Source organism: Camelina sativa, chromosome 7, assembly GCF_030686135.1.
Source record: "Camelina sativa cultivar CO46 ecotype springtype chromosome 7, ASM3068613v1".
Taxonomy (NCBI): domain Eukaryota; kingdom Viridiplantae; phylum Streptophyta; class Magnoliopsida; order Brassicales; family Brassicaceae; genus Camelina; species Camelina sativa.
Genome location: NC_141886.1, coordinates 19,180,463 through 19,308,808, shown reverse-complemented (window position 1 = coordinate 19,308,808; position 128,346 = coordinate 19,180,463). Strand labels below are relative to the sequence as shown.

Sequence of the window (128,346 nt, the reverse complement as noted above, 5' to 3'; positions counted from 1 at the left end):
TTCAACTAAGCCAAAAATGAAGAAATGGTACAGCCCATGTTGTTTCTCATCAGCAAAATTGGACCAAGGAGTGAAAGAGAGATAAGTTCAAGGATGCACTTATTGGGCTAATTCAAGAGATTATGGGTAAGGAGAGCATAGGAAACTCTATTGGGGATGTTGTCTACGAAGTCCAGTCCATTTTGAGCTTAATTCAAGTCAAAGAAAGCCCAAAATAATCACTTTATTTTGTGGCCAAAGAGGGGTGACGAAAATAAAGTTCAACTCAACTTGGGAAGGACACCTTGGAAAGGCAAACTTCAAGAGTTGGGTCTTCATTCAACTATCTATCTTTAATGTGTTTTAGTTTCAAGAACAATTAATACTTGGCCTTGTTACCAAGTTTCTTATCCCTATATAAACACATGTAATCTCATTTGAAAATAATCAATCAATTTCTTTTTCATTTTAAGAGTCTATCTCTTTGTTCTTTGTATAGAACACTTCCTTGTTTCTTGGTGTGTAATATCCAAGCAACAACCTCCTCTTGCTGGACTAGTGTGTCATATCTAGCAGCGATTGGAGTTGGGAATATCAGCAGCCTTTCGCAACTGCTGTGCGATCCCTCAATCCATCAAATCTTCTTTGCTGCACCTTGCACCTTGGCGAGTTTCTATCATTTCTAATCCGGCTGACTGATCCTCGAATTTGGGCTTATCAGGCTGGGTTATGCTCGAAAGTAAGCCATTTTCTTATAAATAAGACAGATTTCATTAAGTCAGCCGTGATTCCAAATTGAATTATGATCGTAAGTAAGCCAATTTCTCATAACTCAGTCAATTTCCTTAAATCAGCCGCAACATACCGTAACCCAGTCCTCATTACCGTTGTAGTGCTTTACAGCTGAATTATTTAATATATATCATCGATTTCTGACGTGGCGACGCGTTTTTTGTGATATGGAATTTAAAATAATAACACTATTTGTAATTACATTTTTTCTATAACGTAGAACAAGAACAAGCTAGATATGAAAAATATACCCGAAATATGGTAGTAATAAAAAAACATTTGTATGCAACTAGTTATATCACTTTATATGATATTTGTGTAACTTTCCCATTACTATATAGCTAGCTCGATTATTTCTGACACGGAAGAATGCTACGAAACAAACCTTTGTTGATACTTGATACTCCCTCCCTCTCTCCCATATTATAAGCTTTTTTATGGATAAAATACAAAGTATAAGAAACAATAAATGTTTTGTTATTCTAATATTAAATATGCTACAACATAAAAATTAATCAATAGAAAAAAATGAAGAATAGAAATAATTGTTATGAATATATCTAGTATTGTATGAATGTCCATTATCGGCCCATTAATAGACTTGTAAACCCTAATATGTATCTCTATATATACGTTGTATCATATGGAACAGATGAATAATACAAGAGAACAGTTCCATAATCTCTATGTTATGTTTGGCATGACCGATTAAGCCATTCTGGTTCAGTAGTGATGTGAAAGAATAATCATAAATTTCTGAAAATATTTATTAGAGAACCTAAAGAGTTTTCGTAGTGATTTCTTATATGTGCTATTTCACAAAGCAAGCCGATTATATGTTTTTTCACTAACCCCATGAATTTGAATAGTGTCAATATCTGGTATGTATACAACGAGATAATGTAGACTGCTCATCCACCATATATTTTTATTATCAAAATGCAACCTTGAGTTTGCGAGAGTATTTGGTTAATTGACAATGGTGGTGAAACCAGGCTATATAATTGACATATATAACTCTATATGTCAATAAATTCGCATTGATCCAACAAATTATTATTAGTACTCCGCATTACAATTGGTTTGGGTCAGAAACCAGAAATATTCCATCTAAATGTATTATACATGTTGAGTTTCTCCACCACAGTGATTAAGATGGGATTTAATAGAATGTTGGCAATATGTTGGATATAAATATCTCTTGATGATTGAATATCTCGAGATGCAGAGACTGTTGTTTAGGTGAGTCAGTCTTTCCAACATAAGGGGGAGAAAAATAAACAGCTGGTAAAAAAATATACTGAAGAAATTATCTTGATCCTCGTACTGAGAAATGTGCGCTATAATTTCAAAAGATAATTTATTGAAATTTTTTGAAAAGATGCTAAAACCATGTCAGATCCATTTTCTGACATTGAGAGTGAAAATGTCACATATACTAGCTGTGCTCCAATTAATGTCCTAGAAGAATAAGATCAACTGCTAGTAAGTCTAAAGATCGCATGAAGTGTGATAGACCTATGGTTCTAAATATAAGCATCCTCAGAAAAGAAAAGGAGCATAAATTAATATGGCACCGAGGAAGCAAAGAGTTATGAAAAATCTCTAGAAGAGATGTAGACATGATGAGTAAGAAAGAGATTCAGGTACCTGAGAATCGTAATGAAAAGAGATCTCAACAAATTGAGTCATGTCTAGAAAGAAAAAGAACCAAAAAGCAAATCGACGTCGTAATATGTTTGCATGCAGTGTTGCAGTTGATGATGTTATGGATAAACATCGAGGATAATAAACCGCAGTTAATAGAAATGTTTTATTGAAAAGTTTACACAAAAATGATTGGTTCATCATTGAAAGAAGTTACTATGAAATAGTTCAAGTCTCCTAAAGAGATAATTTTTGGACTTGTATTCTTTACACTTGACAGTTTAGAATGAGTGGGACATAAGTGGAAGCAACTATTAAGATCCCTTATGAGTTTGACAATAAGAGCAAGACTTGATTCAGTCTAGTCAGAAGGTTTACAAACTGTTAGAAGCAATATTTTATAGTTCTCAAGAACATTGTAAAAGCGAGAAAAGTCTTGATGTCTTTTGACAACTTTGGAGAGAAAATAGTGAGAGTTTATCTCTAGGAGAGAATCATGTGTGTAGATCATTGTTGTTGATCTTAGGGATCTCATAGTGTGTTAAAAATAGATCGAGAACAAACTAATAGAAATCTTAGGGTTGTGTAAATCCGAGACTGAACACTAATTGTAATTGTGTTTAAGAAGTATTTTCAATAAAGTTTGAGGACGTAAGCATTTGCTGACCTGGCTAAAAGAAAAATTGTATGTGTCTTTTGCCTCTTATGCACTTACAAGTGGTTTTTGTTAAAATAAAGCTACAAGAACAAGTGTAAAATAGGTTGATGATGAAAATATTTTCTGATCTTTGTTAGATATTTCACTTACCAAAAAGATTTCACATTTCCAAAGAGATTTCACATTTCGGCTGATTTATTAATACATTCTGGCTGACATATAGGTTGTTTACGGCTGAATTATATATTGTTTTTGGCTAAGTTATATATATTATGGCTGACTTATTTGTGACACCCCGATTTCAGGGACATGCAGAGAGGTTTAAAAAGAATTGATTTGGCCACCTAGTCACCAAAGTGCACTTATCTTTTCGGTCAAAGGTCCTGAGAGAACTCCAGAGTTAAGCGTGCTTGAGCTGGAGTAGTCTCAGGATGGGTGACCTTCCGGGAAGTGACTGTCGGAACTGTGCGAGTGAGGACAAAACACAAGGAAATATCATGTGGTGATTTGTAGGGACGATAACAAGTCTTTAAAACCTCCCGGACGTAACAAACCGACCGTTGGATATATATGAGCTCACAGGCCTAGTGAGAAGACGTGATGCCCATTAAGGAAGATGGACCCATGGACTGGGATTAGACATGGGGGCCACTAAGAGATGGGGGTCGGGGCGTTACATAAGTTTTTAATCAGGCAACATCTTACATGCGCATTTGGAACTACATTTTTATAATGGTCATCCAAGAGGGAGTGTTATGAATATATTTAGTATTGTATGGATGCCCATTATCGACCTATTAGTAGACTTGTAAACCCTAATACGTATCCATATATATACATTGTATCATAGAGAACAGATGAATAATAGAAGAGAACAATTCCCTAATCTCTATGTTCACAACAATAATCATTATATTCCTTCGGTTATTTTTAAGAGATGATCTTTAAATTACTTTTTTTTTTTGTTCTAAAATAGATGATTTTTTCATAAATCTATGCAAAATTAATTAGGTTTTTATAGGTTTGAACAGTTTGTATTATGCTGATTGTTTTTTCATTGGTTGAATTGTGGATAACATATATTAAATGATTTTTTTTTACAAATAAACAAAAATTAAATGATTTTTTAATTTGTGTGCACTTTTTTTTTGTCATGCTCTTTTATTTGTGTGCACAACTGTAAAAACTCATATATAAAAAATAGAGGGAGTATAAAATAAGCATAAATTATATATTGGTTCTTGAGAAAATTTGATAAAACAAAAGAAAAAATATTCAAAAACATCTTTTAATATGGAATATAAGGAGTATAATATCGCTTTAAAGTTGCATCGTAAAAATATTCTTGGAAAATGATTTCAAACATAGAAATTTCCTTTTGTAGGAATGAAAGGGCTTGCAGGTAAATATATACCACACTTTATCTAAATATTGAAAGATACATTTATTTTTGGATTTTCATTGCTCACATCAAATTGCTTGGTTAATTACTAAAAAAAATATTATATATATAATTAATATATAAAAGACTAGACTATTCCTTAAAAATTCTCTACCACACAGATATTTTCAAAAAAAAAGTATTCATTAAGAGGACAAAAAAGACTAATCATTAAGTTGACAAAAGACTATTCATTAAAAATACTCTACCACACATATTTTTAGAAAAAGAGACAAAACTCTTCATAAACAAAATATCTACGACCAATGCCAATAACAATTTAATTTACTTTCAAATTTATTTTCTGGAAGATACTCCTAAAACTATTTCAATTTTTTTCATTTTTTTTTAAAGTATTGCTTAAAATGTTATATGTATGTAAAAATGTTAGAATATTGGAGCATATTTTTTTTACAATTGTTTACCCTTTATGAAAATAGTATTCATTATTTCCTTTTTTGTTTGCAGTTATAATCAAATATTTTAACTAAACGAATATTTTAATAGATCAAAAATAATTTCTAAAACATTAAATAATGAAACTATACAAATTTCAATGTTTAAGTTAAGGGAACTTTACTCTAATAGCTTAGAAAAGTTCAAAAATGACTAGAATGTCTTTTTTTTTTTTGAAAATTTTAATGACATATGAACCGTTTGGAAGGTGTGTTAGGAAAAAATAAATGACAAGTGTGCCATAAAAAAGTGATGCCACATATTTGTTTTTAACACAACTGTTCAAAGTTTTGGGGGGAAAAACTTCCGCTCATATAATCTATTTAACGATAGACATATTTTTTCTGACAGAGTTATATAAATATTGGCAGACTTATTCGATAGAGTTGTATAATTAAGTAGATTAATTTGGCAGAGAAAGATTAGTGATGGCAGACATAAAAAAAGCTAGCAGAGTTATGGTTATTGGTAGATATATTGGATATATATATATATATTTTAATGATGATAGAATTATTATTTTTTTATAGAGATATTAGTACAATTGTGACAGATATAATAGGCTTATGTCGAGTAGCAGTTTTGTTTGACAGATTTATATAGTTATTATGGCAGACATATACACTGAGATAGATTTATATGACATATATAGTTATAAACGATGGTAAATATTTCCATACAGATAGACATAATTAAAACCGATAGAGTTATGAGTTAATGAAGTGGTAGACATATTTGTTACAGAAATAACAAAAGTTAGGTAGAATTAAACATATAGACGTAATAGAGTTAATTGGTTTGACAATTTATACTATTGCTGTTTTAGGTCAAAACAAAGCACTTTACGAAATATGCTGTGTTTTTATTTAATATTAGATTTATATATGATTTTAAGTGATAATAACATTGTAAGATAAGGTAGTGCAGTGGTCATAGGTCATTTAATAGTGTTTTGAATCTACGGTTCGAAGCTTAGTAGTGAGCAAATTTAAAAAAAAAAAACTTAATTGAAAATGGTAAATTCATAATTTGCTCAGATCACCTTCTTCCCATAAACCCTAGTAGCTGCTACACATTTCCTGCATTTTGTTCTTCAGATTTTTTTCGTTTTTCTTTTTTTGTTTCCATCACTTTCTCACATTTACTGTCCAAAAAAGCTTAAATACACCTTTCATTATGGAGAATAATATAAATATTACAAAATATCAAAAAAACCAACAAACCAAACTAGAGATTTGTTCCTAGATTGATTGATTCATCCTTTGATCAATGGAGAAACTTCTCTCATTATATTAATTTTCTTTTGCCGATTTCATGCATATAATATGAGCAATCGATTACATGCATATTGGTGTAATTCTTCTCTTTAATTTTTTTTTGTCGGTCAAATTCTATTGATATGGAAAGCCCATTAAAGCTAATACAAGTGGTTTACGGAATAATTCCAACAAGCTGGACTTTACATATTAAAGAACAAAACATCTTAAAATATTTTACACAATAAAAATCCAACTTGAGGACACGTGTATGGACGCGTGTGATGCGTTTGATTAGATTCCCAATGCATGCCGACAATAGCCTTGCGGTTGAGGACACGTGTATGGACGCGTGTGATGCGTTTGATTAGATTCCCAATGCATACCGACAATAGCCTTCCACCGCAAGCTCCGTTCATCTTATCACCGCTTCACCATTAAAGGCTAATATCCTTGCAGATCCATCAGAACACAATCAGCTAATTTACAGAATAACCACTTGATAAATCCTTCTACAGAATAACGGTCTCATCAAATTTGTTGGAAACGTCCCAAGCTCAATGATTATTGAGAAATTCAGATTCTCTTTCATCTCAACCCAAGACCCAAAGACAGAAGCTCCGCCTCCAGACCCAAACCATGAGGTCTACTTCGTATTAACGAAGTAATTATGGCGAAGATATTACTCCATCATTTGAGAAAGAGTTAAGTCGACGTTTACTAAAACCAAACCAACTGATGACAAGCGGAATCAAAACTGAGGTTCCTGTAGAAAGATGAGAAACAAAACTGACTTTTAGCTATAAAACGATCTAACCTAAGTCGGAAAAGAGACTAATCCGCCTAAAGCGGGAAACGAGATCCAATCAATATATATATATATATATATATAAGGAGATCGGAAAAACCAAAAAACAAAAAAATCGGAAAAAGATTCCGGTTATTCGGAAATCTCCATTTCTTCTCTTTAATTTGCTCTTATAATATGAGCAAAATAATTTGTTTATGTTTTGATTTTAATCCTTTTATTTTTTAACTAATGACTTGAAGTATATAACACAAAAAGGTTTATTTTTAACTATAATGGCAAGATTGTAAATAACAGTTTAACCTAAAGCTTTAAAGTCTTTTTTCAAATTATATGTGTTGTTTGAGTAAACGTTTGGTTATAAGTGTTGTTTGAGTAAACGAACAACTTATAAGTGTTGTTTGAGTACTTTTCCTTTAAGTTAATGTAAAAATTATTATATTATTTGTATAGTTTCCATATGATAAATTGAACCACAATAGATGTGTTAAGTTAATAAGGGTACTTTTTTATAATAAATTAAAATGTAGATTAAGTTTCAGTTATTATATTTTGTCTCTTAAAATTAAAAGTGGTCGGATCACTCATATAGCATGTGTTAAGATTTTCAGTCATAATATAAGACTTATTTATAGAGTCTCTTTAATGTTTTTAGAGTATTTTCTAGTCATTATAGGTTTAGGTAAGTTTTGAACATATTTGGAGATTTTTTAGCACTTTGGAACATATAAAAGAACTGTGTTGAAGAAACGAACTTGTAAAACATGTTTCGTGTAAGTTTCGAATCGACACCATGGGTGGTGTAGGTTTATACCAATTTCTGAATTTGAGATGTGTTTGAAGTTTTAAAAAATTGTAAATTCTGCCCAGAATATTTCTATAATTGCAATTAAGGTCATTGTTTAGACATGTGCTTTTTTTTCTTTTGAATTACTAAGAGGTTCCAAACCTATACCTACATCTCTTCAAACCAGGAATCAGAGCATTTTATATGGTCCCCTCCCAAGAGGCGTCCCTTGAACCGGTGACCTCTAGACTTTGCCAGAGAATTTTTACCAATTGAGCTATCGACGCTTGGTAGTTTAGACATGTGTTTTATTTTTCCTAAAACCTAAGAGAAAACTTTTGCGGAGAAGATATCTAAACTCTGTTACTCTTCTTTAGATGTCTTTATACAATATATTTTATTTATGATGTCTGCTTTATTCAGCATGCATGAGGAGATTCCTTGTTAGGCTTAGGATTTTCAAAGGAATTAAATTGTTAGGTAATCTGATTGTTAGGATTGAATCAATCTAGTTCTTCATCTAGATTGTGCTTATTGATTGTTCTAGAGTGACGACAACAACCTAGAATCTGATCATAGGATTAATTGGTAAACAGGAAAGTGTTATTAATTTCTGGAAATAATCTAGATGAGCAAACTATCTATTCGCAAAAAAATTTAAATTTCAAATTCTAGATTTAGAGATAGATAATTTTCACGGCGAAAACTAGTTCATCTTTTTAATTGTGATTTAAGTTCTACAATGGTTTTTAAACAAATCCTAACAATGATTTCATCTGCAATTCTGAATTACTTAATAATTTATCTTTTTTTTGTCAACCATTGGGCCACAACTGGCCGGACCATTAGCCAAATTCCTACATTCGTAGGAGCCGGGACTCAATCCCTGGTGTGATGGTGCCTTCTACAAATGGACTTACCTCCTGCCACTGCACTAAGGTCACTTCACACTTAATAATTTATCTTTCTCCATTGAATTTACATTATTTTTATTTAATTGTTTTGCTATTTTTAATACAATATTTCTGATTTAGCTTAATTAATCTATTGTGTAAACTTGACTGTTTGTCGAATTTGACCTTTAAATATTATATTGATCTCTAAATTTTCTAGAATAAATTTGAACATATCAATCACCCCATAAATTGATGACCTAAAATAATGTTCAGTTTCATCAAGATAGCTAGAAAAACATTATCTCAATTGAACATGTTAGATATTTTCAAAATTTACTGGCTAAAACAGTGTCTCGTCTCGAGAGGTGATGTGAAAAAATTCATACATAAAAAGTGTAGAAATAAACTTGAGTAGTATATAAGAAACATAAGCCAAATCAATGTATGCTAACAGATTTTGACTTCTGCACTCATGAAATTAAGCTTAACTAAGTTAGACCCGCGCTATACGGCGGGATACTTTTTGTAACTATTTCTATATATATCAAATTATTGATTTTTTTTTGTTTTGAAATTGGATTAATTGTAAAAACAATGGTTTATCCAATAATAAGATATAACAATGCACTAATAAATAACAAAATAGAGAAATCTCAAATAGCCTAACTAAACCTAATGTATGTTCTTATTTTTTATTTATCCTTTGTGAGAGATATATTAGTGTAGTTTGAATTTGTGGTATATTTTTTTTTTTTTTTTTTTTTTTTTTGCAGTTTATACAAATTTAACCACATAATTGTTATATAATATTTTGTTGTTGTTATAAAAGTTATTATTTGTAAAAGTACATAGACATATTTTTACTTTAGTCTCGTTTTGTGTATTATTTAATATTATTAGGGGCATTTGTAAAAATACCATTTTGCAAAAATACTTTCTCTTATTATCCATTTTTAATAATACATTCTTTCAATATACAAAATGACTAAATTATAAAGTGTAGACTCCAAATACTAAATCATACTCCTTAAAACTATACAAACCTAAAAAAAATCTACAAATCAATTTAACACATTGTAATTATGCTAAAGAGGCCAAAAATGAAAATAACCAAAAAAATGATATTTTTGAGAAGGAGTATCTATAAAAGGGTATTACTAACATTTTCTCATATTATTATACTTATGCTGAATAGCATAGCAATTTATCATTAGTTGGTGTTCTTATATATAAAATACTATCAACACTGATCTCAAATTTTATTTTATTTACTTGTTGTGGGAGATGTTATAGTGCAGCTTGATTTTATGGTGTATTATTTTTGTAGTTTATACAAATTTAATCACATAATTTTTATATAGCTTTTTTTGTTCTGAGAGAAGTTATTTATTTCTTTTTTGTCCTTTTTAAAAAAAAATCTAATTGTTTTGTTTGATAATAATTCCATGTAAGTCAATATACACATACATAGTTTTACTTTAGTTTGGTTTGTGTTATTCGTGGTTAATCTTAATTTATATTCTATTTGTATTATATTATTATTTTATTTGTATTATATTTATATTTGACTAATATTATACTTTACTAATATGATACTTATGTTGAATTGATTTTATTATTATACTTGGTTAACATTAGTATATTTTTAAAAGTTATAAATGATTTATTATTTTATTTTAAATTTAAGCTATAATTTTAAACCTTTGTTTTTGGAAAATATTATTATTACACTTGGTTAACATTAGTATATTTTTATAAACTAGAAATAATTTATTAATTTATTTTAAATTTAAGCTATAATTTTAAACCTTTGTTTTTGGAAAATATTGATACGACATACAATGATTAATATACTTCGTTGATTTTATTATATTTTTGAAAATCCCCTTTTAATAATTTAGTTTAAATTTAGGCTAGAAATTTAAACATTTTTTCCAAAATTATTGATAATTTTTTATTATTTCTTATAATTTAATTGGTTACATAATTTAAATGATGTGTAAGTTCCTAAAAATCTAGAAATACTGATGTGGAACAGGAATTAATTATTATTGGCTGAGAGATATAAGCTGTATTAATGAAATATTTTTATTGGTAAGCAAATAAGCTGATGTGTTAGCTCCTCCTTCAACTAAAAAGCTGATGTTTGATAAATTTTTCTTATTTCTTATAATTTAATTGGTTACATAATTTAAATGATTTGTTAGTTCCTAAAAATCTAGAAATACTGATGTGAAACAGGAATTAATTATTATTGGCTGAGAGATATAAGCTGTATTAATGAAATGTTTTTATTAGTAAGCAAATAAGATGATGTGTTAGCTCCTCCTTCAACTAAAAAGCTTATGTGTCAACACTAGAGAGCAATCCCTTCTACTTTTATTGTATTGAGATAAGAACCCATGAAAGCATGACAACCATGTTGTGAAAGGCTGAGGGTGGAAAACATATAATTTAGATAAGATTTAAGGAGACAAATATAAGAATAACTCTCTTATTGCTTAAGAAAATAACTCAAAACTTAAGCTCTACACAATCTCTCAAAACTTTCTCTCAAAATTTCTATCTTATGTCATGCGTCGACAACTCTTTATATAATGAAACACCAATCCTAATCCTATTAGAAAAAACCTAAGTTTAATAGCTTCTAAACTCCTTTGAACCTTATCTCTTGAATCGCAACTTGATTAAGATTAGTATTGCTTCCTTCTCAAGCTAACTTCAAGCTTGAACCAACAGAAAAACCTTTGATGTAAGAGAAAATAAGATACCAGAGCCATGGGTATTAGAGTATGATATCAAACCTTGGATGTAAGAAACGATAAAAAAAGTTGAAGGGTCAAAATTTGTTCTGTCATGTTTCTTATCTCATATCCAAGGGAGAAATGACCACCCAATATGGATGTTGTGGTGGGTAAAAAAACCCAGCCCGGCCCAAACTCAGAAAAAACCCACCCAAAATAAATCTGAACGGGTTTTGAGTTTTGTGGGTAAACCCGAACGGATTTTTAGTCTTGTAGGTAAAACTGTAGGTACCGGAATTTTTTGTTTTATGTGATGTATTTTACATTTTACATTATATATTTTTGTGTTTTTAGCTTTTTGGTACCAAATGTGATTTATCTTATGTATTTTGTGCATTTTATTATATCTATGACAATTTTGAAAAATTTATAATTTTATATCATATAGATAAAACCAAAAACATAGATAAGAAATTAAGAATAGTCAAAAGTATAGAAAAATATCAAAAACAAAGTCACAAAAATAACAACAATTTTTTTCTCATTCTTGCTCCTCTGATTCTTCCAAAACCTGATCAGAATCTAAACAGCAACAAAATAATAGAATTTCTGTCTTAATGTCATAATTAGATCTCTATTCTTAAGTAACAATCTTAAATTTTTTTACTTTTATGTACCGTATAACATCTACATAAAAGAAATCAACTACGTACCAAAGGTTGTCATGAAAGAAATCAACCACATCATGCGTTTGTAATCAAATCAAATGGGCATCATCATAAATCCATTAAAATATCGAAAATGACAAAGGTTACTGATTGAGAGAGTTTCAGTTTCTTACTGAATGAATCTCTAAATCTGGGTTGGGTCGACCTAGAATTTTGTGAGAGAGCACTGAAATCTTAAATCTGGGGAGAAGGAAGAAAGAGAAGATAATTTTTGGGTTATCTGAAAGAAAGAGTCATTTGGGAGGATTTAGAGTTTTAGGATTTTTGGGATCTTCTTATAAAGTCTCATAGGTACCCATAACCCAATATGATAAACCCGAATTAGAGTCTCTAATTTGGATACTCGAACGGTTTTAAACCCATAAAATATTAACATAGAAATCAGATATTTGGGTTTCTTATTTTTCACGGATCTCGGGTACCCATCAGTTAAAACCCACTCTTAGCATCCCTACCACCCAATAATCTTTCTCTGTCTCAAATTCGTTTTTTTGTCTTAGAAAAGACTTAGCGAAGGCTTTTAGAGTCAACTAAGAAAGCCATTTGGTTAAAAACAAGAAAAAAAAAGAAAAAAAAAATCTCCTCTCTCTATTTCTCTGCTCCTAGTAACAAACACCAAATCCAGAAGACAAACTGGTCATAAATCTACAAATCATGTATTACCCCCTCAATTCTTGTTTGATTTTCCTCTTCCTCTTCACCTTAATCTACCATATTCCCTATGCTTCAAGTAAACAAGAATATGGATGGTGTGAGACTACTCAGTTTCAGTGTGGTAGCATCACCGCCGGTTTCCCATTTTGGGGTGGAAATCGTCCTGAACCTTGTGGTCGTGCGTCGCTGGAGCTTCACTGCAGAAGCAAAAACGTCACCTCTTTAAGCATCTCAAACCATGAGTACAATGTTTTCAATATTAATCCCACATCTCGTACTGTTAGACTTGTCAGAGCTGACCTTTTACGTCCTTTTTGCTCCTCTACATTCAATACCACAACCTTGCCCCCCGAAATCTCTGAGCTTTCACCAAGCTACAAGAGCCTCACCATTTTCTATCACTGCAACCCTAGTTTTCATTATGTTTCCAGTTATACATGTCCTCAGAGAGGTGTTATCTCAGCGTATCAAAACCCTATTTATCAAAGATCCTGCCAAGAAAATTTCACCGTAAACGTTCCTAAAACATTCGTTCCAGAAAAGAAAGAGTTGAATATGACTCATTTGGAAAGTGTTCTAAGAGAAGGATTTGAGGTTATGGTGAATACTGATGAGCTGACGTGTGAAGGATGTTCTTCCTCACGTAAGTTTCACTTTTCTTCTTTCTTAATTTTCATTGTTCAAAAAGACCAAACATAGCTTCATTTACTGCAATTCTAACCAAACCAAAACAGTACTGTTTAGTTTTTTAATTTCCCTCCAATATAACTAAAACAGAGGAGAACACAATAATCATTAATTTGATTGTGTCTTATACTCTTTGTGACCCCGTCTTGTGTTTTATCAGCTATTGAGAGTTACGAGCGCTGCAGTGAACCATTTCCCTGCGGCAATCAGGGAAGTCTCTTGTACCCTTTCTGGGTCCGTGGCAGAGAAGACTGTGGCCACCCTGACTTCAAGCTTGATTGTAGCAAAGGATTCGCCGAGCTTAACCTCTCCTCCGTGAAGTTCAGAATCTTAGAGGCTAACAATGTCTCTCATGTCATAAAAATCGGCACATTGGATTATTTTGACAATCTGTGTCTCCAACACCTAGAAAATGCGACATTCCCCGAAACCGTTCTTCCACTCGCTTCCCGCACCAAGATGTTAACAATTTATTACGACTGCCCAAACTTGTCATCTAATAATGTTACAAACGTTTACGTTGGAGATGCTGTTTGTGTGGATTATGAAGAAGCTAGACGTAGGAAAGTGAAGCCATCGCTTAGCGTTCAGATTTTTATTTTTAGAACAACAATTTTTCTAGGAAAATTGTTTTTCATTAACCAAAAAGACATAATTTTTTTATTTTGTGCAGATTTGGACCGAACACACATTACTATGTGACGAGAAACATCTCGTCTCCTTTACCCGACTTGGGGAAATATTGCAGCGGACAAGTCAGTATACCTGTGTCTGGATCGGCTTTGAACACAATGCGTCTTGATAATCTACAGGGAACTCTTGCAAAGGGTTTTGAGGTTCAACTTAATCAAGACTGTTCAATGTGCCTAGAATCTAAAGGTGCTTGTGGCTATAATAAGACTTCAACAGAATTCGTCTGTTATTGTAAAGATGGGACCTATGGCGATAAATGTGGCTCTGGAAAAAAAAGTCATGGTACACCATTCTCTTCTCTGAGTTTGTTCTTCACTTTTCTTCCGGCCAAGATCAAGTTTTGTTCCATTCTGACAAATTTTACTTGTTCAACGGTTGTACAGGGGCTTTGAACAAAGCAATTCGCATAGGTTAGTTTGCTGACCTGAGAGATTTTGAACTCTTTTAGACTCCTCGATAAAAAAAAACAGTTATTAACACCACACTTTTTGTTTTTCCTTTTTGTAGTTTTGGGTTCAGTAGCAGGAGTCGTTTTGTTCCTGGTATTATTAACATTGTTTCTCCGTTTTCTTCGGATTAGAGAAACACGACTAAAACATCAGAAGCTGAAGGCTCTTATTCCACTCGAACACTATACTTACGCACAAGTGAAGAGAATTACAAAATCATTTGCGGAAGTGGTTGGGACAGGCGGATTTGGAATTGTTTATCGAGGAACACTTAGTGACGGCCGTATGGTTGCGGTGAAGGTCTTGAAAGACTCAAAGGGAAATGGTGAAGACTTCATCAATGAAGTTGCTAGCATGAGCAGAACTTCTCATCTCAACATTGTCTCCTTGCTTGGTTTCTGCTCCGAAGGTTCAAAAAGAGCAATTATATATGAGTTCTTGGGAAATGGATCCCTTGATAAGTTCATCTCAAGCAAGAACTCGGTCAATATGGATTGGGAGGCACTATATAGAATTGCGCTCGGAGTTGCTCGTGGTCTAGAGTACTTGCACCATGGCTGCAAAACAAGGATAGTACATTTCGACATTAAACCACAAAATGTACTCTTAGATGACAACTTCTGTCCTAAAGTTTCGGACTTTGGCCTCGCTAAGCTATGTGAGAAGAAAGAGAGCATCCTATCTTTGCTAGACACAAGAGGTACTGTAGGGTACATTGCACCAGAGATGATCTCCAGGGTTTATGGGAATGTGTCGCACAAGTCAGATGTGTATAGCTATGGAATGTTGGTTCTTGAGATGATTGGTGCAAGGAACAAAGAAAAATATAATCAAGCCTCTTCTTCTAATACAAGTTCGATGTACTTTCCTGAGTGGGTATATAGGGATCTTGAATTGGGAAAGTCGAGAAGGGATATTGAGGATGGAATCAACAACGAGGAAGACGAGCTAGCTAAAAAGATGACATTGGTGGGCCTGTGGTGTATTCAGCCTTCTCCACTAGATCGCCCACCGATGAACAGAGTTGTAGAAATGATGGAAGGAAGCTTAGGTGCTCTTGAAGTCCCTCCTAGGCCAGTTTTCCAAATCCCCACAGTGGCTTTTCAAGAATCTTCAACATTTTCAGAGGATACCTCTGTTTACACTCAAGAATGATCCAAGAAGCCTCCTTGGAAAGTATCAAGGCACGAAAGCAGCTATACATATATTCAAAAAAATATTCTTGTAAATGCTCTTTGGTGTTTGGTTGATAACTTAGAAGGATGAAGACAAAGTATTTAGGATAAAGTGTGGTAAATGTTTACGAACAAGTTTCTAATTGTACTCCAACTGAAAGTTTATTTTCCAAGAAAATTTCCAGGAATAGACGTTTAGGTGATATCAGTTAACAAAGCCACAAAGATTTTAAGAAATAGTATAAAGGACCAATATAATTCATACGTAACTTTTCCTAGGGACAAAAAAAAAAAAAAAAAAGGTAGATTCTCAGAACCAAAATAAGTTTTTTTTTTCCAAATTTTGCATAACATTTCTAAAATTCCAAAAATAGCTAATTTTTTGAAATTAAATCTTAAATTTAAAATAATAAACCCTACTCCTCAAAACTATACCCTAAATATGAAATTGAGAACCCAAACCTAAAAAAAAAATTTTTTTAAATTAATTTTAAATATTTTAATGTGTTAAATAGTGCTATTTTGTTAAGTCCCCTATCTCAGTCCCACCCACTAAGAGCAATCTCATTGCACAACTCCTTGGGATGTCTTTGATTTGTTTAGTAATATAAGCAGAAAAAAGAAAAGTTTTAATCCTAATTTTTGAGAGACACAGTTCTCTGCGGCGATCGTTTTAGAGAAGCATAGACCCGACACGTGTATTGTTTTTATTGATTAAGTTTTGTTTTGTATTTTTTTTAATTCAGTTTTTATCTTTTCTTCGTTTTCTTCTTTCTCTGGACAATATCGAAACGAGAGAAACACAAAATCACGACAATAGCTCTCGCATCGTCGTCTTCTTCTTCCTGCGACTGTTGTCTTCTAAATCGATTCGATCTCGCCTCGTCGTCGTCTTCTAAACCGATCTCGCCTCGTCGTCTTCTAAATCGATTCGACGCACTTCTTCGATTGGGTTTGTGTTTTGGTTTCTCGATCGGGTTGTATCGTTTTGTGTTTGGGACAAACCGTCGAACAAAATCGAGTCGCACCATTGTAGTCTCTAGAAGAACTCTCTTCTTCAGTTTAGATGGGAAGCCCTAACGACGACGCCACCGCCGAGATGGATCTTACAACCGATTCCATCAGAGAGACACGAAAGGACTCCGGTTCTGATACAGAGTCAAATAACGATTGCGGCAGAGAATACTTGTCTCTTCTTATTTTTCCTCCTCCTTCTGGTCAATTCGAAGAAGGAGAGAGAGTCTTAGCCAACCACAGTGGAGTTAGTCTCATGTTTTGCAGAGAGGACAAATGCCCCAAGGCCCACCGAAGATGGTTTTCCTATGTTTGACCTCATTTTTTAAAAAACGTTTAGGTGATATGTTCATACTTCATATATGAAGAGCAACGACATTTATCATAGTTGATCTAGCAAATGACCAGAACTATTCATATAATATATATATATATATATATATATATATATATATATATATATATTTACTTCACGTCGTTCACAACCTTCTTAATCAATAAACAATATTTTTCTATCTTAATTTGTGTTTGAGCTTATATAAGTTAATGAAGAGACAAGTCTTTCTGACTCGGCTATTGATACTAGGATTTTTGTGTCTCTTAGTAGATTCAATTAACCTTATGTGTTGTAGTAGGTGTCAATCCAAATGGGATGTTGTTAGCAATCAAGATGCAATCAAGAAATCACAAGTCAAGCCAATTCAAAGAGTGATTTTATCTCTAACAATCCTAGAATGATCAGAATGCAAAACAGAATGAGGTATAAAACTAGAAACGAAAATGTATGACAATAAGTAAATATGAGTAAAAGCAAAAACGATTTTAAGCATGAACTAGTTAACAAGAACCGAAACAATCTCAGGAATGTAATATCAATCAAAAAGATAGAAGTCCTAAGGATGGGAGTAATTGATGTCGGTGGAGTATCCTAGTCTACAGAGTGTTTAACATGCCATAAGCAAACTATCCCTAAACAATGAACATCACGACTTAGCTAATCCAATCTCTTGACAGAAGTTACTCAGACTCAACCACTTCCAAACCTAGCTCTCGCTAGAGAATCATGACCAAGCATGGCATGACAAACAATTTCATTCACGTCAACAAACATCCTAGACAACTAATCTCTTAGGCTAGGAATGTAAGTCTCTGGCACTAGTTGGTCAGACATTTCATCGAACACCTTTTGGGTGTGGAAATGTCTAAGACCTAGTTCCAATTGATCAGAGAGAAACTAGTGTTTCTAATTCTAGTCCAGAAGGGAATCATATAAATCAAAGCTTAAACACCCTACATTCTAAGATCCTCCACCTAGTCTAACCCATCCCCAAGAACACTAACACTACTCAGATACGAAAATCATCATCAGGGATGCAAACCCAGAAAGCATTGAATCAAGCATAGTAAGATAGATAAAAATAAGATGAACAACTTTGCAGAAGAAATCAAATGCAAAAACTCAATAAATTCAAAGATATAGGGACACAAAGTCTGAGAGCGTTTTTGATGGCTAGGTAAAACCTTATGAACAAACGAGATAAAAAGATAAGATCTCCTCGGCAAAGACTTAACAAAATGTATTTATAGTAAAAACATGTAAATCCATAAAACTTAAAACGACAAGGTGAAGAGTCGGTTTGGGAATCTCCTGAAGCGTGTAAGACGGAGCGTCTTCCTGAAATGTGCGAACGAGTCGGTGTGCGTCCAGTGGCTCGATCAAGATGGTTCGAGTGATGTCGAGTGATGCGCGGTGAGGCTGGCTCGAACGAGGTCGGGTGATGGCTCGATGGTCGGCTCGGATGGATGGCTCGAACGGCGGGTTGGAGAGTGGCTCGAACAGCGGGTTGGAGAGTGGCTCGAATGACGGGTTGGAGAGTGTCTCGAACGACGGCTCGAAAGGTGGCTCGAACAACGGCTCAAACGGTGGCTCGAATGATGCGTTCCCGACGTCTCCTAGATACCTAAAATACTCTGAAATGCATAGTGTATGCAAGGATGATGCAAGAACTACCTAGACATGCAAAGTGTATAGAAAATACTAGAAAATGATGCAAAACAATGAGTTATCCTAGCTAAATGCATGATAAATATATGCTAGGGAGAAACAAAATATAGATATATCAGTTATAAATTAATAAACCCTTTTTCTTTTTAAAGGCTACTATCTCTCTGCATTGGTCCACTATGAGTCAACTAATAAAGCCACTTGTTTAATTCTCTTGAGTCTCTCTGTAGTTTGTTCACTATGAGTATATAAGTCAACTAATAAAGCCAATTGATTTAAAAAAAAAAATAACTAAAAAACTCGCAAGTTTTACTGTACCTTTTCTCTTATACTTTTTATTTTCTTTCCCATTTATGTAAGTTTCCGATGAATTCCCAGCCATGCAATCCGACAAAGGTCGTATATTCTGAAGATGTAGTCGTTGGAACAGATCGTTGTGCAGAACAGAGAGCTGTGATGGAACATGATTCTGCATCAGACCACAGACTTATGAGTTCAGACAAAGAAACGAAGATGATGTGTCAAAGTAAGATTGGACAAGGTGATGTCGCATAGGAATATGCTGATTCGGCCTTGACGATAGAGCCAAACTAAGCCGGAAAGATATAGAGAATATTTGCCTTGATGTTTAAGGAACGAAGGGCCTTGGAGAGCAAGCGATTGCCTAAAGAAGAATACTCGAAGATATTCTTGTTAGGATCTTGAGAGATTTAGCATAAATAGTCTAGGGTTAGCCGCATAAAACTCTGATCACTTTAGAATTATTGTGGTGAGATTGTAAAACTTCAAGTCTAATTAAGAAGCTACGAAGGTGAGTGTTGGGTAGTTCTCTTAGATCTACACAAGAGTGTGTTTAGATAGAGGAGAGAAGAGTGCTTAGATTCAATCTTGTATTCATTAATATTTGATAAATAAGATTGAGTAGAAAAGCGTTTACTTGGCGTATCCCAAGTATAATCCTGTGTTGGTAGTCTCTATACCTTAACAAATTGGTATCAAAGCAGACACATGATAAAAGTTCAATTATCTTTTCAGCAGGTGAGATCTTGCAACAAAGGTATGGAGAAGTCACTAGGGCTTGTTGCGTTACCAAAACCGCTGAAACTGAATCAAGAGCACTATGGACACTGAAAGGTGTCAGTCAAGCAGGTCATTCAGAGTTTTGACATGGAAGCTTGGTTCGCTGGAGAGTATGGATGGAAAGAGCCATTGGAGAAAGATCACAAAGGAGAATTGATACCTAAAACGAAGAAACAATGGATGGCTGAGGCAAATAATAATTCACAAGCTTTGTCTGTTATTTTCAATGCCCTACCAATGACTCAGTTCAGTAGAGTACAAGGATGTGTGTTAGCAAAAGAGGCATGGGATATCCTTCAACTTACTTACGAAGGAACAAGAAATGTTAAGCGAACGAGACTTGACAATCTGGCCTCAAATTTTGAGAACCTATCCATGGGGGAAAGTGAGTCATCTGAGTGCTATTGCACAGGAAGCTATAGTACTGGGAAAACGCTACAAAGACAAGAAATTAGTGAGGAGATTTCTCAGGAGTTTGCTAGACAAGTTTCAGCTGCAGAGGTCTGCTATTGATGTCTCATTAAATTCAGATGAGCTTAAGTTTGATCAGGTGGTTGGGATGATGCAGGCGTATGAGCTGCAAATAAAAAAGAAAGAATAGACAACTGAAAGGTCATTTGCTTTGAAACTGTTGAGACTCAGAAGGTTGCAGAGTCACAAATTGCTGCAGATGAAGAAAAAGTAAGGCTGCTAGTTTGATATTTTTTTTTCGAAAAATGGAACAAAGTCAGTGAAGAGGAGCATCATCATTTTCTAGACCGGACTCAAAGAAGGACTACAAAAAGGGTGATAACCAAGAGCGACAATGTATTGAGTATGAAAATTTTAGACATCTTAGGGCGGAATGTCCTAACATAAACACAGGGAATCACTGCAGTGTTATGGTTGCAAGGGTTACAGAAAAACCAAAGCTGAGTGTCCTACAAGAGGAATAAACCAAAGTCGTTTGTAATCATGAGTGATAGCGAGTCAGATGATAAAAATCAAACGGTGAAATACTCAACAATTTTGTTGCTCTAATAGGTGTTATCAAAGAAGATGAAGAAAAAGATGATCTTAGAGAAACAAAGGAAGTAGAACAGACTGCTGGTCTGAATCAGAAGACGATGAAGCAGATTTTTCTGCTGAAGATCAAGTCGCCTTACTCATCAGAAGTTTGATCCAAAAGAATCAAGAGAATGCTGATCTTGTAGCTGAAATAGAAACTCTGCTAATGAAGGTTTCAGTACTAACAACATAGCTCAAAGATGAAAGAACTGGGTCTGTAAGACTTGAGAAGTAATTGGAAGATCAGTTGAAGAACATCAAGATGCTAAGTAAAGGAATAAAAGATCTTGACACAATTCTGAGCAATGGAAGATCTAGTACTGTGAAGTGGGATCTTGGCAATCAAGAAAGAGGTGTATCTGAGTCTACTAAGTTTGTCAAAAGCACAACATCAGAAGACATAGCTGCTCAAGTAAAAAGACAGTCGTATAGGAAACAAGCACTTGTGATCTCTAGGGCTAACAATAGGAGGATTGAAGGTTTATATCCTCGAAACAGGTTTCAGTCATCATACAAAGCTTGGTATGGTGTCACCCCTCATGACCAATCACATGCTGCATATGGTTCAGCCGGTAACCCTCATTCATCACAATATGCTTATGGGCCTGTATTCAATGTACAACGCAGTAGGAAAACTGAATGTTGGTACTGCGGTAATCTTAATCACTATAAGGGTCAATGTTATGGCTATCTTAACCAAGTGTCTAGGCTCATGCAGCATGAGATGTATCATAGTGACATGAGACAGACCAATCGTGTGTATATCGAGAAGGATGACTTGTACTGCAATGTGGCGTATACTGATGAGAAGTCTGGTCTCGAACAGAAAAAATGGTACTTCGACAGTGGTTGCTCAAGACCACATGTCTGGTGCTCAGATGAATCTCTCTGATTTTGAAGATGTCACAGCACAAATAATTACTTTTAGAGATGGAGCGAAAGGTAAGATCAGAGGTAAAGGTGTTGTTGAGAATCACAGACCCTGATTCACCTCTGAAGTGAACCGCATACCGCGACTCTGCCCCTACTCCTCATCTACTTCATAGATCATTTTACATAACATAAACACAACACAGAGATTTAACGAGTTCCCTTCATAAAAAGGGTACATCTCGTGTGGGAACCTTCTCCCACAAACATCCACTATCAATCAAAGAAGGTTTACAATATTGTTTTATATACAAAGCTTAGAGAGCAACTACAAAGAAACATGAAGAAGGAAATACATAGTAGATGTTTTTATTCTTCCCTTCTCTCTATCTCTGGTTCAGCTCTCCTCTCCATGTATAACCCTGAAACACCTCCAGAACCCCAAAGACGTAGCTCCACCTTCGTCTGTCATCAGAGTGTCCTGAAGACACCTTAAATCTAGACAAGGTTATGTCCGGCTCTCAGCCCTTCGAACCCAGCTTCAAGCTTCTGCTCCTTTATCATGGTTCTGCGCACAACTTCAAGCTCCATGTACGACGCCCTGCGCATGCTCTCTACGCTACGCATGCTCTCTGCACTGCAGATGCTCTCTCCACTGCGTCCTGCGTCGCTGCATCTGCCCTGCACGCCGCTCTGCGCTGTGCCCTACAGCCGCCACTAACGTACCACCAACTTCTTTAGTGCGTGCTCTTCGGCTTTCGACAACATGCATGTTTCTTCAACCCTAGTTTCTCTTATATAGTCAAACCCAAGAGCTTATGTGGGTTTACCCTTGCAGACTTAAAAACTCGGATCCTGTATGGGCTACACACCAATATGGGCCTAGTTCATGGTTCAGACCAAATAAGCTCATATGAAGCAAACATTTACAACAAACTCCACCTTTTGCTTCATTTGGTCTAACTCCCAAAATCCCCTTTGTGTTGATTCTTTCTTGAGAAGAAAAAACAAAACTTGTCTTCTCCTATAGAATCTGCAACTTCCAATGATCTCTATCTTCGTCCACCTTAGGAATTTTCAACTTCATCTTCAGAAACTTCAAGAGATTTGCGACTCTCCCTCAAGCTTCCTTCTCCTGATGACTGTAAGCCCACCTGTAGACGAACTCTGACCACTGAATCCGACATCTGAAGAAACTCTTACCGACCTTGTTTCTTGATAATCAATACATAACACAACCAACCATTGATTGCCTCATGACTGTCCCTATGTTTGAACTTTCTGAAATTTCAGTATGCGAAGCTATACAACTTCTCCCTTGTTCTTGACAGCTTCTCTGAATAGCTTACAATGCTCTTCAATTGTCCCAACAAGTTCGTGTATTTCCTTACACGAATCATCTTCTTCAACCTTGTTTCTTGATATGCTCAAATTGTAATACCCTAATGGTACTAACAGCCTTGCAATTGCAATACTCTAGGGGTCGAATCCACAGAGACTCTAGATCACACAATAGACTTATCAATCTTTTAATTATGCTAAATCAAAATATTAAATTAATAACAATACAGAAACAGAATTAAAAAGTGTGTCGTAAATTCAAAGGATCAAAGAGTTAGGCATAGGGAATTTCTCAGGAAATTATGGAATATCAAATCAATAAATTAATAGGATTCAAGCAATTAAGATCAGATTTAGAACTCTAAACTTTTGGTAAAATAAATCAGTTCTCACTGCAAATATTATCTAAATTTAAAACCAGAAAATCCAAATCTCTTTGTAAAATTCAAGGTTAAAAATCAGCTTTAAAAACAAGTTTAGATTGTTCACAAAATAATTAAATCAATTCTCTTTGCAGGAAATAATTTTGTTCATCAAAAGGTTTTATTAGAAAAATCAATTATACTCTCATATCAAATTATTTTCCTAAGATATTAATTCTAGGTGATCAATCAAGAATTAATATTAAGAACAACCTAAGATGAAGATCACACTAGATAATAAATCTTAAAAACAACAGATCTAATAAACCATAAAAACCCTATGAAGAACCCTAAACCTAACAAGCAAACTACTCAGACATGTTTAATGAAGAACAAAACATCTTTTCTGAATAATAAGCAATTTAAATTAAGAAGTAAGAAGGGAGTTTAAGAATCTTCTCTCTACAGATGAAATCACTTATGAAACACTTATGAAGACCTTTACTTTATTCCCCTGTTTCTCACAACAGCTCCACCTAGAACCAGAACTTCTATTCAACCACAAGTAACACCTTACTTGCTTGTAGAACCTTGATCTTGAAAACCTTTAGAACTAGTAAAGCCTAAGACATCAACCTCTCAGCACAAATCATCACAACCTTTTCCATGGCTTTTGATAAGTGTCACAGACCTATTATACTGATCGTATATCATCTGTATCTGTCTGCAACCTAATTCACTTGGTCGACCTTTTATTCCTCTCATGTGCACTGAGCCTGAACCAAACTTCCTTGAATCCCATGCAGAACACATGAATCATACATGCTTCAAACCTGAAACAATCTCTGATTCATCATGTAAACAATCTCAACCCAATGCATTACTCCTGAGATTGAGTTTACATCCCATCTGTTTAACAACCTGACTTATGAACCCAGCCTGTACGATCTCACAGTACAAACTCCTGTTCTACTTGTAGCAGCCTTTAGGGCTTGAGATTTTAAAACAGATGTCCGACCAACAGCTTTTGAACCTCTGCTAGTCTCCTTGTAGCAGCCTTTAGTGCTTCACTCTAGAATCCCTGAAGCCACACCTGCAGTAATATAACCCTACAATAGTTTTTCACAATTGCAGACCTTACCAAGAAGAAACTTGATACCAACATTATACCTTTTCTCACCATTCATCAATACAACTTGACATGTCTTCGCCATTGATGAATCCTCACTAAACCTCCATGTAAGTGACTTTCCTGAGAAACTTAATGATGTTGCTAGACCCACTAGTCTTCAGCTAGTCTTGTCTTTCATAACTTGCATCTTTAACCACTAGAGATCTTCTTGAATCTTCCCCTTATACTCACATGCTTCCTTATTAAATGTCAACAAAACACTTAAACTTCCTGCAAGTGATACCTTCAGAAGATTCATCCACCAGATCATCTCTGTAGATGCAAACCGGCGAACCATAACTTTTTTGTTTCTGATTCTCTTCTAAATGCAAAACCTAACCCAGATCACCTTGCACCAGCCTTGTAGATTCTTGCACTTACTTGAAAAATCTTGCACAGTCCTGCAACGTCTACCTAAGTCTTCTAGAGATTTTAAGTCACCTTAAAGAGCAAACTCCACCTTGACAAAGAAAATCTCACTGACTGCAACTTCGACTCTTGGTACTCTTTTGCATTCCCATTCACTGTAAACCTACCTAGATTGTAGTCCTTTCAAATCTCTAACAACCTGATCCATTCTTGAGACTTAATCATTCACCTAACACCTCTCAAATCTGACCACTTCAACATAAATTACCTGGTCCATCTTCATACTCATCTGAATCTTCGACACAACTTGCTGACCTAACAACCCTCTTACACAGATTCACCTCTGAAGGCGTCCCTTAGTATATTTGTGACTCCTGTAGTCGTACCTTCAACCAATTCCTGAATACCACCACAAAGACCTTCACCAACCGAAAATTGACTTTTCTATAGTTGAACACGTCCACATCCTTGTGTTCTCCCGGTGTCTAGATTCCTTAAACTAAAATAGCTTTGAGTATTCAGAAGCTTCAAAACAGATCATTACATGTTTCTTGTGACCTTAGCGGAAAACTAAACTTATGTTAAGTTTTGAGCCTTATGGATGATGCTTCAATTCCTTCTTCACAGCCATGCACTAATCAGCTTAACTCATGTATCCATTAACCTGAATCGAACATTGCAGAAACTCCACCTTAAACCAACCCCATAATTTACTTAACCTTCGAGTCTTCTACAACAGTATCTGGATCCTCCTTGTATGCTTACATCGTCATGCCGGAGTTTGTGAATTCCTGAGCCCAAGCTCTGATACCACTTATTGAGAATCACAGACGCCGATTCATCTCTGAAGTGAACCGCATACCGCGACTCTGCCCCTACTCCTCATCTACTTCACAGATCAGTTTGCATAACATAAACACATCACAGAGATTTAACGAGTTTCCCTCATATAAAAAGGGTACATCTCGTGTGAGAACCTTCTCCCACAAACAGCCACTATCAATCAACCAATGTTTACACTAGTGCTTCATATACAAAGCTTAGAGAGCAACTACAAAGAAACATGAAAAAGAAAATACATAGTAGATGTTTTTCTTCTTCCTTTTTCTCTATCTCTGGTTCAGCTCTCCCCTCCATGTATAACCCTGTAACACCTCAAGAACCCCAAAGAAGCAGCCCCACCTTCGTATCTCATCAGAGTGTCCTGAAGACACCTTAAACCATGGTTATGTCCGGCTCTCAGCCCTTCGACCCCAGCTTCAAGCTTCTGCTCCTTTATCATGGTTCTGCGCACAACTTCAAGCTCCATGTACGACGCCCTGCGCATGGTCTCTGCACTGCGCCCTGCGTCTCTGCATCTGCCTTGCACAGCGCTATGTACTGTGCCCTACAGCCGCCACCAACGTACCACCAGCTTCTTTAGTGCGTGCTCTTCGGCTTTCTACAGCATGCATGTTTCTTCAACCCTAGTTTCTCTTATATAGTGAAACCAAAGAGCTTATGTCGGTTTACCCTTGCAAACTTAACAACTCGGATCCTGTATGGGCTACACACCAATATGGGCCTAGTTCATAGTTTAGACCAAATAAGCCCATATGAATCAAACATTTACAACGGGTGTTACTAGTGGGGAAACAGAACCTAGTCTGAAAGATGTATTTCTTGTTGAGGGGTTGAAGGCTAATCTCATTAGTGTCAACCAGTTGTGTGATGAAGGTTTGGATGTTATATTCACTAAACGTGATTGCAATGCAGTGGATCTACAAGGGTTTGTAAGACATGAACGAAAATGATCTGGTAATAATTGCTAGATGTGGAAGGCAACAAGTCAGTGTCTACATGTGTCTACAGGAATGGACACAAAACTATGGCACCAGAAGTTAGGGCACTTGAATGTTTGCACAATGCTTAAATTGGCTCATCCGGAGGTTTTACGAGGAATACCAAAGCTAAAGGTTGATCCTCACTTTGTGTGTGGACCATGCAACAAAGGGAAACAAGTTAAGATTTCACATAAGCTTGTTTCAGATGTTCGAATGAGTCATGCATTGCAGCCTGTCCATATGGATCTTATGGGTCCCATTTATGTTCAAAGTCTGACTGGAAAGCGCTTTTCTTTGTTATGGTGGATGACTACACTAGCTACACATGAGTAAGGTTTCTTCGCGAGAAGTCTGATACGCTTGAATGTTTCAGGATACTTGCACTACAGATCAAGGGTGAGAAATGGGTCATCAAGAAAATTCGCACTGATCCCGGAGGTGAATTACAAAATGATTTGTTTGACCAGTTCTATGCAACTCAGGGCATTGTTCATCAGTTCTCGGCCCCAAGGACACTTGAGCAGATTGGTGTTGTTGAACGTAAGAACATAACTTTGCAGGAGATAGCTCCGGCAATGCTACATGGCAACCAGATCTCACAATATTTTTGGGATGAAGCTGTCAACACAGCGTGATATGTCATCAATCGAGTGTATGTTCGTCCTGGCACGACTAAGACACCTTATGAAATATGAAAAGGAAAAACCCTTTCAGTTAGTTATTTTCATGTCTTTGGGTGCGTCTGCTACATTATGAACAACAAAGATCAGTTGGAAAAGTTTGTTTCAAAGATTGACGAAGGTCTGTTTATGGGATATTTTGGGAACAACATAGTGTTTCGTGTTTACAACAAGCGCACAAGAACTGTTCAAGAAACTGTTAATGTAGTTTTTTTTATAGATATAAACTATTTTATTAACTGGGCCCTTCATCCCTTACGGGCTTGAGGCCTGGTAAATAAATCGACAATAGTTACAAAACAGAAAACAAACTTTTCCAGCGAACTAAAATAGAAAGCAAAGTTGAAACCGGACGGTTAAGCAGAGGCAAAGAGTCAGATCTACTAGTTCCAGCAAATACAAGGCCGACATCTTTGTGACTACGTCTTCGGATGGGATCTTTGACTGGAATATTCAGATCCAGTCTCTGAGCCATCACCATCAACAAATCTAACCCGCCTAAAGCCGTCCAGGATAGATCAACTCTCCGACACTCTGCCACCCAATGAATGTCGAATCCCCTTTCTAGCACATGGACATACTCAGCTCCAAGCCCTTGCTCTCGGAAGCCATGAAATTGAAAGAATTCCTGAGGTAAAGCAAACTTCAGATCTGGTCCAGTAGAAACAAAAACACGGTGAATAGAGAAAGGAAGAGGCTCAACAACCTCTCAAAAGCCAGAACCCCTGTTAGCCATCGAAGATCCTACGAAGAATCTACCGTTAACCACTAAAACACTCACCAGAAAATCCACAAATCCGCAAGCGTCTTCCGCTGCTGCCTCAGCCTCCAACCAGATGATTGAGCCGTGAAAGAATTCATTGCATCTCCAACGGCGTCTTCAAACCAGGAAAAACAAGTACCAAAGCCTTTCATCCGCCGAGAAAGGACCACAGCCGCAACGCCTGCCGAAAAATAGCACACCGCTCCGATGGCAAAGAAGAAACCTTAACTCACGCAATTTGAAAACCATACCCACGATGATGATCTGGCCAAAAACAAAAAAAAAAGAGGATCTAGATCTGAAGGAGAAACTTAGGAGAGAGAAGAGAGCGTTTTTGCTATAGGAACGATTGACATTGGAAACTTAGTTCTATGTGTAACCGATTATACGAAAAAAGTAGGAAAATTAGGTAAAAACATGTAATTAGTTTACGTAATGATAGCTAAATTTCCACAACTAATTGATCGCTAAAAACAAATCACAAAATTAGTGGAATATCACTAATTTCCAGTATACAAATCTGATACAAATCTGATTATTATTGATTACGCATTGCAATTAATATATTTCTGATTTAATTAGAAAAGATCTAACTAAGGATCCGCGTCCCTCTATTCATGATCCGATTATCTTAATCTAAACCAAGATATTGTTTTCCCGAATTACTAATGTTTGGCAAAAAGTTTAGTAGTTTCCCGAATTATCTTAATCTAATCCTTATTAATTGAGAAAATTACGATAAATGTTTTAGTGACGCAATTCGTAATTATTTTGTATAATTTTGGACATTTTTAAAAAGTACTCCACTGTAAATAGTATTAAGATTTAATTTTATGTAAATTTGAGGGTAAAATTAGGTTTTTGATTATTATAAAACCTACATGGCCAAACTTTTCAAATAATGAGATGATATAGATGAACAAAAGAATTTTAAAATATCTTTTATATCCAATTTTCCTCTTAATTAATACAATGATCAATGAATTTATGAATGATTAAAATCAGGTTATAATTGATGTCCTACCAAAAAAATAGTTTAAAAACAAATAGATTAACATCAAGTTTAAAGTGTTGGCGTGATTGACATTGAAATTAAGATGGTGGTATTGAACTTAATATTTTAAAGGATTTTAAAGTATTTTTAAAATCCTTTGTTATTCAACCGAGGATTTTAAAAAATCTCATGAAATCCTATGTTATTTAACTAAGATTTATATAGAATCCTTTAAAATAATTCAGAATTCCTTGTTATTCAATCAATAGTTCATAAATCCAACTTTAAATATCTTGTTATTCAAAATATCACAACTTTTTTTATAATGCTACTTTGAATGATTCTGGGAGACAATTTTTTTTCTTTTTAGTTGAAAAATACTCCTCTCAAAATCATACCCTTTGAGGTAGAATACACAGCCATAAAAGATGAACTCCGGCAATCTCCGCAGATCACCAGCCACCTTCTCCACAGGTGACACTGTAGAAGGTGAAATGAAAATTTAAAAGAATGAATTAATGCCCTACACAAATGAAAAGAGCAGAAAGTTCTTGGCATCAACGATCAGCAAATGATGCACGAACCCTCAACCCATCGTCTCTTATTACAATTCTCCATTAATGTATCATGTTGCTCCCTCGTTTTCTCGTTTCCTCTCATAATTGGTGCGTCTTAATTATGGAGGTCATGCCTCAGAATTTAATGAGCAGTCAACGCTTCGTGTTTATAATCTCTCTCACGTGTGCTTCTCTCTCTCTCTCTCTCTGTTTTTGTTGTTGTCTATAGAGAACCATTGAAATATCAGATCACATAGATTTTTTCTTACTCTGTTTTGGTTCTCTGTTTAAATCTGAAGGATTGCACTGTTCTCCATTTCCAGAGTGTTTATCTTCTTATTCAAATATCACGATGCAAAGGTATTACATACAGGATGATGCTAATTTTGGCTCGTAACGTGTTGTTTCTCACGATGCTTAGATTTTTTTTTTTTGGGTAAAATATTTCAAAACCACACAAAATTTAATAATAAAATCACATAGAATCACATTTCATTTTCTAAAAAAGAAAAAATAAAAAAAAAATCTAAAACACAATCAAATCTCCTAAACATCTCCTAAATCTTTCAAAATTCAAAAATATTAAAATCTTACCAAATCCTTTAAAATATAACTTGAATACCCCCCTCTAAGTGTTTGGTTAGACATGGCAAGATCTTCCCGAATCTTACTAAGCACAACCCTGATTAGATCATTAAACATTTTTAAATGCTATTATCACTTTACATTTGATTAAACCCTTTCAAATTAAGTAAAGTAGATGATTAATTAACTATGCCTATACTTCCTTACCCCCTGAACTCATGCATGACCTTTTCTTTTAGAATATTTGGAAACTTTACTTGTCACATCTTTGTGCTCTTCACACTTTTCGAGTTTTGTTTTTAGTTGACAATTAAATTAACCTAAATCAATATCTTTCCTTTACACCTGCAATACAATTGATTGTTTACAACTACCTTTGTTTTCCCTAGTAATTTTTTCATGGTGTTTCTAGATTTACTATATGTGTTTTTTCAGCACTAATCCTAAATCTATAGGTAACACATTTGGTTCCCGGCAACGGCGCCAACTTGATTGCTCAAGTAATTACCCGATACACTTAACCGTGAGGCAGTATATGCGGGGTCGACTCTACAAGAACCAATGGTACACTAAAAATTTGCAAGACTTGTAAATAGCTAAAGCGAATGAATGTTTGCTTGGTTTCAGGTTTGTAAGTAAATATGCAAAGAAAATAAAGGTTATTATGAGATTAAAACATTGGTTCATAGGGTACTCAGAGATCAATGACTAATGAGAAAATGAAATATGGAATTCAATAATTAAAAACTGTTCTAGAACATGAACACAATAATAGACTAACCCTCTTTCAAGGCATTAGAAACTAAATTTGACTATTAGTTTGCTAAACTTTCATTTGCAACCTCCTAGCCAAATTCACATTACAATCAAGGTCATTAAGTTCACAATGCTTCCTAACATCAAATTTCGCAGGCTAGAAATACATTGCTCAATTCTTATTAGTTCAGACATTCTATCGAACACTTTTGATGTATAGAAAAACCTAAAATCTAGAACAAGGTGATCAGTCTTATTCTAGCATTAAGATTATATGAAACCAAGAACCTAAAGATTAAGAACTCCAAATACCAATCAAAACATCAATATATTGAATCCCCTAATTAAAACCCTAAAACCCAATAAAGAGACTACTCACACATATTGAATTGAACAACACAAAGAGATGAAGAAGACATAATAGATTAATTAAATAAACAAGAAAATGGTTTAGAAATCTTCTCCAAATTTTCAAAGAGGATGGATCTTTAAAATCCCAAAATGTGTCTCATAAACAGTCTCAACTGCAGCCAAAAACTTAGAAAATAGAATATGTTGCTAATTAGGTCTTTGGGGTTTTTATACCCTTATTAAAATAAAAGAAATAAAATAAAAGTGAAAATAGAAAAATTCAGAAAAAGAAAATAAGTATCTGGAACTGATAACAGGATTTTCACCCAGGGTATCAATTCCCTATGCAGTTGTAGTACAAGGGTTATCAATCCAAATGGTTGTTATGCTAGCAGATAAGATACGGTCAGAACAATGCAAGTCAAGCCAAGCAATATTGTGGGTTTTATCTAACAACCTAAAGTAAGCAAAAGTAAATAAAAACAAGAACCACACGACCTAAGCACTAGATGCAAGCATTCGGGTAATAAATTGAGTGGACAATCGGATGACAGAAGAAATCAAAAACGCAAAGATGAACAACTCGAAGGTATACACGAGGCTGGTGATCGAATACCAGATCAGGTAATGGGTCGAGTTATATGTAAAAACCTAAACAATCAAGATGCGAAAGCTCCTAAGGATGGGGTAATCGACTCATAAGTGCTCCTGATCAAATTGGGTTATCTTACATGCCTCAAGCACATATTCCCTAGACAATGAATCTCTAAACCTTGCTAAAACACTCTTGGGATAGAAACAATCAACCTTAGTCGCTCTCCTACCCAACTCTCGTTAGAGAAACATGAGTAAGCATGCATAAAAATCCGATTCATTATTGTCAATAAACTCCTTACACATATAATCTCTTAGGGTAAGTGAGTAAATCTCTAGCATTGGTTGATTCAAGCATTTCAACAACATCTCTCGATGGCAAAACACCATAGATCTAATCTCAACCTCTCGGTCTGAAAATAGCACTAAGAATACCAATCTAGAAAGTAATTTTTATAAAATAAACATTCAAGCTAAGACATCCTAATTGATCAAGAACACATACTTGCCTATCCCATCCTTAGAAACTTTGATTCACTACTCAGATCTCATGGTGAAAAGCATAAAAACACAAACAAACAAAAATTGCATTGAATTGAAAATAAGATGAAAGTGATAAAGTACAGAATCGAAAATAAAAAGTATGACAACCCGTTCCGCGGACCCCACTAGCCTCACTGCTAGCCGCCCCAACGGACCCCAAGCTGGCCCTGCAGGGCATCGATCATAACCCCTCACCGTGGCAAATGGAACTATTCATCCAAATCCATAGTAGGTTATTGGTGCGTCAGGCGTTCCTCGAACCCTGGTCCCCACCCTTTAACAACCTTCCCACAGGATAAGCTGTCACCAATTGAGCTGCAGATCATCCGTCTTGACTCATCAGGCTCTACAACTACCCGAGTTGTGTACTTACTCCTAGTCATCCATAGCAGTCCACTATCAATCTCCATTGTCACCACACTCTTTTCCGTTCGGGTTAGGACAACCTCAAATTATAAACAACATTTCTCCATTGGCGCAAACATCTCCAATGTCTACACATACTCCATAAAAATCCATAAAGTGTAATAAGGTGTGGTGTCCTCCCACATTTCTCTTTCCCACTTCCATTGCATCACTTCTCTTATTTGTTCTCCATACACAAGAATAAACACGACTAGTGAGCTTTATACAAGACCTCATCTTTAAATTTGTGGCATCATCTCGAAAAACATCTTTCAACAATATTTCATCAAATGTCCATTTGACTTTTTAGAAGCTAGTATCCCAAACCTCCATCCACTCGAGCATCACGTCCTTCCATGTGTGTCAAGTAACTAGTTTAACAATACTAGCAAGCTCTTTAACAACTTCTGGTTGCTACATGCGACTCCAAGAAAAACTACGGACCTTAGTAGCATTCTTTCCGTTTGCCAATTGTTTAACAAGCATCTCCTCTGACTCTACTAAGACTCTCACTTTTAAGACAACACACCTGAGAAATCCAATCTTCCTCAGGACTGCCTCCTGGGTCAGAACCGGTTTGACATAACCTTGGGCTCTGATACCAAAATTGTAACACCTGAACTCGGTACCCGGAGCTGGTCAACGGGTTGACTCCCTGGCCTGGCCCAAAAGCTCTTTAAATGCAAAACAACCAGCTAACATTGCAAAATGAACTCATAACTTAATCAACCTGCAAATGAAAGAGGAATGAGCAATTGATAATTACTCAGTGAGAGAAAGCTTCAGGGCTCCCGAAGTCTCCACACCCAAACACGCTTAGACAATCACAAAGTCTAAACCTAAGACAAACAACAATCATTGTGTCCTAAATCCTGTGACACACAAGAATACACACACATCACACATATGGAACTACGTCCCATAACCGCCCTAAAGACGGGTCGGATACAACGTGTCAACACACGCTATCCTTGTGCATTATCAGATCCCTCATGCTTTCGCACTTCTTCATGCACCATGCTTACGGAACCTCCATGCCTCTTGCACTTCGTCCTAGCATCAATCACTCATGCTCATGCTTACGGACCCCAAGCGCCTCTTGCACTTGTTCCTAGCATTGCACACACACGTCGGCTCGTCAGCCATTCTGATCTACCCGCATTCCACGCCCGTAGACCACCACACAACTACAAGGAATTCTCCTTGCAGGACTCTCTGCGGCTCACCCGCATCTACGTGCCCTTGGCACCTATCTCCTCACACACAAGCACTTATTTTACCACAACAAAACATTCATTCACGCAATCATCAAGCAACACACATAAAATATCCATTTTAGTTCAATATCTAACTCTAAGATACTAGTTCTCTTTCTTATACTTTATGAAAATATATTTATATACTTATAAATATTAATATACTCAACAAACAAATACGGTTACTTATAATATATGCAACTCGTAGGTATACTCAGCTTAACCCTAGACTAAGAAACTATCCAAACACATTTAAATATGTAGAAGACACCAAAGCAACTATCCAAACACATTTGAATATGTAGAAGACACCAACTAGTTCTCACCTTAGCCAAACGGGCCGAATCCTCAGTTCAGTAATAACAACAACGCAAATCCGGTTCATCAACAAACTTGGCTTGCAACGGTTTAGATTAACCGATCAAAGATTACTTTCATATAATAATCCATGATTTAATCTAATAACCAAACTGATTTAATTGGGCTGGTGTCTTTCCAATAATTAATTAGATTTAGTTTAATAATTAAATCAAACCAACAATCTAATAATTCATAACTCCACCATTTAGTCCACGTACGATCACATGCTCCCACAATACCAATTCCTAAACCAGCCACAATACACGATTCACCAATATTTATATTAACCAACGTTATCGAAAACGTACGTAACCATGCATGTCACCACAAATCAACTCATGCACGTTCCATAAACAAGTTTAGGTTTTGGACTTAAATCATCTGGTTTAGTTGGTTAAGCTTCTCGGTTCAATAATCAATGCAACACAACACAACGACAGACACGAGAAAGTGTTTCGCCGTTTACCTTCCTTGGCGTTTGCATCCAACGACTCGTGACGGATCAGCAACGCCGATGCACAAAGCTTCAAGCCCACGGTTGTCACGTCCTCATCTCTCAACAATCAAACAACAACAAAGCAACAGATCCAACAAGACAATATCAGAAACTTATTCTGCAAGCTACATAATAAAATAGGGTTTCCTTACCCTTAACGACTGCTCCGATGACAGCGGCGGTTCATCCGTTGACTCATGGTTGCAAGCTCCAATGGTAACTCACGGTGGTTGTTGGTGGGGGTGAACGACAACGACCTCGCTTCCTAACGTTCTCGGATTCCTTCAAGCACAACACCACGAAGGAACAACAACAACGACGATGGCTCAACTGTCTCTCTTCCACTCTCGGTGGCTGCTGGGCTGGTTTTAGGGTTTAGGCTTGCGTTTCCCTTTTGACGGCTGAAGAAAATACATCCACGATACATATACAAACGACATGGCCTTTGTCGTTTAGTCATTTTGCTCACTTGGTTCTTAATGGGCTTGAAATGAAAACAAATCGGCCCAATTCTCAATTAAAATCCAGGATGTTACAAAAAGAGTAGCAGAAGAAAATAAAAATCGAATCCTAACAAAGTAAGAAAAATGTGTAAATTGTTCTCTCTCTCAGAAGCTCTCGCTCTCAGGTTCGTGGGGTGACTGCCGCTCTCTGGTTCGTGGGGAAGGAAGAGGGTTTATATATGGAAACTCCTTTGACCTAGTTGCTCAGTTCTGCCCAAAGGTCTGCTCGAGGCTGCACACGAGGTTCGGGTAGATGCTCGGGTAGGGCTTCAAGTCGTTCTTCCTGTGTTCAGATACTCATTGATCGGGTTAAGGTTCGGACTGTTCTTTTCGCGCGACCACTCCTTCGGGTACATGTTCGGGTTTTACCTCATTCTTACCCTTTTTGGGCTCCAAAGCACAAGTTTTTATCCAAAATGCACAAACGCAACAATGCAGTACCCTAAATGGACGACATGCAAATTCCTAAGGTTAAGGACCTAAAAATGCTAAGGTTAGGGTATATTTAATGGAAAACATGGATGAAAAAGGGTGTCTAAAACATGTAAATTAGAGAGTTATCAGGAACACATGCAAAAAGACAGAAGACTTCACCAGACTTCTCCAGACTTCAGCAGATTTGTCTACAGACTTCACCAGACTTGTCTACAAATTTCACCAGACTTCTCTAGAATTCTCTAGACTTCAGCAGACTTGTCCACAAACTTCACCAGACTTGTCTACAGACTTCACCAGACTTCTCTACACTTCCCCAAACTTGTCTACAGAATTCACTAGACTTCTCTAGACTTGTCCAAACTTCATGATTCAGTTCAACTTGGAGATGTCCAAAACTCACTTCCTGCTTCTTTATTCTGGTTAAGTTAGAATCCAACCAAAAGACTCCAAATCCAGCACATCGTCTCTACACATAATCACAACTCAAGAAAAGACCAAAAAGACACAAAAGACGGACAAAGATGGGACAATTGACTCAAAACAAATACTAAATGAAGGATAAAAGACACCAAAAACACAATACATCAACCCCCCCCCCCCCGATTTAGATATTTGCATGTCCTTAAGCAAAACAAAATCTTTTCAGAAAGAAAACGCGAGAACTCACATATTCTTCTGGGATCATGCTCTCAAAAAATTGCTTGGAAACCACTATCACAAAGCTCATTTCAAACCATACTAAAGCGTACTTCGCCATGACCATATCAACTTCATTAAATCCCAAGAACACAAAGATTTTCAGAGTCAGATAACTTAACCTTTTAACATTCATTAGTAAGTGCGTGCACTCTCACAAAGGAGATATCGAACACGCTATGGTCTAGGTTGTCGGGAAATTTCAAGGTGGCTCAAGTGTTTAAAGGTTTCCAGCAACAAGAACAGATGCATGCCATTATGCAAAATCACAGTGAGACACATACCAACTGGGAAGTACACAACTTCCCTCTAACTCGGATCAAACCAACTAATACAAAACCCCTATGTGTCTTAAATGCTTTTATAACCAATACTACACTGACTTTTCCGGTTCCGTTCTTTCTCCATTCCCATTTTATGCATTCTTTTTTCTTTGTTTTTTTTTGTTTTTTTAGAATGGGGGAGTGGAACCGGTTCTCGTCTTACAATGACAGCATCAAAAGAACTGATCATGAAAGCTCAATACATGCTTATGAACATAACCATACAACCACAACTCAATATCAACTACCCAAACAAACTACAACCACAATCCTAACTAGAGGAAAGCTATGTCGGTCTGTATGCTCTGGAGTTTTTGCATATGAATGCACATGATGATGCTGACATAAGAATGCAAGTGGTATAAAGCATGGATAGGGTTAAAGGTGTGGTACTAGAGTAAAAATGAGTCTAGCCATTCACAGTTTACAAAGAGTGGCAAAAATAATGTGTATTGAACTCTGAATGTATGTTCCAATCCACTAAGTGAGATATAATCAGTCTATATTAAGTCTAAATAGACAAGGTCAAGCTCAAATCATCCAAATTTCAAAGTGACAGGATTATATAAAGCGATCCAGTCATGATTTTTCTAAACTGCCAAGTCATCCTTAAACAATGCTAAATGGTCTCAAAGCAATGAACCAAGCATGGTGCAATTCCCTAAGAAAATCTCATAGTTCTCATAAATTATTTTGACTCAATAAAACACACTTTTGCTTGAAAAAATAAATTAATTGACTCAAAAGAAAGCAACAAAAGAAAAACAACATAAGGAAGATTAGTGGACACATGACACCCTCAACTAGACTCGCTTCACACCGTCTCGGTGTGAAACAAATACAAGAAAAGATTACCAACAGACTCAAAAGAAATTTAAAAGAAAAATAATTTGTAATAGAGAGAAATATCTGGTGGGTTGTCTCTCACAAATTAAAGCGCTTGTTTCATGTCACTAGCTTGACCAGATTCTTGTGAACTAATGGGTATAAGCAAGAGGACTTGCTCCAAAACAAGGTCCCCAATCATTCATCTTCAGCTCCAGAACTCTACTCATAACCTTTTTCACAGCTTTTTGACCTTTTTCTTTCAATTCTGAAGTTACAATACCCCTAGCTTTGAAAAAAATATTGAGGTTCCCTTACACTGCACTTTATAATCTATGGTATCTCCAACCCACTTCACAGGTTTCAAGGTTACATGAAGATATCCCTTGATCCTTTTGGGCTTAACATTGCAAGTAGCACCAACCTTTTCTATTGGAATTTGAGGGTTTCCATCTAGGACTTCCTTGACCTCACTCCAACCAATGCATGTCTTCAGATACTTATCTCCAGGATCATCAATGGTTTCAACTGAAAAGGCTTATCCTCCAATAGTAGGTATTTTCAACAACCTTTTCATGTCAAACTCCTGAGTATGATCACCAATCTGCAAGTGAATTTGCTGTGTTTTGACATCAATCATAGCCCCAACGGTATGTAAGAATGGGCGATCAAGAATGAGAGGATCATGTGGTTCTTTATCAAACTCCATGACCGTGAAGTCAGTTGGAATGTAGAAGTTCCCAACTCTAGCATGCACATCCTCCACCAACCCAACTGGACATCACCCAGAACGATCAGCAAGCAATAATAAGATCCTTGATGGTTTGCAATTGGTGACTCCCAAACGCTCTGACACAGAAAGCGGCATCAGGTTGATACTCCCAAGTCACATACACATCTCTCAAACATGAATCTCCCAATTTGGCAAGGTAGTACAAAACTCCCTGGATCTCCAAGCTTCTTAGGAATCTCAATCGGGATGATGGCATTGCATTCATGACCAACCATCTCTGTCTCCTCTTTCAAGTGTGCGATTGCAAGAATTTTCTCCTTGTTCTTTTGATATTTTTCCTGCTCCTCAAAATGCACATATGCCTTCCCAATTGAAATCATCGTGAGTCCTTCTTCAGTGCTCTTCTTGTTAGACAAGACATCCTTCAAACATTTTTTTATGTTTTTGTTTTCTTTATTGACCCCAGGAATGGAAGTTTGATGTGAAACTCTTTCATAATTTCATCAAGGCGAGCTTTCTCCTTTTCAGCCTGTCTTTAAGCTTCCCTTAGGCGACCTAGAAATGGGAGTCTAGGAACATATGGTGGTGGGGTAACATATGGTGGCTCATCTTCATCTTTGGCTACATCAACAGTTATAACTTTCCTCTCAACAATAATGTTAGCATTCACAACTTCCTTAAAGCATCTGTCAGCAACTTCTTTAGGTTCTTCTTGAATCATTACAACATAACAATGCTCCTTCTTTTTGGGGTTCAGTTTTTCCAGGTAAAACAGCTGCAGGTCGCGTAGAGGCAGAAGAAATCTGAGCTACTTGGTTCTCAAGAGTTTTAACATGTGAAGATAGCATCGTAAACTTCCCATTGAGATCGTGTACATGTTATCCACCTTAAAATTGATGTCAGCGGTATTCTTTACTTGACCTTCAAGAATTTGCCATATCATCAACTTCATCTCATTGTCCCGGGAAGAAGACGTAGAAGTGGTGCTCACATGAGCTTGAACTGGTGCTTGGTAACTTCCCTGGAAGTTGTTAAGATGAGGGTTTTGCTGAAAATCTTCTTGACCATACCCATTGTCCTTGGCTCTGAGGCACAAATGACTTATTGTAGTTTTCTTGCCCTGGTATAAACTTCTTTTGTTGAAACTGTTGTGGTGGATATACCTTATCCTGTGGGACATTAGTACTCCGGTAAGAGAGGTTGGGGTGGTTCCTATAGTCCTGGTTAAAACCATTGTTCTGATAGTTACTTTGACCATTCACGTAGTTCAACTCAGCTCAGAGCTCCTCATAATTGTCCCCAGCATCCCCTTGATAAACTTGACCCTCTTCTGAATCATCACAATAATACACACTTCTCTGATCTCTTTCTAAAAGCTGCTCCATTTTTGCAGTCAACTCAGCAATCTGCTTTTATTCTCCTCCTCCACTGCTTCTCACTGTCCTATCATAATCAGCACAATGATTATTGTTACTAGCAGCTAGGTTCTCGATTAAAATCTGAGCCTCTCCTTTGGTTTTGGTCATGAAATTTCCATTGCTAGCTGTATCCATAGACATTTTGTACCTCTCATCAACTCCTCTGTAGAACGTGCTCATGAGTGATTCTGGAGCAAAGCGATGGTGAGGACACTCTCGCTTGCTAGCTGTATTCAGGAAGTCTTTTCTTTCTCCTATTCCCTCTCTCAAACTTACCCAAGTTCTCATGATATTCTTCTAGGTGTGAAGAACCTGCACTGCTGGTCATACACCTGAAAAACACCAAAAGGAAAGAAAAAAGTATGAGTTAACAACTGTAAATAAAAATTCTCTAGACTATAAACTAATCCTAAATCTCTAGGTAACGCATTTGGTCCCCGGCAACGGCGCCAACTTGATTGCTCAAGTAATTACCCGATACACTTAACCGTGAGGCAGTATATGCAGGGTCGACTACACAAGGACCAATGGTACTCTAAAAACTTGCAAGACTTGTACATAGCTAAAGCGAACGAATGTTTGTTTGGTTTCAGGTTTGTAAATAAAAATGCAAAGAAAATAAACGTTATTATGAGATTAAAACATTGGTTCATAGGGTATATCAGAGATCAATGACTAATAAGAAAATGAAATATGGAATTCAATAATTAAGAAATATTCTATAACATGACCACAATAATAGACTAACCCTCTTTCAAGGCATTAGAAACTAAATTTGACTATTAGTTTGCTAAACTTCCATTTGTAACTTCCTAGCCAAATTTGCATTACAATCAGGTTTATTAAGTTCACAATGCGTCCTAACATCAACTTTCGCAGGCTAGAAATAAATTGCTCAATTCATATTAGTTCTGGCATTCTATCGAACTCTTTTGATGCATAGAAAAAACTAAAATCTAGAACAAGGTGCTCAGTCTTATTCTAGCATTAAGAGAATATGAATCAAAGAACTGATGTCACTATATTTTACCATATTTAAGGCCTTGTTTAGTTCATGTTTTGCATCATATAGAAGTGATTCCTTAGGTTTTATAGCCATTTATGTCCAAATATGCACTTAGGATGCTTAGAAGCATGCATTGCATACATTTGTGCATTTGGAGTATTTGATACTAGGATTTTTGTGTGTCTATCCTAGCAGGTTCAATTAACCTTATGCAGTTGTAATACTTTTGGTGTCAATCCAGATGGGAAACTTTACTAACAATTAAGATGCAATCAAGAAATCATGAGTCAAGCCAATTCAAAGAGAGTGTTTGTCTAACAGTCCTAGAATGATGACAATACAAAACGAAAATGAGTCACAGAACTAGAAACGAGAATGCATGACAAGAAGCGAAAATGAATAAAAACATAAACGAGTCTAAGCACGAACTAAAAGGCAAGAAACAAAACAGTCTCAGGAATGTAATAAAAATCAGAAAGAAAGAGGTCGGATGGGAGTAATTGATGTCGGTGGAGTATCCTAGTCTATAGAGTATTTAACATGCCACAAGCAAACCATCCCTAAACAATGAACATCACTTCTTAGCTAATTCAATCTCTTGACAGAAGCTACTCAAACTCAACCACTTCCAAACCTAGCTCTCGCTAGAGAAACATGATCAAGCATGGCATGAAAAAACAAGTTCATTCACGTCAACAAACATCCTAGACAACTAATCTATTAGGCTAGGATCATAAGTCTCTGGTACTAGTTGGTCAGACATTTCATCGAAAACCTTTTGGATGCAGAAATGTCTAAAATCCAGTTCCAATTTATCAGAGAGAAACTAGTATTTCTAACTCTAGTCCAGAAGGGAATCATATAATCAAAGCTAATCTATCCCATCCTCAAGAACTACTACACTACTCATATCCGAAAATCATCATCAAGGATGCAAACATAGAAAACATTGAAGCAAGCATTAATAGGTAGATAAAAATAAGATGAACGACTTTGTAGAAGGAATCCAATGCAAAAACTGAATAATCTCAAAGATATCGGAATACAAAGTCTCATAACGTATTTGGTGGCTAGGTTAACCTTAAGGAAAAGAAAACAATACGAGATAAAAAGATAAGATGTCCCAAACCAAGAATTAACAAAATGTATATATAGTAAAAACATGTGAATCCCTAAAACTTAAAACGACAAGATAGAGTGTCGGTTCGAGAATCTTCTGAAGCGTGTGAAACCAAACATGTGCGGTCGAGTCACGTGTTGTCCCTCCTTGGGGTTCGGTCAAGTGGAACGGATCGAGTCGAGGTCATACGACTCGAGTTGGGTCGAGTGGAGGTGATACGACTCGAGCTGGGTGTATATGTATCCACTAAAACGGTGATAACTCTTGAACCACGCCTCCGATTGACTTGAAATAAACGACATTGGAAAGATGACTCAATTCCCTACAACTTTGATGAAGATGTCGAAAGCTAAATCCCACTCGAGTGGAACGGCTCGAACGGGGTTCGAACGTTGGTTGGAGAGTGGCTCGAACGAAGGTTGGAGAGTGGCTCGAACGACAGGTTGGAGAATGGCTCGAACGATGCATTTCCGACGTCTCATAGATACCTGAAATACTCCAAAATACACCATGTATGCAAGGATGATGCAAGAACTACCTAGACATGCAAAGTGTATAGAAAGGACTAGAAAATGATGCAAAACAATGAGCTATCCTAGCTAAATGCATGATAAATATATGCTAGGAAGAGAAAAAATATAGAAATATCAACTCCCCCAAACTTAGTCTTTGCTTGCCCTCAAGCAAACGATCAAGAACAAAGTATGGAAGAGAGGTGTGAAGATGGGGTCTCAGAACCTAAAACATGCTGAATAGAGTAGTTAGAATCAAGGTCCTTGTTTTTAGTTCTATTATGCATGGTGAAGGAGCTTTATTTATTTAATCTACACATGCAATCCTATCAATCACTCCCTTTAACATTTATTAACAGAGAACCGTGAATCAAGCTATGCAATGTCGTTGAACTCATTTGGCTAGGGCGAAAGGTCAAAGAAGAAGATGGTGTCCTTCTCAAGTGGTTTTGTCAATACAGAATAAGGTTCTCTCACGAAAAGGAGTTGAGCTCAAAAGAAGGCTAAAGGTTGAAACCAACTGATGCATACAAGAGCAGTGCCCTGTCTACCCCAAGGTCCCCAAGGAAACTCAGTCTTAACATTCTAACCCAGAAGTTGGTCCTATCTGTACCCTTTATCAAAAACATCATCTCAAACTCTTTACACTTAGTCTTAGGAGGATTTCACTTCTTTTCATTCTAGCGAATTGGGAAATCTTTATTATCACTATGGTTCCTTCTCTTTTCTTCCAAGGACTCTAGACATCTTAAACATTTTTACTTTCTTTTCTTTGTCTAACCTTTTACTTTATGCCCAGAACCAATAACTCTTTTTACTTTGCTAAACCCAAATCCTTTACTAGACTTGTAAACTTTGAAAACACATACCTCTCCTTAAGACTTTCTACCCTTTACTTTTCTGCACAAATCCATACCCAATACCCAAAATCGAGTTCTCACCTAGTCCTACTAGTCCGGATAACGCGAACTAGAACTACACAGGATCCTACTCTTGTCGGTTAGAACCTAACACTTTCTAACAAGCTTAACTCGGAAAAGGCCTGAAACTCAAGAATACAATTGGCTTGAAAGAAGGGTTGGTTAAGGGTGCGGGGAACTGTTCCAAAAATGGGAATCAACTACTTGGATTTACAAGGGTGGTAAAATGTGAAAGACAATCCAAGTATGTATATGGTATCCATGAGTTCGACTTCAATGCATAAAAAGATAATTGCAAGTCAGGATTATGTTCAAATAGATAGGGAGTGATGTCAATTCAAAACATGCTTCAATCTTACATTTTCAAATTCAATCAACATGCATCAAAGAACTAATAACAAGGGCCTTGATCATATCCTATTGAATCCAGCATGCTACCAAGGTTACAATCATCATCAACCCCTATGCTAAATGCAACAACCCTATATGAATAACACTAGACTCAATCCTAATATGCAAATGTAAACTACATGAACACTCTGTTTTTTTTTGTGGGAATTTTCGAATTTCTTTTCAAATTTTTATGGTTTTTCTATGCAAATATATGGATGCAAACTCAAACATGATATGATGCAAAAAATTGAAATAAGAAGCACGAAACACAACATCAGATACATCATCTCAAACCCTCCCCCAAACTTAAATTACACAGTCTCTTGTGTAAGAAAAATTTGCAGGAGGATTTAAGAATCACAACAGAAACAATGCAGGAATGAAATGGTATACACAAAGGAAGGTAGGAGTACCTCAGTAGTAGAAGAAGGAGTCGGAGCTCGCCCAAGGAGTTTGTGCGTGATACTGGCTCTGTCCTTCACCTTGTTCGAGATCCGCGGGAGTGGCTTCAGCTGGTTGGTCGACTTGCTGCTCAACCGCTTGCGTGTTCTGATAAAAGTTCGGCTGCTCGTCGCACTGCATGTCGTTGACTCTAGACTCTCCATGGTCCGATTCTAGCACAACTACCTCGGTAGGTGGATAATCGCCTTGATGTTCGACCTGCTGCTCAACCTCTTACTCACCTTGAGCTGCGGAACGACGCGCTGATCGACGACTTGAAGAGGCTCTGGAACCACGCGAACCTTGTCTCCTTCTCTCTCGAGATTCATGTGACGAGTGGCGTGAAGGGACGGGTGTAGGCTGAGACTGCTGAGATATATAGGAAGATTGGCGAGCTGGAGAATGGACTGGAGAAGGTGTTCGTTGGTGAGTTCGCTTGAGGCTCACGGAAGCACGACCCTGCGTGGGTCTGGTGTCCTCGGGGACAGACCTAGGGATGGCGGTGGTGGAAGTCGAGCAGCTGAACTTACGCATGAAGTTCCTGAAGGTCTTGGTGAAGCTGTTGAACGCCTTGTCTCTTGCTTTCCCCCATCGCTGAAGCTTGTTAAGGCGTTGATGAGCTGCTCTAACCCCTTTGGCCATTCTTTGTTCTAAGTACTCCTCAAAGTGGAACTGCTCAGGGCGGTACTCAACTGCATCTTCTTCCATCGGATCAGCTCCTGCTTCCACGATGTCGACATGTTGCTCCTCAACATCAGAATTGTATAATGTATCCGCAAGAGGGGTGAACTCAATATGCTCACCCCCCAAGATCGTAGTCAACTCGACGCAAGGGAGGAGTAATCTCGAGAGTACGCAGGATGCACAAACTTGTATAGCAATCGTCCATTCCTCAATCCCCAGTCCAAAGTGCGTAGCTACCGCAAGTTGTTGATGTCTATCCAACGTGGTGGGTACGGCTCGGATTGTAGGGGAACACCTTCAGCCTCAAGAAACCAAGTCACTACGCCTCCCATGCACATGACTCCAGGAGTGCGGTTGCTGTTGAGTCTCGAGACCCAGGTCTTGTATGACATTATGTAGTTGAGAAGGTAGAGCGAGATGGAAGTGCTGGACATGTCACCTTGCAGCGCGGTGCAATCCATGGCAGTGAACGAGAGTCCCTTTAGTGCCAGATCGATCATCTCAAGCTCTCCATAAATGATGTATCCCTTAATCTTCTTAGCGTAGAATTCATTGGCAACCGCCTTCTGGAAGTAACGTAAGACTGGGCTTCTCAGGTTCATCGCCTTTGTTTTCGATGAAGTAAATGTCGAGGCACTTCTGATCATTGCCCAAAGTGCGGATACTTCGGTTCTGTTGAAATGCGGCGTAGTCCCCATTCCGCTGGGAAATCCAAAGATCTCTTCGATGGTTCTGAAAGTAAGCGTGTAGAACTGGCCATGAACGCGGAATGCAATATAGCCCAGACCTCCATCAGACATCATGCCTGGCTCAACCGCATACAAGTGCATCTCCAGAGTAGAAAGGAACTGAATTATCTCCTCTCTGTATGCACTCTTGGGGGTGTTCATAATTCTCTCCAGATGGCACTGCCGAAATAGATACTGAACATCCTCCCCAATCCCTAGTAGCTCCATCTTCTCAGGATGTAGATATCTTGTTCCACTGAACTCCCACTGTTGGAACAGCTCGTAGTACTCCTTGGGAGTCAACTTCATCTCAGATGCTCTCCGTCGTACAAATTTCCTTGGCGCTTGTTCTGAATGCAATGCAGGTTTCTCTTGTTTGTAATCACTGTCCTCCTGTCTTGAGGTAGAAGCTGGTACCGGTCTCTTCCCGCGACTCTTGCTCTTAGAGAGCGGTTTGTCTGGTCTGCTTGAACCCGCTGCTTGTTTTGAACCCCCAACAACCTCGTCAACCATGTTCTTCATTTTCATGAAACGCTTCGCCATGGATTCAGGGGATGAACGTTCTCCAGCAACACAACCATATGCCTCACTCGTCTCATGTATAAGCTCAGTACTTTTTCTGTTTCTCTGAAACATGTAAACTCAAAGCTAAACGTTTAATATGTTAGTGAGCAAATAATAAGAGCAGTTATGAAAATCGAAACTTGAAAGTGCAAAGAGAGAATAAACTGATCACGTGACAGGTTGGGGTCGGTGGCGAAACTGGTCGGCTATAGCGTGGCGAGTTCGTCGGATCGAGTCGCCTACGGGTCTGACGGGTCGAGTGTTGGCGTGGAACAGCGGCGGATCGAGTGGACACGGATGTGGCTCGATCATGACTTTAATGGTGACTCAAACGGGACGGTCCGGCGAGGGTCGAGTCGTGATGGTGTGACTCGAGGGAGGCGGCGAGATGTTGGTTCGATGGAGACGAACGTGTTGGCTCGAACGGACCTTCACAGAGACGGCTCGAGAGACGTGGATGAAGCTGCATCGAGTGGACATGGGTCGAGTCGATGTGGGTCGAGTCGACGTGGGTCGAGTCGACGTCGGCGAAGCTGGAGTTGATGAGAACAGTGTGAACAGTGGCTCGATGGTACGGAGTGGGATGGATCAAGTCGGAACATGAACAGTACACCAGGGGTCGAGTCGCGATGGATGTGGCTCGATCGAGTCAGCAGCACGACGGCTCGAGTGGTTGCAGGTCGACTCGAGGGTGGCAGCACGGCGGTTCGAGTGGGGTGACTCCGGCGGTCCTTCGACGATGGTTGTATGCAATGTTCTCGAGCAAGAGAGAGATGGGAGAGTGATGATTGTTTCTTTTGGTTGGTGAGTTGAGAGTGAAGGAGGGGTGACATAAACAGAGGGATGGTGAAGATGAATAATTGTGATATGTCGTGCAAGTGGTGCAAGGGAGAGTGGTGGTGGAATAATGTTGGAGATGATGGGACACAAAGATGGAGTTGATGTGTTTTGGGAGAGGGAACAAGAGAGGAAGGGGTGAGTTGATGGGAGAGAGAAATTCACGTGGGTGGGTGAGAGAAAAGGAGAGTGGGGTCACCTAATTGTGAAGATTCTTCTCTAGATATTTTTTTCTGTTCCCATATGACCAACAATCTCTCTTTGACTCTGACTCTTTTCTGTAGCTTTTCTTCTCTTCTGTAAAACTCATCTTTATTCAATCATTGACTTCGCTGCCATCCTTGTTCAGAAGAGTGATGGCTCCAAATGGCAGAAAGTCTTTGACTGTAAAAGGTCCAGACCACTGATATGCTCAAATTTAACCCTGAGCTACTCTCTCAAATTAAGAGATCAGTTGTAGTACTTAGAGATCATATCCAAAAGGACTCTAGATCACACAATAGATTTAATAATCTTTTAATTATGCTAAATCAAAATATTAATTTAAAAGCAATGCAAAAACAGAATTCAAAAGTGTTGTAAATTCAGGAATTAAAAACGCTAGGCCTAGGGAATTTCTCATGAATTTATGAAATATTAAATCAATCAATAAATTAGGATTCAAGCAATTAAGATCAGATCTATAACTCTAAACTCTTTTGTAAAATAAATCAGTTCTCACTGCAAATATTATCTAAATTTAAAACCAGAAAATCCAAATCTCTTTGCAAAATTCTAGGTAATAAATCAGCTTTAAAAACAAGTTTAGATTGTTCACAAAATCACTAAATCAAATTTCTTTGCAGAAAGTAATTTTGCTCATCAAAAGGTTTTATCAGGAACATCAATTATATTCTCATATCAATTTATTTTCCTAGGTATTAATTCTAGGTGATCAATCAAGAATTAATATGAAGAACAACCTAAGATGAAGATCGAGAAAGATAAAGAATCCTAAAAATAACAGATCTAATAAATCATAAAACCCCTATGAAAATCCCTGAACCTAACAAGAGATCTACTCAGACATAATTGCAAGAACACAAATCATGAATAAAATAGATAACATTAAGAGATTAAAAGAAGTAGAAAAGGAGTTCTGAATCTTCTCTGGAAGGAGTCTTGATTCTTCTCTCCAAAAACTCTCTAAATCTCTCAGGGATTTCTCTCTCAAAAGGTTGCAGGAAAAATAAAGCTTAGGTCTAAACAATGACCATAAAAATCCTATTTATATTCCTAAAAACGTCCAGGGACTAATTATGCAAATACGGAAGACTTTGGGGCAGTTCTATAAATCTTCAAAACTTGTGGGAAAACTTCCGATTTCTTCCTTGGTCCAGCATCGATCGACACTAAGGTAGCATCGGTCAATGCATACTCTGAATTCGTCTCCCAACTTTGCAGCTTCAGCCTCAATGCTTGATTATCCTCCAAATCTTCCTATTTAGCTCCATTATGCTTCCATCCATGCTAAATCCTATAAAGACTCAAAAGACTCTAAAAATACCAAAAAGACTCTATAGATAAGACTTATATCATGGCTAAAAGCACCTAAAAATCATGATATATCAACCACCTAGACTTAAGCTTTCCAGGAAATAACTTAAGTCTGGAATTGAACAGCAAAACCTGATCTCCAGCCTTGATCTCATTGACAACAATCTTCTTATCATTAAAATCCTTGGTTCTATCTTTGTAAATCTTTGAGCTCTCATAGGCATCAAGTCTGATTTCTTCCAACTCATGGATGTCCAGAGTCCTCTTAGCCTGAGCCGTGTCAATATCCAAGTTCAGCAACTTGATAGCCCAAAGCGCCTTGTACTCAACCTCCACAGGGAGATGACATGCTTCTCCATATATCAACTGAAATGGTGTTCTGCCTATCGGCGTTTTGAACGTTGTTCTGTATGTCAAGAGAGTCTCATCTAACTTGACAGACCAGTCTTTCTTTGAAACTCCAACAATCCTTGACAGTATACCCTTGATTTGTTTGTTCAAAACTTCAACCTGTCCGCTGGTCTGAGGGTGATACGCAGTCGACACCTTGTGCTTGACACCATACTTTCTCAGCATACTCTCGAACACCTTGTTGACGAAGTGAGTTCCACCATCACTGATCACTTCTCTGGGTATCTCTTACCTTGGAAAGATTATACTTTTGAACAACTTCAGAACAACCTTGTGATCGTTGGTAGGACTGACAATGGCTTCAACCCACTTAGAAACGTAATCGACTGCCACCAAAATATAGACATTACCGTTCGATGGAGGATTGAAAGGTCCCATGAAGTCTATACCCCAAACATCAAATATCTCTACTTCCAAGATCGGATTCTGAGGCATCTCATTCCTCCTTGTGATGTTGCCCATCCTCTGGCAAGCATCACACTTGGTGATGAAACTGTGAGCGTCTTTGAACAAGGTTGGCCACCGGAGACCTACTTGAAGAACCTTCTGAGCTGTCTTGAATGTAGCGAAGTGACCTCCATAGGTAGAGTCGTGACAATGCTCAAGTACTCCCTATACTTCCCCTTCTGCTATGCATCTCCTGAACAGACTGTAAAAACCTCTCTTATACAGATAGGGTTCATCCTAGAAGTAGTGGTTGACCTCTCTGCAAAGCTTCTTCTTCCTGTAGGGATCCATGTCATCAGGAACTTCTCCACATACCTTGTAATTCACGACATATGCATACCATGGTGCAGTCTCAGAAGTGATCGCCATGCATCTGATTCTGAGGTTGTCAAGCTCTATGTCATGCATTTGCTCACAAACTTGGGCGACCAGAAGTTGTTCCTCAGGCATTGAATCATCTATGGGAACAACATCTTCAATCCTCATTCTTGACAGATGGTCCGCAACTCCATTTTCTATGCCTTTCTTGTCAACAATCTCCATGTCAAACTCCTGAAGAAGCAGAATCCATCTCAACAGTCTTGGTTTGGTATCCTTCTTCGAGTAGATGTGTCTCAGAGCAGCGTGATCGGTATACACTATGACTTTCGAACCCACAAGGTAACTCCTGAATTTTTCGAATGCAAACACCAGTGCTAGGAGTTCCTTCTCTATGGTTGCATATCTTCCTTGAGTCTCGTCCAAGGTGCGACTGGCGTAGTAGATGACATGAAGCTTCTTGTCAATTCGCTGTCCCAGAACTGCTCCAACTGCAAAGTCTAAAGCATCACACATGATCTCAAAAGGGTGATCCCAATTTGGAGGTTGTACTATGGGTACTGAAACCAACGCCTCCTTGATCCTGCCGAAAGCATCCAGACATGCTGCATCGAATTCGAACTCAACCTCCTTGCACATCAACCTTGTTAATGGTCTTGCAATTTTTCAGAAATCCTTGATGAATCTTCTGTAAAACCTAGCATGTCCCAGAAAACTTATGATGTCCTTCACTGTCCTTGGCGGTTGAAGCTGAACCATGACCTCAATCTTTTCTTTGTCAACCTCAATTCCTCTTTCAGAAATCTTGTGTCCCAGAACAATCCCTTCTTCAACCATGAAATGGCACTTCTCCCAGTTCAGCACCAGGTTCGTCTCCTCACATCGCGTCAATACCCTGCACAGATTCAACAAACAAGAGGAGAAAGTGGAACCGTATACAGAGAAATCGTCCATAAACACTTCCACTGACTCCTCAATCAGATCCAAAAAAATTGATGTCATGCACCTTTGAAAGGTGGCAGGAGCATTGCACAAACCAAATGGCATGCATCTGTAGGCAAAAGTGCCATAAGGACAAGTGAAAGTTGTCTTTTCCTGATCATTTGGGTGGATAGGGATTTGGAAGAATCCACTATACCCATCAAGGAAACAATAATAGGGGTGACTAGCTAATCTTTCCAACATTTTATCAATGAAAGGCAGAGGGAAATGATCCTTCCTAGATACAACATTCAACTTCCTATAATGAATGCACATCCTATGTCCTGTGATGGTCCTAGTTGGGATTAACTCATTTCGTTCGTTTTTGATCACAGTTATGCCTCCCTTCTTAGGTACACAGTGCACTGGAGATACCCAATGATGTGAGCCAAAATAGGGGTGAGTCGATAGCTGGTCTAAATGACCTCTCTAACTAACTCGGATAGGATGGAGATGAATGATGGATCGAAGTTCACCACACAAAGTTGCGGAATGACTTTGTGATAAGAACACAAATCAATATCTAAGTGAATCACACACAAAGATAAAGATTCAACTTGTTTTCTAAAGGAATCACACACAATAGAAAAGACAAGTAAAACAAAAGCCTAAGCTTCAAAGTGAGAAAACTCTCTATTTTATTTTTCCAAAAATATTCTATATTTACAATGAAGGGAAACATGAGCTTATATAGGCTCAATTTACAAATCAATAACATAAATACAAAATAAATCAAATTAATTACATAAATAAATCTAGAATAAATTTGAGAGATTTTAACAATCATCATTGATGGAGATTGGTTCTTTGTATCTAGACACTTTCTTGATGTATCCATGTATTGATTGTCTTCTTGAAACTTCTTTATAATTTGATCTTGATTTTCCTTGAACCAATTCTTGATGAGTTGATATTTCTAGGATTGCATCACATCCTCAACTCAATCTCCTTGACTTGTTTTTCGAACAAGGCTTTGTACTTCTCAGTAAGCTGCTTCTTAAACCTCACTGGAAATGGTAGAGGAGGCTTGTATGGTGGAGGGATGAACCTCGCAGGTTTGTCATCAGAAACAACAGGTTCATTAACTGCTTCAGGTGCGGACTGCTTCACTGGCTCGATCGGATCCTTGACTTCGTCGACTGGATTCTTCATCTGAGCTTCATCTTGAACAAAATCCTCCCCATCTAATTCCTCACTGTCCTCAGTGACGTCTGGAACTCCTTGCCTGGGAGGCAATGTTTTCCCACTTTGCAGCGTAATTGCATTGGCAAACTCCTTGGGGTTCTGAACAGCCTTCCCTGGGAATTGGCCAGGCTTTGGTGCAGAAGTAGAAGCGGATTGGCCTTCCATGTACCTTATCTTCGAATTCAGAGCTTCAAATTTGACGTTCAGATCATTGTAGGAACATTCCATCCTCTGACTAAGGTCAGCAAACTTCTTAGCAGTATCTATAGAACCGCTAGCTTAACCCTAAAGAAGTTGTTGCATCATTTGCTTCATTTCTTGATTTGGGGCTGGAGTAGGCTGAATTGGTTGAGGGCGGAATCCTGGCGGTGGTCCAGAGGGAGCTTGGTAACCCTGCTGGAACTGTTGCTTTGGAGCGAATCCCGGATTGTAAGGCACAAAAGGTTTTTGTTGACCTTGCTGTTGTTGTTGAGGCGGGTACACCTGATCTTGTGGATTAGCAACATTGTTACTTCGGTAAGACAGATTGGGGTTCGTCTTGTAGGGGTTGTAACCTTTGTTGTATCCACCCTGATTCTGGACATAGCTGATCTCCTCAGTCTGCTCACCCTCCCCATCTGGATATTAGAAAGGGTCATTCTCATATACGAAGTGGACGCTCCTTTGCTGGCTTAGCAAGATACGGTCAAGCTTCTCATTGACATTTTTGAGGTCCTTCTTGTACGTCTCCTCAGACCCAGCGTCGCCGCGAACTGTGCGGTCATAGTCTTCATTGTAGTTCCCATCAGACTGGGCGAGATTCTCAACCAGTTGCCAACCTTCATCTACGTCCTTGTTCAGGAAGTTACCGTTAGAAGCAGTGTCGAGCAGCATACGTATCTTTGGTAGTACACCACACTTGATCCCTTGGGAAGGTTTTTCTCCCATTTATGAGCTTTGTCTCCTAGGGAGAACGGGAAGAGGCGCAACTTGAAACCGTCCTCACTCACGCCGTTGATCTTGGTGAGACTACACAGACGGTCGAACTCGTTTAAATGGTCCAGTGGATCCATGAAACTTGTTCCCCTGGATCATGGAGATCAGACTGCCTTTGATTTCGAAGTTGTTGTTCTGCACGGTGGGAGGGACGATACCAGCACGCTGAGTATGAGTATTCGGGGCATCCCCAGCACTAATGTTTTGTGGTCTCGGATTTCGTTCATTCTGTTGTTCCATATGGACTGGTGCGGGATGATCAGTGAGTTGACGAGCTTGTCATGGTCGTTGTAACCGATTGATGTCGTCGATAATAGGAAGGAGATTCTGATGCCCTCTTGATCTGGTGTGCATGCAAGGTTGCAATCAATAGGTTCCTGAGATGCAAAACAAACAAGCAGACAACCAAAACAAGTCAGTACTTAGAATGATAAGTGTAACAGAACTTAATCTTGCAAGACTTGAAATCTTAAATGTAGCAAAACAAATCCCAACTGGCAACGGCGCCAAATTGATATTAGGATTTTTGTGTGTCTATCCTAGCAGGTTCAATTAACCTTATGCAGTTGTAATACTTAAGATGTCAATCCAGATGGGAAACTTTACTAACAATTAAGATGCAATCAAGAAATCACAAGTCAAGCCAATTCAAAGAGAGTGTTTGTCTAACAGTCCTAGAATGATGAAAATACAAAACGAAAATGAGTCACAGAACTAGAAACGAGAATGCATGACAAGAAGCGAAAATGAAGTAAAACATAAACGAGTCTAAGCATGAACTTAAAGGCAAGAAACGAAACAGTCTCAGGAATGTAAAAAAAATCAGAAAGAAAGAGGTCCTAAGGATGGGAGTAATTGATGTCGGTGGAGTATCCTAGTCTATAGAGTATTTAACATGCCACAAGCAAACCATCCCTAAACAATGAACATCACTTCTTAGCTAATTCAATCTCTTGACAGAAGCTACTCAAACTCAATCACTTTCAAACCTAGCTCTCGCTAGAGAAACATGATCAAGCATGGCATGAAAAAACAAGTTCATTCACGTCAACAAACATCCTAGACAACTAATCTCTTAGGCTAGGATCGTAAGTCTCTGGCACTAGTTGGTCAGACATTTCATCGAACACCTTTTGGATGCGGAAATGTCTAAAATCCAGTTCCAATTGATCAGAGAGAAACTAGTATTTATAACTCTAGTCCAGAAGAGAATCATATAATACAAGCTTAAACACTCTACATCCTAAGATCCTCTCCCTAATCTATCCCATCCTCAATAACTACTACACTACTCAGATCCGAAAATCATCATCAAGGATGCAAACATAGAAAACATTGAAACAAGCATTATTAGGTAGATAAAAATAAGATGAACGACTTTGTAGAAGGAATCCAATGCAAAAACTGAATAATCTCAAAGATATCGGAATACATAGTCTCAGAACGTATTTGGTGGCTAGGTTAACCTTAAGGAAAAGAAAACAATACGAGATAAAAGATAAGATGTCCCAAACCAAGACTTAACAAAATGTATATATAGTAAAAACATGTGAATCCCTAAAACTTAAAACGACAAGATAGAGCGTCGGTTCGGGAATCTCCTGAAGCGTGTGAAACCAAACATGTGCTGTCGAGTCGCGTGTCGTCTCTCCCTGGGGTGTGCTCAAGTGGAACGGATTGAGTCGAGGTCAATGACTCGAGGTGGATCGAGTGGAGGTGATACGACTCGAGCTGGGTGTATATGTATCCACTAAAACGGTGATAACTCTTGAACCACTCCTCCGATTGACTTGAAATAAACGGCATTGGAAAGATGATTCAATTCCTTACAACTTTGATGAAGACGTCGAAAGCTAAATCCTATTCGAGTGGAACGGCTCGAATGGGGTGGCTCGAACGACGGTTGGAGAGTGGCTCGAACGAAAGTTGGAGAGTGGCTTGAACGACAGGTTGGATAGTGGCTCGAACGACATGTTGGAGAGTGGCTCGAACGACAGGTTGGAGAGTGGCTCGAACGATGCATTCCCGACGTCTCCTAGATACCTGAAATACTCCAAAATGCACAATGTATGCAAGGATGATGCAAGAACTACCTAGACATGCAAAGTGTATAGAAAGGACTAGAAAATGATGCAAAACAATGAGTTATCCTAGCTAAATGCATGATAAATATATGCTAGGAAAAGACAAAATATATAAATATCAGTTTTATTAGGTGTTATGGAGCTCTAAAAGAGTAAGGAAGGACTTGGTGTTATTTCTGGAGCTAAACAAGAGGATTGGACGTATCAGGAAGGGAAAAGAAGGCACTCGACCATACCACTCGAGCAGGCACACGGTCGAGTACCTGGTCGGATTCATAACGAGCTCCTCAAAGATCAGTTCGAAAGAAGATTTTCTGTTGCGATTCAGGTTCAGCCTTCTTCATGAGAGTTGTAGGACATGGAGTTACCTTTCTAACGCCGGTGGTTTCAAGTCAATCGGAGGTGTAGTGCCAGAGTTATACGGATTTTACTGAATAGATATCATCCCAGATCGAAGACTCGAGCACTTGCAGTCGACTCTCTGTTTTGTCCTCTAGGTAACTAGGGCTTCTCTCTCTTTACTATATATATGTACTGGCACTTGTGGCCGAAAAGTCAGACCCTGTAGATACCTCATAACCTAGTTTTTGCCATTTTCAGCTACTTTTACTTTATTGCATCATCTCTGATCTTTTCTCTAGATTTTCATAGATTTGTAACCTTCACAACTTTGAATCTGTTGAGTATTTGCTTTCACTTCTTTGTATTAAATTGTTCATCTTTATCTCATCTTTCTAATCATGGTAGTTTCATTAATTTCTGGGTTTGTGTTCTTCATGATGATTTTTAGATCTGATTAGTGGCTTAGGATCTTAGGGATGGATTAGGCTGGATAAGAGTTATGGGTATCTACACTGATGAAGCTTGATTGTTTAAATATCTCTTCTAGATTAGATATGCTCTATGTTATTCTTATACTGAGAGGGTAAGGATAGATCTTAAGCTTCTTAGCATCACACCAATGTCTAAGTTGTTAGATAAGGCTAATGCTAGAGATTATCATGAAGCATGCTAAGAGATTAGATGTTTAAAGTGATTTTTGACATTGATTATCTGGTTATTTAATGCATGCTTTTATATGTAATAGCTAGTGAGAACTAGGTCTAAGAGTATCTAAGCTTAATTGTTATTGTCATGAGAATGGATTAACAAGTATTAGAAGATCATTGTCTAGAGATAGCTCATTGTTGATTGAGGTTTGTTGATCAATTTAGATAACCATAGCTTGAGTCCAGCCCATGAATTCATCCCTAGGACCTTCTTTGTTTATTGATTTCTCTGTTTGAATACTGTTATTTGCTTGCTGTTTGATTTACTTGTGTTTTTATCTGTTTTGATTGTTGTCCTGTCTCTGTTCTTCATCCGGAAGTCCACTCGACCCCCCCACTCGACCATGCACTCGACCGAGTGCTACTCGAGCGCCAGTTTACTTCCTTGTTTATGTTCTGTTTCTTTTCAGTTTGCTCTTAGTTGCATTTGTTAGTAGTTTTCTATTGCTTAGCACAGTTTATTGCACTTGTTCTACAGTTTAATTATGCATTAGTATTGTCTTAAGTTGCTTTAATCTTCTGCATTTACATTTTTGTCATTATGTTGTTAGAAACAAATCAACTTGATATTTGGCTTAACTTGAATGCATTGATCACATCTTGACTGCTTACATATCACACTCTTTATGGATTGACATCCTTTATGGTACAACATCATAAGGGTATTGAAACATCTTGCATTACATTCTGATCATCTCTGCTTATGTCTCTGATTGCATGTTTGCATACATTCATTGCATAAGAAAACCTTGAAAAGTTTTGTTTCAAGAACCTAAAGATTAAGAACTCCAAATAACAATCAAAACATCAACACATTGAATCCCCTAGTTAGAACCCTAAAACCCAATAAAGAGACTACGTACTCACACATATTGAATTAAACAACACAAAGAGATGAAAAAGACATAATATATTAATAAAATAAACAAGAAAGCGGTTTAAATCTTCTCCAAATTGTCAAAGAGGATGGATCTCTAGAATTAAAATTTTTTTGTCTCACAAACAGTCTCAAGTGTAGCCAAAAAGTCAGAAAATAGAATATGTTGCTAATTACGTCTTTGGGATATTTATACCCTTATTAAAATAAAAGAAATAAAATCAAAGTTAAAATAGAAAAATTTAGAAAAAAGAAAATAAGTATTTAGAACACAGGCAGAAAGACAGCAGACTTCACTAGACTTCTCCAGACTTCAGCAGATTTGTCGACTTCACCAGACTTCACCAAACTTGTCTACAAACTTCACCAGACTGCTCTAGAATTCTCTAGACTTCAGCAGACTTCTTCAGACTTGGCTACAGACTTCACCAGACTTCTCTACACTTCCCTAGACTTGTCTACAGATTTCACCAGACTTCTCTAGACTTGTCCAGACTTCATGATTCAGTTCAACTTGGAGATGTCCAAAAGTCACTTCTGGCTTCTTTATTCTAGTTAAGTTTGAATCCAACCAAAAGACTCCAAATCTAGCACATTGTTTCCACAACTAATCACATATTCAAGAAAAGACAAAAAGACACAAAAGACGAACAAATTATTCAAATGAAGGACAAAAGATATAAAAAACACAATACATTAGAGATATTATGTTTTAGGTTTATCGGCAAATCACTCTCATTCCTCTCTTTCGAAGTGTAGATAGATTATGAGGTTGATGCGCCGAAAGCTTTTAAAAAAAGCTGGAAAATAAAAGAAAAAAATGTTTGTTCGCTTGTTACATTTTTCTTCTTCACTATCAAATCAGTCTCCGCAGTGATGAGAAAATTCTAAAACATTTGACTTTTCAAATCTTCTGTAGCTTTTATGGCAACTCTAAACTCTAAAGGATGAATAACTGAAAAACAGATATAGGAGAAAATATGGTATAAGCTTGGTACAAGTTTACCAACAAGTCCGTCTCATTCCCAGACAAGATTAGTCTTTCTTTATATTAGTTTTGTTTTCTAGCTTAGAATATAAACTTAGAGAAGTCATTATGTATATGTCCACTATTTTCACCTTGACTTGGTCTTTATGCTTCTCTTTCTCTCTCTTACTAATAAGTTGCTTGCTCTGCTCTTATTTAATTTATACAAACCAAAACAAGAAAACACAATGTTCATTGATCAAATAAATCATGTACCATCCCCTCAGTTCTAGTTTGATCTTGTTCTTCCTTTTCTCCTTATTCTACCAGCTTCCTTGTGCTTCAAGTAACCAGCAAGGACTCGGGTTGTTTGAGACTCAGTTTCAGTGTGTGAATATCACTGCTGGCTTCCCCTTTTGGGGAGGGAATCGGCACAAACCTTGCGGTCATCCGTTGTTTGAGCTTCACTGCAACAATAACATCACTTCTTTATTCATCTCAGATCAAGAGTTCTATGTTCTACAAGTAAACCAAAGATCTAAAACTCTTACCCTTGCGAGATCAGACCATTTAGGTTCATTTTGTTCCTCTGCATTCAATACCATAACCTTGCCTCCCGAAATATTTGAGCTTTCCCTAAATAATTACAAGAACCTCACCGTTTCATACCACTGTGATCCCAAGCATTCATACCTATCGAGCTACACATGTCCCGCTTTCGGTCTTTTTTCAATGTCTAAAAGCCTTGATTACCAGCATTTTTGCAAAGGCAGTTTCGAAGTTAACGTTCCAATGAGTTTCGTTCCAGAAGAGAGAGAATTAAATTTGACTCACTTGGAAAGCGTTTTAAGAAAAGGGTTTGAGGTGAAGCTGGTGATCGATGAGGTACCGTGTCAAGAATGTTCATCCACTCGTGGAATCAGTGGTTTCAACAGTACCACACAAATTTGCTGCAACGGATCTTCACCGTCAGGAGGAGTTAAGTGCGTACCATATCAACCCAATGGTGAGTTTCCTTCATCTCTGTTTTTTCACCTATTCTTCCTTTTCACCATTTTTACACATGATTTTTTTTTCTTATACTCCCTCCGTTTCAAAATATAAGATGTTTTAGAGGTTTTGGTTTGTTTCATAATATAAGATGTTTTCAACTTTCTAGGCAACTTTTAGATTAATTTTATATTTTTTTATTAGTTGTTTTATGTAGTCTTGTTTTTGATTGGTTAAACTTTTTAAAAGTAGGCATTCCTTATTATGCGTGCTTTTAGTCAAAACATCTTATATTTTGAAACCGAGGGAGTATTATATTACAAATATAAGCTGTATATTGTTTTCTTCGTCAACATTTTCCTAGAGGCTGACCTGCAAGGAAACAAAAACAAGAGAACACAATGATTAATAATATGTCTGTCACTGAAAAAATCTTTGTCCCAAACGATCATGCTCTTTGTGATCCCATTTCTTTTGTTTTTTTTTTTGGTCAGCTGATGAGCTGTATAAACGCTGCAGTAAATGGTTTAACTGTGGGGATCAGATATATCTACGTTACCCCTTTTGGATACCAGGTAGAGAAAACTGTGGCCACCCGGACTTCAAGCTCGACTGTAGCGGAGGATTCGCGGAGTTTAACATCGCCTCTATAAAGTTGAGAATTTTATCTAGTGACTATTATTCTACTATAAGATCTTTGTCCCTCAAACCCACTAAATGCCCTAATTATCAAAATCATCCTTCCAATCTTTCAACTCGCTGCTGAGACAGAGCTGTTAACATTATATTACAACTGCCAGTTCCATTCGTCGGCTCTTTCTTCAACTATTTACGGTGGAGAGTTGGGTTGTGATGGGGGAAGAAGTTACTATGTGACGAGAAACCTCTCTTCTACTTTACTTTATGGGTTTAGAGGCCTTTTAAACAACTTCAAGGTAATGTGTAAAAGAAACGTCAGTATTCCAGTGTCTGGGTCGGCATTGGAGACACTGCAAAGAGGTCCCACTCTAGATAATCTAATGATGGCTCTTGAACAAGGTGTTGAGCTTAAGGTCAACTTAGATTGTTTGACGTGCATCCAATCTTCTGGTTCTTGTGGATATAATCAGACCTCAAGTAGCTTCGTCTGTTATTGTAAAGATGGAACGCATAACAGTTCATGCCGACACAATGGTAAGATTTCTTTGGATTATTTACAGCAAATTCAAAGTTGCTGTCTTCGATTCCAACTTTCTTATTGGTGTTATTTGATGGTTGCAGGAACGAATATTGGGGGCGACATAGGTGCTTTAACTTTCTTGGAGTGACTGTTTTTATCTTCCTAAAACCATTGTCTTCTGTTTTTTGTTTCGAAATTAAATCAAATTTGGTCCTACGCTGACAATTTTTACTTATTTCATTGTTTCACAGCAACGGCGATATTTTATAGTTTCCTAGGTTAGTGTGGTGCTCAAAGATATTTCAAATTGCTTTCCATCTTCCTTGGTGTTAAAAAGTTAATAATTGAAAAGATTTTCTCTGCCTTTTTACAGCTCTAGGTTTATTAACAGGTGTTGTTATTATTCTACTGGTGCTACTATGCCCTTTCTTCAGAGTCCAAATTTTCCGAAAGAGAAAAACATCATATGATCTGAGACTACAGAAAATGAAGGCTCTTATTCCACTCAAACACTATACTTATGCCGAAGTGAAGAAAATTACAAAGTCGTTCGCTGAAGTGGTTGGGAGAGGAGGCTTTGGAATTGTTTATAGCGGAACCCTTTCTGATGGTCGTATGGTTGCGGTGAAGGTTCTGAAAGAATCAAAGGGTAATGATGGTGAAGACTTTATTAATGAAGTTGCCAGCATGAGCCAAACATCTCATGTCAACATTGTTTCACTACTTGGATTCTGCTGTGAAGGTTCGAAAAGAGCAGTTATATATGATTTTTTGGGGAATGGGTCGCTGGATAAGTTCATTTCAGACAAGAACTCAATAAATTTGGACTTAACCGCACTATATGGGATCGCGCTAGGAGTTGCGCGTGGTCTAGAGTACTTGCACTACGCATGCAAAACAAGGATAGTGCATTTCGACATTAAACCTCAGAACGTGCTTTTGGATGATAACCTTTGCCCAAAAGTCTCTGATTTCGGACTTGCTAAACTCTGCGAGAAGAAGGAGAGCATCTTATCATTGTTAGACACAAGAGGTACAGTTGGATACATTGCACCAGAGATGATCTCTCGACTTTATGGGAGTGTTTCTCACAAGTCCGATGTGTATAGCTACGGGATGCTGGTCCTTGAAATGATAGGTGCAAGGAAGAAAGAAAGATTTGATCAAAACTCTGCATCGAACGCAAGCTCAGTGTATTTTCCAGAATGGATCTATAAGGATCTTGAGAAGGCAGACACTGGAGGGCTTAGCGAGAATGGAATCAACAGCGAAGAAGAGGAGATAGCAAAAAAAAATGACAATAGTGGGTTTGTGGTGTATTCAGTCTTCCCCATCAAACCGCCCACCAATGAACCGAGTAGTAGATGATGGAAGGAAGCCTTGAAGCACTTGAAGTGCCTCCGAGGCCTCTCTTGCAGCAAATTCCAGCCGCGCTGATTTCTAAATCTTTTAGGATTTCAGAGGAGAATTCAAGCTCCTCCAAGATACTGTTATGCTCACCAAATTCCGAGCCGGAATCTTCAAGTTTGTGAATAGAAAATCGTGTTAAGGTCATAGGTTTAGAGGAGAGATTCTAGACAGTTATGTTCGTAAATGTTATTTTCATAAGAAAAGTAAAACACATTTGTAAAATCTAATTCGTTTCTTCCATGAATCTTTCTCTCTTTTTGTAGAATGAAAAACAGGGCACCAGTGTTGGGACAAAGTTAATGAAGTATAAGTGTCTGACAGATACACGGAATGGTCTTTGACTTGTTCCACACTATATACACGGAATGGTCTTTGACTTGTTCCACACTCTATATCTCTCTGTAATATATTACATTCTCTCTGAAACTGAAACATAGGAAAAACAAGTTCATTGCGGAAGGGTCTTTTAACTGGGACTGTTATTTTTCAGTAGGTCCGTCTGAGAAAATGCTAAGTGCCTCACTTTGAGGTCGTCCAAACAATAGAAAACAAAAACTAGATTTTTCTTCTCAAAATTGTGAGTTTTATATGAAAAATTACACATCTATAACGTGTGGTCCAGGTAATTATTTGTTAAGTGTATAACAGTATAACTAGTAAATATTACGATGATTTTATGATTAAGCCACATTTTGTATTTGTTGTACGAGTTTGGTAATTTTGATAGTTTGAGAAACAGATAAAGTATCCGCCCAACAGCTTAGATTGATGGAAGAAACACGTTTTTGAAATTATGAGAGGAAGAAGAAGACAACAATAAATTGGTGATAGTGTGGATTCAATGAATCCGATTCATACAAAAAAATAATATCTAATTTTCAAAAGTTGAAAAATTGTCAAATATTCTTAACTTGTGGGATACGGGATTCTTATGTTTTGTTAGAATATGATATGTTTTTCTACAACATTTCTTGGTCTGGTTGTTTTTAAATTTGGAATTAATAATGCATAGAGAATTCTCATTATGGTTGTGACTGTTAAGATTTTACTGAGTCACACAGGAATATATTTACGACGGCTGAAGAATTATGAACAGAGAGGAGATAAGATCAAATAAGTAGAAGAGAAAGGGAAAAAGACAAAGAGGACAAGAGATATAGTGAGTCGGATTTGTCCGCTAGGTGCTTGTGCATTGGTTGATGGGGCTCCTGGCGCTACGGTTGAGGCTCCTGGAAGTAAGGTTGGGGCTTTTTCTGTAATTGGAGGCAGTGGTGGCTCAATGACATCAGCATCTGTGATAATTAGGTTTGGAGCTTCGGCTGGAGGTAAGGACTGAGGACTCATAAAGGCTAAGAGGGCTCTGGGTTTAACAGGTTCCATGTAAGGTGGCGTTTCTTTTCTTCCCAAACATCGATTCGCTGCAGAAGAGAGAAAAGAAAAGTTAAGACATTGATGCTTATGGTAATCATTTTTGAAGCATTTGGTGACAAATATTGTAGGCAACTTACTTTTGTATCTTGCAGCAGTGAAAGGGAACTCGGTGATGATTCCATTGATACCGACTAAAGAGATGTATGTGTTTATCTCAACAGTTGCATCAGCGAAGAAGTCATATGGTTGAGAGACAAATTCATTCTGAAATAGTCCCACATAAACCGGGAGCTTAGACTTCTGCAACCTCTCCACAACATTGGTTTGCCCAGTGAGAAACGAATCAGAGTCAGGAAAGACTGATGCTTTGTTTATGACAACAGCGTTAGCGAATTCTTTTATTTTTTCGATACCATAATCGCTTATATCGCGGATGCATTCTTGAATTTTGTAAACAGTCTTGTACTTGCTCTGCTTCTTGAAGTCAAGTAGAACCGAGCTGTCCGTAGACTGAATAATAGCCTTTGATGTTGTTGTTCCATTGTTGTAACCAGCTTCTATGAGTGTATCGAGAACCGCTTTAACCACATCGAGTCCTTGCTCGACTCTCAAGTATGCTGTATTCTGAGGGATGCAAAAAGACATTAGAAGATGTCCGATTGATAAATAAATAAATAAAAAACTCAGGACTAAGATTTACACGAGAACTCGCCTCTACATTGATCAAGACACCAGAGAGAGAAGTGGAGTTTTTTGCCAAGTTTAGGACTTCAAAAAGGGAAATAAGGTTTCCCGAATTTCTCTCTTTAGGATGTCTAAACATATTGTCGTTCTTGTAGGGGCTTGAAGTAGCAGCTGTACGAAAGGACAGGAAAAAGAAAGCTCTGTGATTAGTAGTAACAAACTAGCATTTGTTGAAGGCTTGAAGCAATTGGAAAATTAGAAGGGAAACTTACGAGTCAAATTCTTGATCTCTGGCCATGTGAGACTAAAAGTGTATATTCCATCAACTGAACTAAACTCAGGAATAATTGTGGCACGGTTCATAAAGGGAGATAGGGTGACCATTGTGCTGTCCTTGAGATTTATTGAACTTAAGCAAAAGGGTGTACCGTCGCTGGACATTTGGACCGAGCAATCAATAACATCAGCACCATCTTTGATAGCCTTCTCATATGCCAAGTTTGTACATCCAGGAAAGTCCCCACTCGCACCATTTTTTGATATAATTAGAAAATCCACTGCAGCATGAACCGTTTAAAAGATGATGATAAAAGTCAATGATAATGTTTGTTAAGTAATTACTTTCAATACCTTGTTTTGTAGCGTTTCTGTCAATGTGGGAGAAGCAGTCTGAGGACAATTTGAAAAGGAAACTTTTAAGTATTTCCAACAACGTTTTAAGGACAAAATGGTCTGTAGAAAAGATTTTCCTTACCAATTGATGCAGATGCAGTCATGGGAAAATCAGAGATCACACCATCCACTGAGAAATCACCATTGTCCACAAAAGATAGATACTCAGACACTGGATCGTAACTATAGTTATAAGCGAGATCATTATCATTTGCGAAACCTGACACATATACTTCTAATCCTGCTTTGTGAGCATCTTGAACTAATGATGTAGGAGGAAGCAAGTACTGATTGTCATCGAGTGGAAATATGTAAGACTTGGGAACAAGAATCTTTGAAGCAAACGTCTTGACAAAAGCTAAGTTACTCAATATAGAACCGTAGGTTCGGTTTGTTGTCGGCTCGAAATCTTCTTTCCCAAGAAACTGAAACACAAAACTCGGTCCATTCCGCTTGAAATGGCCAGTAATTTTCTTAAAGAAATTCACTTCAGGAGAAGAGATGAAGTCAATGGAAACAGTTCTTGAAACTGATACTAGAAAACTGCTCATGCTTAAATTGTGTTGCTCGTAGAATGCATCGTGCTGAACATGCAACCACAAACCTCCTTGTGGCTTAATTTGCTCGGTTACATTTTGAATTGTGGGAATCGTATATCCATTTCCATCGAATTTATCTGTTCGCGATAATATTCCTCGAATCACTAAGGTAATAAGAAAAAACCATTTGTGAGAAGTTACAAGAAAAAAACAAAACGTAATTGATTGTTGTAACACTTTATAACAAACACTTACAGGAAACATTCTGGAGATCTCTCAAGGAGAAAGCAATGGTGAACCAACCCTGAGTACTGACTCCATTAACCGGGTAAGATTTTTGACCATTTGGGTAAACATTTTGAACAGTTGAAGCATTGGCCATATTTAAATCGGGGAAGCAAATCCCAACTCCATCTTTGGTTAGCTGAACATCACACCATAGAACAACATCGGCTACACTTGTCTGGATTGCAAGATTATAAGCATCAAGACTCGAATCTGGTAACAATCCAGAAAACCCACCACGAGCAATCACACGTGGAGCATCACCTGGTAAATAAATAAAACGTGATCCTAAGTTACTTTTAATACGTGGAACAGTATTATGTTCCCATAATCAAAGTAATTACTTGACTTTTAATATTTGGGAACTATCTATAATTGATTCTAACTCTAATACACATATATGGATAAAGTAAGAAAGTTACTTGAATACTAAATCGAAAGTTACTTGAATACAATGCACAAAAAAAGGAGAGTAAATGAGAACAACTCTTACCACTAAGTTAAAAAAAAAATAAAAAATAAAACAATAATCATAATTTACCTTAACACAAAAAGTTAAAACTGTACTTCGATCGATACTTATAGCAAGCGCCACTTTAATGTCTAAAAAAATACAAATTTTGCATTACTATTTCTTTCCTGAAAATTTCAATGAAGAAATTAAAGTGAAGCCAAGCAAATACTAAACTTTAATTTCTTCATTGAAATTTTCAGGAAAGAAATAGTAATGCAAATTGAGTGTCTGCCAAAGACTTGTAGATCTCTGAGCATCTATAATTATCCCACATTCGTTACCATACATTATAAAAGAGATCACCGACTCTGAGTACTAATTTCTTCGAAGCCAAGCAAGCGCATATAGAAAAGAAAAAAGAAAAAAAAAAAAAAAAAAAAAAAAAAAAAGAGAATGAGAGCGCTCTCACCACTAAGTGTCTGCCAAAGACTTGTAGATCTCTGAGCATCGATTTGAGCAGCGAACAGCAGAATCAGAACAATACCACAACATAAACGCCATGAAGCTTGTAACCCTATAATTTTTTTATTGCCTTGAGAGGATGAACTCATTATGTAACTTCACCAGCTACTTTCTTCTCAGAGCAAGATACGAGAAAAAAAAAATAATCTAAAACTGGTTAATACCACAGTAGAAGGGATATCAATTTTAGTTCACCTGTCACGGTAAACTTTAAAACAGGTTGACTTATAAATTCTCTATGGTCGTCGATACGTATATTGATAGGTTAAAGAAGTTTCCGACAAATCTCGTGGTCGATATATTAAGAGGATGAAGACGAATAGATATTTTTTCCAACTAGTCCCTCTCATCTCTAATCAAGATAAAATTTTCCATGTTTTGCCTCATTATTCCTCAGACATACTTTCCAGAAGATAAATAACTGAATCTAACTCATCTGGAAACTGTTCTAAGAGAAGGAGTTGACGTGATGGTGAATACTGATGAGATAACGTGTGAAGAATGTTCATCCTCAAGTACGTTTCACTAAGTATTTTTTTTTTATTTTAGTTTTTTATTTTTTTTTGTCATTTTGGCTTTAGAGACTTTAATTTTATAAAATTTAGCTACAAAAAACTTAGCGGTAAAAATTTAAACTGTAAAAATATAATTGTTTACCAACCACTTTTAAAACTATAACTGTTAATTTTATTATTATTATCATATATTAATAATAAATATAAATTATGTCAGAAATTAATGCATTTTTGTATCCTACTATATTAATTGAGAAGTACAAATATGAAACTAACCTTAATTAATTAATAAAAAAACGAAAATTGGGGATATATAAAATAAAATAAATTTTAGAAAAGTAAAAAAAATATATTAGAATCAAAACTAATTTATACTTTAAAAATAAAATTAACAGCTAAGATTTTAAAATTCTAATCGAATAAAATCTATATAACTACAAATTTTATCAAAAAACTTTTCCAGCACAGGTTAAAATTTTTATCAAAAATCAAATCGATTAAAATATATAACAGTTCTATTTAACTGTTTAGATTTTAAAAATTAATAAATAAACAATAAAAAGATATAGATATATTATCTTATCTATTTAAAAAAATTATATTATTCTTTTAGCCACCGTTCTTTAGGAAAATAAAACTAAGTTGAGATTTGAATACATTTAATGCTTGAAGGTGCTTATTACGACACGAAAGAGAAGCCACATAAAAAACAATAAATGTTGTTTTCAAAGAGTTTTTCAGAATCTTCACAAGATATATTTAATTGCTCTTTTTACATGTTAGTTATATCTTTTTACTTATTTCACAACTCTAGCAAAGATTACGTTTAATTGACAAAGGTTTAAACAATTTTATTCATTACATGCAAATGTTTTATTGACAGATTTCCAATAAACATTTTTTAAAATACAAAAATTATTTTAATCACAAAATTTTATAAATAACATAATAACAAAATAAATTACTAAAAAAATTTACCAAAAAAAGTTCAGCCCGCGGTTTTCCGCGGGTTAGTACCTAGTTGAGTAATATATGAGCAGTAAAAAATCCATTAAACACTAATCAATGCATTGTTTTGACGCTTTAAAAAAATAAGAAAACAAAGAAGATTAAATATAATGGATTGTGACGGCTTTAAAAAAATGAAAAAATAAGGAAGATAAAAAAAAAATGGGTTTCAAATCTTAAAAAAAAAAAAAAGCCAAAAAGTGTGATTAGCAAAAAAAATTAGTTATCAAAGCTTTAAATATTTTTAAAGTATTAAAAGTTTGTTATCAATCAGGGCTTAAGTATAATATTAATTGTTACATTTTCTTCCTCTTTTTTTTTTGTATGAATGTTTCATAAATAAAAAAACTCTGTTTAATTTACAAGATATGCATATGTGTTCTTTGAATTTTAAAGCATAGAGTTTTCTTAGTGATGGCTTTGTGTGTGATCTCATATTGTTCTTTTTAATAAGCTTATGAGCATTACGAACGCTGCAGTCAACCATTTCGCTGCGGGGATCAGGCCAGTCTTTTGTACCCTTTCTGGGTACGTGGTAGAGAAGACTGTGGCCATCCCTATTTCAAACTTGATTGTAGCAAAGAATTCGCAGAGCTAACCATCTCCTTAGCGACGTACAAAATCTTAGAAGCCAACTATGACTCTAGTATCATAAGACTCGCAAGATTGGATTACATAAACAATCTGTGTCCCCTATTAGACGCAGTGAATGCAACATTCCTTGACAGCGTACTTCCATTCGCTCCTCAGACCAAGATGCTAACAATATATTACGGCTGCCCAAAACTTTCATCTTCTGACGCTTCTTACTTTGGAGAGCTTCATTGTGGAAGGGATAAAAACGCTACAACAAACTACTATGTGACGAGAAACCTCTCCTCTCCTTCACTATACGAAAGTAACGGCCTTCTATCTGACAATTTGAGGGAAAACTGCAAAAAAGGTGTCAGTATACCAGTGTATGCGTCTAGATAATCTACAGAAGTCTCTTCAAAAGGGTTTCCAGGTTGAGCATAATGGAAACTGTTCAAGGTGCATTGAATCTAAGGGTGCTTGTGGATACAATCAGACTTCAGAAAAATTTGTCTGCTATTGTAAGGATGGGACCTATGGAAATAATTGTGCCTCTAGAAAGGTAGTCACGGTAAACAACTCTATTTACTAATATTTTTTTTTTCTTAACCATTTCGAGACAAGTTTGGTTATATATTTCTGAGAAATATTACTTTTCAATGGTTGTACAGGAACTTCTGTCACTATTATTCGCATTGGTAAGTCTCCTGGCCAGAGAGAATATGAATTTTTCTTAATTTCAAGATCAATAAAGAAGTTACTAACTCATACGTTATTTCCGGTTCGCAGTTTCAGGTTCAGTAGCAGGGGTTCTTTTGTTTATTGTGTTAATAACATTGTTTCTCCGTTTTCTTCGGGTGAGAGAAATAAGATTGAGACACCGGAACCTGAAGGCTCTTATCCCGCTTGAACACTATAGTTACACACAAGTGAAGAGAATCACAAAGTCGTTTGCAGAAGTGGTTGGGATAGGTGGATTTGGGATTGTTTATCGAGGAACACTTGGTGACGGCCGTATGGTTGTAGTGAAGGTCTTGAAAGAATCAAAAGGCAATGGTGAAGACTTCATCAATGAAGTTGCGAGCATGAGCAGAACTTCTCATGTCAACATTGTCTCCTTGCTTGGTTTCTGCTCTGAAGGTTCTAAAAGAGCAATTATTTATGAATTTTTGGAAAATGGGTCACTTAATAAATTCATTTCAGGCAAGAGCTTAGTGAGTTTGGACTGGACGGCGCTATATAATATTGCGCTAGGAGTTGCTCGTGGTCTAGAGTACTTGCACCATGGATGCAAGACAAGGATTGTACATTTTGACATTAAACCACAAAATGTACTCTTAGATGACAATCTCTGCCCCAAAGTTTCAGATTTCAGCCTAGCTAAGCTCTGTGAGAAAAAAGGGAGCATCTTGTCAATAGTGGACACAAGAGGTACCATAGGGTACATTGCACCGGAGATGATCTCCGGAGTTTATGGGAATGTGTCGCACAAGTCAGATGTCTATAGCTATGGAATGTTGGTTCTTGATATGATCGGTGCAAGGAACAAAGAAAAAGCTAATCAATCCTCTACTTCTAGCACAAGTACTATGTACTTTCCTTAATGGATCTATAAGGATCTTGAGAAGGAAGACGATGGACGGCTTAATGGGAATGGATTCACCTGTGAAGAAGAAGACATAGGAAAGAAGATGACATTGGTGAGTCTATGGTGTATTCAGCCTTCCCCAGCAGATCGTCCACCGATGAACAAAGTTGTAGAGATGATAGAAGGAAACTTGGATGCTCTTGAAGTCCCTCCTAGGCCTGTTTTTCAAGTTCCGACAGTGCCTGTACAAGAATCTTCAACATTTTCAGAGGATATCTCTGGTTACACTTAAAGATAATCCAAAAAGCCTCCTAATTGTAACATAGGAATATCCCAAAGCAAAAAAATATATATATATACATCTATTCAAAAAGTCACATATTATCAACATTCTGGATTAACCAAAGGGCTTTTGAGTTGAACTATATATTTTTTTTCTTTGTTAACCTAGTTAATATAGATTTCTATAGCGATAAAACATTTTGAGGGGTTACAAGAAAACATGAAACCAACACTTTGAGTTTCATCAACAAATTATCCAAGCTGTTTGAATAAAACTACTACTTTATCCTTGTTCTTCTTCGCAAAAAACCTATTGTCACATTTATTAACAAAACTCTTAGTGGGGTAATAGCAATGTAAGCATCAACACAAACATTCATTTGAGTATTCACTTAGTCATTATTGCTAAATCTTAGTAGCAATGATAATCCACGAAGCCACATAATTGGAACATAAGGATATGTCAAAGAAAATAAACAAACAGCTATTTATACATCTATTCAAAATTTATATATTATCTACATTCTGGATTAACCAAAGGGCTTTCATGTTAATCAATTGCTATTGTTAAATATATGATTGCATAGAAAAGAGTGCTATATTTGATGAATACATGATAGCAATACCAAAACTGCTATCAAATATAGTGAACCTATTATAATGGGCGATGATAGAGCATTTGTTAAAACACTATAGTATTGTTAAATAGTGTTTTTCGGCCGCTACAAAAGACCAGTGCATGAGCTATAACTTTTTACTTTGTTAACCTAGTTAATAAATATTTCTATCGCGATAAAACATTTGAGGGTTACATGAAAACATGAAACAACACTTTGAGTTTCATCAACAAATTATCCAAGTTGTCTGAATAAACTTCTGTTTTTTTCCTTGTTGTTCTTCGCAAAAACCAATTGTCACATTTGTTAACAAAACTCATAGTGGGGAAATAGCAATGTAAGCATTAACACAAAATATTATTCGCTTAGTCAATCTTGCTAAATCTTAGTCCTAACTGTTGTCGAAACATCTATCCATATAAAAGCTTAATTTAGTTTGACGAGAAACTAAGACCGTTCGATATATAAGTGAACGTTTCCAACGTAAGACTTAGACGGTAGCCATAAAGAGCTGATACCATTACTGACCTTTCAAGTCTCCTAAACCGTCTTTGATCAGCTTTAAAGGATCAAGATAAACAGATTAGGGGTAGAAATAAGGAGATTGTGGATTATTGTCATCAAGTTCAGAAGACCAGTTCAGGTTACGAACTGGGCTGTCGCTGTTACAGGGGCGATTTTGGGCCGTGAAGGACTTTCGGATGTGGACCATAACCAAGTCGGTTGGTTTGTGTTTCTTTACAAGGAAGAAAGGCAAGTTTCCAAAAAAGAGAAGGAGTTGGAAACCCTAAACCTAATTGGAATAAGGCGGCTTCAAGGTTATATATAAAGAAAGGCAAGGGTTCACAATGGAGAAGCGGGAGAAGAATCACCAACATAGAAGCAAGGGAGAGACAAGTTAGAGAGAGAGAGAGAGTTTTCGGGTTTAGAGAGCCTCTTGGTAATCTATTGTCTGTAAGGGCTTCGCGTTAGATAGGTTTCTTATTCTTCTTGTTCTTGTTCTCTGGGTTGTTCTTACACTAGAAGCATAGGTGAATAAGCTTCAGGGTCGTGTTTCTGTCAGGTACCTATAAGAGAGAAATAGAGAGTGTTAGATTGAGAGACAAGAGAGAATTGTACTGAAACTTATACTTGCATTTCTTTAGTGGATATTTGCAAGGATCAGTCCTTGCACGAGACGTACTGTCCGGTTTGGAGGGGAACTCGTTAAATTCTGGTGTTGATTAGTTCTTGTTTCGCACTCATACAGAGTTAGACTAATCGGGTGAAAACACTTACAAGTGGTATCAGAACTTATAAGTGGTATCAGATCTTTTAAGTGGTATCAAAACACCTACAAGTGGTATCAGAGCACCAAGGTTAAGCAGAAGGCGATCTAGTATCAGGTTCTGCGGGTGATTACACTAAAATAAATCAAGTAGAAGAGGAGGATCGTGAAACAGTCATGGAATCAAACACACAAAAGTTTGAGGTTGCAAAGTTCGACGGTAAAGGAGAATTTGGACTGTGGAAATTCAAGATCCGATGTCAGCTGCAGTTATAGGGGTTAGGGCACACTCTCAAGGAACCAAAGACCGTTACTACGACAGAACAGACCAGTTCGTCTGCAACTCCTGCAGAAGGTGGCAAGGCAATAGCAGGAGTGAAGAATGGGACGGAGAAGGTTGAGTTTTATCCAGCTAAAGACAAGAGAGCAAGGACTCTAATCTGCCACTGCGTAAGGTCATGAATGAACTCACGGCATTGGGAGTTTGGAAGGCCTTGGAAAGGGATTATCAATCAAAATCCCTACCTAACTGCATCTACTTGAAGCAGAGGTTTTGCATGTTTCAAGTTTGAAGAACAGAAAAGTATAGAAGACAACTTGGATGTGTTTCTTAAACTGGTGGATGACTTGGCCAATTTAAACATCAACATCTCTAATGAAGATCATGCTATTCAGATTTTGTCTGCTCTACCAGAGCCATATGAATCTCTAAGGGACAATCTTAGGTATGGAGCTGGTAAAACACAATCCTTAACCATTGATGATGTTACAAGCGCTTCTTACTCTAAGGAAATTGAGCTAAAGCAGAAAGTCAAGTCAAAGGCAAACTCAGAAGGTCTGTTTGTGAGCAGAAGGAGGTCCGAGAATAGGAACAGTGGTCAAGGAGACAACAGGTCAAAGAGTAAGGATAAGAGATCAAAGTCAAGACAGAGGAATCAGCCTAAGGCAAGAGAATGTTGGGTCTGCGGGAAGAAAGGTCACTTTAAAGTAGATTGTCCGGAAAGGAAAACTACTAGTGCTGCAAACGTTGCTCAGGAAAAAGAGCAGCATGTGGTCCTAACAGCAAGCCTACAAAACACAAGAGATAAGTGGGTTATGGATTCTGGCTGTACTTTCCACATTACACCAGACAAAGACGCTTTGTTTGATCTCAAGGAGATTGATAGAGGGAAGGTCTTGATGGGTAACATTACTTACAGTGAAGTGAAAGGAATTGGCAAGCTGAAGATACTAAACCCCGATGGTTCTATTGTAACACTTACAGAGGTAAATACATGCCTACGATGGGCAGAAATCTTATCTCCTATGGGCAGCTTGAAAAGAATGGATGCAAATATGTTGGTGAAGACTTTGCAGTAACATTCTTCAAGCAAGGCAAGAAAGTGTTTATAGGAAAGTATCATGATGGATTGTACTATTTGCAAGGAATTGTCTTAAAAGGGGAAGCATCTGTGGCAAGAGCCCAAGTGAATTTCACTAACAGATGGCATTCCAGGCTATGACACATGAGTCTGAAGAACATGAATCTTCTGGTTAAAGAAGGTTATCTAGACTCTAAGGAAGTTCACACATTGGATTTTAGTGAAGAATGTGTCATAGGTAAGTCTCACAAACAAAGCTTTCCAGAAGCCAAACATACAACAATGGGCATCCTGGAGTATGTACACATCGATTTGTGGGGATCAGTCTCAAATGAATCAAGCTTGTCTGGTTGCAAGTACTTCTTAACATTCATTGATGGTTATTCAAAGAAGGTCTGGATCAGATTCTTAAGAAGTAAGGATGAGGTGTTTGAACAGTTTTCAGAGTGGAAGAAACTTGTGGAAAATCAAACAAACAAGAAGATCAAGTGTCTAAGAACAGACAATGGTCTGGAGTTATGCAACTAACAGATGGATAAACTATGCAAAGATTCAGGGATTAAGAGACATAGAACCTGCACTTATACTCCTCAGCATAATGGAGTATCTGAAAGGATGAACAGGACAATAGCTGATAAGATCATATGTATGTTAGCGGAGACAGGGATGGAGAAGAAGTTTTGTGCTGAAGCTGCTACAACTGCAGTTTACCTAATTAACAGGTCTCCTAATGCATCCCTGAAATTCAAGATTCCAGAGGAAGTTTGGTCAGGATCAAAGGTGGATTATAGTCATCTCAGACGATTTGGATGTGTGGTATATGTACACGTTCAACAGGACAAGATGAGTACTAGGGTTGTAAAAGGATTCTTCATGGGATACCCAGTTGGTACCAAAGGTTACAGGGTATAGTTACCAGAAGAAGGAAGGTGTACAATCAGCACGAATGTAGTCTTTGATGAGGAGAAGCTGTACAGGGAAAAAGAAATAGTACCTGAAGCTAAAAAGAAGAAGAAAGTCACTTTTAGCACAAATTTGATCCAGAGACCAAGCGCAGGTGATTCAGTTCAGAACTCTACTGGTCAAGGTGGAGCTAACGCAGGAAATACAAGTTCTATCGGTCAAGGTAGAGCTTCATCAGAAGATACAGAATCTACTGGTCAAGGTGGAGCTACTTCTGAAGGAATAGTGTCAGAAATAGAGACGGGAACAGAATCTGAATCATAGGAAGAAGAGGAATCGAATCCTGAACAGGAAAGCCAGGAGGTACAACATAAGTCTCTTGATGATTATATGCTGGCAAGAGACCGGAATAGAAAGCAGATAAAACCACCTACCAGATTTGATGGATCTCATTATGTGGCTTATGCACTGGCTTGTGCAGAGTATCTAGAAATAAATGAGCCAAATACTGTGAAAGAAGCTAGGAGAAGCAAATACTGGAAGAGGTGGGAACAGGCTATGATTGAAGAGATGAAGTCTCTACACAAGAATGAGACATGGGAAATTGTCTCTAAGCCAGACAAGCAGAAAATAGTGGGGTGTAAATGGATCTCCAAGGTAAAGGAGGGAATTCCTGGAGTTGAAGAAGCTAGATACAAGGCCAGACTTGTAGCGAAAGGGTTTACACAGGTTGAAGGAGTAGATTACAATGAAATATTTTCTCATGTAGTCAAACATGTTTCTATTCGAATCATGTTGTCAGTTGTGGTTAATTTTGATCTGGAATTAGAAAAACTAGACGTGAAGACTGCTTTTCTGCATGGCACCTTGGATGAAATCATCTACATGAATCAGCCTGAAGGATTTATAGAGAAAGGAGGAGAAGACAAAGACTGTCTGCTCAGGAAATCACTCTATGGATTGAAACAATCTCCTAGACAGTGGAATCACATGCGTATTGAAGGGTTTTATGATTCAGACTATGCTACTGATCCAGACATAAGTAGATCAGTTTTAGGTTATGTTTTCCAGGTTGGTGGAAACACAGTGAGTTGGAGATCCAGTCTTCAGCATGTGCTAGCCCTTTCATCCACAGAAGCTGAGTACATGGCTCTCACTGAAGCAGCTAAGGAGGGTATTTGGCTATAGAAGATATGCATTGAATTAGGATTTTATTCAGAGAGTTTTAAGCTGAATTGTGACTCACAAAGTGCAATTAGTCTAGCTAAAAATGCAGTGCATCATGACAAAACGAAGCATATTGCTAACAAAATTCACTTCATCCGGGAATTAGTGAATGATGGTTCTGTCAAGGTAATCAAAATCCACACTACTCTAAATCCAGCTGATATGTTGACCAAGGGATTACCTGGTAATGCGTTCGAGAGCTGTCTCGTAACGCTGAAAGTCATCACCTGATTTAAGCAAGGGGTACTTCGAGATGGTTCTGTTGATTGGTCATCTCGTAGGAAAGGTAGAGAAGCAATTGTAAGGAACTACAGTGCACTCTCAAAGGAAATCAACAAAGGAAGATTGAAGATGGTAAAATCTGAAATCAGGAAAGGGTCTCAGGGGTATACTTGGGACAAGCAGGGCAAGGCGTCGAACTCCTTGTGTTCTTCTTCACGTGGAAACTCAATAAAGAACATGTTAAAGTTTGGGAGTTGTTCAAGATACAGAGGGAAAACAGAGAAGCATCACAAGATAGAGTTACTTTTGTGTTTTCAGGTTACCTATATTGTGAACAACAACAACATTCTTCAAGGGGAGGTTGATGAAAACTGCTGAAAGTATCCATTGAAGATGGCGACACGATTAAAGCTTCGTCGGAACAGATGAAGTTGAACCAGACGACAAAGGTGGAGATTTGTGGATTATTGTCATCAGGTTCAGAAGACCAGTTCAGGTTACGAACTGGACTGTCGCTGTTACATGGTCGAGTTTGGGCCGTGAAGGACTTTCGGATGTGGACCAGAACCAGGTCGGTTGGTTTGTGTTTCTTTACAAGGAAGAAAGACAAGTTTCCAAAAAGGAGAAGGAGTTCGAAACCCTAAACCTAACTGGAATAAGGCGGCTTCAAGGTTATATATAAAGAGAGGCAAGGGTTCACAATGGAGAAGAGGGAGAAGAATCACCAACATAAAAGCAAGGGAGAGACAAGTTAGAGAGAGAGAGAGTTTTCGGGTTTAGAGAGCCTCTTGGTAATCTATTGTCTGTTAGGGCTTCGAGTTAGATAGGTTTCTTATTCTTTCAGTTTTCGGGTTTAGAGAGCCTCGGATCCAAAACCTATCAAACTAAAACACTCAAAGAAAGGAATCTCTGAGCTCACCTTCTTCAATAAAAACAGAGCAGCCAAAGTCAATAGCTTTGAGCACAACATCCTAATCATTACTCGAGAGCAAGAAATTCTCAGGCTTTAAATCACGATGCATCACACCCATGGAATGGCAATTCTTCACAACATTCCCAATAGGCCTAATGATCTCAACAGCATCTTTCTCAGAGTAAAACTTCCCAGCATAGGACAAAGCTTCTCATGATGCATAATTTTTTTTTTCTTTTTTTTGTAAAATATTTCAAAATCACACAAAGTTTAGTAATAAAATCTAATAGAATCTCATAAAATTACATCTCATTTTTTTTAAAGAAAAATATAAAATATCTAAAACACAATCAAATCTCCTAAACATTTCCTAAATCTTTCAAAATTCTAAAATATTAAAATCTTACCAAATCCTCTAAAATATAACTTTAATACCCCTCTTAATTTCAAAATCAATAAAGAAGTTACTAACTCATACGTTATTTTCGGTTCGCAGTTTCGGGTTCAGTAGCAGGGGTTCTTTTGTTTATGGTGGTAATAACATTGTTTCTCCGTTTTCTTCGGGTGAGAGAAATAAGATTGAGACACCGGAACCTGAAGGCTATTATCCCGCTTGAACACTATAGTTACACACAAGTGAAGAGAATCACAAAGTCGTTTGCAGAAGTGGTTGGGACAGGCGGATTTGGGATTGTTTATCGAGGAACACTTGGTGACGGTCGTATGGTTGCAGTGAAAGTCTTGAAAGATTCAAAGGGTAATGGTGAAGACTTCATCAATGAAGTTGCGAGCATGAGCAGAATTTCTCATGTCAACATTGTCTCCTTGCTTGGTTTCTGCTCTGAAGGTTCTAAAAGAGCAATTATTTATAAATTTTTGGAAAATGGGTCACTTGATAAATTCATTTCAGGCAAGAGCTTAGTGAGTTTGGACTGGCCGGCGCTATATAATATTGCGCTAGGAGTTGTTCGTGGTCTAGAGTACTTGCACCATGGATGCAAGACAAGGATTGTACATTTTGACATTAAACCACAAAATGTACTCTTAGATGACAATCTCTGCCCCAAAGTTTCGGATTTCGGCCTAGCTAAGCTGTGTGAGAAAAAAGGGAGCATCTTGTCAATAGTGGACACAAGAGGTACCATAGGATACATTACACCGGAGATGATCTCCAGAGTTTATGGGAATGTGTCGCACAAGTCAGATGTCTATAGCTATGGAATGTTGGTTCTTGATATGATCGGTGCAAGGAACAAAGAAAAAGCTAATCAGTCCTCTACTTCTAGCACAAGTACTATGTACTTTCCTGAATGGATCTATAAGGATCTTGAGAAGGGAGACGATGGAAGGCTTCATGGGAATGGGTTCGCCTGTAAAGAAGAAGACATAGCAAAGAAGATGACATTGGTGAGTCTATGGTGTATTCAGCCTTCCCCAGCAGATCCTCCACCGATAAACAAAGTTGTAGAGATGATAGAAGGAAACTTGGATGCTCTTGAAGTCCCTCCTAGGCCTGTTTTTCAAGTTCCGACAGTGGCTGTACAAGAATCTTCAACATTTTAAGAGGATATTTCTGGTTACACAGAAAGATGATCCAAGAAGCCTCCTAATTGGAACATAGGAATATCTCAAAGCGGAAAAAAAAGCCATATATTATCTACATTCTGAATTTAACCAAAGGGCTTTTATGTTGAACTATATATATTTCCTTTGTTAACCTGGTGAATATAGATTTCTATTGCGAAAAACATTTGAGGGGAATACATGAAAACATAACCAACAGTTTAGGTTTCATCAACAAATTGTCCAAGCTGTTTGAATAAACTACTACTTTATCCTTATTCTTGTTTGCAAAAACCTATTGTCGACGTCACATTTATTAACAAAACTAATCATGGAATTATAGCAACGTAAGCATCAACAAAAACATTCATTCGAGTATTCACTTAGTCTTTATTGCGAAATCTTAGTTCTAATTAACTGTTGTCCAAAAACTCCATCTATATAAAAACTTGATTTAGTTTGAAGAGAAATTAAGACCGTTCGATATATAAGTGAACGTTTCCAACCTAAGACCGGTAGGTGGTAGCCATAGGATCAAGTCTCCTATACCTTATTGACCTTATTGACCTTAGATGCTGATAACATTATTGACCTTTCAAGTCTCCTAAACCTTCTTTGATCACCTTTAAAAGATGAAGATATATAGATTTAGATTATAGCATATGTTAGAGTTAGGTGTTTGGTTTGGTTCGTGTTTTTTGGAGTTTTTGAGTTTAGGCTCATAGACCCTGATTTGATCATGTACTTGTGTGTTCGAGATAATGTTTTGGAGAACAAAAGAGGAAAACCCAATTAATCAATCTCCCTTCATCTCAATACCGTTTTTTTTTTTTTTCTCACAACCTTCATCTCAATACCGTTTTTCTAGCTAGGGTCAAGGTCAACTAATAAAACGTGACAAATAAGATAAATGGCCATGGACCAATGAAGATCTTTTCCATGGTTTGTACCTTATCTTTTTGAGAAAATTCTAGGTAGGCAAATAGACGTTTAGGTGATAACAAAAAAAATATATACAAAAATAAAAGGGCAAAGATGATTAGCATAGTTAATCTAGCAAATTAATGACCAATACTATTCAAATGTTCTTTTTCGCCACTTTCTAAATCCCGTCAAAAGCAAAAAAAAACGAAAAGAAGATTATTTTGGAGTCAACTAAGAGCATGTGCAGTAGAAAGTTTTCACAAGAATTATTAACAATTTAGAAAAAATATAAATAACAAAAAAATGGAAAGAAGAAATGAGAATCGGTTCTTATTTGCCTATTGAAAAACTCACTAAGTACATGTTAATATGTGAATGGTTTAAAGTTTAATTTTTTATTTTAAATTAAAATAATGAGATATTTAGTCACGTGTCATACATCCCCTATATAGTAAAACAGAAGTACACAAGATTATTTTGTAAACTATATAATTTTAATAAGTTGGTTATAAATAGGTTATAGATTAATTGATATATTAATTGGTTACAAGTTAAATTGTGGATACAACCTTAATTGTTTCCCAAAATTTTAAAGGGGATATTACAAATTGATAGATTAATTTGTTTCCAAAAACCTTAAAGAGAATATTCCAAATTTATTTTCTACAGATTTTATTACTAGACCACATTGTTAACAAACTTATTAAATATAATAAAAATATACTATGAAGCATACAAAATGAATAATTTTTTTGCAATTTATCACACTTAATCGTGATTTCCAAGATCTTATTCTCTAATTGAAAATAAAATCTTAATGCGAATCTTCCAAACTTTTAATATAAATCATGCAAATCTCCTTTTACCAGAATACATTACTCATATTCATATCAAAAACACAAAAAAAAAAATTGATAATGGTTTCTCAGTTTACCTAAACCGTCTGAAACCCTACAAAAATTCATGGTGTATTTAAGCTAAGATATTGCATACTTGGACACATTATTCCAAGGATGTTGGTATGTCATTCGAGATGATTTTGTCGGATCAAGATGTACGTGCTAAATAGGCTATGATTTTAGCATATGATTTTATTGCATAATATTTTATCTAAAAAATTATTAAAAACAATCATATAAATTATATTAAAAGAAATCATATAAAAAGAATTTCAACCAGTGCTCTAGCACGGGTCATAATCTAGTTTTAGGTAATATTACCAGAACCATACAAAACTTTTTATTACTATCATATTTCAGATCTATTTTCCATACTTAGCATATCCTTGTTGCACGTTACAGAAAAAACGTAATTACAAAGAATATGATTGCCACGTCAGAAAAATCGCGTCGCCACGTCACAAATCATTGACGTGTATTAAATAACTCAACCGTAAAGCGCTACAGCGGTAATGACGGCTGAGTTACGGTATGTTGCGGCTGATTAATGGAAAATGACTTAGTTATGAGCGGACGGCTAACTTACAAGCATAACTCAGTCTGTAGTTACGGCTGACTTAATGAAATCTGTCTGAGTGAAAATGGTTCAGTTACGAGCTTAACTAAGCCATACGTACGGCTGAGTTTTTACCTGATGGTTGAGTTGTCAAAAAATTTGGCTAAGCTAATACTTCGACACGGCTGAATTAACTTTCTCCGATTGGCTGAGTTATTAACAACGACTTACTTATGAGATGTCATTGCGGTTGAGTTATGGTTAAATACTATAACTCAGCCGTCATGAGCTGACTTATTGGAAAACTCGGCCATTTTACGGCTGACTTAGTAGCAAAAGATTAATTACTAGAATATTATTCAGTAACAGCCGACTGATGAAGTGTTACGGCTGAGTTACAGATTTTCAGTTGAATTATGACATTAAGCGGCCGAGTTTGGCAGCCGTTTTTTTGTTTTTTAATTATTGTAATAGTATTTATGTTGCGATTGAGTTATAGTTTTGTTTGATGGCTGATTTAATTAGGCTGATTTACATGTTCGTTTGGTGGCTGACTTGCCACTTCGGACGCATCATTCCATGTCATCATCTTCTAAGGAAATACAAAACATCTTTTTTCGACTCTTGTTCTTCACATCAACACAGATATATCCATAACTTCATTTTCCTCATTCTTTTTCATTTTCGTTCATAGATCCAGTTCCAATAATTGTTATTTCCAGTAATTGGGTAAAGAAACACAAATATATATTTAACACCGACGTTAGAGGGTATAGAATTGTGCAGATAGACGCGGAAAAAACGCACAACAAGCTTGCGAAGTTAGTTCTCGATGACTACAGATTGAGCGCATTGAGCCATCAGCTAAAACTGAGTTACATGTTCTCGAAAAAGGCTTGTGTTGGCTGAATTATTTATATAAAACCAAGTAGCAATATAACTCAGCCATCATATGAATCTACGAGACCTTTTGTTTTTCCTTAAGTATTATTACTCAGCCGTCAAGTAATAAAATTCAGCCGTTTACTTCCAGTTTATTTCTTGTTTTTAAGTCAGCCACGAAGCATTATAACTCAGTTGTCATATGAATTTACGAGACATTTCGTTTTCTCATAAGTATTATAACTCAACCGTAAAGTAATATAAATCATTCGTGTACTTTCAGTTTATTTCTTGTTACGAGACTTTTCGTTGAGTATTATAACTCAGTCGTCAAGTACTAAAATTTAGTTGTTTACTTTCAGTTTATTTATTTTTGTTATAAGTCAGCCACGAAATATTATAACTCAGCCATCGTATGACGTGAAATAGTTTGCTGATGTATTTTTTTTAATATTTTCGAAATTAAAAATGAAAATTTAACTGAGAATCATAATTGTATGTACACCCAAAACATTAATTATATGAGTAATTTTTAGAAAAAGTATAATATACTATCAATATAATTTTTTTTTATAATATCTGATTAATTTTTTTTCTAAATTAATTAATAAAATTAAATTATAATTATTAAAATATTATATTCGAGAGAGTCTCTGTCCACGAGCCATTTGATTTTTAAAAGAGCTCTGATTCCTCCACTATAAGTAAACTAATAAAGCCATTTTATCAATGCTCTTGTGTCTAGAGTCTACCAGTATTTATTTGTTCATTATGAGTCAACTAATGAGGCCAATTGATTAAGAGGTGCTCTTGGGTCTCGGTCTCTCTGTATTACCCCATTAGGAGTTCAATGTTTATGCATTAAAAAAAAAAAAGTTTTAAACGCTATTATTATGTGGTGTAGTTCTGGTACCCGGCTAGGTTATCCAAATATGCTACTGTTACGATTTTCCACGCTTTTGTTATGTGGTGTAGTTGTGATTCAGCTGTTCGCTCCTCAAATCGATGCTCAAAGATCAAGAAGTCGATGGCAGACACTCAGTGGTGAGAATTGCTCTCACTTTTCTCTCTTTCTTTTCCGCATGGTTTTCAATAAATTATGTTGAAACAAGAGAACTTAAGTTAGTTCCTTAATAACCAAGTCCAATAACTACTTTGATTGTGGTAGCATATATACTTTTTTCGTACTAAACTAACTTTTCGGATCACTTCTTATTTCTTTATTAATTACACTAGGTGATACTCTACTTGTGATTGCTCGTGGTGGGTTTTCTGGATTGTTACCAGATTCGAGTCTTGATGCTTACAATCTTGCAATTCAGACAAGTGTAGCCGATGTTATTTTATGGTGTGATGTTCAGCTAACCAAAGATGGAGTTGGGATTTGCTTCCCTGATTTAAATTTGTTCAATGCTTCAAATATTCAAGAAGTTTACCCAAATGGTCAAAAATCTTACTCGGTTTATGGAGTCACTACTCAGGGTTGGTTCACCATTGATTCCACCTTGAGAAATCTCCAAAATGTAACCTGCAAGAGTTTATGACTCAGTTAGTGCTTTTGTAGAGTGTTACAAAAAAAAAGTTTGGTATTTCTTGTAATTTCTTACACGTTACTTTTCACCACAGTGATACGAGGAATATTATCGTGATCAGATAAATTCGATGGTAATGGATATCTGTTTTCCACGATTCAAAGTGTAACTGAGCAGATTACGCCACAAGGAGGTTTTTGGTTAAATGTTCAGCACGATGCATTCTACGAGCAACACAATTTAAGCATGAGCAGTTTTCTAGTATCAGTTTCAAGAACTGTTTCCATTGACTTCATCTCTTCTCCTCAAGTGAATTTCTTTAGAAAATTACTGGTCGTTTCAAGCGTAATAGACCGAGTTTTGTGTTTCAGTTTCTTGGGAAAGAAGATTTTGAGCCGACAACAAACCGAACCTACGGTTCTATCTTAAGTAACCTAGCTTTTGTCAAGACGTTTGCTTCAAAGATTCTTGTTCCCAAGTCTTACATATTTCCACTCGATGACAAGCTGTACTTGCTTCCTCCTACATCATTAGTTCAAGATGCTCACAAAGCTGGATGAGAAGTATATGTGTCAGGTTTCGCAAATGATAATGATCTCACTTATAACTATAGTTACGTTACGATCCAGTGTCGGAGTATCTATCTTTTGTGGATAATGGCGATTTCTCTGTCGATGGGATGCTCACTGATTTTCCCTTAACCGCATCTGAATCCATTGGTAAGCAAACTCTCTTCTACATATAAAATTGTGTCTTTAAGACGTGCATTACTGGAACTAGTCAAAATCAAACATTTTTTGTTTATTCATGTTTTCCACAGACTGCTTCTCCTACATTGGCCGAAACCCTACAAAACCTCTCATCAACCAGGGGACTGATCCGGTTCATGCCTCAGTGGATTTTCTTGTTATATCAGAAGATGGTGCAAGTGGGGACTATCCTAGATGTACAAACTTAGCATATGAGAAGGCAATCAAAGATGGTGCTGATGTTATTGATTGCTCTGTCCAAATGTCCAGCGACGGTATACCCTTTTTCTTAAGTTCAATAGATCTCAAGGACAGCACAATGGTCTCCCAAAGTCCTTTTAGCAACCGTTTAACACCTATTCCTGAGATTAACTCAGTTCTTGGAATATACACTTTTAGTCTCACATGGCCTGAGATCCAGAGCTTCACTAGTAAGTTTCTCCTTTAAATATTGCACTTGTGTCAGATAGATGCTAGTCTGTTCTGCTCACTCTATGTATAGTAAGAGAGCTTATGTTTCTTACTTAACTTAAAAAGGTTACTATTAGAATTGTCCCACATCGAGACTTGGCAATATTTGGGACTAATATTAATAGTACATGGATCCCTCCACTCATTGTGAATTGGTTTTGGGTTGGATATCCATGTTTACTAATATGGTATCACAGTCAATAGTACATGGATCCCTCCACTCATTGTCAATTGGTTGTTGGGTTGGATATCCATGTTTACTAATTGTTACATATTATGCAAATATTGTATCTGTTTTTTTAACAATTTCACATTCTTCTAGATTGAGAGTTACAATAACTATTCTCCCATGTTTTTGTGGAGCTGCTATTTCAAATCCTTACTTGAGTTCTTACAATATGTTTAGGAATCCGAATGAGAAAAATTCAGGGAAGCTTATTTCGCTTTCTGAGTTCCAAGAGTTAGCAAAAAATCCATTTCTCTCTCCGGTGATTTGATCAGAGTAGAGGTGGGTTCTCGTGTACCTCTTAGTCCTAAAATTTTATCAATCAGACCGTGATATCATCTTCTATATATTGGCCACATAACTATGTTTTTTTGTGTGTCCCTCAGAAAGCGGCATACTTGAGAGAGAAGGAAGGGCTCAACGTGGTAAAGCGGTTCTTGGTACCCTCACAGAAGCTGGTTACAGTGATGGAAATACAACAATTAAGGTCATGGTTCAGTCTACGAACAGCTCGGTTCTAGTTGACTTCAAAAGCTCGAGCAAGTACACAACTGTCTACAAAATCGAAGAGACCATTAGTGATATCCGTGACTCTGCCATCGAAGTCATAAAGAAATTTGCTAGCGCTGTTGTCATCAACGAAGCATCAGTCTTTCCTGACTCTGACTCGTTTCTCACTGGCAAACCAATGTTGTGGAGAGGTTGCAGAAGTATCAAATTCTTGTTTATGTGGAACTATTTCGGAATGAGTTCGTCTCTCAACCATTTGACTTTTTCACTGATGCCACTGTTGAGATAAACTCATATATCTCTGGTGTCGGTATCAATGGAACCATCACCGAGTTCCCGTACACAGCTGCAAGATACAAAAGTAAGTGATCCAAAATTTGCAAGATAAGAAAACAAAAGTACTAACACCAAAGCCTATATTTATTTATCCCCTGCAGAGAATCGTTGTCTGAGGAGACAAAATATTCCACCTTACATGTCCCCTTTTGAACCTGGTGGCGTCTTAAAACTTGTGAGTCGTTCTAGTTCCTTACCTCCAGCCCAAGCTCCAAGTCCAGTTTTCACAGATGGAGTACCATCAACTATTACACAACCTCAGAGTTTGTTCTTTACTTTGTTTTTTTCTTTTACTTGTTCAAGATGAGTTTGTTTTCGTTCTGACAAGAAAAATTCAACTTTTTAATGGTTTTACAGGGACTTCGGTCAAAGCAATTCGCATAGGTGAGTTTTCATGGCGAGAGAAATTTTCAAAATGTTTTCGTTTCCTCGGATTAAAAGAAGTTCTTAACTTAACATTTTTTTCTGTTACAACTAGTTACGGGTACAATAGCTGCAGTTGTTTTGTTCCTGGTATTATTAATATTGTTTCACTGTTATCTCCGGAAGAGGAAAACACGACCAAGACAACCGAACTTGAAAGCTCTTATTCCACTCAAACACTACACTTATGCGCAAGTGAAAAGAATTACAAAGTCATTTGCTGAAGTGGTTGGAACAGGCGGATTTGGAAAAGTTTATCGAGGAACACTTGGTGATGGCCGTTTGGTTGCGGTGAAGGTCTTGAAAGACTCGAAGGGTAATGGTGAAGACTTCATCAATGAAGTTACGAGCATTAGCAGAACTTCTCATCTCAACATTATTTCCTTGCTTGGTTTCTGCTCTGAAGGTTCTAAAAGAGCAATTATATGAGTTTTTGGAAAATGGGTCACTTGACAAGTTCATCATAGGCAAGTCCTCAGTTAATATGGATTGGACGACACTATATAGAATTGCGCTTGGAGTTGCTCATGGTCTAGAGTATTTGCACCATAGCTGCAAAACAAGGATTGTACATTTTGACATTAAACCACAAAATGTGCTCTTAGATGACAATTTTTGCCCCAAGGTTTCAGACTTTGGACTTGCTAAGCTATGTGAGAAGAAAGAGAGCATCTTATCGTTGCTGGATACAAGAGGTACCGTAGGGTACATTGCACCAGAGATGATCTCAAGAGTTTATGGGAATGTGTCGCACAAATCAGATGTCTATAGCTATGGAATGTTGGTTCTCGATATGATTGGTGCAAGGAACAAAGAAAAATTTAATCAAGTTTCAACTGCTTCTAACCCAAGTTCGATGTACTTTCCTGAATGGGTATATAAGGATCTTGAGTTGGGCAAGTCCAAAAGGCATATTGAGATTGGAATCACTAACGAAGAAGAAGATGTAGCAAAGAAGATGACATTGGTGGGTTTGTGGTGTATTCAGCCTTCCCCAACAGATCGTCCACCAATGAATAGAGTTGTAGAGATGATGGAAGGAAGTTTGGATGCTCTAGAAATCCCTCCTAGGCCTGTTTTTCAAATTCCCACACTGCCTCTACAAGAATCTTCAACTTTTTCAGAGGATATCTCTGTTTACAGAGAAGGATGATCCAAGAAGTCTCCATGGAACCTATAAAGCATGAAAATATCTAAAAATGTCATATATTATCCGTACTATGCTAAATTAGTTATCCTTACTATATATGTTTAGTTTTTTTTTTTTAACACTGATCCGATTGATATTGTAAAATGTAAGTCAAAACACCAGACAAAAATTCAAACGCAAGACCAAACAAATCTATATAATAATAACAAACCGAATAAATGTGACCAACAATTGTGTTTTTTCAATCGTACCTTTTGGATATTTTCTGAAAAGTTATGATGTATCATTAAAACAATTATTTATGAAAAGTTACAACTGTTTACTGTAAAGTTGTGTTGATTGCAACATTCGTATCTTTTGAAATCTATATATATTTGTCTGTTTGAACTGCTTTCATTTTTTTTGCCATGACACAAAATCAACTAAAAATTCAATTTCAACGGTTATACATTTTTCTAAATTATTTTCTAGCATTCATTCTTTTAACAAAAGATTTTTAGAATGATGAATCTAATTTAATATTTTAGTTAATTTTAAATATAAAAGTTTAATGAACATACCTAGAGTGTTTTTCCAAGAGTTAGATGGATTACATAGTGAGTTTTTGGATTTGACTTTTCAATATGGTAATAAAGATGCTTTCATATATAAAAATTTAATGAAAATACCTATATATAATAGCAATCCGAATAAATACCACCAAAAGTTATGTTTTTTCAATCATACTTTTTGGATAATTTTCCAAAAAATCTGTAGAAAATTTAAATTGTGTGTTTTACAAAAAGTTGCAATTGTTCATTATAACGGTTTTTTGTAAAGTTGCAATTGTTCATTGTAACAATTTTTTGTAAAGTTACAACTGTTCATTGTAGAGTTGTGTCTATTTGAATATTCGTATCTTTTGAAATCTATATATATTTGTCTGTTTGAACTGTTTTCAATTTTTTTTTGCCATGACACCAAATAATATAAAATTTCAATCTCAGCGGTTTTTAAAGTTCTCTAAATTATTCTCTAGCATTCATTCTTTCAAAAGTGAAGAGATTAGAGTCTTTTTCTAAGAGTTAGATGGATTATATAATGAGCTTTTGGATTTAACTTTTGAATATGGTAATAAAGATGTATTTTATTTAAAATCAGTTTATATGAGTTTGTAGGTATAATCAAGTGCAGACACAACAGTTGCGATTTTTATTTGTTTTTTTTATTCAAACGGTGTATCTGTTCATTGTAGAGTTGTGTCTTTTCACTATATTTTATTTATATTTTTTCATCACAACTTTTCGTACTAATAGGTGTGTCTATTTAAATAGTCATGCTTTTTGAACTCTCTTTATATTTGTCTCTTCATCACTAACTAACGAGTTTGTTGAAACAAATTTTCCATTTTATGTTGAATTTAGATAATTCAATATATACTATAATATAGCTAAGATTTTAGAAATGATTATAGCAATATAGAAAAATACAACTTAATATTGAATTTACAGTTGTGTCTATTTATCTTAACTTTCCGTTTAAAAAATATAATAACAATTTGAATAAATGAGAACAACAGTTGCGACTTTTCGTAGTACCTTTTTGTAAAAATAAATCATTTTATTTGTTCTTTTTTTAAAACTCAAACAGTTGTATTTGTTCATTGTAGAGTTGTGTCTTTTCACTATATTTTATTCATATTTTTTCATCACATTTTTTCGTTCTAATAGGTGTGCCTATTTAAATAGTCATATCTGTTGAACTCTCTATATATTTGTTTCTTCATCAATAACTTACAAATCATTATTCGTTGAAACAAATTTTTCATTTTATGTTAAATCTAAATAATTTGAATATTAATATATAATATTTGATTTTATTCTATAATCTAACTAAAATTTTAGAAATGATTATAGCAATATAGAAATTTAATAAAACATAATATAGAATTTACAGTTGCGTCTATTAAACATAACTTTTCGTTAAAAACTATTTTAATATTTAAAATTTATTTTATTTTGTTCTTATGAGTTGTGTATTTTAATTTTAATTTTTTGTTGATACTGTTTCACTCATTATTAAATATATTTTTAATTATAGTTCTTTAGTAGAAAATTACATTACTCATTATAACCATTAGTTCAATATTCTCAGTAAGGATCACTTTTTCATAATGATTTTGTTTTTTAAAAATTTTAGCTCTTAACCATAATTCTTCATAAAAATATCTTATATTTATAATACTTTAAACAATATGTTTTGCAAAGTTGCGTCTATTTTACATAATATTTTTTTGTTATAAATTTTCATTTGGATGATTGTGTTTTTAGTAACAGTTTATGTATTCAAACTATTCTATTACATTCAAATAATTTCATAATGTATAATTTTAAATTTAATTTTTTTTTCTAAAATACTTCCCCCGCGACATCGCGGGGGGGGGGGGGGTCTAAGCCCTAGTAGATTGAATAAACGTAACCAAAATTAAGTGTTATGCTCTGCTCCATCCTCCGCCTCATCATTATCATGCTCCATTGTAACATCATCCTCAACTTCCTCTTCTTTCTTCCTCAATCCGATCATGCAGCCACGAAGGGCCACCCAAGGATAGATAAGAGGAGAACCTTCCATCTCTGGTGACGCTATGAGCAATATCCCTAGCCAATGAGATAGCTTTCGGCGAAGAGAGTTTAAACTGTATCACTCCCATTCCATGTATTACTCCAGCAATCTTGTTCACCTGAGACCGATATTTCGGCCAGCTCAAAGGGTCCTCTAAGACAAATAAAACAGCATGACAATCGAACCACACCTCACATGAATTAATCTGGAGAGTACACAGACTTTGCAGGCACCATAAGAGGCAACCTAGTTCCGCGGAGATCCTATTCACCCTTGGAGGAAAGGCATCCCAAGCATGAAACTTGGCATTCCCTGCATCATCCCGTAAAATCCAAGCTCCACCACAATAATACCTATCATTAATCCAAGCGCAGTGAATGTTGCACTTTAAAACTCCCAGTGCAGGTTTAATCCAACGTTCTATTCTTACTGATCCTCGTTGTTCGACTCCATTGTTGTCTTGCAAAGTCATGGTTCGTTGCCATAACCACACATCAGCATTCTCCAGCGCCCCAGATAACAACACATGAGGATCCTGCATCCTTCCTCACCATATTAATCCATTCCGTGCTTTCCAAATCTCCCAGAGAATCCAAGGAATAGCATTCCGATAGTCTACCGGTATGTCTCCTCTAGTCATTAACTGCAATAAGAAGTTATCATTGTCTGCAACCGACGTCGAGAAACCCAGTGTTGGTAGTGGTAGTAAAGCAGCCTCCCATACTCTGGTTGCGAGGGTACATCCAAAGAGCACATGAGCAAATTGCTCATTCCTGACATATATGTTTAGTTAGCGTTTGTTTTACTAGTTTAATTTAACTCGGCTCGAAAAAACAAAATTGAGCCAAGTTAATCTATTAACTATCTTTAGCTAGCTAATATATATATCCCAAGGCTAACTAATACAACAAATCTGTAATTGTGACCATTCACTGTAAACGTTTACAAAGTTTTTATAAGATTTTTATAAGATTTTCTACGATTTTAATAGGTTTTTTATAAGATTTTTTATAACGTATTAATAAAGTTTTTATAAAGTTTTTTATAAGTCTTTTTTATAAGGTTTTTATAAGGCTTCTACTTACAAAAGCTTTATAAATATCTCATAAATATTTTAAAATCGTTTAAAACTTTATAAAAACCTTATAAAAGCACAATAATTTTTTTGGTGGGAAAATATGTTAGAAATTGTTTGGCGGACAATTTTTTTACATTTTGTTGACTAATATATTTTTTAAGTAAAGGTAAAATGTTCATTAAAAATTAAATGATGACTGATACTAGGATTTTTGTATGTCCTAGTAGGTTCAATTAACCTTATGCAGTTGTAATACTTAAGTTGTCAATCCAGTTGGAAAACTTTACTAACAATTGAGATGGAGTCAAGAAATCACAAGTCAAGCCAATTCAAAGAGTGGGTTTATATCTAACAATCCTAGAATGATCAAAATGCAAAACGGAAATGACTTACAGAACTAGAAACAAAAATATATGACAAGAAGTAAATATGAGTAAAAAGCACAAACGATTCTAGGCATGAACTAGATAGCAGGATCAGAAACGGTCTCAGGAATGCAATATCATTCAAAAATATAGAAGTCCTAAGGATGAGAGTAATTGATGTCGGTGGAGTATCCTAGTCTACAGAGTGTTTAACATGCCACAAGCAAACTATCTTTAAACAATGAACATCACAACTTAGCTAATCCAATCTCTTGACAGAAGCTACTCAGACTCAACCACTTCCAAACCTAGCTCTTGCTAGAGAAACATGATCAGCAGGCATGACAAACAAGTTCATTCACGTCAACAAACATCCTAGACAACTAATCTCTTAGGCTAGGAACGTATGTCTCTGGCACTAGTTGGTCAGACATTTCATCAAACACCTTTTGGGTGTGGAAATGTCCAAGACCTAGTTCCAATTGATCAGAGAGAAACTAATATTTCTAACTCAAGTCCAGAAGGGAATCATACAAATCAAAGCTTAAACACCCTACATCCTAAGATCATCCACCTAATCTATCCCATCCTCAAGAACTCTAACACTACTCGGATCTAGAAATCATCATTAACTATACAAACTCAGAAAACATTGAATCAAGTCAAATGTGAAGAACAACTTTGTAGAAGAAGTCAAATGTAAAAACTGAATAAACTCAAAGATGTCAGATTACAAAGTCTCAAAACGTTTTTGGTGGATAGGTAAAACCTTAAGGAGAAGTACAAAACGAGATAAAAGATGTCTGGGTAAAGATTTAACAAAATGTATATATAGTCCAACATGGAAAGCCCTAAAACATAAAACGACAAGGTAAAGAGTCGGTTTGGGAATCTCCTGAAGCGTGTGAGACGGAGCGTCTTCCTTCCTGACATGTGTGATCGAGTCAGTGCGCGTCGAGTGGAATGCAATCTCATTGTGGCTCGACTGGTGGCTCGACTGGTAGTTCAACTGGTGGCTCTACTGGTGGCTCGACTGGTGCGTTTCCGACATCTCCTAGATAAATGAAATACTCCAAGATGCACAATGTATGCAAGGATGATGCAAGAACTATCTAAACATGCAAAGTGTATAAAAGAGACTGAAAACATTGCAAAACAATAAGGTAAGAGAACAAAATGAATAACAAATGTATGATAAAAGAGTGAAAAATATATACATATCAGTGATAAAAATATATTTACCAAAAAAATAAAGAATATTTCTGAAAAGATATATATTAATATTTTTAACAAATTTTATATTATTTTTGACTGGAGATAGTAATAAAAAATAATGTATTATGTCACATACATTTAAGTAAACACCCCCATTTGTGGGATAAGAGCAATGGAATCATGATCGCAAACATTCATCCGAGTACTCGGTAGGTCATTATTGCTAAACCTAAATGCTAAACATCTATTTTAAAAAAACTTAAGATATTCAGTTTGATGTATACTTGAAATTGAAAGTTTCAAGCGGTGAAGAGCTGATAAAGTTAGTTATTGACTTTTCGAGTCTCGTACACGACTAAACCCTATGGTCTTCTGCTTTAGAGGAGGAAGGATGAAGATAGTATGGTATTGGTTTACCGGCAAGTCCCCTATCTCAGTCCCACTACAGATTTGATTTCATGTTTAGCAGAGAGGAAAAATGTCCAAGGCCCACTGAAGATTCTTTTCCAGTGTTATACCTTATTTTCGGAGAATAGAAACGTTTAGGTGTGATATACACAAAGGTTTATCATTGTTGAAGGGTAAATATTATTTATTATTGTTGATCAAGCAAATGACCACTATCTTTATTAATTCAGACCCGGCGATGGGGTGGTGCAAAAGGTGCAAAAGGTGCTTTTGCACCACGTCAAATTATTTTTGAAAAACAATTACATGATTTTAGACATTCAACATTTGATATTTTGATAAAAAAACATCCTAAATTTCTGAAAACTACAAATAAGACCTCCAAACTGAAAAGAAAAAAAAATTTGCACAAGCTCCAAGAAAAACTTGATCAGGCCCTGTTTATCATAAGCAATATTCTCCTCTGTCACAATTTTGTGTTTTTGGCTTATAAATAACCAAATGAAGAGACGAGTCTTTATGAGTCAACTAATAAAACTTTTTTTTTTATTATTCTTAAGCCTAGTCTCTCTCTATTGGTCCACTTTGAGTCAACTGATAAACTAAGCCACATGTTTTAACGCTCTTGAGTCTCTCTGTATTTTGTTCACTATGAGTCAATGAGTCAACTAATAAACCCAATTGATTTTTATAAAATAAAACTCTTGTGTTTGATCTCCTCTGTGGGTTCAATGCATTAAGATAAATCTAGATTTTTTTTTTTTTTTTTCCATCTGTAAGTGACCGATGAATTCCAAGCCAGGCAATCAGACAAAGCTCGTATGTTCATCGTTTTTATTCTGTGGCGTTGTTCTAATTAATCTGTTTGCTGCTCAAATTGATGCTCAAAGATCAAGAAGCCGATGGCAGACGCTCAGTGGTAAGAGTTGTTCTCATTTACTCTCCTTCTTTTGTGCATTGTTTTCAAGAAACTTTTAATTTAGTACTCAAGTAACTTTCTTGCTTTATCCATATATGTGTATTAGAGTTGGGATAAATTATAGATAGTTCCCAAATATTTAAAGTCAAGTAATTACTTTGATTATGGGAACATAGTACTGTTCCACGTATTAAAAGTAACTTAAGATCACGTTTTATTTATTTATTTACCAGGTGATGCTCCACGTGTGATTGCTCGTGGTGGGTTTTCTGGATTGTTACCAGATTCGAGTGTTGATGCTTACAATCTTGCAACTCAGACAAGTGTAGCCGAAGTTGTTCTATGGTGTGATGTTCAGCTAACCAAAGATGGAGTTGGGATTTGCTTCCCCGATTTAAACCTGGCCAATGCTTCAACTGTTCAATATGCTTACCCAAATGGTCAAAAATCTTACCCGGTTAATGGAGTCACTACTCAGGTTGGTTCACCATTGATTCCACCTTGAGAGATCTCCAGAATGTAGCATGTAAGTGTTTATGACTCAGTTAGTGCATTCGTAGAGTGTTACGAATTTTTTTTTTGGTATATCTTGTAATTTCTTACACATTACTCTTCACCACAGTGATTCGAGGAATATTATCACGATCAGATAGATTCGATGGAAATGGATATACGATTCTCACGATTCAAAATGTAGCCGAGCAGATTAAGCCACAAGGAGGTTTTTGGTTAAATGTTCAGCACGATGCGTTCTATGAGGAACACAATTTAAGCATGAGCAGTTTTCTATTATCAGCTTCAAAAACTGTTTCCATGGACTTCATCTCTTCCCCTGAAGTGAATTTCTTTAAGAAAATTGCTGGCCGTTTCAAGCGTAATGGACCGAGTTTCGTGTTTCAGTTTCTCGGGAAAGAAGATTTCGAGCCGACAACAAACCAAACATACGGTTCTATCTTGAGTAACCTAACTTTTGTCAAGACGTTTGCTTCAGGGATTCTTGTTCCCAAGTCATATATATTAGCACCTGACAAGCAGTACTTGATTCCTCATACATCCTTAGTTCAAGATGCTCACAAAGCGGGATTACAAGTATATGTGTCAGGTTTCGCAAATGATAATGATCTCGCTTATAACTACAGTTTCGATCCAGTGTCTGAGTATCTATCTTTTGTGGACAATGGCGATTTCTCTGTCGATGGCATGCTCTCTGATTTTCCCTTAACTGCATCTACATCCATTGGTAAGCAAAAATTCTTATACATTCACAATTTGTTCTTAAAACATTTGCTGGAAGTACCCAAAAACCAAACATTTTCATATATCTCAGACTGCTTCGCCCACATTGGCAGAAACGCTACAAAACAAGGTAATTAATGAGATACGTTTTTTTTTTTTTTTTTTTCTTACTAACCGAACAAAACTATAAAAAAAACTTATAACTGAGTTAAGCATCTACCAAATGGTTCATTCCTCAGTGGATTTTCTTGTTATATCAAAAGATGGTGCGAGTGGGGACTATCCTAGATGTACAAACTTGGCATATGAGAAGGCAATTAAAGATGGTGCCGATGTTATCGATTGCTCTGTCCAAATGTCCAGCGACGGTAAATCATTTTGCTTAAGTACGGCAGATCTCAAGGAGAGCACACTGGTTGCTCAAAGTCAGTTTAGCGACCGTTCAACTACTGTTCCTGAGATTAGCTCAGTTGTTGGAATATACACTTTTAGTCTCACATGGCCTGAGATCCAAAACTTGACTCGTAAGTTTTACTCTTTAATAATCTGCTCACTCTATTTATAGTAAGAGAGCTTCTATTGTCTTTAAAATTTCACATTCTTCTACCAAATGCCTGAGAGGTACAATAACTACTCTCCCATATTTTGTGCAGCTGCTATATCAAACCCCTTCAGGGGTTCCAATATGTTTAGGAATCCGAATGAGAGAAATTCAGGGAAGCTTATTTCGCTTTCTGAGTTCCTAGAATTAGCAACAAAATCCACTTCTCTCTCCGGTGTTTTGATCAGAGTAGAGGTGGGTTCTCGTGTTTGTACCTCTTAGTCTTGAGATTTTATCAATGGGTTCTCGTGTACTGTACCTTAGAAACATTCACTTTTTTTTGTGTCCCTTAGAATGCGGCATACTTGAGAGAGAAGCAAGGGCTCGACGTGGTTAAAACGGTTCTCGATACGCTCACAGAAGCTGGTTACACCAATGGAAATACAACAACAAAGGTCATGATTCAATCAACGAACAGCTCGGTTCTAGTTGACTTCAAGAAGCAGAGCAAGTACGAGACTGTCTACAAAATTGAGGAAACCATTCGTGATATTGGTGACTCGGCTATCGAAGACATAAAGAAATTCGCTACGCTGTGGTCATCAACAAAGCATCAGTCTTTCCTGACTCTGATGCGTTTGTCACTGGGCAAACCCATGTTGTGGAGAGACTCCAGAAGTCTAAGCTCCCGGTTTATGTAGAACTGTTTCGGAATGAGTTCGTCTCTCAAGCATATGACTTCTTCGCTGATGCAACTGTTGAGATAAACACATATACCTATGGATTGGGTATCAATGGAACCATTACAGAGTTCCCTTTAACAGCTGCAAGATACAAAAGTAAGTGGTTCAAAATTTACACCAAAAGATCTCACTACAACAAAATGTTAACATCAATCCCCTAACTTTGTTTATCTTCTTCAGGGAATCGATGTTTGGGAAGAAAAGTAATACCAGCTTACATGTCAGCCATTCAACCCGGTGCCCTCTTAAATACTCTTGTGATTCCTCCGTCCTTACCTCCGGCCCAAGCTCCAAACCCGGTTTTCACAGATGGTGATGTCACTGAGCCACCACTACCTCCGGTTATTCCAAAATCCCCAACCTCAACCCCTGGAACCCCATCAACCATTGCACAAGCACCTAGCAGACAAACCCGACTCACACTATCTCTTCTCCTCTCTATTTTCTTCTTCTCTCTTTTACTTATGTGATCACATACTCCTCTCTGTTTATAATAATGTCTTTCACCCTCGTAAAAAGATTTCTTGTGTGCATACTTATACTCTCGTTTAATGTCATTTGGTTATAACATATAGTACTTGCTTATCATCATCAGTTTATAATATTGCTGTTTGTACATTTTAAGAAATAATTTTTTACAATTGTACTGATCTGATACTATTTGTTTTTTTTTTGTAACAGAATTTGCTTCTTAAAATTAATGTTCCTTATTTTGTCTTTTCTTCCTCTTCTCACTATTCCACAACCTTCCTTGTGCTACAAACAAACAAGGACTTGGGTGGTGTGACGCTCTGTTTCAGTGTGGTAACATCACTTCTGGTTTCCCCTTCTGAGGCGGGATCATTCCAAACCTTGCCTTCATCCATTGCTGAAACTTCACTGCGACAAAAACAACATCACCTCTTTAAGCATCTCAAACTACGAGTACAATGTTTTCATATAGATCAAACATCTGATACTCTGAGACTTGCCAGAGTATCATGTATACCTACCAAAATATTCGTGGCTGAGCCCAATTATTAGTGGCTATAAGTCAAAAAAATCATGAATAGTCACAAAAAAAATCGTAGATATAGTCTCGTAACTAAATTATTGTAGTGACTTTTCGTGGCTATGAAGTCACGAATTTGTTACTCATGTTTCGTGGCTAATCTTAGCTACGAAACTATCACAATTACTTTGTGGCTAACTATAGCTACGAAGCAACCACAACTAATTTGTGACTAAGTCTAGCCACTAATTTTGTGAACATTCGTGACAAAGTTACTAGCTCCAAAACTACAAAAGTTTGCAAAAAAAAATATTAATTTCTAAAAAAAACCTGCAACGAAAAGCCAAATTCACAAAACATGAAATCAAATAGCAATTTTTTAACATAATCATAAGTAATATTATCTTACATATTACCAAAAGAGCTGACTAAATAACTGTTCGTCTTGTCTTACATATTACCAAAGAGACTTACTAAATAAAAGTCGAAAGTTTAACATAAAAGCTATAGACATCATAGCCTGTAATCTAAAGACCGAATGATGCACATTAGGCATCTAAGTTGTCTTGGTTTGAACCTGGAGTAGGTGCAGCAGTTGTAGAAGCTGGAACAGGAGCAGCAGTTGTAGAAGCTGAAGCAGGAGCAGCAGCAAAATTTGTAGCAGGAGCAGAAGCAACAGAGGGTTGTCTAACTCCAAGAGACTACATGACCAGAATAAGAGCTTGTCGTGATGCAACCAGCTCGTCCATAACCGTTCCCATGTTAGTATTAAAATCTCCAACATTGTTGTTGAGTCACTTGAAGTTAGTCTCCAAAATAGAGATCAGCACTTCCGTGAAAATTCCATCTTTGCGTGAGTGTATCCTCCGCACAAGATCAGTGAAGGCTGGTGCTTCATCCAAACTATACTCAAACATCTATAAAAACAAAGAGGAAACATTAGTACATATATTAAAGTAGATAATAACATACGAGAAGTATAACACTTACCATCTCATGCTCAATATGCAAAAAACGTCGTGGACATACACAATGCTTGTAAGTGGCTTCCCACATTCTTTCTCTTCTTCTTTGCTGGTTCTGTTTCCCATTACTGCATTAGAGTGTCCCAATCAGCCTCGCCAATGTACATGGTCTCTGATTTGTCATCTTCTTTTTGCTGATGCGCTTGTGTGTAGCTCATGGTGGCATCCATTTACATTGCAGATCTTGCAATTAGTAGCACAAATAAAAAAAATCCACAAAGTTGAGTAAAATTTAAACATAGAACAAAGCCAAGTTAAGAATCGACATCTACAAATCCTAACCCACATAAACATGTTCTTAAGAAATTGAAATGAGTAAAAGCTCAGAAACTATTACACAATTAGTTACACACAAATAAAGCAAATACATAACTAAAGTTAGAATACAAAAATCGAACACTGAATTATGTATCATAGGAGGAAGCCCAAAGCTTCTTGTTAGTCGATTATTAAGATTGCCTTTTGTTGTTAGAATAAGGTTTTGGTATTTTTACTTTTCTAATTAGCATAAGTCGGTGTCAGGATTCTCTATATAAGCAGAGCCAAAGATCAATAAAAAATCAACCTCCAACAATTAACCTAAATCTCAAAGAGAGAGTTGGGTTAAAGGGAGTTTTAGCTAAATCGTTTTCATTCTCTTACTTTCAAAAACGGCACCGACTACTAGAAAGAAGGCAAAGGCTGCGACTCATAACAACTTGGTATCAGAGCCTTATGATTCAATGGGAGAAAACGATTCGCTGACCGCACAGTTCACAAAGTTGAGTTCGCAGATGGAGGAGATGAATAGGAATCTAAACATAAAGATGGATGATTTGAAGAGGGACATCTACGAGAGGCTTGACCCTATGGGAGAGACACTGGAAACACTCCAAAAGGCTGTCACGATTAACCAAGCAGCAATAGCCAACACGGTGGCCACTCAAGAAGAGTTGCAATAACAGAACCTGACCATGAAAGATTTAGCTCATAAGGAACAGGAGGAAACAAGGAAGGGGGTGGTGGGGCAGTCATCTCTTAAGCCCGTGACAAAGGAGAAACTGACCAAAATCTTTCATGAAGAGAAGGGGGGGGGGGGGGGGAAGGAGTTAGGGTCGGCATCCAAGAGGGGAACGAGGACACCGAAAAGCTGATGGGGGAGGAGACTGGTATGTGCGCCAGATTGGAGTAGGGGGTTCTTACCCTGACTATGTCCATAGGAATCAACCTGAAACAGACGAACGTGGGATTAAGGGAGAGTCTGAACCAAGGAAGGGTTTAGGAGACAAATCCGGTTCTTTTGGTTATACAGTAGCACCTTCCAAGAAGGAGTTTCCGCCGTACAATGGCACCACCAATGCCTTGGAGTGGTTGCAAAAGTGTGAGGATTATTTTGAGGACAAAATTATTTACAACGTGGATGCTAAAGTGAGGCAGGCTACCTTTGTGCTAACGGGGCAAGCCTATCATTGGCATCAAAACCTACGGAGGCTGATCTTACATCGACTTGGTTGGGCTGAGTTCAAACGAATCTGAAAAAGCAGGTTTGGTAGGGCTGATTCGGTGAATCCAGTGGGAGAATTGTGTAATTTAAGGCATACTGGAACGGTGGACGAATATTGTAACCAGTTCGAAGAATGTTTGGGACTACAAGCGCGGTTGTCAGGGATCAACAATTGTGGCAATTCTGTGCCGGCTTGACAGACAACTTGCATAGGGAGGTCGAGTATCTTCGTCCAGAAACGATCTTCGAGGCCATGGAGTATGCAAGGGACAACGAGTATAAGATTGAGGATGACAAGAAGACTAGAACCTTCGGCGGACACCTAGCTCCCCCCCACACACTATGTGACACCACCAATGGCTAGACCCAACACTATGGGAAATCGTGGAATTCTATCAACCAAAGATGTGAAGACTGTAGTTTCAAAGCAGGAAGGGACAAGGAACTTCCCGGAAAAGAAAGGATACAAAGGTTTAACAAGTTCAGAGATGGCAGAGACAACAGATAAGGGACTTTGCTTTAATTGTGACGATATTTTCACCACATCAAAACAATAGACAATGACGAGGATACGGGTGACGAGTCTAGTGAGGATGAGGATATGGAGGCCTAACTGGAATTGGAGCTTGAGGACAAGCTCCTAGTCGAGAAGGGGTGTAATGATACGAGATATGGTATTACGTATCATAGGAGGAAGCCCAAAGCTTCTTGTTAGTCGGTTATTAAGATTGCCTTTTATTGTTAGATTAAGGTTTTGGTATTTTTACTTTTCTAATTAGCATAAGTTGGTGTAAGGATTCTCTATATAAGGAGAGCCAAAGATCAATAAGAAATCAACCTCCAACAATTAACCTAATTCTCAAAGAGAGAGTTGGGTTAAAGGGAGTTTTAGCTAAATTGTTTTCATTCTCTTACTTTCAAAATGGCACCGACTACTAGAAAGAAGGCAAAAGCTGCGCCTCATTAATTGGTGGAATTGTGAGAAATTAACTGCTGAGATGGTGGGAAATTATTTGGATTAGTCCACCCAAACCAAGTAAATAATTATTTAATTTTAATAAATTTTGATAACAATTTTATGATTTATTAATATTAGTTTCTATATGATTTAGTAACACTAATTTCTGATATCATAAAATAAAATAAACATAATTTGATGGGATAGCCACAAAAATACCAGAAAAAAATTAGTGGCAAGGCCTTAGTGTTACGAAAGATTTTCGTGACTGTACAGCGAATCACACTTTTCCGGTCATTGGATGGACAATTTAATGAATGGAACACGAAAAAATTTTAGTGGTTAGTGGGTGTCATGGTTTAGCCACTAATACTATCGTGTCTATTTAGTCACTCATTCGTGGCTATTTTGTGACAAATGTTGTCACGTATTGTATTCGTGATTATATTGTGGCTAAATAATCACGAAGTTGCTACTAATTATGGTAGTGGTTAATTCGTGACAAATAAAACTTTAGCTACGATTGTTTGTGACAAAAACGTGGCTATAGGTTTTTTTTTTACTAGTGCTAGAGCAGACTTTTTAGGCACTTTTTGCTCTGTTACATTCAATACCACAACCTTGTCACCTCAAATCTTTGAGCTTTCCCCAACCTACAAGAGCCTTACCGTTTTATACAACTGAGATCCTAAGATTTCTTACCGCTCAAGTTATACATGCACTGCTTTAGATCATTTTTCAATGTCTCAAAGCCTTAATTACCAGGATTCCTTCCATGATAACTTCACAATGTTGGTTTAAGCTTGAGAAGAACTTAAGATAGAAAGGGAGAGCATTCCTAATCGAGTTATGATTAGTGAATGGATAAGGATCAAACTCTATTTGGTGTTATCTAAGATATTGGTGTTTCCTAGTAATACTAGGATTGGCTTTCTTATATATATATATGTGTGTCGAGCTATGACATTAATACATAGAGATTGAGAGTTTGAGAGAGAACAATTGTGAGAAAGCTTTAGTTTTTGAGAGATTTTTCTAGAGCTAATAATAAGAGAGTTATTCTTATTTGATCTTTTGTTCTTTACAAAACCTGCAACCTGCATATTTTCTATATTTGGTATCAGAGCCAAGTTAAGAAAATAATGACCGACGGAGAAAGTGCTATCGTGATAGCAAAACCAACAGAGGGAGGAGGATCCTCCTCCATCACATGTCCGATGCTAACTACCACAAACTACACAGTTTGGGCAATGCAGATGAAATTTGTTCTTAGGGTTAATAAAGTCTGGGAGGCAATAGATGCAAAAACCATAGACAAAGAAAAGAATGACATGGCCATTGCATTGTTGTTTCAATCTATCCCTGAGGCACTCATCCTGCAAGTAGGAGAGCTCGACACGTCCAAGAAGATATGGTTAGCAATCAAAAACAGACATGTAGGAGCTGAGAGAGCCCGAGAGGCTAGGTTGCAAACATTGATGACTGATTTTGATCGGCTAAAGATGAAAGATACAGAGAGTATTGATGATTTTTCTGGGAGAATATCCGGACTCTCTTCAAAATCAGCTGCACTAGGGACAATAATCGAAGAATCCAAACTAGTCAAGAAATTTCTTAAAACCCTTCCTCGGAAAAAGTTTATTCATATAGTTGCTTCCTTGGAGCAAGTACTTGAGTTGAATACAACAAGCTTTGTAGAAATTGTGGGAAGACTTAAAGCTTATGAAGAGAGAATCTTTGAAGACGAAGAACCACAAGAAGAACAGAGCAAGCTGATGTATGCTAACATTGTTTCTAATGTTGATACACAAGCAAGCTATCCTAATCAACATCAGCATGAGTACAATGGAAGCTACAGAGGAAGAGGCTGAGGAGGAAGACTCTCCTATCGAGGAAGAGGACGTGGACGTAACGGAGGAAGAGATCCCTCGCAAGTTACTTGTTTCAGATGTGACAAGATGGGGCATTATGCAAGCAGTTGTCAAGATCGTTTGCTTAAACTACAGGAAGCTCAAGAAGTAGAGAAGGATACAAAAACTGCAGATGAGCTCATTCTGCATGAAGTAGTTTTTCTCAATGAAAAATGATGTGTACCTAGCAAATTCAAAACAAACACAGATGGGGACAACGTTTGGTATCTTGACAATGGGGCAAGCTATCATATGACTGGAGATAGAAGATACTTTGACACACTTGACTTAACGGTCACAGGGAAAGTTAGATTTGGAGATGACTCTCGTATTGATATCAAAGGCAAAGGGACAATAGCCTTTGTTGATCTGAATGGAAACCCAAGAAAGATGATTGATGTCTACTATATTCCGGGATTGAAAAGTAATATAGTTAGTCTTGGTCAAGCTATAGAAGCTGGATGTGACATTCGATTAAACGATGGATACTTGACAATGAGAGACCGTGAAGGAAAACTTCTTGTGAAAGCAGAGAGATCACTAAACAGACTTTACAAGGTTCAAATGGGATTGAAGGATAATACATGTCTCTATCTAACATAAATAAGTGATGTAGGAAAGTGGCACGCACGGATGGGTCATGTGAACCATGAGACATTGAATACTATGATTGACAAGAAGATAGTTCATGGAGCTCCAAGGTCTGCACTTGAGAAGGAACTCTATAGTTCATGTTTGCTTGGTAAACAAACATGACGAGTCTTTCCACAGGCAACATCGTATCGGGCAATGAAGAAGCTTGAGCTTATACATGGTGATCTCTGCGGTCTGATTACACCAATTACAAGTACTGGAAAACGATATGTTTTTGCCCTTATAGATGACTTCTCCCAGTGGACGATCTTGCTATAAGAGAAAGGAGATGCTTTTCAGAAATTTAAAAGCTTCAAAATAATGATAGAAAAGTAGACATAGAGCAAAATACAAACTTTGAGAACAGATAGAGGGGGAGAGTTTGTATCCAATGAATTAAGAAAGTTCTGTGAGGAGAATGACATTCAGAGACATCTTACAACACCTTATACACCGCAGCAAAATGGTGTAGTGGAAAGAAGAAACAGAACACTAATGGAGATGGCAAGAAGTATCTTGAAACACATGTACATGCCTAACTACATGTGGGAAGAAGCTGTAAGACACTCAACCTATGTCTTGAATAGAGTGGCAACACGGTCTCTTAAGGATAAAACACCGTATGAATTATTTAGAGGTAAGAAGCCAAATGTTGATCACATTTGTGTTTTCGGCTGCATCAGATACGCAAAAGTTGACTCTCCACATCTTAGGAAGCTGGATGACAGAACTCGCATCCTTGTTCACCTAGGAACAGAACCTGGATCAAAGGCCTATTGATTGTTTGATCCTCTCACAAAGAAGATCTTTGTTAGTAGGGATGTTATTTTCGATGAAACAAAAGGATGGGACTGGATTGATACTATGAGAAATAGTAATGAAAGCTGTAAAATTATGATTGGTGGTTCTGGAAATAATGGACTTCAAGATGATGATAGAACAAGTTGATGAAAACAGAGGAGCATCGGAGAATAATGAGGACATCGAAGAGATAAACGAGCATGATTGCACACCTGAAAGATTGTCTCCGGTTATGTTAAGAAGGTCCCAGAGAGAGAGACATGTTCCAAAATATCTTGCGGATTACGTTCTTTTAGCTGAAGAAGAAGGAGAGATGCTGCTATTAAGTTTGAACAATTGATATGTCTATATTTTGCTTATTCTTAGCATGTATTTGTCATGCATTTAGATAGGATAACTAGTTGTTTTGCATCATTTCCTAGCTTCTTTTGTACACTTTGCAAATTTAGGTAGTTCTTACATCGTCTTTGCATATATTGTGCATTTTGGAGTATTTTAGGTATCCAGGAGACGTCGGAAACACATCCGGTCGAGCACCGATTGAGCCACTGTCCGAACTCACCAATCGAGCCACCAAGCGAGACACCAGTCGAGACGCCAGTCGAATCAACAGTCGAGACACCAGTCGAGACACCGATCGAGACACCAATCAATCTACCAGTCGAGACACCAGTTGAGACGCCAGTCGAACCACCAGTCGAGATGCCAGTAGAGACGCCAGTCGAGATGCCAGTCGAGACGCCAGTCGAACTACCAGTCGAACCACCAGTCGAACTACCAGTCGAGACACCAGTCGAGACACTAGTCGAGACGCCAGTTGAACTACCAGTCGAACTACCAGTCAAACCACCAGTCGAGCCACCCAGTCGAACCACAGTTCGAGCCACCCAGTCGAACCACAGTTCGAGCCACGTCTCTAGCCACTCATCACGTGCATCACTTGATGTCGCTCGATCCACCCTGCTGCACCGACTCGATCGCACATGTCAGGAAGACGCTCAGTCTCACACGCTTCAGGAGATTTCCAAACCGACTCTTTACCTTGTCGTTTTAAGTTTTAGGGATTTACATGTTTTTACTATAAATACATTTTGTTAAGTCTTGGCTTGGGACATCTTTTTCTCGTTTTGTTCTTTTCCTTAAGGTTTTACCTAGCCACCAAAAATGTTCTCAGACTTTGTAATCCGATATCTTTGAGTTTATTCCTTTTTTGCATTTGATTTATTCTACAAAGTTGTTCTTCCCATTTTTATCTATCTAATGATGCTTGATTCAATGTTTTCTGAGTTTGTATAGTTAATGATGATTTCTAGATCCGAGTAGTGTTAGAGTTCTTGAGGATGGGATAGATTAGGTGGAGGATCTTAGGATGTAGGGTGTTTAAGCTTTGATTTGTATGATTCCCTTCTGGACTAGAGTTAGAAATACTAGTTTCTCTCTGATCAATTGGAACTAGGTCTTAAACATTTCCACACCCAAAAGATGTTCGATGAAATGTCTGACCAACTAGTGCCAGAGACTTACATTCCTAGCTTAAGAGATTAGTTGTCTAGGATGTTTGTTGACGTGAATGAACTTGTTTGTCATGCCTGCTTGATCATGTTTCTCTAGCGAGATCTAGGTTTGGAAGTGGTTGAGTCTGAGTAGCTTCTGTCAAGAGATTGGATTAGCTAAGTCGTGATGTTCATTGTTTATGGATAGTTTGCTTATGGCATGTTAAACACTCTATAGACTAGGATACTCCACCGACATCAATTACTCCCATCCTTAGGACTTCTTTCTTTCTGATTTTTATTGCATTCTTGAGATTGTTTTGCTTCTTGCTGTTTAGTTCATGTTTAGACTCGTTTCTATTTTCATTCATTTTCGCTTCTTGTCATGCATTCTCGTTTCTAGTTCTGTAACTCATTTCTGTTTTGCATTCTGATAATTCTAGGATTGTTAGAGATAAAACCACTCTTTGAATTGGCTTGACTTGTGATTACTTGATTGCATCTTGATTGCTAGCAATATCCTATTTGGATTGACACCTTAAGTACTACAACACATAAGGTTAATTGAACCTGCTAGGACACACAAAAATCCTAGTATCAATTTGGCGCCGTTGCCATTTGGGATTCGTTTTGCTACATTTAAGATTTGAAGTTTTGCAAGATTAAGTTCTTTTACTCTTATCATTCTGAATACTGACTTGTTTTGGTTATCTGCTTGTTTGTTTTGCATCTCAGGAACCTGTTGATTGCAACCTTGCATGCACACCAGATCAAGAGGAACTCATAATCTCCTTCCTGCTATTGACGACATCAATCGGTTGCAAAGACCACGACAAGCTCGTACTTTCACTGATCATCCCGCACCAGTCACTATGGAACAACCTAACAGACCCAATCCGAGACAACGACACATTGGTGCTACAGATGCACCGAACACTCATACTCAGCGTGCTTGAATCTTCCCTCCTGCTGTGTAGAACAACAATTTCGAAATCAAAAGTGGTCTGATCTCCATGATTCAAGGAAACAAGTTTCACGGGTTGCCTATGGAGGATCCACTCGACCACTTGTACAAGTTCGATCGTCTGTGCAGTCTCACCAAGATCAATGGCGTGAGTGAGGATGGTTACAAGCTGCGCCTTTTTCCCTTCTCCCTCGGAGATAAAGCTCATCAATGGGATAAAAATATTCCCAAAGGATCCATCACCACTTGGGATGACTGCGAGAAAGCATTCTTGGCAAAGTTATTCTCCAACTCTAGAATAGCATGTCTCAGGAATGACATCTCTAGTTTTACTCAGAAGAGATCAAAATCATTCTCTGAAGCCTGGGAGCGTTTCAAGGGTTACCAGAGCTAGTGTCCACACCATGGTTTCCGCAACGAGTCACTGCTGAGCACTCTATACCGTGGTGTACTTCCAAAAATCCGCATGCTGCTTGACACTGCTTCTAACGGTAACTTCCTTAACAAAGACGTTGATGAAGGATGGCAATTGGTTGAGAATCTCGCTACAATGAAGATTATGACCGCACAGTTAGAGGCGACGCTGGGTCTGAGGAGAAGTACAAGAGGGACCTTAAGAATGTTAATGACAAGCTTGACCGCCTATTGCTAAGTCAACAGCAGACTGTCCATTTCGTATCTGAGGATGACCCTTTCCAAGTTCAATATGGGGAGGGTGAGCAGTCTGAAGAGATCAACTATGTCCGGAATCAAGGTGGATACAGGAAGGGTTATAACCCCTATAAGACAAACCCCAATTTGTCTTACCGGAGCACCAACGTTGCAAATCCACAGGATCAGGTGTACCCTCCACAACAGCAACACCAAGGTCAATAAAAATCGTTTGTGCCTTACAATCAGGGATTCATACCCAAACAACAATTCTAGCAAGGTTACCAAGCTCCCTCAGAACCACCGCCAGGATTCCGCCCTCAACCGGGTCAGACTACTCCAGCTCCTGATCAAGAAATGAAACAAATGATGCAACAACTTCTTCAGGGTCAAGCTAGTGGTTCTATGGACACTACTAAGAAGTTCGTTGAACTCAGTCAGAGGATGGAATGTTCTTACAATGACCTGAACGTCAAATTCAAAGCTCTGAACTCGAAGATGAGGTATATGGAAGGCCAATCTGCTTCTACTTCTTCCCCAAAGCCTGGCCAATTCCCAGGGAAGGCTGTTCAGAACCCCAAGGAGTTTGCAAACGCATTTACACTGAGAAGTGGGAAAACATTGCCTCCCAGACAAGTAGTTCCAGACACCGCTGAGGATAGTGAGGAATTAGATGGGGAGGATTTTGTTCAAGATGAAGCTCAGGTGAAGGATCCCGTCGAAGCAGTCAAGGACCCGAATGAACCATTGCACCAGCCCGAACCTGAAACTGTTAAGGAACCTGTTGTTTCTGATGACAAACCTGCGAGGTTCATCCCTTCACTGTACAAGCCTGCTCTACCATTTCCAGTGAGGTTTAAGAAGCAGCTTACTGAGAAATATAAAGCTTTGTTCGAACAACAAGTCAAGAAGAGTTGAGGATGTCATTGATGGATGCATTCGCACTTGTTCCTCACTACCAGAAATTCCTCAAGGACTTAGTGATGGAGAGATGTAAAGAAGTTCAAGGCATGGTGGTACTAAGTCTTGAGTGTAGTGCAATCATCCAGAAGAAGATTATACCCAAGAAGCTCAAAGATCCTGGATCATTCACTATACCTTGCTCCCTTGGTCCTATGTCTTTTGATAGGTGTCTATGTGATCTTAGCGCTTAAGTTAATCAGATGCCACTCTTTGTGGCCAAGAGATTGGCTTTTACAAGGTTTAAGGGTTGTGACATCTCCCTCATCCTTGCAGATAGAACAGTGAGACTTCCAGAGGGTATTTTAGAAGACTTACCTGTCAGGATCAGAGACGTGGAACTGCTAACCGACTTTGTGGTTCTCGAGATGGATGAAGAACCAAAAGATCCTCTGATATTAGGAAGATCATTCCTGGCGACTGCTGGAGCCATCATTGATGTTAGAAATTGCAAGATTGATCTTAATCTGGGCGACAACTACACTATGAAGTTTGACATCAAGGATACTCTGAAGAAACCAACAATAGGAGGACACGTCTTCTATATTGAAGAGATGGATCAGTTGGGTGATGAGTTGTTGGAGGAATTAGCTGAGGAGGACCATCTCAAGACTACTTTGACCAAGGATGGAGAAGAAGGGTTCTTGCATGAGGAGACCACTTGTTACAAGAATCTGCTAGACTCCCACAAAGAAACGGATGGACCGGAGGAGTTTGAGCAGCTATCTGACGCAGAGGAGCTATGTGCAGTCGATGCAGAGACTTCAGAACATGAGATCTTCCAATCGACCGACGTCAAGACCCGAATCGAGACACCAACGTCCCACTCGATCGAGCCACCGCTCAAGCCACACCCCTTCCACTCGACCATGACCGCTCCTGACTCCCATTCTGATGCGTGGTCAGAACTGAAAGCTCCCAAGGTAGAACTTAAAACTCTCCCTTCCGGACTCAGGTACGTTTTTTTGGGAACCAATTCTACTTATCCTGTTACATTGAATGCTAGGTTGAGTGATGATGAATTGGGGTTGCTAGTTACTGAGCTTAAGAAGTATAAAAAGGCTATAGGGTATTCATTAGATGATATCAAGGGTTTTTCGCCTAGTCTTTGCATGCATAGAACCAATCTTGAAAATTAATCTTATGCTAGTATTGAACCCCAAAGAAGATTGAATCCTAATCTGAAAGAAGTGGTAAAGAAAGAAATCCTTAAACTGCTTGATAATGGAATTATCTATCCTATCTCTGATAGTACTTGGGTATCTCCAGTGCACTGTGTACCTAAGACGGGAGGAATTACTGTAATTAAGAACGAAAAAAAATGAGTTAATCCCGATTATGACCATCACAGGACATAGGATGTGCATTGATAATAGGAAGTTGAATGCTGTATCTAGGAAGGATCATTTTCCTCTGCCTTTCATTGATCAAATGTTGGAAAGATTAGCTAGTCATCCCTACTACTGTTTCCTTGATGGGTATAGTGGATTCTTCCAAATCCCTATCCACCCAAATGATCAGGAAAGGACAACATTCATTTGTCCTTATTGCACTTTTGCCTACAGATGCATGCCATTTGGTTTCCGCAATGCTCCTGCCACCTTTCAAAGGTGCATGACATCAATTTTTTCGGATTTGATTGAGGAATCAGTGGAAGTGTTTATGGACGACTTCTCTGTATACGGTTCCACTTTCTCCTTTTGTTTGTTGAATTTGTGCAAGGTATTGACGAGATGTGAGGAGACGAACCTGGTCCCGAACTAGGAGAAGTGCCACTTCATTGTTGAAGAAGGGATCGTTTTGGGACACAAGATTTCTGAGAAAGGAATTGAGGTTGACAAAGCAAAGATTAAGGTCATGGTTCAGCTTCAACCGCCTAAGACAGTGAAGGAAATCAGAAGTTTTCTGGGACATGCTGGGTTTTACAGGAGATTCATCAAGGACTTCTCAAAAATTGCAAGATCTTTGACAAGGTTGATGTGCAAGGAGGTTGAGTTCAAATTCGATGCAGCATGTCTGGAAGCTTTCAACAAGATCAAGGAGGCCTTGGTTTCATCACCCATAGTACAAGCTCCGAATTGGGATCACCCGTTTGAGATCATGTGTGATGTTTCAGACTTTGCAGTTGGAGCAATTCTGGGACAGCGAATTGATAAGAAGCTTCATGTCATCTACTACGCAAGTCGCACCTTGGACGAGACTCAAGGAAGGTATGTAACCACAGAGAAGGAACTCCTAGCAGTTGTGTTTCCATTCAAAAAATTCAGGAGTTACCTTTTGGGTTCGAAGGTAGTAGTATATGCCGACCATGCTGCTCTGAGACACATCTACTCGAAGAAGGATACCAACCCAAGACTGTTAAGATGGATTCTTCTTCTTCAGGAGTTTGACAAGAATGAGGATTGAAGATGATGTTCCAATAGATGATTCAATGCCTGAGGAACAACTTCTGGTCGCCCAGGTTTGTGAGCAGATGCATGACACATGGGTTGAAAACCTCAAAATCAATTGTATGGTGATCACTTCAGACACTGCACCATGGTATGCTGATTTCGTGAATTACAAGGTTTGTGGAGAAGTTCCTGACGACATTGATCCCTACAGGAAGAAAAAGTTTTTCAAAGAAGTCAACCACTACTTCTGGGATGAACCCTATCTATACAAAAGAGGTTCTGACGGTCTGTTCAGAAGATGCATAGCAGAAGGGGAAGTGCAGGGAGTGCTTGAGCACTGTCACGGCTCCACCTATGGAGGTCACTTCCCCACATTCAAGACAGCTTAGAAGGTTCTTCAAGCAGGTCTCTGATGGCCAACCTTGTTCAAAGACGCTCACAGCTTCACCACCAAGTGTGACGCTTGTCAAAGGATGGGAAACATCACAAGGAGGAACGAGATACCCCAGAATCCGATCCTGGAAGTAGAAATATTTGATGTTTGGTGTATAGATTTCATGGGACCTTTCAACCCTCCATCAAATGGTAATGTCTATATTCTGGTGGCAGTTGATTACGTTTCTAAGTGGGTTGAAGCCAGTGCCAGTCCTACCAATGATCACAAGGTTGTTCTGAAGCTATTCAAGAGTATAATATTTCCAAGGTATGGGATACCTAGAGCAGTGATCAGTGATGGTGGAACTCATTTCATCAACAAAATGTTCGAGAGTATGCTGAGAAAGTATGGGGTCAAGCACAAGGTGTCTACTGCGTATCACCCTCAGACCAGCGGACAGGTTGAAGCCTCGAATAAGCAGATCAAGGGTATCTTGTCAAGGATTGTTGGGGTTTCGAAGAAAGATTGGTATGTCAAGTTGGACGAGACTCTCTGGTGATATGTCTATATTTTGTCTCTCCCTAGCATATATTTATCATGCATTTAGCTAGGATAACTCATTTTTTTGCATCATTTTCTAGTCCTTTCTATACACTTTGCTTGTCTAGGTAGTTCTTGCATCATCCTTGCATATATTGTACATTTCGGAGTATTTCAGGTATCTAGGAATCTTCGGAAATGCATCACTCGACCCATCCGCTGCACAACACTCCCGGAACCGTCTCTCGAGCCAATCTTACAACCCCGATCGAGCCTCTCTCTCGAGCCAATCTCATTCGCTCGATCGAGCCACCCCGTTCGAGCCGTTCCACTCGAGTGGGATTTAGCTTTCGACGTCTTCATCAAAGTTGTAGGGAATGGAGTTATATTTCCAACGCCGTTTATTTTAAACCAATGGGAGGTGTGGTTCAATAGTAATCATTGTTTAGTGGATGCGTATACACCCAGCTCGAGCCAAAACCACTATGGATCGAGCCAACACCACCCCGTTCGAGCCGTTCCACTCGAGTGGGATTTAGCTTTCGACGTCTTCATACAAGTTGTAGGGAATTGAGTCCTCTTTCGAACGCCGTTTATTTCAAGCCAATCGGAGATGTAGTTCAAGAGTTATCATCGTTTTAGTGGATGTGTATACACCCAGCTCGAGCCAAAACCACTCTAGATCGAGCCAACACCACTCTGATTGGAGCCAACACCCCTCCACTCCACCCAGTCGACCTCGCTCGATCCAGCCTCACCACGCATCACTCGACCTCACTCGAGCCATCTGGGTCGAGCCACTAGATGCACACCGACTCGTTCGCACATGTCATGAAGACGTTCCGTCTTACACGCTTCAATGGATTCACAAACCGACTCTTCACCTTGTCATTTTAAGTTTTAGGGATTTACATGTTTTTACTATAAATACGTATTGTTAAGTCTTGGCTGAAAACATCTTATCTTTGATCCCGTTTTTGTTCTTAAGGTTTTACCTAGCCACATAAAACGTTCTCAGACTTTGTATCCCGATATCTTTTAATCTATTCAGTTTTTGCATTTGATTTCTTCTACAAAGTTGTTCTTCCCATTTTTATCTATCGAATGATTCTTGATGTAATATTTTCTGAGTTTGTATCGTTGATTGTGATTTCTAGATCCGAGTAGTGTTAGGGTTCTTGAGGATGGGATAGATTAGGTAGAGGATCTTAGGATGTAGGGTGTTTAAGCTTTGATTTGTATGATTCCCTTCTGGACTAGAGTTAGAATACTAGTTTCTCTCTGATCAATTGGAACTAGGGATTAGACATTTTCGCACCGAAAAGGTGTTCGATGAAATGTCTGACCAACTAGTGCCAGAGACATACATTCCTAGCCTAAGAGATTAGTTGTCTAGGATGTTTGTTGACATGAATGAACTTGTTTGTCATGCCTGCTTGATCATGTTTCTCTAGCGAGAGCTAGGTTTGGAAGTGGTTGAGTCTGAGTAGCTTCTGTCAAGAGATTGGATTAGCTAAGTTGTGATGTTCATTGTTTAGGGATAGTTTGCTTTTGGCATGTTAAACACTCTATAGACTAGGATACTCCACCAACATCGATTATCCCATCCTTAAGACTTATATCTTTTTGATTGATATTGCATTCCTGAAACCGTTTTTTTCATCTTGCTATTTAGTTCTTGTTTAGACTCGATTTCGTTTTTACTCACGTTTACTCCTTGTCATACATTTTCGTTTCTAGTTTTGTAACTCATTTCTGTTTTGCATTCTGATCATTCTAGGATTGTTAGACAAACACTCTTTTTGAATTGGCTTGACTTGTGATTGCTTGATTGCATCTTGATTGCTAGCAACATCCCATTTGGCTTGACACCTTAAGTACTACAACACATAAGGTTAATTGAGACTTACTAGGAGATATAAAAATCCTAGTATCAATTTGGCGCCGTTGCCATTTGGGATTCGTTTTGCTACAATTAAGATTTCAAGTTTTGCAAGATTAAGTTCTTTTACAATTATCATTCTGAATACTAACTTGTTTTGGTCGTCTGTTTGTTTGTTTTGCATCTCAGGAACCTGTTGATTGCAACCTTTCATGCACACCAGATCAAGAGGAACTCAGAATCTCCTTCTTGCCATTGACGACATAAATCGGTTACAAAGACAACGACAAGCTCATCTGCTCACCGATCATCCTGCACCAGTCACTATGGAACACCCTAACGGACCTGATCCAAGACCGCGACACATTGGTGCTGGAGATGCACCGAACACTCATACTCAACGCGCTGGAATCATCCCTCCCGCTGTGCTGAACAGCAACTTCGAGATCAAAAGTGGTAAGATCTCCATGATCCAAGGGAACAAGTTTCACGAGTTGCCTATGGAGGATCCACTCGATCACCAGGACGAGTTTGACCGTCTTCCAGTGTCACCTAGATCAATGGAGTAAGTGAGGATGGTTAGAAGTTGCGACTCTTTCCATTCTCCCTGGGAGACAAAGCTCATCAATGGGAGAAGAACATTCCCCACGGATCCATCACCACTTGGTACGACTGCAAGAAAGCCTTCCTGGCTAAGTTTTTCTCAACCTCCATAACAGCACGTATTAGGAATGAAATCTCCAGCTTCACTCAGAAACACTCAGAATCATTCTGCGAAGTCTAGGAGCATTTCAAGGGTTACCAGAGCCAGTGTCTACACCATGGTTTCAGCAACGAGTCACTGCTGAGCACTCTATATCGTGGTGTCCTTCCTAAAATCCGCATGCTGCTAGACACTGCCTCTAACGGTAACTTCGTGAACAAAGACATTGATGAAAGATGGCAACTGGTTGAGAATCTCGTCCAGTCTGACAGCAACTACTATGACGACTATGACCGCACAGTTAGAGGCGACGATGGTTCTGAGGAGAAGTACAAGAGGGACCTTAAGAATATCAATGACAAGCTTGACCGCCTCTTGCTAAGTCAGCAGCACATTGTCCACTTCATCTCTGAGGACGACCCCTTTCACGTTCAAGATGGGGAGGGGGAGCAGTCTGAAGCAATCAGCTACGTTCAGAATCAGGGTGGATACAATAATGGTTACAACCCCTACAAGACGAACCCCAATTTGTCTTACCGGAGCACCAATGTTGCAAATCCACAAGATCAGGTGTACCCTCCACAACCGCAACAACAAGGCCAACAAAAACCTTTTGTGCCTTACAATCAAGGATTTGTGCCTAAACAACAATTCCATCAAGGTTACCAACCTCCCTCAGGACCACCGCCAGGATTCTGCCCTCAACCGGTTCAGACTACTCCAGCTCCTGATCAAGAAATGAAGCAAATGATGCAAAAACTTCTTCAGGGTCAAGCTAGTGGTTCTATGAACACTGCTAAGAAGATCGCTGAACTCATTCAGATGATGGAATGTTCTTACAATTATCTAAATGGAAGGCAAGACTACTTCTACTTCTACCCCAACACCTGGCCAACTACCTGGAAAAGCAGTTTAAAATCCCAAGGACTATGCTACTATTCATGCAATCATCACCCGAGATGTAGATGTAAGGCTCACTGAGGACAATGAGAGTTTAGATGGGGAGGATTTTTTTCAAGATGAAGTTCAGATAAAGGATCCCGTCAAGGTGCTCAAGGATCCAATTGAGTCAGCCAAGCAATCTGATCCTCACGCTACTAAACAACCCGCTGCTCCCAAGGATAAACCTGTGAGATTCATTCCTCCACCATACAAGCCACCTCTACCATTTCCAGTGAGGTTTAAGAAGCAGCTTACTGAGAAGTATAAAGCCCTGTTCGAAAAACAAGTCAAGGAGATTGAATTGAGGATGCCATTGCTGGATGCATTCGCACTTGTTCCTCACTACCAGAAATTCCTCAACGACTTAGTGATGGAGAGATCAAAAGAAGTTTAAGGCATGTCGGTACTAAGTCTTGAGTGCAGTGCAATCATTCAGAAGAAGATTGTACACAAGAAGCTCAAAGATCCTGGATCATTAACTCTACCTTGCTCCCTTGGACCTATGTCTTTTGATAGGTGTCTATGTGATCTTGGCGCTTCATTTAATCTTATGCCGCTCTTTGTGGCTAAGAGCTTGGGTTTTACAAGGTTTCAAGGTTGCGACATCTCCCTCATCCTTGCAGATAGAACAATGAGACGTGGAAGTGCCAACCGATTTTGTGGTTCTGGAAATGGATGAAGAACCAAAAGATCCGATAATATTAGGAAGAACATTCCTGGCGACTGCTGGAGCCATCATTGATGTTAGAAATGGCAAGATTAATCTTAATCTGGAGAATGACTTCACAATGAAGTTTGACATCAAGGATACCTTGAAGAAACCAAAAATAGGAGGACAAGTCTTCTATATTGAAGAGATGGATCAGTTGGCTGATGAGTTGTTGGAGGAATTAGCTGAGGAGGACCATCTCAAGACCGCTTTAACCAAGGATGGGGAAGAAAGGTTCTTGCATGAGGAGACCACTTGTTACAAGAACCTGCTAGACTCCCTTAGAGAAACGGATGGACCAGAGGAGTTTGAGCAGCTAACTGACGCAGATGAAGTATGTGCAGATGAGGCAGAGACTTCAGAACGTGAGATCTCCCACTCGACCAACGTCAAGACCTGACTCGAGACACCGACATCCCACTCGATCAAGCCACCGCTCAGGCCGCATCTATTCCACTGTCCACCGCCACTATCGAAGCTACTCCGGTCTTGTCACCTCAACAACCTCCATCCACTCGACCGACATCATGAGGCTCACCTCAAGTCGACACGTCCGTCGCCCCGTTCACACTCTGCAACTCGACTGAAACCATCCAAACATGTGCGACTCGACCAACGCAGAGTAACACATCCTCAAATAAAGCTTCATTGGTCTCCCTTGTCACCATCTCCTCACCGCAACTCGACCATCGACTCACATCCACTCAATCCGCCGTGTTGTCTCACTCTTTCAGTCCGACATCACGACCAACAGAGTCTCTACCTCCCTCAAGCCAACACACTACGACTCGATCCTTGCTGCTTCAATACTCGAGCCGACATCGTCCGCCCAAGGAACACGTTGTTCAAGCCAACACCCCTCCGCTCAAACCACCTCCGAACTCATCCACTCGAGCCGAAGTCATCCAATCGATCCACACGTCGCACGTCTCACGCGCTTCACCGTCAACACACTCTCTCCCTCGAGTCGATGCTACCCCACTCGATCCGTCAGAACTCGTCTCCTCACTCGAACCGCCCAGATCGAGCCGACCTACCCCCACTCGAACCAGCGTGCAAAAATAGCTCCCGAAACCACCGTTCTTCCCCCTCTAACCCACACCTGATCCGGAGAGTTCACTCACCGCCATCCCATTCCCCTCGATCGCGAAACAGAAAAAGTACTGAGCTCATACATGGGATGAGAGAGGCGTATGGGTGTGTGGGTGGAGAACGCTCATCACCTGGGTCCATGGCAAAGCGTTTTCTTAAAATGAAGAAGATGGTTGACGAAGTTGTTGGGGGTTCAGAATAGGCAGCGGGGTCAAGCAGACCAGCCAAACCGCTCACTAAGAGCAAGAGTCGTGGGAAGAGACCAGTACCAGCTTCTAACTTTAGAGAGGAGGACAGTGATTACAAACAGGAGGAACCTGAGTTGCGTTCAGGACAAGCGCCCAGGAAATCTGTAAGAAGGAAGGCAAGAGACAGGGAGTTCAGCAGTTGCACGAAGACGTTCACAAACTTTATGCATATGGTCAGCTGTTCGACATCCACTACCGCCGTCCCAATGTCTATCCCCGAGAACACCAGACCAATGCCGGGACGCTTCTCCGCGACTCTCGAGCCAACTCGTCAAAGAACACTCTCTCTGGTTCCCTCCCCAGCACGTCAATCTTCATATGTATCACGGGAGCGTCAGCCTTCACCCGCTCTTTCGCAACACTCATCTCATGAGTCCAGGGAGAGAAGGAGACAAGGTTCACGTTGTTCCAGAGACTCTTCAAGTCGTCGGTCAGCGCGTCGTTCTGCAACTCGAAATGAGCATGAGCATGAGGTCGAGGTTGAGCAACGAAATGAAGATCAAGGTGATTATCAGCCTACCAAGCTGGTTGTGCTAGTATCGAACCATGGTGAGTCCAGAGTCGATGACATGCAGTGTGACGAGCAGCCGAACATGTATCAGAACACGCAGGCGGTTGAGCAGCATGTCGACCAACCAGCTGAGGTCACTCCTGCGAATCCCAAACAAGGCAAAGGACAGAGTCAGTTTCACGCACCGACTCCTTGGGCAAGTTCCGACTCCTTCTTCTACTACTGAGGTACTCCTACCTTCCCTTTGTATATACCATTTCATTCATGCATTGTTTGTGTTGTGATTCTTAAATCTCCTGCAAATTTTTCTTACACACGAGACTGAGTAATTTAAGTTTGGGGGAGGGTTTGAGATGATGTATCTGATGTTGTCTTTTGTGATTCTTATTTCAAATTTTTGCATCATATCATGTTTGAGTTTGCATCCATCTATTTGCATAGAGAAAAACAAAAAACAAATTTGAAAAATATCCGAAATTTCCACAAAAATAGAGTGTTCATGTATTTTGCACTTGCATATTAGGATTGAGTCTAGTGTTATTTCACATAGGGTTGTTGCATTTAGCATAGGGGTTGATGATGATTGTAACCTTGGTAGCATGCTGAATTCAATAGGATAGGATCAAGGCCCTTGTTATTAGTTCTTTGATGCTTGTTGATTGAACTTGAAATGTAAGATTGAAGCATGTTTTAAATTGACGTCATTCCCTATCTATCTGAACCTAATCCTGACTTGTAATTATCTTGTTTTGCATTGAAGTCGAACTCATGGATACCACATACATACTTGGATTGTCTTTCACATTTTTACCACCCTTGTCAATCCAAGTAGCTGATTCCCATCTTTGGAACAGTTCCCTGCACCTTTAACCAACCGTTCTTTCAACCCAATTGTATTCTTGAGTGTCAGGCCTTTTCCGAGTTGAGCTTGTTAGAAAGTGTTAGGTTCTGACCGACAAGAGTAGGATCTTGTGTAGATCTAGTTGCGTTATCTGGCCTAGTAGGACAAGGTGAGAATTCGATTTTGGGTATTGGGTATGGATTTGTGCAGAAATGTGAAGAGTAAAAAGGGGAAGTAAAGGGTAGAAAGTCTTTAGGAGGGGGATTTGTTTTCAAAGTTTATGAGTTTAGTAAAGGATTTGGGTTGAGCAAAGTTGAAAAGAGTTAGTGGTTTTGGGCATAAAATAAAAAGAATAGACAAAGAAAAGAAAGTAAAAATGCTTAAGATGTCTAGAATCTTTAGAAGAAAAGAAAAAGAACCACAATGTTAATAAAGATCTCCCAATCCGCTATAATGATAAGAAGTGAACGCCTCCTAAGACTAAGTGCAAAGAATAAAAGAATGGGTTTGAGAAGAGATATTGATGAAGGATAGAGATAGGACCAACTCCGGGGTTAGAATGTTAGAGCTAAGTTTCCTTGGGACCTTTGGGTAGACAGGGTACTACTCTTGTATATATCAGTTGGTCTCAACCTTTAGCATTTTCTTAAGCTCGACTCCTTTTCATGAGAGAACCTTGTTATGTATTGATGGAACCACTTGAGAAGGAGACCTCACTTGTCTCTAACCTTTTACCTTAGCTAAATGAGTTTGACGACATTGCATAGCTTGATTCACGGATATCTGTTAATGAATGTTAAAGGGAGTGATTGATATGATTGCATGTGTAGATTAAAGAAATAAAGTTTCTTCACCATGTATCATAGAATTAAGAACAAGGACCTTGATTCTAACTATTTTATTCAGCATGTTTTAGGTTCTGAGACCCATCTTCACACTTCTCTTCCATACTTTGTTCTAGATTGTTTGCTTGAGGGCAAGCAAAGAATAAGTTTGGGGGAGTTGATATGTCTATATTTTGCTTATTCTTAGCATGTATTTGTCATGCATTTAGATAGGATAACTAGTTGTTTTGCATCATTTTCTAGCTTCTTTTGTACACTTTGCATATTTAGGTAGTTCATGCATCGTCTTTGCATACATTGTGCATTTCAGAGTATTTCAGGTATCCAAGAGACGTTGGAAACACATCCGGTCGAGCACCGATCGAGCCACTGTTTGAACTCACCAATCGAGCCACCAGTCGAGACACCAGTCAAGACACCAGTGGAGACGCCAGTCGAACTACCAGTCCAGACACCAGTCGAGACGCCAATCGAACCACCAGTCGAACCACCAGTTGAGACACCAGTGGAGACGCCAGTGGAGACGCCAGTGGAGACGCCAGTCGAACTACCAGTCGAGACGCCAGTCGAACCACCAATCGAACTACCAGTCGAGACACCAGTCGAGACGCCAGTCGAGACACCAGTCGAGACGCCAGTCGAGACGCCAGTCGAACTACCAGTCGAACTACCAGTCGAACAACCAGTCAAACTACCAATCGATACACCAGTCGAGACACCAGTCGAGACGCCAATCGAACTACTAATCGAACTACCAGTCAAGCCACCCAGTCGAACCACCGTTCAAGCCACGTCTTGAGCCACTCATCACGCGCATCACTTCACGTCGCTCGATCCATCCTGCTGCACCGACTCGATCGCACATGTAAGGAAGATGCTCCGTCTCACACACTTCAGGAGATTCCCAAACCGACTCTTTACCTTGTCGTTTTAAGTTTTAGGGATTTACATGTTTTTACTATAAATACATTTTGTTAAGTCTTGGCTTGGGACATCTTTTTTCTCGTTTTGTTCTTTTCCTTAAGGTTTTACCTAACCACCCAAAATGTTCTCAGACTTTGTAATCCGATATCTTTGAGTTTATTCAGTTTTTGCATTTGATTTCCTCTACAAAATTGTTCTTCCCAGTTTTATCTATCTAATGATGCCTAATTCAATGCTTTCTGAATTGTATCGTTGATGATGATTTCTAGATCCGAGTAGTGTTAGAGTTCTTGGGGATGGGATAGACTAGGTGGAGGATCTTAGGATGTAGGGTGTTTAAGCTTTCATTTGTATGATTCCCTTCTGGACTAGAGTTAGAAATACTAGTTTCTCTCTGATCAATTGGAACTAGGTCTTAGACATTTCCACACCCAAAAGGTGTTCGATGAAATGTCTGACCAACTAGTGCCAGAGAATTGCATTCCTAGCCTAGGAGATTAGTTGTCTAGGATGTTTGTTGACGTGAATGAACTTGTTTGTCATGCCTGCTTGATCATGTTTCTCTAGCGAGAGCTAGGTTTGTAAGTGGTTGAGTCTGAGTAGCTTCTGTCAAGAGATTGGATTAGCTAAGTCGTGATGTTCATTGTTTATGGATAGTTTGCTTGTGACATGTTAAACACTCTATAGACTAGGATACTCCACCGACATCAATTACTCCCATCCTTAGGATTTCTTTCTTTCTGATTTTTATTGCATTCTTGAGATTGTTTCGCTTCTTGCTGTTTAGTTCATGTTTAGACTCGTTTCTATTTTCATTCATTTTTGCTTCTTGTCATGCATTCTCGTTTCTAGTTGTGTAACTCAATTTCGTTTTGCATTCTGATCATTCTAGGATTGTTAGAGATAAAACCACTCTTTGAATTGGTGATACACAGAGTTTTAAACCCTATTTTCCTACTGCAAGTGCACAGCAAAGAAGTAGTACTTAGGGGTCGAATCCCACGAAGACCAAGTTTTACTGTATGGTTCTATTGGTTCAATTTCAAGCTAAGACAATTCAAAGTTGGGTTTGTTTGGTAACAGTTTCGCAATTCAAACGGTACAAAAAGGCAATAAGCAAAACACTAGATCAGGGATAATTCTCGGGAATTTCAGAGATAGCAACTAAACAACTATTCAGGGCATAGATTAAGTACCAGTCTAGAACTCAAACATAAATATAAACTGATCCACTGTCGTGGTATCAATAACTCTATCTGATCGATTCTGTGCGGAGACGCGGAGCACATGCTCAGACATCCGGAGCACATGCTCGGCGGTCCATAAACCCTAAACTGTCGTTTGAGCCCAGAATCGCAGACAAGCATTAAAGAACAGGAATGATAAGTTCACAAATCACCTACACATCAACTTTCGCAGGTCTAGGATAATTTGCCCACTAATGTCTTTTCTAGCAACCTATTACACTTTTGATGAATAGATAAACCTAGAATCATAGATTGGGTGATCAAATCAACCTAAGCATTAAGTCTAACAATAGTGAAGACAATCGATTATATAAAGCCCTATTTGTGTTCTGTTGCTAACCCATGAAACCCCTAATCTAGCAAAGAAAACTACTCAGACATAGAGAAATGAATCATAGCAAAAGATGAGAAATTCAATGACATAAAAATAAAAAGGGTTCAGAGAATGCTTCACAAGGTAGCCGCTTTTCTCCCTCTCACAAAAGTGTCGCTCAAAAACCAAAAGAAAAGGTATATTCCATCTCTCCTAAAAACACTAGGTTAAATAGCATACAAGTAGAGAAAAATAAGGAAAGAATCCAAATTCAAATCTCCCTATTAAAAAATGATCTCCTCCCTCTTTCTCTCACAAAAGATCGCCTAAAATAAGGGGAATTAGGCAGGGAATCAGCGCCTAGATGCTTGCCACGTGTCGTCATGAAACCGTAGAGTTGGGAGCATGTGCTCGGAAATCGGGAGCATGTGCTCCTAGGTCTAAAATCAGCTTTTCTGCTCCAATTCAACTCCTTTCTGCTCTGATTGCTCTTGCTGTTCCAATCCTTGCTTTTAGCTTCCTAGCCTCTTATTATAACCTGAAAAGGACTCAAACAACTACAAAACTATCAAATAAACGGGGTCAAAGTGAGTCAAAACCGTAACATATCAATTGGCTTGACTTGTGATTGCTTGATTGCATCTCAATTGTTAGTAAAGTTTCCCAACTGGATTGACACCTTAAGTACTACAACTACATAAGGCTAATTGAACCTGCTAGGATAGAGACAAAAAAATCCTAGTATTAACAATGAACCGAGAAACTTTGAGGAAGCAAAGGACTCAAAAGAATGGATACACGCTTGCATAGAAGAAGTTGGTTCAATTGAAAGGTTGAAAACATGGGATCTTGTTGATTTGCCAAATGGAGCAAAACCAATCGGACTTAAATGGGTGTTTAAAGTAAAGAAAAACTCAGATGGAAGTTTCAACAAGCACAAAGCTAGACTTGTTGCAAAGGGATATGTACAACAGTATGGAGTTGACTTTGAGGAGGTTTTTCCTCCAGTGGCAAGGATTGAAACAATTAGATTGCTTATTGATCTTGCAGCAACATATGGATGGGAGATACATCATCTTGATGTTAAGACAGCTTTTCTGCATGGTGAGCTCAAGGAAACAGTTTATGTCTCACAACCAGAAGGTTTTCAAAAGGCTGGAAGTGAAGAGAAGGTTTACAAGTTGAACAAAGCACTGTATGGTTTGGGTCAATCACCTATAGCATGGAACAACAAGTTGAACACAATTTTGCTAGGATTGTGTTTTGTTAAGTGCTCAAAGGAGCCATCGGTATATCGCAAGGAAGTTGGTGAGCATTTGCTAGTCATTGGTGTTTATGTTGATGATTTATTTGTGACAGACACAAATTGGATGATTATTAATGAGTTCAAGAGAGAGATGTCATCAAAGTTTGAGTTGAGTGATTTAGGCAAGCTGACATATTACTTGGGTATCAAAGTGTTACAACATCAAGGAGGAATAACTTTGAATCAAACTCGTTATGCTCAGAAGATTCTTGAAGAAGCAGGGATAAGAGACTGCAATTTGGTACATACACCAATGGAGGTTGGCCTGAAATTGTCTAAAGCTGAGAATGAGAAAGAGATCGATGCAACAATATACAGGAAAAATGTGGGATGCCTTCGCTATTTACTCCATACACGACCTGATCTATCGTTTTGTGTTGGAGTTCTAAGCAGGTATATGCAAAATCCTAGAGAATCTCATGGAGAAGCTATGAAACAATGTTTGAGGTATTTGAAAGGAACTACAAATCTCGGATTAACGTTTGGGAGATGGAAGATACCGAAACTTATAGGATACAGTGACAGCAGTCACAACGTTGATCCTGATGATGGTAAAAGCAGTTCTGGACATATCTTTTACTTAGGGGAGAGTTTGATAACCTGGTGTTCACAGAAGCAAGATGTCGTAGCCTTATCTTCTTGTGAAGCTGAATTCATGGCTGGAACAGAAGCAGCAAAACAGGCCATCTGGTTACAAGAACTGCTTAGTGAGGTTACCAGAGCTCTATGTGAGAAGGTTATAATACGACTCGACAATCAGTCTGCAATTGCATTGACAAAGAACCTTGTGTTTCATGGTCGGAGTAAACACATAGATAGGCGATTCCACTTTATAAGTAGTGTGTCGAGAGTGGATTGATCGATGTAGAACATGTACCGGGAAGTGAGCAAAAGGCAGACATATCGACGAAGGCACTAGGGAGGATTAAGTTCAAGGAGATGAGAGATCTCATTGGAGTGAGTGAAGTGAAGAGTGAGGTCAAGCTTAAAGGGGAGAATGTTGGTTTAAGCTTGAGAAGAACTTAAGATAGAAAGGCAGAGCATTCCTAATCGAGTTATGACATTAATACATAGAGATTGAGAGTTTGAAAGAGAACAATTGTGAGAGAGCATTAGTTTTTGAGAGATTTTTTTAGAGCTAATAATAAGAGAGTTACCTTATTTGATCTTTTCTTCTTTACAAAACCTGCAACCTGCATATTTTCTATACACAGTTTGTAAAGGAGAGATATAGACAAAGGCTATAATTGTAATTAATCATTAGCAAAACCCTTATGTACAAGGCTATATATGTTGTAAATCCTGCACATAATATGAATCAAGCTTTGCCTCTTACATGGTATCAGAACAGTAGATCTAAAAGACCTAAACCTAAAAAATTTCTTTTCTCCTTCCGCCGCTTCTCGTTTCTCTTCCTTTTTCCTTTCTCCTCTTTCTTCCTACACACGCTACCTCTTGCTCGACCATGTCTTCTCCTCAAAGTGAGATCATTGCAACATCCGATGCCTCCTCTCTCCACAACGTTAACATGCCCAACGTCACCAAGCTTACGACTTTAAACTTTCTGATGTGGAGTCATCAGGTCAAGGCCTTGCTCGCTGGATATGACCTTGCTGGTTATCTCGATGGTACAACCTCTGCTCCTGATGCTACGGTGACGTTCGTTGGTGTCCCTTCTGCAAATCCAGCTTATGCTCTTTGGCAGAGACAAGATCAACTCATCTACTCTAGTCTCCTTGGTGTAATCGCTGTTGAAATCCAGCCACTTCTTTCCGAAACAGTGACTTCTGCTTAGATCTGGAGCACTCTTTCCTCCACCTACGCCAAACCAAGTTGGGGACACATCAAACAGATTCGCGAATAGATCAAACAATGGAAGAAAGGCACCAGATCTGTCGACGATTACGTTCAGGGTTTCACCACTCGGTTCGACCAACTCGCTTTGCTTGGGAAGCCCATCGATCATGAAGACCAAGTTGACTACGTTCTTGGTGGCCTTCCTGATGATTATAAACCCGTCATTGATCAGATCGATGGCCGTGACACGCCATCCTCGTTGATGGAGATCCACGAGAAGCTGATCAACTATGAGCTGAAACTTCAGTCGCTTGCTCATGCTTCCTCCTCTGTTCTGGTGACTGCGAATGTGGTGGCATACAAGAACAAAGGTGGTCATCATAACTCCACTTCGCGTCCTCCACAATTGTGGCTCCTCGTGGTCAGTGGCATCCCACCAACACGGGTTCTCGTGACTCATACGGACGTGGCTATCATGGTCGTTGCCAGATTTGTGGTGTGTTCGGTCACAGTGCACGGCGGTGTTCTCAATTCCAAGCTTTGGGTCGCGGCTATTCTCCCTCTGGTGGAGGATATACACCATGGCAGCCCAGAGCTTATGTCGCAGCTATGTCATCGAAAAACCCTTGGATTTGTGACTCCGGTGCTACTCATCACATAACATCTGACCTTGCTAATTTCTAACTCCATCAACCGTATACTGGGGGAGAAGAGGTTACTATTGCGGATGTTTCTGGCCTACAAATCACACATACCGGTTCCGCCTTACTCCCTACTCCATCTCGCTCTCTTGCTCTTAAAGATATCTTATATGTTCCTAATATCGCTAAGAACCTTATATCGGTTTATCGATTATGCAACGCTAATCAAGTTTCAGTTCATTTCTTTCCGACATACTTTCAGGTGAAGGATATGAGCACGGGAGTCAAGTTATTCCAAGGCAGAACTAAGAATGAATTGTATGAGTGGCCGGTCACCGCTAACACCATTTCCATCTTCTCGGCTTCACCGTCATCAAAGACCGACCCCTCTTCTTGGCATCTTCGACTAGGGCATCCCTCTTTTCATGTTTTAAAAAGCATTGTTTCCATATTTTCTTTACCTCTCTCCCCTTCTCCACAAAAACATTTCTCCTGTTCGGAGTGTTTGATCAATAAAAGTCACCAGTTGCCTTTCTCCTCAAACACAATTGTTTCCTCACAACCACTTGAGTATTTATATACAGATGTTTCGTCCTCTCCTATTACATCCACAGATAATTTCAAATACTATCTTCTCATTGTCAATCACTTCACTAGATACACCTGGCTATATCCTTTAAAACAAAAATCACAGGTTAAAGAGGTTTTTATTGCTTTCAAAGCACTAGTCGAAAATCGCTTTCAGAGCAAAATTCGAACGTTATACTCGGATAATGGAGGGGAATTTATTGCCTTGCGTTCCTTCTTGGTGGCCAACGGGATCTCGCACCTCACCACACCACCTCACACGCCTCCACACAATGGCATTTTGGAGAGAAAGCACTGACACGTTGTTGAGACAGGCCTTGCACTCCTTGATAATGTGTCTGTTCCGAAACGATACTGGCCGTATGCTTTTGCTACTGCGGTCTACTTAATCAACCGAATGCCGACTGCTGTCTTACGCGGTGACTCTCCGTACTTCAAGCTTTTCCATGTCTCACCAAATTACTTGAAGCTTAGAGTTTTTGGTTGTGTGTGTTATCCGTGGCTTCGACCGTACCGGCAAAACAAACTCGAGTCTCGCTCAACACCTTGTGTTTTCCTCGATTACTCTCTAACGCAGAGTGCGTATATTTGTGTTGATGTTCCCACTGGTCGGCTTTATATATCTCGTCACGTCCAGTTCGTCGAGATAATCTTCCCGTTTGCTACACCACCTTCGTCTCCAGCCTCGTCCGCTACATCTCCGGTTATTGTTCAAGCTCCACAAGCATGGAATTCGGTGTTGCGTGTCCCCACGTCATCAGCTCATTCACCTCCGTCCTGCTCAGGTCCCCCTCACCCTCTATCGATTATTGAATCTCCATTGCCACTACCGTCGTCTGCGTCTCCGTCCCCGGTACCGTCCTCTTCCCCACCATCTTCTGATCTCGATCATGAAACACGTACAAAAAGGATTCATGATAATCCACCAACTCCGGCCTATTCACATTCAAGCCCATCACAACCACAAAGCCCAGATTCTATTCCAAGCCCACCTTCCACTAACCCAGAAACACCAACCTCCCCTTCGTCTCCTTCACCAACGTCTTCGTCTACTCCGACATCGTCCTCTTCATCACCCACCACCTCATCACATCCAGTCATACCGACACATTCTCCATCCCCGTCGCCAAGTCCTCCACCACTTCCCCAAAACTTACATCCTATGAAAACCAGAGCTAAGAACCATATAACCAAGCCAAACCAAAAATTCAACCTTACCGTGTCCACTTCCCCTGTAATTCCTACGACTGTGGCACAGACACTCCGGGATCCGAATTGGCAAAACGCCATGGCTGTTGAGATCAATGCGCAACTCAGACTTAAAACTTGGTATGTTGTTCCTCCGACACCGGGCAAACAAGTTATACCTTGTAAGTGGATATTCACCCTTAAATATCAACCTGATGGCTCAATTGACAGGTACAAGGCTCGATTGGTTGCGTGAGGATTCAATCAGCAGTATGGTCTCGATTACACTGAGACGTTTAGCCCAGTCATCAAAACCACGACGGTCCGGCTTGTTCTTGAGGTTGCGGTTAGACAAAATTGGGCAATACAACAGGTGGATATCAATAACGCATTCCTTCAAGGCACATTACATGATGAAGTTTATGTCAGTCAACCTCCTGGCTTCGTCGAAAAAGACCGTCCCCATTACGTGTGTCGTCTGAATAAGGCCTTGTATGGTCTTAAACAGGCGCCTCGAGTGTGGTACCAGGAACTTCACAATTTTCTCCTCCAATCGGGTTTTAGAGTATCTCTTGCTGATTCATCTTTATTCATCTACAACAATGGTCCTGCTTACATGTATGTCCTTGTCTATGTAGATGATATAATCATCGCAGGTGAAGCTCCTCTGGTACGTGCTTTTCATGCCGCCCTCGCGGCTAGTTTTTCACTCAAGGACCTTGGTGCATTGAGTGATTACTTGGGGATTGAGGCTACGCACAGCACTACTGGTCTTCATCTCATGCAGCGGAAATACATCATTGATCTTTTGGCAAAGACACACATGCTCGATGCGAAGCTGGTACCCACTCCTATGACGGAAAAACCACTTACACTTTACTCTGGCATAGTCCTCTCTGATGCTAAGGAATAACGAATGGTGGTTGGGAGTCTGCAATACTTACCCTTCACACGCCCTGACATTGCTTTTGCCATCAACAAATTGTCTCAGTTCATGCACCAACCTACAACAGATCATTGGCAAGCGGCAAAACGCATTCTCTGTTATCTCGCTGGAACCAGGTCCCTTGGGATCTTTCTTCGTCGTGATGCTCCTCTAACAGTTCACGTTTTTTCCGATGCTGATTGGGGCCGTGATAAGGGTAATTACGTTTCTACGAATGCATACATTATTTACTTTGGTGGAAGTCTCGTATCATGGTCTTCGAAGAAACAGAAGAGTGTCTCTCGTTTGTCTACCGTACCGAAGCAGAGTATCG

The 128,346-nt window shown here is 38.1% G+C and overlaps 6 protein-coding genes, 1 long non-coding RNA gene, 2 other non-coding genes and 5 pseudogenes across 13 annotated transcripts; 9 read left to right on the top strand and 5 right to left on the bottom strand.

The window, feature by feature from the left end:
* Positions 1-12,655: 12,655 nt before the first annotated feature.
* On the top strand, positions 12,656-16,028 carry LOC104701288 (protein SUPPRESSOR OF NPR1-1 CONSTITUTIVE 4). Of its 2 annotated transcripts, none has more exons than XM_087458855.1 (5): positions 12,656-13,489; positions 13,694-14,100; positions 14,207-14,508; positions 14,610-14,636; positions 14,734-16,028. In XM_087458855.1, exons 2-5 carry the CDS (start codon positions 14,036-14,038, stop codon positions 15,828-15,830), a joined length of 1,491 nt encoding a protein of 496 aa, XP_087314981.1. In that variant the 5' UTR covers positions 12,656-13,489; positions 13,694-14,035; the 3' UTR covers positions 15,831-16,028. The 2 variants fall into 2 exon arrangements, with proteins under 2 accessions (XP_087314981.1, XP_087314982.1); XM_087458856.1 differs by having other exon boundaries at positions 12,731-13,489; positions 13,694-14,090; positions 14,219-14,508.
* Positions 16,029-38,595: 22,567 nt separating this feature from the next.
* Positions 38,596-39,170, bottom strand: LOC147941455 (uncharacterized). Its single transcript, XM_087458518.1, has 2 exons — positions 38,948-39,170; positions 38,596-38,831 (listed from the first exon to the last, which is right to left on the bottom strand). The coding sequence occupies exons 1-2, from the start codon at positions 39,168-39,170 to the stop codon at positions 38,596-38,598; spliced, it is 459 nt and encodes a 152-aa protein (XP_087314644.1).
* Positions 39,171-58,139: 18,969 nt separating this feature from the next.
* LOC104701287 (LEAF RUST 10 DISEASE-RESISTANCE LOCUS RECEPTOR-LIKE PROTEIN KINASE-like 2.8) lies at positions 58,140-62,074 on the top strand. The gene is given in 7 exon segments (XM_087458860.1): positions 58,140-59,249; positions 59,728-59,923; positions 59,925-60,386; positions 60,600-60,670; positions 60,766-61,679; positions 61,681-61,754; positions 61,756-62,074. Coding segments are annotated over 7 exon segments (2,622 nt in total). The 5' UTR covers positions 58,140-58,513; the 3' UTR covers positions 61,925-62,074.
* A 719-nt stretch (positions 62,075-62,793) lies between these two features.
* Positions 62,794-66,825, bottom strand: LOC104701286 (glycerophosphodiester phosphodiesterase GDPDL1). The gene is made up of 8 exons (XM_087458843.1): positions 66,277-66,825; positions 65,324-65,617; positions 64,612-65,232; positions 64,488-64,526; positions 64,130-64,414; positions 63,886-64,028; positions 63,311-63,797; positions 62,794-63,220 (listed from the first exon to the last, which is right to left on the bottom strand). The coding sequence occupies exons 1-8, from the start codon at positions 66,416-66,418 to the stop codon at positions 62,889-62,891; spliced, it is 2,343 nt and encodes a 780-aa protein (XP_087314969.1). The 5' UTR covers positions 66,419-66,825; the 3' UTR covers positions 62,794-62,888.
* On the top strand, positions 66,718-70,386 carry LOC147941454 (uncharacterized). Its single transcript, XR_015562112.1, has 4 exons — positions 66,718-66,844; positions 68,332-68,987; positions 69,097-69,123; positions 69,215-70,386. It is a non-coding gene; the product is annotated as an uncharacterized LOC147941454 (long non-coding RNA).
* On the top strand, positions 69,442-70,386 carry LOC147941453 (LEAF RUST 10 DISEASE-RESISTANCE LOCUS RECEPTOR-LIKE PROTEIN KINASE-like 2.5 pseudogene; annotated as a pseudogene).
* A 4,447-nt stretch (positions 70,387-74,833) lies between these two features.
* Positions 74,834-76,270, top strand: LOC147941452 (uncharacterized). Its single transcript, XM_087458517.1, has 3 exons — positions 74,834-75,617; positions 75,720-75,796; positions 75,908-76,270. Exons 1-3 carry the CDS (start codon positions 74,834-74,836, stop codon positions 76,268-76,270), a joined length of 1,224 nt encoding a protein of 407 aa, XP_087314643.1.
* Positions 76,271-77,294: 1,024 nt separating this feature from the next.
* LOC147941451 (protein SUPPRESSOR OF NPR1-1 CONSTITUTIVE 4 pseudogene) lies at positions 77,295-78,368 on the top strand (annotated as a pseudogene).
* Positions 78,369-82,395: 4,027 nt separating this feature from the next.
* On the top strand, positions 82,396-86,055 carry LOC104704682 (glycerophosphodiester phosphodiesterase GDPDL1-like; annotated as a pseudogene). Its single transcript, XR_015562113.1, has 7 exons — positions 82,396-82,673; positions 82,866-83,159; positions 83,256-83,880; positions 83,982-84,341; positions 84,745-84,889; positions 84,994-85,478; positions 85,555-86,055. The product of XR_015562113.1 is annotated as a glycerophosphodiester phosphodiesterase GDPDL1-like (transcript).
* Positions 86,056-86,296: 241 nt separating this feature from the next.
* Positions 86,297-87,271, top strand: LOC147941450 (protein SUPPRESSOR OF NPR1-1 CONSTITUTIVE 4 pseudogene; annotated as a pseudogene). Its single transcript, XR_015562111.1, has one exon. The product of XR_015562111.1 is annotated as a protein SUPPRESSOR OF NPR1-1 CONSTITUTIVE 4 pseudogene (transcript).
* A 2,282-nt stretch (positions 87,272-89,553) lies between these two features.
* On the bottom strand, positions 89,554-90,168 carry LOC147941449 (uncharacterized). The gene has a single exon (XM_087458516.1). The coding sequence runs from the start codon at positions 90,166-90,168 to the stop codon at positions 89,554-89,556; it is 615 nt and encodes a 204-aa protein (XP_087314642.1).
* Positions 90,169-93,277: 3,109 nt separating this feature from the next.
* On the top strand, positions 93,278-96,699 carry LOC104701285 (glycerophosphodiester phosphodiesterase GDPDL1-like; annotated as a pseudogene). The gene is made up of 8 exons (XR_015562108.1): positions 93,278-93,612; positions 93,846-94,138; positions 94,235-94,852; positions 94,940-94,978; positions 95,088-95,372; positions 95,502-95,644; positions 95,743-96,228; positions 96,313-96,699. The product of XR_015562108.1 is annotated as a glycerophosphodiester phosphodiesterase GDPDL1-like (transcript).
* A 9,995-nt stretch (positions 96,700-106,694) lies between these two features.
* Positions 106,695-106,801, bottom strand: LOC147941448 (small nucleolar RNA R71). Its single transcript, XR_015562952.1, has one exon. It is a non-coding gene; the product is annotated as a small nucleolar RNA R71 (small nucleolar RNA).
* Positions 106,802-113,913: 7,112 nt separating this feature from the next.
* LOC147941447 (small nucleolar RNA R71) lies at positions 113,914-114,020 on the bottom strand. Its single transcript, XR_015562989.1, has one exon. It is a non-coding gene; the product is annotated as a small nucleolar RNA R71 (small nucleolar RNA).
* Between the last annotated feature and the right edge of the window lie 14,326 nt (positions 114,021-128,346).

What these genes read in the sequence shown, in the direction of transcription:
- LOC104701288 (XM_087458856.1), top strand. Translation starts at nt 12,847, where the DNA reads ATGTATTACCCCCTCAATTCTTGTTTGATTTTCCTCTTCCTCTTCACC. An exon ending in TGAAGGATGTTCTTCCTCAC is followed by an intron (nt 13,490 to 13,693) that starts GTAAGTTTCACT and finishes GTGTTTTATCAG; the next exon opens with CTATTGAGAGTTACGAGCGC. An exon ending in GTGGATTATGAAGAAGCTAG is followed by an intron (nt 14,091 to 14,218) that starts ACGTAGGAAAGT and finishes ATTTGGACCGAA; the next exon opens with CACACATTACTATGTGACGA.
- LOC147941455 (XM_087458518.1), bottom strand. Translation starts at nt 39,170, where the DNA reads ATGATTTCAATTGGGAAGGCATATGTGCATTTTGAGGAGCAGGAAAAA. An exon ending in CATGTTTGAGAGATGTGTAT is followed by an intron (nt 38,832 to 38,947) that starts GTGACTTGGGAG and finishes GGTGATGTCCAG; the next exon opens with TTGGGTTGGTGGAGGATGTG.
- LOC104701286 (XM_087458843.1), bottom strand. Translation starts at nt 66,418, where the DNA reads ATGAGTTCATCCTCTCAAGGCAATAAAAAAATTATAGGGTTACAAGCT. An exon ending in TCTTTGGCAGACACTTAGTG is followed by an intron (nt 65,618 to 66,276) that starts GTGAGAGCGCTC and finishes TTTATTTACCAG; the next exon opens with GTGATGCTCCACGTGTGATT. An exon ending in CAGAAACGCTACAAAACAAG is followed by an intron (nt 64,415 to 64,487) that starts GTATTGAAAGTA and finishes TTCATGCTGCAG; the next exon opens with TGGATTTTCTAATTATATCA.
- LOC147941452 (XM_087458517.1), top strand. Translation starts at nt 74,834, where the DNA reads ATGCTGGCAAGAGACCGGAATAGAAAGCAGATAAAACCACCTACCAGA. An exon ending in CACTGAAGCAGCTAAGGAGG is followed by an intron (nt 75,618 to 75,719) that starts GTATTTGGCTAT and finishes CTAAAAATGCAG; the next exon opens with TGCATCATGACAAAACGAAG. An exon ending in TGAATGATGGTTCTGTCAAG is followed by an intron (nt 75,797 to 75,907) that starts GTAATCAAAATC and finishes ACCTGATTTAAG; the next exon opens with CAAGGGGTACTTCGAGATGG.
- LOC147941449 (XM_087458516.1), bottom strand. Translation starts at nt 90,168, where the DNA reads ATGCAGGATCCTCATGTGTTGTTATCTGGGGCGCTGGAGAATGCTGAT.